Here is a 121,896-nt window from a genome sequence, read left to right as displayed (position 1 = left end):
ACCTTTTCGTGACTCACTTCTAAACGAATGTAAATGCACCAGTCCGCGGGAGGTCCCTGCCGACCAGCCCTCCCCCCCCCAGCCCCCACCCCGGGCCGGGCGCGGTGAACACCGACCCCCCGGAGCCCCCCCCCGGAGCCGCCCCGACGCCTCCCCCCCACTCCGCGCTCGGGCTCCGGACGCGCACGCCGGCGCGGACCCGCCGCCCCCACGCGGGGACGTGGACGCGCTGAGAGCCAGCCATCCCCGCCGACGCTGCTTTAAAACAAAAGAGGCACCCGAGGGGGTGGGTCCTGGCCTCCGCCCCCTCCGCGCGCCCAGCGGGGGCCTCCCCTGCCCGCCCCCTCGGCCCGAGCCCCGCGTGTGCGCATGAGCACAGGCGCCTCCCTCGGTTCCTCCCAAGGCTAAACTTTTCTAATTCCCTTCTTTGGGCTCGGGGGCTGCCAGGAGCCGCCGGGGCGCTCGGGCGCGAGGTGAGTGCGGACAGCACGGTCGCCGGGCGATCCCCCCCACTTCCGTGGGAGCAGCGGGACACCGAAGGGCCCCCTCTGCTCTCTCTGAACATTTGCCTTCCCCCCCCCCCCCCCGCCCTCCTCTACCTCTCCAGAAAGGAAGCCGGGAAGGGAAGGTCGGCCGCTCGGCAGACGTGCGCTCCCTCCTGGGCCGTGTCCCCTGCGCTGCGGGCGGGACTGGACATGGGGCTGCTCCCGGTGCTCGCCTTCAGCTGCTGGGGTAAGTCAGAGAGAGAGGGTGCGGCCCGGGGCGGGGGGTCACCGGGGAAGAAAACCCCCAAGCCCGGTGCTCGGGCTTTGAGGGCAGCCTGGTGGAGGGGGAGGATCGGGAGAGGAACTGGTTGGAGATGACGCCCCTGGGTTCCATCGCCACCGCCCTCGGCTCGGCCGTGGCTGGGGACGCCGGGGACCCGCGTCCGCGGGGGGCTCTGCGCCCCGCGCTCCTGCGGCTCCCGGTTCTGCAGCGCCCCGCTCCCCGCTGCCCGCTTACGGCGCCCCCCGTCCCCCCGGCCCCGGTGCCCGCAGGGGCTCTCGGGGGGTCGCGCTCGATCGCGGGCTGGCTGGGGAGGCTCCCCGAACAGTCCATTCATTTACTCAGGAAAAGCGCCCGAGCCCCACAGGCTTCGCCCGGGAAGCTGACCGGGGCCATGTGGCTTTCATTAAGCACCGCGGTCTGCCTGGCCGTGGCACCGGGAACAGCTGGACCGAATAAGCTTCCCTGGAATGGCGAAGCGCGGAAGCCTCTCCGGAACCGCGGGGTCTAACCAACCCGCCATGCCCCTCGGGGACGAAGCGGCGTCCGCCCCCGGCGCCGCGCTCCCTCCTCCGGGCCTCGCCGGGGTGGCCGGCGCGTGCACGCGGGCACCCTCTCACGCTCCCGCTGTCCACGTGCACACTCAGCGCCGGGAGGGCGAGCGCCGCCACGCGCACGCGGGGTCGCACGCGCGGCGGTGCGGAGCGCGGTGGCCCCGGCACGCAGGCGGAGGCGGCGGCCCGCACCTCCACCTGGAGCGCCGGGGGCGGCTCCCCGGGGCCCGACCGGAAAGGCGCCGGCGTCGGGTGCGTTTTCCCCGGAGCGATGCGCCCAGCCGGCCGCCGGGCGGCCCGGGATGACGGGTTGCGGGGGTTCCTTCCACGCCCCTGCCTCCTCGCCCTCTCCTTCGCTTGTCTGGTCATTGCATCCTTTCTGGGTAATCCCCCCCTTTTTTTCTTTTCTTCTGAATCCTCTCCGTCCCCGCCTCCTGCTTGTTCCTCGCCACCTCGTTCCTCTGCCCCCAACCTTGTCCCTTATCCCTCCTGTAGCCTTGTGCGGAGCCAGAGTGCGCGCCCAGGAACCCGACTTCAGCTATGGCTGTGCGGAAGGCAGCTGCTACCCTGCCACGGGCGACCTTCTCATTGGCCGAGCCCAGAAGCTCTCCGTGACCTCGACGTGCGGACTGCACAAGCCCGAGCCCTACTGTATCGTCAGCCACCTGCAGGTGAGGGCTGGTGCCCCGGGGCCCGCGCCGCCGCCACCGCCTCCTCCTCTTCCTCCTCCTCCTTTCCAGAGCTAAGGGGCAGGCAGGCCCTGGAGACTCCCAGCATCCTGCCAGCAATCCCGATCGGAAGCGCAGCCAGGCGGGGAGTCCTGGGGTTCGGCTGGTAGCTCACTGACCCCGCGCCTCCATCTCCGTTTGCACAGTTGCATCCGCCAAACACTTCCTGCTGTTCTCCAGCCACACCAGTATCAGTGTGGAAATTCAGGGCTGCAGACAGACAGCCCTGGCCCCCTGCTCTGTGCCCTGCCCCAGCCCAGGGACTCTAAAAAGACTTGGGTTGTGGAGTCATTGTTAAAAAAAACACACATTCAAGATGGTGTATCTTCTTCTTTCGATAGGAGTGGTGATCTCAAGTTTCCCCTTCATCTTTCACTTGAGTTATTATAAGGACCTTCCAGACCATGATGCTTTGCAAAATGATTCCAGTCACTGAACCCCATCTTCTCCTGCCTTGATGCTGTGCCCATTTATCTCCATTAGATAATTTAGTTCAGCTTCCTTTATTCCCAAGTGCGCTTGTTGCTATGGCACCCTGATAGTGGAAGACCAAAATGAAATTTCAGGGAGTTACCTGCTTCTAAAAGTGGACCCAAATCGTAGATTTCAAAGGTCATAGTTTTATACGTTCAGGACTAATCTAAAAGCAGACCCAAAGCATCAATCATTCTGAACCAGAATCCATTTCCTTGATTTTTTTTTTTTTTTAAGTGGGAAGATCCCCTGTGGTCTCTTAACTAAAACAGGAGATGTTGGGAAGAACAGACAGGGTAAGTTCTAAGCTCATTGCTCAGAGCTCGGGCAGCTCAGCTACCTGGGCATCCGCCCTTCAGAAGGACCCAGCGGCCTGTGGTTTGCATGGCAGATGCCTTTTTACAAATGCCTTTTTTACAGATGCCTTTTTACAAAGCAGACTGTCCATTGTAGAGACATGATAAATTTAAAGCAAAGGAATGTGGCAAAGTGGATTCCACTCATTTGCTTCCAGATTTATACTGAGATGTCTAGACTGCTTCCTCTTTGACTAGAAGGGAGATTATAATTAAACTCCTTTTTTAAAGTTCTGGTAATTGTTCTTTTCAGTATTAGTTTCCTTGACTACCAAGTTAATGAAGGCAGTTGATGTTACCTTTTCTAAAATTAACATTCAAATTTTACCTAAACGGTTGTGCTAACAAGTACTTCAGAGGTCCGGATATCCCGTAAATGAATCACTAAAGTCTGAAATTAGCTTTGAGCAGAGTGCAAACTGCTTGTCTTTTAAAAGCAAGTTGGGCCCCACTCTGCTTTGTGTCATTAGCCGTGAAATAGTGGTTGCTTTTTACAGGTAACCTGGGTCTAAAAGGCATAGGCATGTGCTTTCTCAAGCAGTGGGCATAAAATCTGAGATAGGGTGCTTTTGTTCCAGTCTCCCTGAATTCCTGAATTAATTGTAGTCTCTGTTGTTTTGATGTTGTTGATACATCAAAGACCTTTTGAATGGTCCTTTAGTGGTAGTAACTAACTAGAAAAATACAAAGGTAAAAATATAGTCGTTAGATTTTGTTGGGCCTTATATCACCATTGGCTAAATTCTATTTACAAGATATTAATAGGTCTCTGTATTTCGGTCGTAGTGTCATCCTTAGACTTTAATAATATGAATTCCAGCAAATGTAGGTACAGAGCAAATCTCCATATAGAAAAGGACCTATTAAATCATGTTGCCTTGGGGTGTGCAAAAGAGGAGAATGCTTCTGACCTTCCTGCCCTGGTGACTGTGGTTCCTATTTTAGGGAGAAAGAAAATGAAAGATTTAAAGCTATTCAAGAGCCAAAATGCATCTTTATTCCAGTTTGTGCCTCAGTTCATAGTGGTCCCAATATGACAGGCCAGCCCAGTGCCACCTGGCAGAGGTATTCTGAGCTGGTTATATGTAGTCCTACTCCTCATTTACTGCTTGGGCAAAGCAGAAACTAAGAGACCCCAAGGCCATTGTAAATATTGCTGCTTAATGCTTGGTTTCTGCCTTATTTAGGTTTAGAAAAATCAGGCCATGTGATTGGATTTTTTTCCTCTTAATTTGCTTTACGTCAGCAAAAACTCCTAATACCTCTTCTGCATTTTACTCTAGAGTAAGCTACTCTAGCTATTTCTTGAGATTAAGATTTAAGCCTAGAAATTTGATTTTGATTAAATTAGTCTCAGGAAACAAAGCCTTCTTTCACTCTTGACCTTGAGTTTGTAGAGAGGAAGGAATCATTTTCAGGAATATTTTAGACTCTTAAAGGGAAAGATATGACAAGTTTTTAAGTGATATTGGCACATCTGTCTCAAAGCTAGTGGTTTGATTTTTGGATTGTGGGCTCTTTTTTTTTTGTTTTTGTTTTTTAATGAAATTACTCCTTAAATTCATGAAATTAACTTGCTTTCAGGAGGACAAGAAGTGCTTCATTTGCAACTCCCAAGATCCTTATCATGAGACCCTCAATCCTGACAGCCATCTCATTGAAAATGTGGTCACTACATTTGCTCCAAACCGCTTAAAGATTTGGTGGCAATCTGAAAATGGTATGTGGTTGATGTGGGCAGTTCTGTGCAGTGTGATTGATCACCTAGATGGGGTTTACATGCACCTTGTGTTTGTAATTATCATTGGCTCTTCTCCCCTGTAATTAGCGTTTGACAGATTTACTGCTCGGAGCACTAACGTTCCATGGTAAAATCTGGTCCTCCTTCCTGAGGTATGCATTCTCTAGGAAAGCAGTCTTTTGTGCGAGATCGGAGTGTGTATTCCATAATTCTCATTGGGGTGGGTGTGAGGGCTCTTGAGTGCCAGAGACCAGTGAGAGAAGGGTATGAAAGACAGTGCTGACCTCTGGCCCTTCATCCACAGAACATAGCAGCTTTTGTTGTTATTGGCTCCAAAGGAAAGAGCAAAAAATCGCAGCCCACCCCCATTTCCCTTTCAGCTATAGAGAATTTCATATTAGTAACAATAGTAGCGTGAATAAGCACTTTAATGGAATTTTGAAGTCTTATCAATGTGCTAATGACTTCAGGTTCCCAGTAGTTGTGGGTGCCCAGCCCCTTTGTCTTTTTTTTGGCCATTTGGACTTTGAGTTAGTAAGATCATTAGTTCATTGAATATGATATTAGTTACTATTGCCATGAAACTCTGGCCACATAAAACTATATGATGAAATTTTGAGTAAGTATAAAGTTATTGTGGCTGTTATTAACAGTATTAATAGTAATTAATTAGTTTGGGGTTCTTGTTTTTCTTTCTGAGACAGGGTTTTGCTGTTTATCTCAAGCTGACCTGAAACTCGAGATCCGACTGTCTCAGCCTCCTGAGTGCTGGTAGTACAGTGCACCTTCATTAGACTTTCTTTTGATAGTAACTTTCTTTGGTTTGAGCTTAGATTTAGACTGGAGCCAAACCCTCTATCCTTTTTGCTTTGGCTATTTTAAAAAATAGGATTAATGGGGCTGGGAAGGTGGCTCAGTGGTAGAGTGCTTGCTTTGCATGCATGAGGCCCTAGGTTCGATCCCTCAGCACCACATAAACAGAAAAAACTGGAAGTGATGCTGTGGCTCAAGTGGTTGAGTGCTAGCCTTGAGCTGAAGAGCTGAGGGACAGCGCCCAGGCCCAGAGTTCAGGCCCCACAACTGACCAAAATAAATAAATAAATAGGATTAATTAGCTGAATCAAGGGTGTTTTATTTTGAAATGTCCATATATACATGCAGTGTACCTTGATGTAACTAGTCCCTCTGCTCTGCTGGGTTTGAGATAGTGTTTCTACTGTATGCTGGAGCCAGCCTGGACCACAGTGCTGTTACTTATGCTTCCTGCACAGCTGGGATGACAGACTCATGATTCCTTGCCCAGCTTTCTTCTTCTTCTCTTCCTCCTCCTCCTCCTGCTCCTCCTCCTCCTCCTTCTTTTTGTCAGTTGTGGAGCTTGAACTCTGGGCCTGGGCACTGTCCCTGAGTTCTTCCACTCAAGGCTAGCACTCTACCACTTGAGCCACAGCTCCACTTCCAGTTTTCTGGTGGTTTATTGGAGATAAGAGTCTCATGTGCTTTCCTGCCTAGGCTGGCTTTGAACCATGATCCTCAGATCTCAGCCTCCTGAGTAGCTAGGGTTACAAGTGTGAGGTGAGCCACCAGCACCCGGCATTTTTTCTTCTTTTTTTGTGAAGTCTCATGAACTTTTTATTTCAAACCCTGATCCTCCCGATCTCTGTGTTTGTAAGCAGCTTGTATTACAGGTGTGAACCACTCACTCCATTAAATTTGTTGAAGAAAAAAAATGAAAGGAGGCCATAAGAGAAGTGAACCTATAAAGGCTGGCTGAAAAAAAATAACCAAGTCCCTTCATTAAGTGCCCTGCTCTGAGAGCTCTCAGATGCCTGCAATCATTTATCCTTGTGTAAAGAGGAATTCCTTTCATGTCTTACCATTGACAATAATTGCAAAGATTTTTCTACAATACCTAGTTTTTTGGAAGGGATGGTTGGGTGGTCATTGGTCATTCTTGGGAATTCTTTGTTTTAAGAATTTCATTGAGAGATGAGTTCTCAGAAACATGCACCATTTAGGTCCATTATAGTGGGAAATTCTGGTTCTTACAGGAGGATTCTGGTTGATAGTTTAGTGTAAGAACAATTCTATAAATCTGAGTCAGAGGACTTTAAAATAGGATACCGCTATTCCTGCCTGTCCACATTCTTCAGCAAAACAGACAATTAGATGCCTGGACAATAGGCACCCATTTTAGACCATTAACAGTAAAATAATTTTTTCATGCTATAGTTCTTGGCACAAAATTTTTCTTAGTTCTCTCAGGATTTGATCAATTTCTGCAGCTTTATTGGAACAAGAGAGTCCAAATATCAGAAAGGTTTTCACTCAGAGGGCTTAAAATCTGTTATTCCAACAGAGATTAGAGAACATTTAGACATACGGAACAGAACAGAACGTGGCTTTTACAATGTCAGACTTTCATTTGCCTGATAGTTCACAATGGAAGACTTCTCTGTGAAGATGACTCTTTATTTTACACAGGTTTTCTTATACATATTGATACCAAGTCATGAATATGCAGGCTCAGAGACAACTTGGAATGTATGGCTACTTTCTACTTATTCACAGTTCTTATACACCATAGAATGATATTTCTTTTTTCTTTTTCTTTTTTTTTTACCCAGGCTACAGAATAATCCTCTTCCTCCTCAGCCTGGAAAATGCTGGGATTACTGATATAAATCATCATACCTTGGTTATGGAATAGTCCTATTTCTTTTCCTTGGATTTTTCTTTCTCAAAATAAAAAAGAGATGAGCTAGGTGCCAGTGGCTCACCCCTATAATCCTAGCTAACTCAGGAGGCTAAGATCTGAGGATCAAGGTTCAAAGCCAGCCTAGACAGGAAAGTCCAAGAGACTCTTATCTCTAGTTAACCATCAGAAAATGAAATGGCTTTGTGGCTCAAAGTGGTAGAACTCTATCCTTCAGTGAAAAAGCTTAGGGGCAGCACCTAGGCCCTGAGTTCAAGCCCCATGACTGACCAATAAATAAAAACTGAAAAAAAAAAAACCAAACCCCTCAGTGCTCTATCAGTCTGTAAATCTAAATGGATTGTGCTTTGGGGACACTTGTGACTGTAAATATTCTTATGTTACAGAAATGGCACTAGTCTTGCTTTGTACTTCATATTATTTCATTTTCTCTTTTTGAACAAATATTACAAATATTTAGACCGTTAGCAGTAAAATAGTTTTTTCATGCTATAGTTCTTGGCACAGAATTTTTCTTAGTTCCCTCAGGATTTGATCAATTTCTACAGCTTTATTGGAACAAGAGAGTCCAAATGTCAGAAAGGTTTTCAATCAGAGGGCTTAAAATCTCTGTCACTCCAACAGAGGAAGAAGAGATTGGAAGAGGCCAGACGTACAGATGTTTAGCTAACATTCTACTAAAAAATATCCAGAGTAGTTTTGTAATGTGTTTTTTTTTTTTTTTTTTTTTACAATAAGTTAGATAAGGTTCATTAGTATGATTATAGTGTTTTTCTTTAACATTCCAACTAACTCATATCCGTTCCAGTGACCACTTTCCCGCCCACCCCCCTGCCCCCAGTCAACTTGGTAGGTTGCCAGCAGGAGAGATTATTTCAAAAGGTCCTGCTGGTTTCCTGAAAATACACCAGGCTGTGACATGATTCACTCTGACACATTCCTGTCTTCCTGCATTTAAGACTTCTTTTGCTTTGGAAGATGGGCCTCTAAAGTGCTTCTAACTTCTGAAAGGTGGAAAAGTCTATTTGAACCAGTGGGTAGGAAGGTGGGGGGGGGGGTGCTGCCCACCCTGGAATTCCAGTGGCCTCCTTAGCATGTCAAGTGGGACCAACTGACCCTCAGGGCACAGAGCAAAAGTTTGCTTGTTTGTTCAGGCTTTCTTCCTGAAAGAGAAGATGTTAGTGTTTGTTCTGGGCCAGTTGATTTATTTGACTGGTTCTTTGTCTCTTTGGCGTTGTTTTTCAGTTGTGGAAGTCACATTCAAAGGGTGTCTCACTGGGGATAGGTTTTTCTTAAGTTGGTATGGAACTAACATGTGGTGGACGTGTGCTTCTTTTCTTTACTTATGTAGAGAAAAGAGAGCATTTGTGTTTGTCCTGGAAGAGCGTCCAGTGCCTGTGCGTCAGCCTGTAAGCTGACCTCCTACTGTGTACAGGAAGAGCCCTTCTTCTCTTTTCACAATTTTGGCTTAAGAGAGCTGGTGGGACAACATTTCTCTGGTTTCTAAGCAAGAGATGTCTGACTTGACCTGTGGTGGGGCTTTGGGCTAGATCTAGTGTCATTTCAGGGAGTGAAACTGGAGGGATTGTGAAAAACAGTGGAATCAGTACAGCTTGGCCTCATCACCTGAATAAAGGCAAAGGATCCGCGTTAACAGCTTTAGACTGCAAGGAGGATTTCTATGAAGAGTTTGAAGATAATTTAAGGAAATAGCTGCGGCTGACCTCAAATGTTCCCTTCACCTTACCATTCCCTTCTTTATTGTTACTATTGTTTTTTTCATCTATAGGTGTGGAAAATGTAACTATCCAACTGGATTTGGAAGCAGAATTCCATTTCACTCATCTCATAATGACTTTCAAGGTAAGAAGTCCTATACCTTTCCCACAAATGACCTGTGAGAGCACAGTATAATTTCCCCTGTTCAAAAAGAATGTGGTCTAAATGGGAACTTCAAGACCCTTGTTGCTATAAATTGTGATAATTGAGAAGCTTTTAAAACATGGGCCTGAATAACTACCTTTACCAAACACCTTATCTTCATGGCAATAAGTAGACAGTCTCTCTGCTAAGCCAACTGTCTCTATGCTATTCAACTGTAAACTTTGTACTTAGAGAGCTTTTAATTTACTCATGGGAGAGGCAGCATTGACTCCATCCCAAACCACAATAAAACATCTGGAGAGAATATATCTCTGATCCCATGTGTTTATGTTTTAATACTGAGTTTGGAAACTGAAAAAGAAATTTAGTTTTAAAGATTTTGCAGAATTTGTGGGGACAGTTTCTGAAAAAATGTGTGAGCCTTGTTAAATGCAGATTTTTCTCACCATTTTCTTTTTTCTCACCATTTTTCTTTTTGAGATGTAAAATGACTCCGGGAGTAGGGAATGTCTCTGTACAAAGTTCCTTTGTTTCTTCTCAAGCAGCTGCCTGAAAATGACAGACTTCACAAGGCTTAAAGTACATATTGGCCTGCATAAAACCCATAATTTGCTTATTGCTTCCAAGATGAAAATCACTTTTGGATAGTTTTCAGTGGGTGTTTGGGGCCTTATCTTCACTCGCTCAGGTTAGGAAAAGATACCAGGGATAGTTTACCCTGCGGGCCAGGGACCTTCAAAGTTCACCTGGGTCTGCTATAAAAGCCTGGAAGGCCAAGAAGCAAGGGTGGGCGTGGGAGTCAGAATGAGACTAGGAGAGTCATTGAACCATGCAATTCTCAAGCCTGCCCTTGTCACCCCTCAACCCCAAACAACCCATAGTGACTGCTGGGGTGACAGGTTTACACTGACACCTGATACTGAGTGCTGAAGATGGCTTGACTACATAACTCCAAGACTCCTAGTCACTGACCTGTTGGTTCAGTTGAAACTCAGCCCTAATACACTATGCTTCCCTCAGTGTCAGGTAACACCTATAACATTAAAAGTCATCTTTTTATTTATGTGTAGGGTCCTTTTACTTTGAGGAGGGCATCTATCTGCTCACAGACATTCCTGGTTTTCAATTCATTTATATTCAAAAGTGCTCTGGGCACAGATTCCGTAGGTGAATACTTATTCAAGAGATTGCAATGGAATTCTGCACATAGGTGCAAGAGGTCAGGCCGAGGAGGTGGTGGCTGAAGTGAGCTGTGTGCTGTGGGTACAAGTTGCCAGACCAGGAGAGAACAACCCTCAGGCCCTAACTCCAGTGAGCCGAGCAGCATCTGTGGGGCTGGGCATTCTTGGGTGTGAGCCCTGTTTTACCCCATCCTGGCAAGGATGGTCAGAGCATTTTCTTCCTCGTCAGGAAGAAAACCAAGACCTCTGTTATAGCATCATTCAAAAACCACAGTATGCTGCTACATGCTGCTCTGATAGTGTGTAGTTGATAACATAATATTTTTTTATGAGTCCAAAACCACCTAGATCGGTGATACCATTAGCAGTAGTGAAGATGGGAAGGGAAAAGGCAGGGGAGGAAGCTGGAGGAACATGCTTATTTTTCACACAGGCTGGCCATGTTGATGGCTAAATGTTAAATGCAGTGGTTTTTGGTAGACTAGTAAAACCCATTCTTCAGATGCCCAGTATGTAGCCAGCTGTTTCCAGACTTTTGATTATCATGCATTCAGAAGCAACTGTGCAGCTACATGAGGCCCAAGAAGGTTGATGGCTAAGCAGGGAGCCGGAGAGCTTTCTGTCCTGTAGGTGAAGTGTGTTTTGTTCTGGTTTCCAACAGCTTCTTAGCTCTACAGGAAACTGGATAATTTGACATTGGCCCTTTGGGATTTAGAAGTTTCCAGAAAGGTGGGAGAAGGAAGTGCTACAAGGACTGGCTTCTGGGATTCTCTCTGTCCCTTTTGACACAGAGATGTGAGACAAGGCGTTCCCTTCCCTAACTCTCCCGTGTCTCACCAGCTGGGAGCCCAGCCTTGTGGGAAAAGCACATGCCTGCCTGGCATGTGTTAAACACTGGAGTTCCTCTCCCTTGATTTAAAATCCTTAATCCAATGCTCTGTCCAGTTTAATAAAGTATTATTTTCTTCTGTTCCTGGAAAGGTGAAAAAGTAACTTGAATGTTTGTCAAAATGTGAATCTTTCACTTTCTTGCCTTTGAATCCTTTTTCAGAGAAAAATGCTTTCAGGCCTCTTAGTTTCCTCAGATCAACAGTTTTTTATGTCTGTATTTGTATCTCACTGGGCTAAATGCAGTGTACGGACTGTAGGTGGGCCACTGGCTGCTACCATGTGGCAGTCATGCATCTCTTGAATGACTAAATGAAGACATGAAGGAGTGAATACTCAAACTCAGTCATATGATTTGCATGGTGGCTAACTATACTAGAATTTACTTTTAAGGCCTGTTTATAATCAGCTTCTAAAGAGAAACAGCTCACTAATCTACCAGGGTGGGAAAAGTGCAGAATTTAGAGACCAGACACTTTCCTTGCAAGAATAGGCTCCACGAGCAGCCTGAAGTGTCTGAAATCAGGCCACAGTGAGAAATGCCAACTGTGTGCAGGCAGGGCTTGTGGCACACAGCGAGTGACAATTTCATCTGCAATTTTGAAAAAGATTAGCAATCAAGTCTCTTGTTCCCCACCTTGTAGACATTCCGTCCAGCTGCTATGCTGATAGAGCGGTCATCTGACTTTGGGAAGACCTGGGGTGTATACAGATACTTCGCCTATGATTGTGAGAGCTCCTTCCCAGGCATTTCCACTGGCCCCATGAAGAAAGTGGATGACATAATCTGTGACTCCCGATACTCTGACATAGAACCCTCAACAGAAGGAGAGGTCTGTTTGCTTCTTGATTTTACATTCTACTTGCTAGTCTGTACTTTTTGATCACAACCAAAATGCCAATTCCTCTTATATCTATTTTTAGGTGATATTTCGTGCTTTAGATCCAGCTTTCAAAATAGAAGATCCTTATAGCCCAAGGATACAGAGTAAGCATGTTTTCAAATAAAAGCATAGATGGGAAAGAACACTCAGAGAATAAGTATTGCCCTAGAGCATGCCACCCAGAATCTAGATATTCAGTACTAAATCCACCTACATTTTCTTCCTCTTCAGTACCCTACCAGAAGCTTCTAAAATTATGGGTAGTCCATCTTCACAGTAATCAATCTGTCAAGAGTGCTCAAGCAATTATGTTAATTATGCTACCTTATTTACTTGGTTGCTCAGTACATTAGAATGTAGATTAAGCTATTGTAACAAAAGTGTCTCCAGAATACAATTGCTCAAGTAAAATAGAAAGTTACTTCCTCTTGACTAGGGGTGTAGCTCAATTGGTAGGGTGCTTGTCTAGTGAGCACAAGGCCCTGAGTTCAACCCCCCAGTGTCCCCAAATGAGAAAGTTACTTCCTCTTATCTATATTATTCAGAGGGATTTTCAGACAATAAAATGTAACTCAACTGCCATATTTAGACTCACCAGATAAAATACAGGATGGTATCTAGTTAAATTTGAGTTGCAGATAAATAATTCATTCTTTAAAAAATGTAATGGTATCCCATGCAGTACTTTTGTCTAGTCAAGGTGTGTGTCCCATGCAATGTTTGTGGTTAGTATAACAAAGTTCCATGTAACGGTTGGATTATGCTCTTACTAAAAAATGTAATTCAAAGGTACCAATTCAAATGTAACTGATCATAGGTTACTTTCATTTTTTTGGGGGGGGGGTCCGGTTGTGGGGCCTGAACTCTGGGCCTGGGCGCTGTTCCTCAGCTCTTCAGCTCAAGGCCAGCGCTCTACCACTTGAGCCATAGCGCCACTTCCGGCTTTTTTCTTTTTGCTTATGTAGTGCTGAGGAATCGAACCCAGGGCCTCAGGCATGCAAGGCAAGCACTCTACCACTGAGCCACCTTCCCAGCCCCCAGTTACTTTCATTTTCTAAATGTGATAATCCTAGCTATAAGACCACCCAAGTAGAGTTAGATCACCATCAACATGTCCTCATCCTAGTCTGTGAAGTGCAAGCAAATTTCCTATAAAGAAACCTGGAAGTTGTCCATGATTTGGACAACTTCCTGGACAACTTCCTACTAGCTACAGTTCACATCTTCCTAGCCATAGTTACATGACTGTTTTACAGGAGACACCGGGTAGCATCTCTGGCTTAGAGGCCATGTGTTCTGCTAAAAGTTTTGGCAAGGCCAGGTGCTGGTGGCTTATGACTGTAATCTACTCAGGAGGCTGAGATCTAAAGATCATTGTTCGTGGTTCAAAGCCAGTATGGACAAAAAAGTCCATGAAACATTTATCTGTAAACCAGCAAAAAGCTAAAAATGGAGGTATGGTTCAAGTGGTAGGTAGAGTACTCTAGCCTTGAACAAAATAAGCTAAGAAAGAGCATGAGGCCCTGAGTTCAAGCCTCAGTACGGACAACAAAACAAACAAAAACCCCATCTTGGCAAAGGGCTTTTATTAAAGGAATATGGAAAGAAAGAATACTGAGGGGAATTCAGAAATGTCAGCCAGGCTCAGTGTATGGTGAAGATTGTATTTCCGTTTAATAGAAGAAAAACGGAGGCTCAGTCAGATTCCATCCATGAAGCGTTGTGGCTATTCAGTGGCAGGCAGAGCTTAAAGGCATGTGTTAGGATTTGCAGTTCAGAGCTCCTTTCCAGTGTTCACCAAATATGCCATTACAGGATTACATTTTCATCTTCTTGGGAAGCAGAATGTGCAGTAATTAAACTAATGGGCTTTCGAGACAGACCTGGATTTAATCCCAGTTCTATCACATTGCAGCTATGTGACCTGGGACAAGTAATTTACTTAAAACTTTTTTTTTTTTTTTTTTTAGGCTGGAAGGGGGTGGAGCGGGGCGAGCAGCTCTTCTTTTCGTCTTTAAATGGAGATCATATTAGCCTTAAGGTAGTTGTGTAAGAAAATGAGTTGTTATACGTAAATGACCAACCCAAATGCCCAATGTAGAAGTAATTAAAGCTGCTGCTGCTGCTGTTGATATTGTTGCTGTCAGCCATAGTTTAGGAGTTGATGGAGCTGGTCTTGGATGTCAGAGGACAGGCAAGCTGGCCTTGCTGTGAAGGTGCTATCCGTTGAGCAGAAGCAGGGCTAAGTCTTGCTGATCTTCCCCAGCTGTGCTTGGTCCTATTTTTAACCATGGAATTTCCAAGCTTAGAGGATAGAAGAATAGAAGACAGAGGTCTAGGGAATATTGTCAGCAAAGTACTGCTTCCCTTTTTAAAATTAATTTTACATGTGGCCCAGACTGTCTCTGGTTGGTGATTTAGCTATTCTGTTGCAAAACAAACATTTAATGGTATGTCCAGCACCACGCCAATATCTGAGGGAGTAATGAGGCCATCCTTCCCTGTTTCAAAATCTGGTTGTGAAAACATCCCTAGGGGCTCTAGGATAAACAACAGCTCCAGAGTCCCTGAAGGATTCATCTGCCTCTTCCTAGGTGAGATATGTGGGATTTTAGGAATGGTGTTGCTACCCTTTTTCTTTTTTCCTTTTATGTTGGTCCTGGGGCTTGAACTTAGGACCTGGGCACCGTCCCTGAGCTTTTGCTCAAAGCTTGCGCTCTACGACTAGAATGATAGCTCTACATCTGGCTTTCTTGGTAGCTTATTGGAAATAAGTCTCATGGACTTTCCTGCCTGGTCTGACTTAGAACCAGAATCTCAACTTCCTGAAAAGCTAGAATTATAAGTGTGAGCCACCAGTGCCCAGCTTGGTGTTGCTTTTTTTTTTTGGGGGGGGGGGGGTCCGGTTATGGGGCCTGAACTCTGGGCCTGGGCGCTGTCCCTCCGCTCTTCAGCTCAAGGCTAGCGCTCTACCACTTGAGCTGCAGCGTCACTTACGGCTTTTTTCTTTTTGCTTATGTGGTGCTGAGGAATCAAACCCAGGGCCTCAGGCATGCAAGGCAAGCGGTCTACCACTGAGCCACCTTCCCAGCCCTTGGTGTTGCTTTTTATCATTCTAATTCTCGTGCTTTTCTTGTTGAGTGCCCAGAAGCATGCTTTTCATTTACCTTGCTATCAGAGGAACAAGGTTTCCTTAGTTATTCCTGTCTCCTTTGAGGCTCACTGCAAAAGCAGTTTTCCTCGAGAAGACCTGTGAGTGATGCCTGGATGTTGCTGTATATGGTCAGAGCACATGGCAGCCTGTTTGCCCTTCTAAAGGCTTCCACAGAGATCAGTTTGGGAGTTTCTAAATACACCAGCTACCCTTCGTATGTGTCTTTGGCCTCTCATCAGTAGGTGCTTGTGCTTACTTTGCCAGAACATTTTGTACACGTGGCATTCATAATCATCGTTCAGTTGAGAAGACTCACATTTTTGATTTTACAAAGAGCCTAAGTTTAATGCATACACGTTCCCTTTTCACTTCTAGGCCTTTCTGTGATCTTCATTGTAAGCAAGGCATACATTATATAGATTTAAAGTTAGTATTTAGGGTTTGACAGTGTCTGCTGTACTAGGTGCTTTTGTCTTGAATTATAAGCTGTAAATATGTACAAATGAGAGCAAAGCTTACAAGAACTTTCAGGCTGCACAGCGCAGTAAGAGGGCAGGTGGACCAGCCAGGTCTCCTGTGAGCCATTTCAGCAAGAACAGTTAGTAGAAACATTGGTATGGTAGGCTGACAAGCTCTTGGTTCACCCAGTGACTACAGAGGGTAGTTGATAGCCCAGCATCTGGAATCAACATATGTCTACAGATCTAGAATGAAAGAGGAAAGATAAAAGAAACTGACATAGAAGTCACTTTTGTGTTGGAAGAAATAATTTGCTCTGACATCCTAATACTGAGCCCCTTATCCTTAGGATACCATAGTGATAAACATGGAATTTTGTTGTAAATCTAGAACAAAAAACAGCTGTGGACTAAAATGTTGCTTAAAGATGTGGTCAAGGGCTGGGAGCCTAGTGCAAGTGGCAGAGTATTGTCAGCAAGCAGGAAACTCTGGGTTCAACCCTTCAACTGCAACAAAACGAAGAACTTGGTCGGTCAGTCACCAATGTGATTCAGTCACCTGTAATCCTAGCTGATATCTGTGGATTGTGGTTGGATTCCAGCCCAGACAGAAAAGTCTGGGATTTTTATTTCTAATTAACCAGCAAAAAGCCTGAAGTAGAGCTATACGCTCAAGTGGGAGAGTACCGGCCTTAAGTAGAAAAGCCAAGCTAGACCCCCAAGTCCTGAGTTCAAGCTCTAGTACTGGGTAGTACTGGGACACACACACACACACATATACACACACACACACACACACACACACACACACGCCCTCAGTCACAATATTCCTTCCCTAGATTGTAGTTAATAGTGTTCAATCTACTTCAGTAACTTAGATTTCATTTTAAGTGGTGGGAAATTTCAGACAGCATTTTCTCCCCCAGAAATATGACATAAAATCTGCTCCTGTTATAGTAGCAATGAGAATTTGAGTGCTTTGATAAATCTTTTCCTACCTGGATGGAATTTCTGACGTTGACACTTAGTTGACACGGACACTAATTGCCGTGGGAGCCAGATGGCATTGCAGAACTTTAGATTACTAGATGCCAGTGGGTTCTGGCAGTCAGACAGCTGCATTCTTGGCGTTTCTCCATTTTCACACTTCTTTCTGACATGTTGGCCTGCAAAGAGACCCATCGTGGAATAAGTGTTCTTATTAAACTAAGGCTTCCAGTAACGGTCACACTATGTCAGGCTTTACAACTGTCATTAGATGATTATCCAAGAGGAATCAACTTTACTAAAGTCATCTGCGTTTCGCAAGTCTTTCCCCTAAAGAGAAATGATGTGTAACTCCAGAATAATTCTTGCCCATTGGATCAGACTTTTCCTCTTCTTTGTTGGCGTCCATAGATCTACTAAAAATCACCAACTTGAGGATCAAGTTTGTGAAGCTGCATACTTTGGGAGATAACCTTTTGGATTCCAGAATGGAAATCAGAGAGAAGTACTATTATGCGGTGTATGACATGGTGGTTCGAGGAAACTGCTTCTGCTACGGCCATGCCAGTGAATGTGCCCCTGTGCACGGATTCGATGAAGAAGTGGAAGGAATGGTGAGCCAACTTCTCTTGTGGCTTTCTCCTAGATGTGTGTGATTCTGAAAGCAAGCTGAGGCTTTTCACAGCTTCCCCGCCCCTCTTTGGCCAGGGATTTGGCTTTCCAGACTTACATTTAGCCCTTGCACCGTATTGGTGGTTGATTGGTGAATTTCTCTTTGAAGAGCCTTAAACTATGAGAATATACAGATTGTTCATTTCATAGAATTAATTTTTGTACTTAGTTGCTGTAGGCTATTGCTAAAGTAGATATTTTAGTCACTAAGGATTAAGAAGTTGTCTAAATAACAATTGAGTCTGCCTTTATGTTAGGGAAGATTAAAAAACCACAGGTATTCAGTCTTTACGCTAGAAAGAGAAAATTGATCCTAGTCCAAAGAAACTGGAAATTTTAACCCAGGACCTTGTGATATCATTTAGCGAACAAATGGAGGATTTTTTCTGTCTTTTCCTATTGATTTCATTCCTTTCTCACTTTTATTCTGTGTTTGCAAACTACATTGTAAAACTTATCATCAGTTGTTCGAGGGTTTCAATTCACAGATGTCAACTTAGGAGTATAGTGCATCTTGCTCAGTGTCACCTTCTCCATCATTTTTTCCTATTGCCCCCAACCCTAGCCATCTCCTCAGAATACCTGATTCCATTTTTCACACATAGAAATTACATATATTTTTAAATAGGGGATATGAATGATCTGTCAAATGGCTAGAAAACAATAGCTTATTCTGCCCTAACTTAAATTACGTGCTTACCAGTTGTTTCTTACAGATGTCTGATTTTCATGCCAGACAGGAAATTAGTGCAGGAAGAGCTCCTCCTCTCTCGAGGGGGATACTAAGGAATAAGTACTTTGCTAAAACACCCTGAGTGTGTGGGTGGTGAGGCTGAGAGCTGAGGATTTCAGTTTGAAGCCAGCTGGAGTAAGGAAGTCCATGAGACTCTTATCTCCAATGAAGCACCAGAAAGCTGGAAGTGACGCTGTGGCTCCAAGTGGTAGAGTGCTAACCTTGAGCAAAAAAAGCTTAGGGACAGTGCCCAGGCCCTGAGTTCAAGCCCCAGGACTGACAAAAAAAAAGCCCTGAGTGAGGAGCCTTGCCCCTGGACTCCTTCCACTGGTGATGGGTGTGCCTTGCTATGTTTCTGTCAGTCAGCCCTTCTAAAACTCCTGCCTCTCCTTTATTCTGGTTAGAAGTTTCCTGCAGAAACAAGGGAGATATTCCTCAGAGTTCAGAGAGAGGGCTATGCCTCTCATCTCATGTCTCCATCTTTCTAAGAATGCTGGTGTTTACTTTGCATCGTCCCATCTGTGTAGTTGATGTCATGACTGCGTCCGAGTTGGTTGCCCCACTTATTCAGATGCCATAGCCTGCAGTGTGGGCTTTGGAGCTATGTTTCAGTTTATATACAACCAAGGAGAGGATTGTAATCCGGAATTAACTCCGCTTTGGTCAATACTAGTATAAAAGAGGAGGGACCTGTTGGTCCTGAGTTCTGTTCTGTAGAAAGCAGAAGTAAGGTAACATGTTTATGGGCATGTGTTGTGGAGAGATGTATTTCTCTCATTTATTGTCAGCATGTCTTTCAGGGAAATCCTTGAAATAGTGTATCTTGGATCTATTGAAAAGCAGAATTAAGGTAACATGTTTGTGGGCATGTGTGGTGAACAGATGTATTTCTCTCGTTTATTGTAAGCAAGTCTTTCAGGGAAGTCCTTGAAATAGTGTATCTTGGATCTATTGAAAAGTAAATTAGGGCTGGGAAGGTTGCTCAGTGGTAGAGCGCTTGCCTTGCATGCCTGGGGCCCTGGGTTCGATTCCTCAGCACCACATAAGCAAAAAGAAAAAAGCCGGAAGTGGTGCTGTGGCTCAAGAGGTAGAGTGCTAGCCTTGAGCTGAAGAGCTGAGGGACAGTGCCCAGGCCCAGAGTTCAGGCCCCACAACCGGACCTCCCCTCCCCCCCAAAAAAAGCAAATTAATTTTTATCTTTTTCTGAGATTTTTATGTTTTCTTGAAGGCAAAAAGAAAAGATTGTTTTTAAGGTTTTATTTCGGTTGAAAAAATTTTTTCCAGGCTAGGAATATAACTCAGTGGTAGAGCATTTGCCTGTCATATGTGCAGCACTCATTTCAGCCCCTAGTACTGAGCAGAAAAGTAAAATAAAACTATTATGCCTGAAGTAAAAATAAAAGTAGAAAGAAAACCAACTTTGAAAAGAAATGGTTATCTGGCCTACTAAGATTTTCAGTAATATGAGTTATTTTCCAGGTGTATGTATGCATTTGATTCTCCATTACAACTTTTATAGATCTCTATTATGGTAATTTAAAACAATCCTAAGTAATTAGTCCCCTCCCTTTTTATATTATCTTCAGTTAGTTGTACAGTAAGGTTTCAGTTTAAGATGTCCATGTATGTGTACAATTCATTTTGGTCAGTGTTAACCTTCCCATCATTACTAATTTTTTTGTTTTTGTATTTTTAGTAGCTATTTTTTTGTATTTTCTCATAGCTTCTCAATAAAATGCTTATTGAGCATTCATTCTGTGATAAGATCTATGTAGAAAGTGGGGTTGTAGCCATCAGCAATGTGGCTAGAACTTGGGAGGGAGGGAACAGACGAAAACAAAGAGCCCCTCTCTGGGTTGAGCTATAGATGAGTGGGTGAAAGGGACTGGACTTGCCATTCCACTCAAGAATCTCTTCCTTCATTGTTTCTGCTTTTGTAACCCTCAAGGTACACGGACACTGCATGTGCAGGCATAACACCAAGGGTTTGAACTGTGAACAGTGCATGGATTTCTACCACGATTTACCCTGGAGACCTGCTGAAGGCCGAAACAGCAATGCCTGTAAAAGTAAGTCTTTGTGGCGAGGACATTTGGAATCCATGAGGACTCCAGTATCCATTTTCAGATTATAGGTGCTCTAATAGGGTTCTAGTTGCTGAGGGGAGAGAAGTCCCTCTCCTTTTCCCTCCTTGATCCCTATACCCCTGGGATACCAACAATAAACATCTAATTAACACTAACATGAATAGCTATTGGGCAATGCCTGCATGGGTGGCACTGACCCAGGAACACTGAAACACTGACATTGTTTTTAAGATAAGCTGGTACTAGGAAAAGGGAAAGGGAAATCCCACACCATGTGTCAGTAAGATCTAATGGTTATGGAGTAGCGTTGTTGGCTTTGTTTCCAACACCCAACCAGTTGTGGCCTCTGGCACCGGGACATCTCTGTCTTCCTCCCAGTGCTATTCTGGGCAGAGAAGTGCAGTAGTGTGCACCACCTGCTCTCCCTCCTGGCTCACAGCAATCTCATACACCTGCCTCTCCTTGAGGAGCACACCTCCCTCTGCCTCCAGTCAGACCGTTCTTCAAGTTCAGAACCCAGTGAGAGCTGGAGTGGTAAAGGTTTTGTTAGCAGATGGGACCAGCTGGCTTACATGGGTGTTTAAGTTGACCTAGGAAGAGGGAGGGAGGTCAGGAGACATTGAAGATGCCCCAGTGAACAAGGTGAGTCCCTCTGCAGGACAGCATGTGGTAGAGTTCACATGAGGAAGGGGATAGTCAAGGCCGAGGTAAGGAATTGGTGTTCATCCCTGAGTAGAAGGGCAAGGTGATTAAAGCTAGGTTAGACAAACATGACTCTACTGAAAAGCTACAGGGCCTTCCTGAGAGGGCCCGTTGGATGGCTGTTAAACAGATCCCCAAAGAGCCTGCACTAGCATGGCGATGAAAGTGGGAGAAGAGCAATTGATCCTTCACGTACATCATAGCTTCATGCCTAAACAAGCTTCCCTGGGAATGTCTCACCCACACTGTCCTGTGGAATAAGGGAAAGTACTTCTGTGAGTCTCACCCACAGTGAAATAGTATGAGTTATTTTTGTTGTCACTGGGGTAAGATACCTGAGCAAATCCACCCAAAGGAGGAACAGTTTATTTCATAGGCTTCAGTTCACGATCACTTGGCTCCATGGCTTTTAGGCCTGTGGTAAGGCACCCACATCCTGGCGGAAGGTCATGTTAGAAGAAAGCTGCTCACACAATGATGGTGGGAAGAGATGAAGAGGAAGGGTTAGGGAACAAAGTACACCTTTCAAAGTCCCACCTCCAGTGGCTTACTTCCTCCAACTAGGCCCTACCTCCTAATTTCTACCACCTCCCAACCATGCTGCCAAGTTCTGAATCCATCAGTAGATTAATTCACTGATGAGATGAGAGCTTGCATGCTGTAGTATCCATCTTCATGATCCTCATTTCTAAACCTCAACACCTCATGATACTACTTTTTTTTTTGCCAGTCCTGGGGCTTGGACTCAGGGCCTAGGCACTGTCCCTGAGCTGCTTTTGCTCAAGGCTAGCACTCTACCACTTGAGCCACAGCACCACTTCTGGCTTTTTCTGTTTCTGTGGTACTGAGGAATTGAACCCAGGGCTTCATGCATGCTACGCCACATTCCCAGCCTTTGATACTACATTTTTAAAGGAACTTTTCCCCAAGAGTTTGCCCTTCTTAGTAGTTCATTCTCTTCCACAAATGGTTGGTTGTATTTCATAGAGTCCACGTTTTTAGTTTCTAAACTGATACTGGACTTAAACCAGTGTCCTCAATGGATGTGTTCGTGTTGATGCTCTTCTGCCTGCACTTAGTCCCTAGTTTGCTCATTGCTTCCTTCCTTACAAGCCTTCTCCATTGGTCACTTTGAAATTGGTCTTGTCATACAGAGTGCAACTGCAATGAACATTCCAGCTCATGCCACTTTGACATGGCGGTTTTCCTGGCCACTGGGAATGTCAGTGGAGGCGTGTGTGACGACTGTCAGCATAACACCATGGGACGCAACTGTGAGCAATGCAAGCCGTTCTACTACCAGCACCCGGAGAGGGACATCCGAGACCCCAATCTCTGTGAAAGTAGGTTGGGAAACGTGTTGTGTGTGGGACCCACTTCTGGCTGACTTTCACGTGGGCTAGTCTGGCCAAGGTTCTTCTCAGAGCTTACCGTAGGAGCAGCAGAAGACCGTTGTCAGAATCTGCTAGGATGCTGGGAGGGGGACGTTCTTGCTAGCGGGGCCCTCTTGTGATTCATTTTTGTGAGATTCGGAGGGTGGAAGGCACATACGTTTACATAAACACAGTGTGTTTCCTGGTGCATTTAACTTGTCGTTTTTCTTCCTAAGGATGTTCATGTGACCCAGCTGGCTCTCAGAATGGGGGCATCTGTGACGGTTACACTGACTTTTCGGCTGGGCTCATTGCTGGCCAGTGTCGGTGTAAGTTGCACGTGGAAGGAGAACACTGTGATGTTTGCAAAGAAGGCTTCTATGACTTAAGTGCCGAAGACCCATTTGGGTGTAAATGTAAGTCTGTTTGGTTCCACATTTGGCATTGAATTCTCTGAATAGAATTTGTTTCATGGGACTCACTTTGGTTTGTGTTCCTTTGCTTCATTTTGTCTTAAATAAAGCTTGTGCTTGCAACCCCCTGGGAACAATTCCTGGTGGGAATCCTTGTGACTCCGAGACTGGCTACTGCTACTGTAAGCGTCTGGTGACGGGACAGCGCTGTGACCAGTGTCTGGTAGGTAAATCCTAACCGTGGGGGCATGAGCAGTTGTGGAATGTGACAGATTGAGCATGCTTTTCCACCATCACCATGGGGGTTGAGATTAACAGCCATAAGAAAATTCACAAAATAGGAATTACTGAGTCAGTGGCTCATGCCTGGAACCCTAGCTGCTCAGGAGTCTTGAAGTCTGAGGATCGTGGTTCAAAGCCAGCCCCGGCAAGAAAGTTTGTGGGACTCTTATCTCCAATAAATTCCTCAGAAAAAGCCGGAAGTGGCGCTGTGGCTCAAGTGGTAGAGCACTAGCCTTGAGCACAAAGAGGCTCAGGGTCAGCTTCCAGGCCCCAAGTTCAAGCCCTAGGACCAGCACCAGAAAGAAAAAAAATAAATTACTGATGACTGCATTGACAAGACGTTAAATATTAGGATAATAAAATCACAACAAAATACCACTTTTACAGACAAATTTACAACAGTTCCTTTTTAAAATGAGAGTCATTAGGACATATGGAAATAGAACACCTGTTGGCTCACAGACGTGGAGATTGTTCATATTCCTCAAAGTATATAGGCATGTCTCAATGGCTGGTAGACATGTACAGGGCCTCCCTCCCCCGAGCCAGTGATCCCACTTCTGGACAAAGATGTGCTCTTCAAAAGACTTTTTTTTGTTGTTGTTTTCATGGAAGAGGATTCACAGAAGTAATAATGGGAAAATAGCTAAATTTGGAGGCTTGCAATCATAAAAGCAACTTGGCTGCTTTTGAAAAACGGTACTGATAGGAAATACCGTTAAATTTATGTACACATACACACAGTATGTAAATGTTTTGGTTATGTAGAGGAAAAGTCAGAAAGATAAAATGTGGAAAGAAATACGTCAAAAATTTCACTGTTAATGACTGGTTGGAGTAATTCGCTAGAGATGGATCTGGAGGCTCACGCGTGCTAGGCTGTGCTCGCCCACCCAGATACAGCTGTAGACCTGCGTGGAATAATTAAGAGGATGATTAAAGTTATTTTGAATCTTCTAGGGAATTCTCATTGATTTTATAATCTGGAAGGAGCTACTGACCACATACATACTTAGAACTATAAATGTATTTGTGTAGGATCCTGGTAGATTCTCAAAATAGATCTCTGAGAGTCCATTTTATATTTGTGAGCCTGTTTTTATCTATTCATTTTTGAAGTACAGAGATTTTCTTCTTTCTCTCTCTCTCTTTAAATTTCCAAGACCCTTTACCTTTTAGTCTTAGCTTTGGGCTGTGTTTCCACATAGCATAAGTGAGTCCTCAAAGGGCTTTCCTCAGGGGATTTTGACAGACAGAACTGAAGGAAAAGTTAAAGCCCTGCCAAAAATTTGCTGTAACTCTTACCTGCCAGAGTATTCTGACCGAAGAAAATGGTACCCATATTGCAGGCTCACATTCATTGTAATCTGTGGTCTGTTGTTAACATGTGAATACCCCGCACCCTCTTACTTACTTCAGCAACCTGCAGCTCCGACGTATTTTAATTTAAAATATTCCTTCCTTTTGTGGGCTTTGAGCTTTCTCAGTGAAAATAAACATTCACATTCGGCAGACCAACCAAAGCACGCTACAACTTGTTCCCTGCTGCGTCTTGTGTAATTACAGGAACCTACCTTTAGATGTTAAACCTTTTGTTCTGCAGCCACAGCACTGGGGCCTGAGTAACGATTTGGACGGGTGTCGGCCTTGTGACTGTGACCTCGGGGGAGCCCTCAGCAATAGGTGAGTTGGAGCTTCAGTGGAGCTGCTTTAGCCAGACTCAGAGGAAAGTCAGTCTTTACCTTTGGCTTGAATATCTGATGATCGGAGTGAGCATTAAAATCTCCCAGGATATCTTTTCCTTTCTTCTTTCCTGGTACTGGGTTTTGAACGCTGGCCTCCTGCTTGTTCAGTTGAACTATACCTCCAGCTTAATATTTTCTCAGCTAATTGGAGAAGACTCAGATTTTGTTTTCTACCCAGGCTAGGTTAGAACCCTGATCCTCCAGGTCTCAGCCTTCTGACTAGCTAGGATTAAAGGTGTGAGCCACTTGCATCCCGCTGTATTTTTTTTTATTCTTATGGTGTTGCTAATTGTTTCTGTACTTTAACTTCCTTGGTATTTTTTTAAATTATGGAAGCCATATAGGCCCATAATTTTTTGTTTTTGTTTTTGGTTGATTGTGGGGCTTGAACTCTGGGCCTGGCGCTGTTCCTCAGCTCTTCAGCTCAAGGCTAGCGCTCTACCACTTGAGCCACAACACCACTTCCGGCTTTTTCTGTTTATGTGGTGCTGAGGAATCGAACCCAGGGCCTCAGGCATGCAAGGCAAGCGCTCTACCACTGAGCCACCTTCCCAGCCACAGGCCCATAATTTTTGAAAAGCAATTTTGACAGTTCAGGCAGGTATAAAGTCCAAAGCAGAGATGTTTCTTTTTCTGTTCTCTGTCTCCTAAATTTCTTCTTTGAACAACTTAGCTGTGGCGCCGTCAGTAGCTTCTTGTTTCTCTCTAATTAGCAACAGTTCAATCTGTCTGTTGAGAGTGAATATTTAATCTCATTTCTTTTTAAATGTTGGGTTTTATTTATTAACAGGCAAGTTCAAAGAAAAAACAGTTCATGGTTTTCCACTGATCTTTACTCTCATATTTTTTGTTCTGTTTTGTTTTGGGTTCGGTTGTGGGGCCTGAACTCTGGGCCTGGGCGCTGTCCCTCAGCTCTTTAGCTCAAGGCTAGTACTCTACCACTTGAGCCATAGCGCCACTTCCAGCTTTTTTTTTTTCTGCTTATGTGGTGCTGAGGAATCGAACCCAGGGCCTCAAGCATGCAAGGCAAGCGCTCTACCACTGAGCCACCTTCCCAGCCCTACTCTCATGTTTTTAAAAGATATAAGTGAAGGGCCAGGCATAGAGGCTCATGCCTATAATCCCAGCTACTTGAGAGATCTGGAGGATCATGATTCAAGGCCACCTAGGGCATAAAATTTACCAAGACTCCATTTCAACCAATAAGCTGGGCGTGGTGGCCTGTGTCGGAGATCCTAACAGCTTTGGAGACCATAGGTAAGAGGATCTACGTCCAAGGTTTGCTCTGCACAAAAAATGTTATCTCCTATCTGAAAAATAATTAAAGTAAAACAGGGTTGGGAGCACAGCTCAAGTGGTAGAATCCTGTATATCAAGTGCAAGGTTCTAAGTTGAAACCCCAGTGTTGCTTTTCAAAGAAACAAAGGAATAAGCTGGGCACTGGTGGCCCACACCTGTAATCCTAGCTACTCAGGAGGCTGAGATCTGAGGATCATGGCTCAAAGCCAGCCCGGGCAGGAAAAGTCCATGAGACTCTTATCTCCAATAAACCACTCCAAAAACCGGAAGTGGTTCTGTGGGTCAAGTGGTAGAGCACCTTGAGCTGAGAAGCTGAGGGACAGCACCCAGGTCCAGAGTTCAAGCCCTGCGACCAACAAAAAAAGAAAAAAAAGAAAGAAAGAAAGAAAAGAAAGGAATATCTATATCTATCTATCTTATTTATCTATCTATATACACATTCATATATATAGAGAGAGATAATAGATGTATAGATATAAAATTTTATTGTACTCTGGTAGTTATACATATAACATAATTACTCAAAAGGCTGAGATGTGATAATTATGATTTGAAGCCAGCTCAGGAAGACAGATCTGAGAGATTTATCTCCAATTAACTAGCAAAAAGCCAAAAGTGGAGATGTGGCCCAAGTGGTAGAGTGCCAGCCATGAGCAGGAAAGAAAGATATCTTATTCTGGAACATACTCTCTTATCAGCTTGTGTTCCTCTCTACCTTTCACTTTAGTAGTGTTTTGGTATTCTTTCATGTGAAAGTGTCATGATTTATTTGATTGTTTTTATGTTTTTTAAAAATGTTGCTGTGTGCATCCTTGTAGCTGTATCTTGATGAATGTCTGTCAGTATCTCTGTAGACCAGGTTATCCACAGGGAACTGCTAAGTCAAAGTCCATGTGTGCACACCATTTATTTCAATAGAACACGTCCAAGTCTCAGATTGTGTCAGTAGATTGTCCCACCAGGGTTATACAGATTCTCATTTTACCATGGCCAGAAACAGCTGGTCTCATCATACGTTTCTTTTTTTGTTTTTTTAACCAGTCTAACAGATTGGAAACAGATTTTCATTTTGATTTGTGTAGAGAGTCTTTTTCTCTTTCTTTTCTTTCTGTTTTTTCAACTTGTGCCCATTAATAAAAGTTACATATCATCATTTTTAATTACTTAAAGATGCTAGTGTTCCTAAATAGGTTAAACATGAAACTCAACTCAAAATTGTCCTAATATATGTTGGGAAGATGGCTCGGGTTGTGGGAGTTTATCCAGCTTGGGTCTGGGAGCCCTTTGGTCTCCATCACTGGATCTGAGTCAGAACATCTGGTAAAGACAGTGTAAGTGACTGCGGAGAGCCCCGGCAGATGTGTCCTTGTCATTCCCAACCTTCCCTCAGAGAACATGCTGAGTTGATTGAGCAAGCTTGGTGTGCTCAGAGATCAGCTCTTACAAAAAGAAGTGTTTCCCAACCCCATAGTGATGTGCTGGGATGGAATGAGATTTTAGGACACATGAACATGTTCTCTTTGGCCTCTTTGTTTGGGTTTGTCCTGTTCCAGTCTTAGTACAGCTTGTAGCCTCTGCGACTCCAGGGAGAATTTCTGTTCTTAGAAAACTGCAGAAGGAGGCAGCTAGGATCAGTCCATAAAAGCAGGGAGTAAAGATGGTGCTGTGTGTTTATGGAACCTCTCTTTCCTGACTCTTCTCTGAGACTGCCGGAGCGCTCGGTGATTCCCTAACAACGGACTGCCCATTTGCAGCTGTCTCCCCCTACTCCTTGATCACATGAAAACGGCAAACATAATTCCCCAAATTATGTCCTAGGCTCCGGAATGTTCCCAGCAGGATGTTCCATCTCAGTTCAGGCACCAGAAATGTTGAGTGCTCCTTTACCCTAAGCGGCCTCTCTTTCCCACACTCCTTGCCTCCTCTTCTCTGTCCCACACATATTTCCTGTTTCAGCCTCCACCCACTCACAGCCCCTGGCTGGCCTTCTAATCTGGCAAAATTTACAAAACCCAGAATATGTTCACCAAAAGAGTTTGTGAAGTAAAAGGGTTTAGTAAAGATTTTAAAACGAGTAGTCATCTGATTGTTTCAGCACAAGATGCTCTATCCTTGGTGAGGAAAAAGAGCTTGCCTGCCAGTCCTGTGACTGTAGCATCCTGTGACATTCCTTTTCAACAGTGTTTCACCAAGGGGAATGTCCCCAGGAGTCTCTTGGGCCCGGTCTCTTTTAGGAGACTGTATCTCTACCAGAAGACTATGACATATCAGTGATACTCTGCAAATCCTTGCAAGAGGATGGATTGTTGCAAGCACTCATAAATACCTTTTACCTGAGGGTATTCGCTTTGCCTGAGTCACATAATAAATCATGACATGGTAGATATTGATTGAGTAAAAAGAATTTGAGAGGCAAAAGATTTTTAAGGTGTAGTAACTAAATATGCACTTGTGAGATGAAGCAATCAATTAATATGATCCAAAACACTTCTTAGTTATTCTGGCCAGGGGCAGAATGAAGGGTAAGAGTCATTTGAAGTGAAAAATATTTTAAAACATTTCGGATGGCTGGGTGTTGTATAGTTCCTGCCTGTAGTACCCAGTATTGAGGAAGCAGTAATTGGAAGGTCATAATTTGAAGCCAGTGTGGGCAAAAGTGGGAGATGCTGTCAAAACCAAGCTTGAGCTGGATGCTGGTGCTCAGTACCTGTATTCCTAAGCTATTTGGGAGGCAGAAATCAGGAGAACTTAAGTTTTAGGCTAGCCTGGACAAAAAAAGCTCACGAAGACTCCATCTCAATCAGTAATTGGACACAGTGGTGCCAACCTGTCACCCAACGATGGCAGGAGATTTAAAAAGAATTATGGTTTAGGATAAAAGTGAGACCCTATCTCAAGAATAACCAGTTCACAGAGGGTTGGAGGCTCAAGTGATAGACCGTCTTGTCTACAAGTATGAAGCCCAGAGTTTGAAACCTCAGTAGTAGGGGAAAAAAACAGAAAATCCAAAACAAAATAGGTAGAACACTATCAAGCTCAAGGCCTTGAGTTCAATTCTCAGTGCCACAACATAAAGCAGTACATTTTTAATAAACTGATTATGTTTTGGGTTGTACAGAAAAACCTTAGCAATTCCTGTCACGTGTTGACACATAATCTGAATTATTGACTGTTTTCAGCAGACTTCATAGTTTAATGTCACCAAACCAGGTTAATGAATTTTTGCCTTGATTGCCTACTTTGACGAACAAAGACTCTGTGACAATGGTTGCTTAGTAAACAGTACTGATACAAGTTTAGAAACATCAAACACTTGGAGCATCTTTACACTCTCCTTCAGAACTTCATCAGTTAAGTTTAGCAGCTTCCTGTCTGGCTTGCCACCCACCACCTTTTTGGGAGAACTTGTACTTCCTACCCTGAAGTTCTCAGCCCTGTCTTGATGCTTTAGCAAAATGCTACTGCTGCATTTCTTTTAGCTTTAGTTAATTCGGCCTTGATTGCATTTGTTTGTATTAAAAGGGACTTTGTAGTTAGGGATTGTGTCTTAGGCATTTTTTATATCTCCCGTGATCTCTGGCTCATGTGACTGTAGCTGCTTCATAAATGAGGGACTGAAACTTACTGACTTGGAAGCAAGAACAGAAGTCAGTAGATGTTGTCAGCAGTGTATTGAATGGTTGTAGTTTATCTTATCCTTTGTTAGTTGCTATGATGGAATGCAAATGTTGCTCATTTCTGTATGTGAGAAATCTGTGTTTTTAAGACATAACTTTGGTCATGACCTATTAGAAAAACCCAAAGGCCTATGAAAATTTGTACTACTGCAATAACCAATCACCATACTTAAATGACTTAAAAAAACATAGACTCATCTTAGTTTGGTATCTCCATGGATTAAAGTCAGAGTATTGATAAGCCTGTATTGCTTTCTAAAGGCTGTAAAGGCAAATCTGTTTCCTGCTTATTTGGGTTTTGTGGGTAGAATCCAGGTTCTTGCAATTGTAGGATGAGCTTTCCATTTCCCTGCTGTGACTGTCAGGTGAAGGCTATTCCTATTCTGTAGAAGTGGCCTGTACTTCTTGGTTTGTGGGCCCCTCCCCCCATCTTAAAAGCTGCCATGGTGGATCAAAATCTCTTTATGGAACAGCTTCTGACCCACTTTTCTGCCTAACTCTCTCACTTTTTAAGAACTCATGATTAAGTTGAATCTACCAGACAATTCATGATAATTTCATTTCAGGATTTTTAATCTTAACCACATCTGTAGTCTCTTCTGCCACATGAAATTGTGTATTTACAGATTGCGGAGATGAGGATTTAGATAGCTTGAGATCTAATATTGTGCTTACTGCAAGGGTTTATCTCTTTTTTTTTTTTTTGTCTTTTGTCATTATACTGTCTCACTGATTTAGTAAATTAGATCTGTGTTTACTTGGTAGGGAAACTCGTAGAAGAACATATAAAATTACACCGTATATCATTTCTTTGAAATACAAATTTGTTTTTCATTTGAACTCAGTAAAGAATAACACAAATAAAGTCTTTTTGTCCTATTGTGGTGGAGCTGGGAAAGCTGAGTGAAACTTGAAAGACACGATCATGTGTGAATAGAGCAGGGCATTCCACTGCGAGGAAGAACTGTTCAAGGAACGGCTGAGGCCTGGTGAAGGTCTGGCCAGAACCTCTGTTCTTACCCTACCTGTCCTCTCTCTGCCACCAGAATCCTCGGCCTTCAGGCTGCTTCTTTCATAAAGGCTCACCTAGTTTCCTCAATCAGATGGATTACATCTTCCTCTATCTCTAGAGTGCTTTGCTCTTGGTTCTATTTAAGTACCCACCGTATTTTGTATTGGCTAATTCTTCCATTGTTTCTCCTTCAGTCAGATTGTGAGTTCTTTACAACAAGTACTTCCTGTTTCTTGTTCTTCATATCATTTAGCCAGAAAAAACATTCTTCCCACTAAAGTGGAAGAATTGGTTCAGGAGGAAGTTGGTGGTGGCCTGAATTGGTGCAGGAAGCACAGGTTCCAGGGCCAATGTTTGCTCAGTCAATATTGGCCGAGGAGTGTGAGAAGTGTGGCTCCAGGAAGGAAAACTGCGTTGTAGAGCTGGGCAGTGGCACTGAGATAGAAAAAGACACAGTAACAGCTGTGATTCTGGTGGTACCATGACCGCAGAGCTGCAGGAAGGTGGGTTGAGGGGTGGTGGGCAGCATAGCCTTGGGGTGCAAGAGAGAGCTGAGCTCAAGTCAATCTGGGAGGCTGCTGAAGTAACAGGCTTGGGACAGTGACATCCAGAACTGAGACAGCTCAGTGGAGACAGATTTTGAAATGAGACTTGTATATATAAAGGAAGCAAAAGGTTATGTCCTCATCTCCACCCTGAGAAGAATTTAAAATCAGCTGAAAGAAACAGCAGAGCTGAGGATGAGAAATTAGGGTGAAAGGTGACCGTTTGAAACAGGATGCGTTAGACAGCACAGCTGGACAAGCCATGGATTTTTCCCATTGGGGTCTGGAAATTGGGAAATAAACCCAGCAGAGGCAGGGGTGTGTAGCTGCAGGCGTGAGGCTCATCTGCACAGGGGCTCATAAAGCCACAAAGTGTTCACAGGGCAGTCAGAGGGGGCTAGGAATCCTGCTTATCAGGGATGACAATTTGAGTCTGCCACAGCATCACAGACTAGAGACCAGAGAGGCATGTGAAGCAACTTCCCTGTATGGTCAGTAGGGCCTCTCCTGGAGATATACGGAGGAGGAGTTGCTTTGAATCTACCCACTGGCTTCATCCCACCCTCCTTACTTGTTCTGATGATTGCTCCCCAAGGAGCTAGTTGTTTTCTTCCTTGTGGTTCTTCTTTGGGACTCAGTTCCCCCTGTAGACATGTGGGGAGGAAAGGATTTTCTTTTGTCCATGTGATGTCAGATGGCTGGGTTTCTGGAAATGGCTGCTGCTGATGCCTGTGCCAAGAGAGGGCTGCTCCTAGTTGGAACAGGCTTGCTTCTCCCTAGGGTCGGCCACGGGTGTCAAGAAGTCCTGTTTCAGCAGGATACTGCTATGATATCCAGGAAGGGGTGTCCACTGGACCATGTCAGAGATGTTTAAGTCAGCCTGTGAGTTGCAACTGATGGGGGGGGGGGGGGGGGAGGGAATAGAGTGGAGGGTGGGACTTTGGGAGTAGGTTTAAAGTAACAATTCCAAACCACAGTTTGACTTTCCTTTTGAAAAATGATTGTTATTGTAAAGGTGTTGTACATAGGAGTCACAATTACATGAATCAGGTAATGAGTACGTTTCTTTTTGAACACTGTCCACTTTTAATGAAATAAAATAGTGGCGTGTGATTTGGATTCTTACCTTCATACATAAAAGACAAAGGGAAAGAAAAGCTGAGAACAAACTAATATATCTTATTCTTTGTTCCCTAAAGTAAAAAGAAATAGAGCTGATTATATTGTACCACTTTTTTAAAAATTAAATTTATATTCATAAGGCTTACCCTTCATGCATTTACTTGATCAACTGAGACTACTCTGTGGACAGAGCAGTGAAGAAACAGTGGGGAAATTGAGGCATGGAAGGCTCAGTTCAGACCTTCGAGGACTTTACAGTATACTAGGGTCAGAGATCTGTCAGTAATAGGATGTAAAGGAGAAAGCAAACACATCAACATCCCAGTGGGTAATGAGCAGCAGAAGGCACTGCTTGACAGTAGGAGAAGGAGAGAACAGTACAAGACTTGACAGAAGGGAGTAGATGTGAAGCCAAGCTCTGGAACCTAAGCAGGATTTGAAGACTCAGGGTCTCCACTCAAATGAATACCTGTGGTGTGACAAGCTTTGTTGTAGATGATACGCATACAAAAGAGATGTCATTTAACTCAAGGAGGCAGTAGCTTAAAGAAGGGTCATTTTATGGGATAGAGGATGGTGGCCAGGAAATGACTTACTAGGTAATGTTTGTGGCAGAAGCTGGTTCCTGTTTGTTGTGAATACAGAATTTAGAGCACATGTAATATTTCTGACTTGGTAAAGAACATGGAAAAGACTTGAGTGCCACCATTTTGGATCCATTGCTTTGGGTGCCTCTGGGGCAGTCAAGATAGAGCTGTCCTTCAGAAAGTTGAGTATTTGGGTCTGAGGGCCAGAAGAAGAGTTGTAGTTAGTTGGAAATAAAGATATATCTATATATACATATCTGTCTATCTATCTATTCCCAAAACAAGATTTTGTTTGTGATGTCTACAGAAAATTTCCACATGGTGTGTACAGAATGTAAATGAAGAGAGGGAGAGGGTAGGTAAAGTTGAAAAGACCAGGTCACAGAGAGGTCTCAGTATCATGCTCAGCTCTCTCTGAATGCCAAGGTTTGAGATTCATGCCCAGGTACCATTTTTTTCCACATAGAGGAAATGAATAAACTCTACAGACACATTTTACCTCCCGTGATGCTTGATGACAAACACAGACCTGCTTCCATTTGGGCTCCTGTGTGCATATGGTAAGCCAGTGATGTAACCTGTTCCTCCTCCTGTAGCTGCTCCCCGGAGTCAGGCCAGTGCTCCTGTCGGCCTCACATGATCGGACGGCAGTGCAATGAGGTGGAGTCTGGTTATTATTTTACCACCTTGGACCACTACATCTATGAAGCTGAGGAAGGCCACCTGGGGCCTGTAAGTATGGGAGCATGTGGTAGGTTGGGAAAGCAGATCTGGAAGGCAGTAAGGACACATGCATGCTTTATAAGGAGGCCATATAGCCATATAAGCAGCATTTCTGTCGTCACAAAATCAAAGTATGGTATGATATGTCTGTTTTTTTTAATTAACTATACAAAAGGGTTTCCTTGTGCTATTTTCCATACATGCATATAATGCATTTGATATAACTCACTCCATTTCTCTTCTTTGTCCCTCTCTCTCGCGTTTACTCAATTGCATTACTATTTTTATGCATGTGTATGAAATATTTCAACCACATTCACCTCCTCTTCACCCTCTCTTTTTGCCAGCCCCCATGCTCAAACAATCCCCCTTTTACATTGGATGACATACCTTCTTGAAATCAGTCATATGTAAAGCACACTCTATCACTCACGAACATCCTTATTAGTTGATGTGTTTTAAGAATTTGTTTATACCAGAAAAGGTTTTCATTCTTTCTCTACTTGGGCTCCAGAGTTACTGTAGATCTGATACCATGTACACTCAACTTTGTTTCATTTATCATCCCAAAATTTAGTGACTTAAAGTGTATACCTGACAATTGCAGCCAGGGTGGCTGAAACAACCTGAGTGCTTTGGACATTTCTACACAACTTTTCTATGCTGGTCTATTTAGCTTTCTCACAGCGTGGCAGAGTCAAGATAGGAGGACTTCATTATCTAGCATTTGGCTTCCAAGAAGAGGAAACCGAATCTATCAGATCTCTTAAAACTTGGACCAAGGAGTCCCAGAATATCATTTCATGACATTCTGTTAGTGAAAAGTCACCAGACTAGCCTAGTTCATGAGAAGGATAACATAGGTTGTGCATCTTAGTGGGTAAACTTGCTCACAGATAGAGGGAAGGGGAGAATTGGTAGCAGTCATGTATGGAGATGACCAATACTATAGAATAACCCTGTGAACAGTCAGAATTGACTCATCAGTAATGAGCAATCATCACACTATCAAATTTCTTGACTTGTACTTGGAACTTGAAACTAGTACCAGTGAGAGGCAGAAATATCTACTGGGTGCTAGTCTGGCCTTGTCAATCAAGGACGAGGGAAACCCTCCATCACTCTTAGACTTGATAAGAATAGCATTTGGAATGCTTGTTTTTGTTTTTACTTTCTGTTTATAGCCCTAATTGGTGTGTGTGTGTGTGTGTGTGTGTGTGTGTGTGTGTGTGTGTGTGTGTGTGTGTGTGTGTGTGTGTGTGTATGTGTGTGTGTGTGTGTGTGTGTGTGTGTGTGTGTGTGTGTGTGTGTGTGTGTGTGTGTGTGTGTCCTGGAGTTTGAAATCAGGGTCTAGATGCTGTCCCTGACATTCTTTTTCTCAAGACTAATACTCTACCGTTTGAGCCACAGAACCACTTTGGGCTTTTCCTGAGTGGTTTATTGGAGATAAGAGTCTCACAGACTTTCCTGCCTGGACTGGCTTTGAACTGTGATCTCAAATCTCAGTCTTCTGAGTAGCTAGGATTACAGGTCTGAACCAACAGGTCCTGGCTATTATTTTTTAATATACAGTAGATCACAGGTTTTTGACTTCAGTCTCCAGTGTCCCAAGGCATCGTCAATCACAATACTTAAACCAATGGACATGTCCATCAAAAACTATTGACAGTCTGTTGGCAAATTTGTGACGGTAAGCAGTAAATATATAATAGCTGTAGCTTTGAATCCTTGGGTGATTTTGGATTTGACTGTGAAAGGTAATTGAAGTCCATTTTGTAGAGAGTAACTCCTGTTTCATTTGTCTGCAGGGGGTCACTGTAGTGCAGCGGCAGTACATCCAGGATCGGATTCCCTCCTGGACGGGAGCTGGCTTTGTCCGAGTGCCTGAGGGGGCGTATTTGGAGTTTTTTATTGACAACATACCATATTCCATGGAGTATGACATCCTAATTCGCTATGAGCCACAGGTGAAAACCCTCAGTGGGCTGTGTGTTTGTGGAGGTGGTACTAGTAGGAGAATAGGTACCAGCTATGTCTATCCTAGATGTTCTGTGAAACCTAGGGATCACACTGAACCAAGTGGGCCTCTGCCATTGTAACCTCCTCTTTGGAGGTTAAGAATGTATCTTTCATGAATCAAGTTTCTCTAACACTCAGCGGTCTCTGGTCAGGCACTTACCTATCTAAGTAATGATGATGGTGGTAATGAGACAGTTTGAGGTCCCATCCTTACCCCGTGGGAGGCACATTTCCCTCATTGCAGGGAAAGCCTGGAGTTACCAGTAGGCTTGCTAGCACAGATGAAAATGGTGCCTGAAGATAGAGTGGTCATACAGTTCCCCTGAGCAGCAGCTGTCAGGATGTGGCTTCAAGAATCAGATCTCAGTCTTACAGTGTGGATTGGATTTGTCATTATTGAGACAGCATCTCACTGGGTAGTCCAGACTGGCCAACTCATGATCCTCCTGCCTCAGTCTCCTGAGTGCAAGGGATTACAGGCTTGTGCCACAAGACCCAGTGCATGGGTGGGATTTTGATTAGGGAACAAAGAAGAAAAAAGGAATATCATGAGCAGAGAGGAGGAGGGTTTTTTTTTTAATTGAGATTAAGTGATTATATACATTTCACAAAATTCACAGTATTGTGGGATACTGATACTTAAAGTCACGAATACTTTTAAACCCTCATGAAGCAACATTGTAGTTGTCATGTCTATAAGGCTTATGGTCTCTACGAACTTTGACATTACAACTGTTTTTTCCAAATTGGGTGATATGTACATTTCTTCCCTTTTGCTTAGTGTAAGCTGTTCCCCCTTTCTCTCTCCTTCCCTCCCTTCCATCGCTGCCCTTGAGTTGCTTAGTTCACTTTCATCAATGTCCAGTGCAGCTGATGTGCCGGAGGGTTCCTTTTTTGAGAAATGTTTTGTAGAGAGCAATGAGGGATATGGCTGGAAAGATGCCCTTAGGAAAACTGCCAGGATCTGTAAAAAGGAATCTGGAGCCAATAGTCATTAGAAGCTCTTGAAGGATTTTAAGCTGAGGATGGTCATTTGAGCTGCTTGACAGTGGATGGAAAAAGGACACTGGGAAGAAGCTGAAAGAACAGTCTGGAGCTGTTTTCAGCCACCAAGGAAGGAAGGATCAGGGCTGGAACCAGACAGGAGCAGAGGATATGGGAAAGCGACTGTGTGTGTTTTCAATTAAAACTTGGCAGGTGACCGATTCATAGAGGTCTTTGTAGTTGGATAGGCCACAGTGGCTAATGCAATTGGTCCTTTCCAATGGTTTGTTTCTTCCTCTAGCTTCCTGACCACTGGGAAAAAGCTGTCATCACTGTGCAGCGGCCTGGGAAGATCCCAACCAGCAGCCGGTGTGGTAACACTGTTCCGGATGATGACAACCAGGTGGTATCCTTATCACCAGGCTCCAGGTCAGTGTAACCGTGGTCTGCAGCTCAACAGAACTAATACGCACATGAAGATTTTTCCTTGTGTGGCTTGAGTTGCTTAGTTACCACTACAGAGCAAGACATTGGCTGTGGACTTTCCTTACAGAATGACCACCCTGGGGCTTTTGTTGTTCAGATACTTAAGGGCTGACGTCTTGTTTTCCTCTCTTGTTTGGGGGTAGATATGTGGTCCTTCCTCGCCCAGTGTGTTTCGAGAAGGGAATGAACTACACAGTGAGGTTGGAGCTGCCCCAGTACACCTCTTACGACAGCGATGTGGAGAGCCCCTACACGCTCATTGACTCAGTAAGTGTTGGGTGCTTTACACCAGCTGCAGAGCCTGGCGGGGCTTGCTCAGTGGCAGCCCAAAGTATAGCTCGGGGGGGCGGCGCCAAGCAGAGCATCAGAATCATTCTTGGCTCCAAGGTTCAAATTGCATCCCTCCAAAAGTATGAATTGCTAGCCAGGTGCCGGTAGCTCAGGCCTGTAATCGTAGCTACTCAGGAAGCTGAGATCTGAGGATCCCAGTTCAAACCCAGCCTGGGCACGAAAGTCCACGAGACTCTTATCGTCAATAAAACACCAGAAGACCGGAAGTGGTGCTGTGGCTCAAGTGGGAGAGTGCTCCCCTTGAGCTGAAGAGCTGAGGGACAGTGCCCAAGCCCAGAGTTCAAGCTCCACGACCAACAACAACAAAAAAACAAAACGGGCTGGGAAGGTGGCTCAGTGGTAGAGCGCTTGCCTTGCATGCCTGAGGCCCTGGGTTTGATTCCTCAGCACCACATAAGCAAAGAAAAAAAAAGCCGGAAGTGGCTCTGTGGCTCAAGTGGTAGAGTGCTAGCCTTGAGCTGAAGAGCTGAAGGACAGCGCCCAGGCCCAGAGTTCAGGCCCCACGACCGGACCCAAAAACAAAACAAAAAAAACACAAAGAGTATGAATTGCTTTCAACAATAGCATTTTTAAAGCCATAGCTTTTTTAAAAAAAAAATCTAACAACTTTTATTGGTATTGGTGGCAAATGGTTTTTATCTAGGTCATAAGCCAAGGTTTGAAAGCTGAGGTAAACACCTCTTAGTCAACGTCCTTGGTATCTTTGTGGATGAGCTGGTTCAAGCTGTGAAAATGAACCATCAGATGTACGTTCCTGGGATTTAGTAGTCTCTCAGCAGACTTAGTTCAGGTTTTGTTTCTGCCACTTCATTCCAGTATGGCAGCCGCAAAGGCAGGGAAGACACTTTTCTTCTGTATCAGAGGCCAAAGATGCAAAACCAGCAGCTTGTTTCCCATGGGTGACCATTGTAGTCCATCAGACAAGTAGGAGGGGAAGTCCTGGTTGTCCTTTTTTCTTCCAGATCCACAGGCCCAGTACGTGGGTGCCACAGTCTTAGGCTACTTGTAAACATGCACTGGCATATTCACCAACAGCACAGTCCAGCTTTTAAAAGCAAAAGTATATCTGAACTTTTCTTGGCTAGCCTACTTAAAAATGGGAAGGTTTTTGATTTATGTCATACATCTGGTTGTTTGTTTGTTTTTTGTTTTCCATCTTAGAAGTAAAGGGGCCTGGGGATTTTGCATGCTTACTTGGTTTAACTGATGACATGTGCATTGCCATCAGAACATCCGTGCTGTTGTGTTCCCCGGCAGCTCGTTCTCATGCCGTACTGCAAATCCCTGGACATCTTCACCATAGGCGGTTCCGGAGATGGGGAGGTCACTAACAGTGCCTGGGAGACCTTTCAGAGATACCGGTGTCTGGAGAACAGCCGAAGTGTCGTGAAGACACCCATGACTGATGTTTGCAGAAATATCATCTTCAGCATCTCCGCCCTGCTACACCAGATGGGTCTGGGTAGGTGTTGATCAGTAGCTGCAGTGGCTGCCGCTCCCTGCTAGCAGAGTAGACATCTTTCTGTTTGAGACAGCACCAGGGTTTATCTTTATTTCGTAAATAAAATGTTAGTGATGGATCACCACTGAAGATGGAATCATTATATTAAGAAATATGGGGACTCGAAAGGTGGCTCAGTGGTAGAGTGCTTGCCTCGTATGCATGAGGCCCTGGGTTCAATTCCTCAGCACCACATAAGCAGAAACAAGTGGTAGAACATTGGCCTTGAGCTGAGGGACAGTGCCCAGGCCCAGAGTTCAAGGCCCACAACCGACAAAAAAGAAAAAAAAAAAAAAAAGAAATACAGCCACTCAGGAGGATGAGATCTTTCTGGACAATTGTGGTTCAAAGTCAGCCTGATCCGAAAAGTCCACGAGACTTCATAATCAGCTAAAAACAAGACAACCCAATAAAAACAGGGCTGAAGGTGTGACTCAAGTTATAGAATGCCAACTAAGCACACATAGTGAGACAAATAGGAGGCCTTGAGTTCAAACCCCAGTACTGCAAAAAGAAAAAAAAAGGAAGGAAAAGAAGATGGGAGGAAAAAGAAAGGAAGGACAGAAAGAAAAGGGAAGGAAGGTAAGAAGGAAAGAGAAAAAATATACAAAGAACAGGTGACCAGGGCAAATTGCATGAGGAGGTAGCATGCCTCTAGGTAGGGTGGGGAGTTTGGATGGAATCAGAAGAGCATCAAATAACTGAAACTTCTATAAGGTCGGAAGAGCCACTAAGGGTCACTGGGCTTCCGTTTGTTGTCCTGTGATTTTTGAGCTCTGTCAGCAAGAAGAGGAAACCTTTAATGACCTCCTGCCTTACTAAATGCTTTGATCTGTCAGCACTGTCCCTGTCTCTCCCCACCCCACCCCCCATCCCCCATCCCCCAGCATAGGGACGATACTGTTTGAAACTGGAATTCTCAATCTACCCAAGTAGGAAAAGAGCAAGCAAGGATCAGGAGAGTCCAGGGGGGAGGAAATGAGTCAGTTTGGAGAGGGGAGTTTCAGGTTACTCATGTCTGACTTCTCTTTATTCTACAGCTTGCGAATGTGACCCTCAGGGTTCTTTGAGTTCTGTGTGCGACCCCAGCGGAGGCCAGTGCCAGTGCCGGCCAAATGTAGTTGGAAGGACCTGCGACAGGTGTGCACCAGGAACCTTTGGCTTTGGTCCCAGTGGATGCAGAGGTACGTACACCAGAGCATCGTGATGCATTTGGATGAGGTGGACAGGTCACCGAGGATGGATAACTTCAAGGGAAGTACAGCATCCCGATGATCCTCTGAGCCCAGGAGCGTCCTGAACTGGGGACAAAGCCACGTGTCTCTCTTTAATGAGTTTCTCAAGGAGGTTCCTTGGTTGCTTATTTCTGCAGCTTGTGACTGTGATCTGCAAGGATCTGTCAATGCCTTCTGTGATGCTGTCACTGGCCAGTGCCAGTGCTTCCACGGGGTGTACGGGCGCCAGTGTGACCGATGCTTACCTGGGTACTGGGGCTTTCCCAGCTGCCAGCCCTGCCAGTGTAATGGTCATGCCGATGACTGTGACTCAGTGACAGGCGAGTGTGTCAACTGCCAGGACTACACCATGGGCCATAACTGTGAAAGGTATGTAAGTAGTAAAACAGAATGTGGCACCCATGCAGGTACACGCCTCTACTCCCAGCACCGGGGAGGCAGAGCATTGTGAGTTCCAGGCCACACTTGACTGTGTAGTGAGATCCTACCTCAGAGAAAATAAGCAGAGCTGGGCATGGTGGCTCATGCCTAGAATCCTAGCCACATGGGAGGTGGAGATGGGGGGAGTCACAGTTTGAGACAAAAAGTTGTACCAAAAGTTGGACCAAAAGTAACCTCTCAAGCAGTTGCCAGATCACATGGCACACACTTGTCATTTCAACTGTGTGGGAAGTGTAAAATGGGAAGACCATAGACCAGTCCACACAGGCGTAAATGAGAGACCATAGCCCCAGAATAACTAAAACAAAAGGGCTGGAGATGTGGCTCAGAGTGTTTGGTAGTGCAGCTTCCTAGCCCTCAGTTTAACCCCCAGTGGAAAGAGAGAAAGGGAGGGAGGGAGGAAAGAAGGAGGGAAAGAAGGAAGAAAAGAAGGAAGAAGGGAAGGAAGGAAAAAAAGGAAGGAAGGAAAAAGGGAGGGAGGGAGGGAAGGAAGGAAGGAAAAAAAGGAAGGAAAGAAGGAAGGGAGGGAGGGAGGGAGAGAGGGAGGGAGAGAGAGATGTAGTCTTTGGCTCAGCAAGCATTGCAGTAGGCAAACCATGAAAGTGCCTCTTCAGGCTCTAGGTAACTCTCATTCATTTTTGACCACCTCAGTCTTTTCTGGGAACACATTCCTTTATCCTGTGCATGTGTAGCTCACACAGTGCCTGGTAACTATGTCATTGTCCTGTACTGGAATGTGGCAGGCAGCCTGAGGCTGTCCTTTGGAAGTCATCTGCAGTTCACCATAGATTTCTGTCTTGGCAAATCCTGGCCTCAAATGAAAATGTTAATACCTAATTTAGTCAAGTACAAACCAAATCCAAAGGAGATTAATATTTTTAAATTGTGGGTCTTCCTCCTCCTTCTCCTCCTTCTCCTCCTTTTCTCCTCCTTTTCTCCTCTCTTCTCTCTCCTCTTCCTCCTCCTCCTCCCCCTCTCCCTCCTCCCCTTCCTCCTCCTCCTTCTTTTGCCCAATCTTTGGTCCTAGGGCTTGAACTCAGAGCCTAGACACTGTCCCTGAACACTCTTGTACAAGACTGATGTTCTAACATTTGAACCACAGCCTTCACTTCCAGCTTTCCTGGTGGTTCATTGGAGGTAAGAGTCTCATGGATTTTCCTGCCTGGGCTGGCATTGAACCTCCATTCTCATCTCAGCCTCCTGAGTAGCTAGGATTACAGGTGTGAGCCACTAGCACCCATGTTGTTGGTTTTGTTGTTGTTGTTGTTATTTTTCCCAAAACATTTTATGCAATCAGTGTCTAGGAACACACAAAAAAGTGCACAAGAAGTCAATACTGATGGCTCACACCTGTAATACTACCTACTCAGGAGGCTGAGATCTGAGCATGGAGGTTTGAAGCCAGCCTGGGCAGGAAAGTCTATGAAACTCTTCTTTCCAATTAACCACCCAGAAGCCAGGGAAGAAGAACTGTGGCTAAAATCGTAGGGCAGTAGCCTTGAACTAAACAACACTAGCTCAGGGAAGCAGCCAGGCACTGAATTCAAGCCCTCCCAAAAATGAAGAAAAGTGCCCAGGCAGAGCCCTTGCCAAGATAACAAATGCTAGTTAACTAGTTGATTAGTTCTGATGAATACTAGGGAAGGTCTGTGTCAGATCCATAGTCAGCATGGGACAAAGCGCTCACCTCCAGTGACTAGCAGTCATTTATCCGCTCATTAAATAAACACAGTTCATTTGCTGACTCTTCAGAACTAATTAAGAAACACAAACTTATGTTAGGACTTGCTTTTGGGGGATAATAGTCTCCACCTTTCCACACCAGTTCTCTCTGGAATTAATCCACTCTGAGGGCTTTCGTTTGAAGAAGCCACTTCTGGAACGGACTACCTCAGCCGGGCTAAAGTTGCTTACCAAGTGAAAAAGAGAATTGAATTTGCCATTCATTTAAGACCTCCAGATGTTCCGGAATCATACACGTGACTTTAACTCAATGCTAGAGTGATGGTCATGCATTGTAAAGTTCCAGTGGTAGCTCCTTCCAGCCACAAAATCGTGTTGTATAAAGAAAAGACGGAAGCCGGGTGCTGGTGGCTCACGCCTGTAATCCTAGCTACTCAGGAGGCTGAGATCTGAGGATCGCGGTTCAAAGCCAGCCCGGCAGGAGAGACCGTGAGACTCCTATCTCCAATAAACCACCAGAAAACCGGAAGTGGCGCTGTAGCTCAAGTGGTAGAGCACTCGCCTTGAGCTGAAGAGCTGAGGGACAGAGCCCAGGCCCAGAGTTCAAGCCCTACGACCGACAAAAAAAAAAAAAAAAAGAAAAGACGGAGATGGTTACACAAGAGTGAAAGGTGGAAAATTAATATATTGATGTCATCGTGTTTTCTGCCATAAATTTTCCTTTGTTGATCTTTCAGGGAGTGGTGGAGAGTTAGTATAAGAGAAAGAGACAGACAGATAGAAAAAAATAAGATTCCAAAGGAGAAGAGAAAGCCACGCACTGGTGGCTCATGCCTTAATCCTAGCTGCTCAGAAGGCTGAGATCTGAGGATCGCAGTTCAGAGCCAGCCCAGGCAGGGAAGTCTGTGAAACTCTTATCTCCAATTAACGACCAGAAAACTGGAAGTGGCACTGTGGCTCAAGTGGTAGAGCACTCGCCTTGAGCTGAAGAGCTGCGGGACAGTGCCCAGGCCCAGAGTTCAAGCGCCATGACTAACACAAATAATAAATAAAGGGGGAGAGAGCAGGGTAGGAAACGGTAGTCATCATAGTGCTGGGCGACTCTAGGCACACTGAGAGATCCTGAGAGAAAGGCTTCCAAGTGGCCTTGGATTTTTTTCTTTGTAAAGGGTGTTGATTTCTTGTTGGAAAATAGAGGATGGGGGGAAAGGAAATTTTTAGTTTTAGGTTTGGATAACAATACTTCATTAAAGTATTTGGAATTTTGCTATCCAGTTTGAGCCAGTTTCTCATTATTCTTTATTCGCAGGCGAAGTTTTCATGTCATACATTTTAAAAAGAAAGTATGATTAGATTGTTCCCAAAGGGAGTAAGTGTAGGGAGAGTCAGGAAATGAACACCCCATTTCTATTAAAGACTTCTAGTTTTATTTCACTTAGAAAAGTCTCCTAGAAACTCCTCCAAAGCCATTATGGAAGTGGCTGAGTCACAGAAGACTCCCCAGCACACAGCTAGAAAACAAGTGCTTGTATAAGTTCTGCAATTAAAGACATCCATAATTCCCTCTGAATGGTTTTCTTCTGTTTCTTTGTCCTTCTTCCCATTAAAAAAAAATACCCCTGCTTTCAACTGGCTTTATAGTCTTGGACAAATTAGAAGCTATGGTTTATAGGTGATCTCCAAAGTTCCTTCAGGCTCTTCCACCATAGGAAATAAGTAATCTAATTAGCACTTATCTTGGAAGACAGCAGCAGGACATGGTCAAATAATTCCTTGCTAGCCAGTTGTGGTGTCAGTGACTTATAATCCCCGCACTTGAGAAGCAGAGGCAGGAGACTACATATGGAGACTGTCTCAAAAAAAAAAAAAAATCCTTGCTAAATATCTGGGAGCTGAATTATTTTGACTTGGTGTGTGTGCTTTGCAAATCATCAAGCTCCATTGACCCTTTATCTTAACGGGAGGGTGTTAGACCCTGTTGATGAGTTGGTGTAGGATATCCTTTGAACCACATGAGATAAAGTCACACAGCTGCAGGACATCCCTGCCATCCATATCCCTGAACATCTCACCTACCGGGGATTGAACCCAGGACCTTACACTTGCATCCTCCCCCTTGAGCCATGCCTCTAGCCATTTTGTTTTTGAGATAGTCTCTCTAATGTTGCTCAGACAAGCCTCACACTTGGGATCCTTCTGTCTCTACCTCCTGAGTAGCTGGGATTAGAGCAGTGTACCATAATTATTGCCTATCAGTTTTTTCATGGGCTGGCCACTATGTTGTCCCCCCTCCCTCAGGCATAGTGGCTCAAATACCGGCCATGTCCACAAAGACAAAGCAGAGAGCACAGAAGAAAATACTTTGGGCAGTAGGCAGCTGCTGGGACAGTAGAGTCTCTTCCTCTATGTAACAGTGATTGAGGGATCACATGGCTTCAGGGCTGCCCCTCTAATGCAAGTGTGAGGTCTACAAGAGCAGGCATCAGCCCCACCTGGGATCCAATAAACCAGATGCTCCTAGGCTCCTCCCTCAAGGAGCAGTCTGTTCTAACAAGTCTCCTAGGGAATTTTGTCTGGAGCTAAAGTTTCCATTTCCACATGGAAGCATGAAGACTTCTTGGAACAGGGCTTTTTGTTAGGGGGTGGGGAGTGGGATGCGGTTCTTTTGGTGCCAGTAACTAGGATTTGAACTCAGAACTAGGGTCCTAGCTTTTTTGCTCAGGTTTGGCACTCTACTAGTAAACCTATAACTCCACTTCTGGCTTTTTAGTGGTTAATTGCTAATAAGATTCTCACAGACTTTTCTCTGCCTGGGCTAGCTTTGCTTTTCAGATCTCAGCTTCTTGAGTAGCTAGGATTGATTACAGGTATGAGCCACCAGTGCCCAGCAGAAACAGGTTTCTTACAAGTGAGTTATGACTTATTCTCTTCTGGAACTGATGTGTAGGTGCTTGGCTGGTTACTATGGCAACCCCATCATTGGGTCAGGAGATCACTGCCGACCTTGCCCTTGTCCAGATGGTCCTGAAAGCGGACGCCAGTTTGCCAACAGCTGTTATCAAGATCCTGTTACTCTGCAGCTTGCATGTGTTTGTGAGCCTGGGTACATTGGTAAGTCACACTCAGACTTTATAAAGGGGGCAAAGAGGAAGGAAAAGATGTACTTCAGTTCATTATCAATGAGAAAAAAAGATGTAGGGTGATCCAGTGAAGTATCCTTTCACAACCATCTACACACACACACATAGAGGAGCAGTGACCCAAATCATCACGATGCACTTAACTCTCCTAGTTTGACTAACAGAAGCGAGGCCTGGCTGGCCCTCTGGGGAGGGTAGAGGGTGGACTGTTGAGTTGAGCTTTTCAGATAAGCTGCGAGTCCCATGCTGGCTCTTCTCACACAATAGGCTCCAGATGTGAGGACTGCGCTTCAGGATTCTTTGGCAATCCCTCAGACATTGGAGGGTCCTGTCAGCCTTGTCAGTGTCACCACAACATTGACACCACTGACCCGGAAGCTTGTGACAAGGAGACTGGAAGGTGCCTCAAGTGCCTGTACCACACAGAAGGGGACCACTGCCAGCTCTGCCAACATGGCTACTATGGCGATGCCCTCCGGCAGGACTGCAGAAGTAAGATGCTTCTTAGTCATTTGACCAAGTCCTTACTGGTCTCCACCCTCCTCCATCACCCTTTCAGTCTGATCTTCCTGTCTGTATTTCACACAGGGATGCTTTTGTTCAGAGAGGTAAAATGTCATCTTCAGCAAATGAAAGATGAGCCTGAGTTGGTGGTGGTGTTGTTTAATCTCTTATATCCTCTTTTTTGGCCAACACTCATGTCTCAAAATGTGGCTTGGTGCTAAGGAGAGAAATCCAGAAGGGAAATTGTCACTGTCACCAAGATAAAAGCTGTGCAATGCCATGTGTTGAAGTGTTCCTTCCCCGAACCACTGCTTGGATGGGATTAGAGACCTGGGGGTCTGGCGGGGATGGGGGACCACCTCTTCTGTGCTGGCTACAGCTTCAGGCACAGAAAGAAGTAATATCTCTAAATTCTTCTTTTCAGACCATATTATTATTTCTGCTTATCAGAAGATCAGCTAGGCTTCTTTACTGCTGCTGACACAAAGCCCCCGGGCCCCTGTTTTTATTTATGCAGACATGTGGAATGTGCAACCAGCAGGACTGGATTCCTTAAAGTCTTAGTAACTGAAAGTGCTTCTGCCTGCCTCTCTTCTGACACTTTCCTTACTGCTGCTTTCTGATTGGAGTTTGAACACACTGGCTATTTGAGTTCCCCTTGGCATTTTTTTTTTTTTTGGCTGTTATTTCCAGCTAAATCTTCGATTTTAAAATGATTCACCAACAGTTGATTAAATCTGTTTATCATTGAAATACTCCTAGGCAAAATCTGTCATTGTATGAATGTGTGAACCGCCTGGGAAATGTCAGAATCATTTAGTATATTATGAGAAGTTATAAAGAATGGTATTTTTTTTCCTTCTTGCAAAGCAAGATGGAGACCTGGGGAGAGAAAAATGTTACATGCTTGGTAAGGCTAACTTCTGCACGCCTGTGTTTTCATGGGTGTGATCCTAAGTAAAGCCAATTGTGCTGTTCTTTTTCAGAGTGTGTCTGCAATGACCTGGGCACTGTGCAGCAGCACTGTAATGGTTCTGACTGCCAGTGTGACAAAGCTACTGGCCAGTGCTTGTGTCTTCCTAATGTGATCGGGCAGAACTGTGACCGCTGTGCGCCCAACACCTGGCAGCTGGCCAGCGGGAAGGGCTGTGAGCCGTGTGACTGCAGTGCTGCCCATTCCTTCGGGCCTTCTTGTAATGAGGTAAGGTGACAGCTAGCCCAACAGATGGCTGTGCCCCAGTTGGAGAAACGCCAGCACAGCATACAACTTGGCAAGCACGGCATGACTAGCTGTCAGCTGAATCTTGTCCCCTTGGCTGGGGTGACCTCATCGTGCAGAGTCCTCATTTGGTGTGTCCCTAGCATTCTCCTATAGTGTGTGGCTGCATGCAGACCCTCGGGAGAATGGACAGTGCTTATCTCTCCCTTGTCTTCCTGAATCAGACTTTACTTACAAGCTACTCAGCTTGAAAGGAACCACATACTCACACTCCTCGGATGGTAAAAATGGGGTTTGCCAGAGGTGGCCTGGGATTGGTGTTAAACTGTGAGATTTTAAAAATAAATATAAAAATTCAGAACCAGCAGGGTGCCAGTGATTCATGCCTATAATCACAGCACCTCTGGGAGATTGAGATCTGAGAATCGAGCTTCTAAGCCAACCCCAGCTAATAAAGCTACAAGTGACTTATCACCCATTAACTATAAATGAAGGTGTGACTCGGGTGGTAGAGGACCAGCCTTGAGCAAAAAGGCCGAGAGCACAAGACCCTGAGTTCAAGCCCCAGAAGTGGCATCAAAGGAAAAACAAAAGGCTGTGGCCCCTGTTAGCCCAGGTATGGAGGAAGGTCTCTGGCCCCTGGTGGCACACGGAAGTCCTGCAGGCTAGTGGGTCAGTCTCACTTCTACCTGGCAAGGAGGGGAGTAAATGGCCACTGACCTCTGCCCTGCTCTTGCTCTGTGTTTTGGCTGCAGTTCTCAGGGCAGTGCCAGTGCATGCCAGGCTTTGGAGGCCGCACCTGCAGCGAGTGCCAGGAGCTCTTCTGGGGAGACCCCGATGTGGAGTGCCGAGGTGAGCAAGCTGCTTCTGCCTGAGACTAATGGGGAGGGATCGGAGGACTGCAGAGCCTCTTTGCAAACTCCAATGTCCCGTTAAAATTACTTAGAATATTCATGATCTCAGGGCTAAGTACAGGTAGCAGAAATTGGACATGGGCTTTATTCTCCAGCCACAGATTCTGGTCACATTTGCTTTGTATATGTGCATACCGCACACCAAAGAAGTACTACACAGATGCTTTTCTAAGTGCTTTTATGCAAAGTGGGAAAATATGAGCACTGCATTGCTGGAATTTGATCTCTGCCCCCCAGAACAGTATTTTGTGGCTTGGCAGTATAGCAGAAAGAAATGGCTGCTCTAGTAACACTGTTGGATTCTGGTGGATTGGGCAGGCTCTGAGCAGTTGGCATGCATTCATTCATTCATTAACATGAGGCCCACAACAGTGAGAACTGGACGGGCTGTTGTGGGGTTTTCATGCATGACAAAGGAAATACATAGTTGGAGCTACAAGTTTGTTACGCCCAGATTCTCACTTAGACTGCAAGAACTACACAGTTTCTTAGCAAAAATGTAATGTTGTGGTCTGTTTCTATAATCCCAGCATTTGGGAGTCTGAGACAGGAGGATCAGGAGTTTGGGGCTATCCTGAGTTGCATAGTGAGATCCTGTCTCAAAAAAACCAAACCGGGCAGGTTGCCAGTGGTTCATGCCTATAATCCTAACTATTCAGGAGGCTGAGATCTGAGGAATCAGAGCAGAAAAGTCCCAAGAGATTCTGATCTCTAATTATTACCAAAAAAGCCAGGAGGAAGTAGAGCTATGACTCAAGTAAGAGCTTCACCAAAAAAGCTCAAGGAGAGCACCCAGGCCCTGAGTTAACGCCTAGATCAGCATACATCCACGTAAAACCTTATCAGGCCCTGAGTTAGCGCCTAGATCAGCATACATCCACGTAAAACCTTACCAGGATGTATGAACTGTAAGGAAGGCTTAATTCTTTTTTTTTTTTTTTTCTTCCTGCTCTCTTTTTTTTTTTTTTTTAATTTTATTTTATTTTTTTAATTTAATTTAATTTTATTTGTGAACATACTGTACAGAGGAGTTGATGGCTTAATTCTTATACCACTGCAACTTTTTTTTTTAATTTACTAACCTGGAATACTGTTTTTCACATGTTAAAAGCAATTGTGGCAAAGATTTAATATGTTTCTTTTTTTTTTTTTTGGTCAGTTGTGGGGCCTGAACTCTGGGCCTGGGCGCTGTCCCTCAGCTCTTCAGCTCAAGGCTAGCGCTCTACCACTTGAGCCACAGCACCACTTCTGGCTTTTTCTGCTTATGTGGTGCTGAGGAATCGAACCCAGGGCCTTATGAATGCAAGGCAAGCACTCTACCACTGAGCCAACTACCCAGCCCTAATATGTTTTTGTTTTTGTAGTGATGGTGTTGGAACTCAGGGGCTCGTGCAAGTACTCTCCCACTTGAGTTGATTTGAGTCTCACTCCCAGCCCTTTTTGCTTTAGTTACTTTTGAGATAAGGCCTCGCATTTTTTACCAGGGCAGGCTTCAGACCCTGATCTTCCCCCTTCCACTTAGCTGGGACTAAAAATGTGCTCTAAGACACCCGGAGTGGTAGAGTTGGGGGTCTCACTAACTTTTTGCCCAGGTTGCCCACAAATTGTGATCTTCCTTATCACCTGCTAGGAATACAGGTGTGTGCTACCACACCCCGCACCTAATTTCTTCAGTACTCTTTGTTTGATTTTCTTTATTGCACATATGAATTTGTAGTTTGCTGTGGTACTCTAAATTTACTGTCTTTTTTGCTCTTTTGGATGCAATGATTCATAACAGTACTCTTCAAGTGAGCAACTCATTAATTAGTCCCTGTAGAATCTAGAGGCCATGATCTTAAACTTCAAGAAAACTGGTAGCAGTTGGCAAGATGAGAGAAAGTCGTGTGTGATGTGTATTCTCAATTGTGGCAGAGCAAGAAGGGTTTGTACTTCAATCTGCAGTACAGAGGCAGGTTCTGAGTGAGGTTTGACATCTCATTTCCACGACAAGATCGCATCATTCAGTGGATCCATTGCGTTAAGTGATATGTCTCCCAAAAGAGAAACACTTGCCTAAAATACCAGATCCTGTCTCTATTCTGTTTAACTTCTCAATCCTGTGATGGCCTTTGTCCCGTTTTTCTCCAGTTAAGAGCTCATCCTCACTTACATCCTGGTTCTGTCTCTTGTGACATTGGCAGAAAGGCCTGGGTTTCCAGAGAGCTGTCTGACCAGAAGGTCAGACATCTTAGCTTTGTTCACATGAAAAGCTGCTGCCCGGAGGCTGTCAATCAGGGAAATGTTCTTTCCTTTAAACTTTGGCCTCTACATCTGCTAGAGACATTGTGGCTTTGGACCCCAGTGTCAACTTGTTTAGGTCAAAAGTTAGATCTTGTTTCAGAAACTTTGAAGACTGAGGTGCATTAATTGCATGGATGTTTGCCAACTTTCTGGTCATTTTTAACTAGAGAAAAGGTCAGCCTATCGCACTTGAAAATGATAACCAGCAGACAGCACAAGACCAAAAGTATTCTGCCAGAAAAAGTGTTCAAATTTGCCATGTCCATTCCTCTGCTTCTCCCTTCAGTGTTTCCTTTTTCTCTCTTTAGGCTCATGAGACTTTAGTTGTGAAGGAATGACAATCGATTCTTCAGGCTCTGTGTTGTTCCCATTGTGCTGCCTGGGTCTGCAGGCACAGGGCAGCAGACAAGTGGCAGATGGGGATCTCCCAGCACAGAGCAGGTCCTGAGATCCCTCAGCAGAGAGCAGGTCCTGGGCCTGTGCTGGGTTCTAGCATGACAAGCACAGAGGCTCTGCTCACTGGCTCAGCCCACCCCAGCTCACACAAAGCAGTTGTTCTGAATCCAGTCCTTAAACAGATGTAGAATCAGCCTGTTAAGATATAGTCTCAGATCTTTTTTATATGCATGATCCTCATGATCTGAGTTATAATATCTCTCCAAATACCTCTAACCAGTAAAAAATAAACACAACAACAAACAGAAACCAGTTTCAAGCCCTTTGGTGATATCATAGGCTTCTCTAAGGATTGGGGTTCAAGGGCAGATGCCCCAGAGATATGGAAAGGTTCTAGATGTAGGGTCCTCTCCTCTTGCTTCTCTACTAAATTATGTTATCTGTTCAACTTCACTTTTCTTTTTTTCTTAAGTGAGGACCAGCAAACCCCTTTCCTCTTAAGTGTTACAATCTAACATCAAGGTATGGGCCCTACTTGGTAACTGGCAGTTTGAAGTTATGAAAGGCTGCCTATCTTGGATGGGAAGGTTTCCACGACCTCTCCTGTGTTCACACTGGCTGAAACAGGGCAGGGCCTTTGGGAGTTTGGAGCTTTGGAGCATTCAAGTTGTCACCACGATGGGCTGATGCTTCAGGCCCCAGGCACCCAGGAGTCAAGGGTGATAAATGTCCAACAGTGCCTAAGGCAGGCTCTCAACCCCCATAGGCCATTGGCCCAGAGGAAGTTCAACCTAGAGTGTATCCAAACAGAGAGAACTGAGTTAACAATGGGGGATTCATCACTGGCCTGAAGGCCTTGGGCAGACTACATGGGGTAGGAGCAGGACCCAGCCTGGCTGTGAGGGTGGAGAGGGCAGAGAAAGGGCACCATAGGAGACAAAATTGGGACTCTGGATTGGAGAGGACTTGTCACCGGGAGGATTAGAACTTGAAAGACAAGGTCCAAAGATCAGCCAGGACAAGAAATGGCATCTGAAATTAGATGAGTACAGGAAAAGAGCATAAAAAAATCTCGAATTGCGTAATGAATTGCCAGATCTATTTTCAGTTGAAATGGCTCATTTGGAGGGTACGAATTTAGACCTTTCTGATGCCGTCTAGCAAACAATATGCTTATAGAAAGACTTCACTCATAGCCAAGTGCTCTCCTTATGGAAAAGAAATGCAATTACGTAAAAGACAAATGAATTGAGCCTCCAACTCACAAATGGTTGAATGTTCCTCTTGTCCAGGCGGGTTGGGGCTCTTGGCGGATTGTGCTGAGTCTGAACAAGCCACCACTGTGCTGGGAGACAGAGAATCTCATCCACTCAGCACTGAGTGTGCTGGGGAAAATGTAGCCCGGAGCTGTGCATTGTGCCCCGCAGAAGGCCAGGGGTCACAGGGGGAATGTCAGAGCTGGCAGAGGGAGGGTATAGTTTCCATGCAGGGCCCTGGCTCTTTGCAAAGCCCAGTGTTTCAACCCAGGAAAGTGTAACTGAGAGGCATAGGGGAGGCTCTGGGCAGGGGCCACTTTCCCACAGTGTTTGTGTCTCATCTCAGATTTCTTTAGTAGAAAACCACAGTGCGTTCCTTTGCCACACATTCATAGCACGTCTGTGTTCTTTCCTTGAGGTTGGATTTCTTGCACAATCACCAGAGTTTCCCTTTATGTCCACCTGATTCAGGAAGTCAAGCTTCATTTGAGTCTTTGGAGAATCATTAGTTCTATTGTTGAGAGTAATAAATCTTAGCCAGGGATGGGTGGGTGGCTCATACCTGTAATTCTAACACCTTAGAAGGTAGCCGAGATCTGAAGATCATGCTTTGAAGCCAACCTAGAAAGACACATCCAGAGACTGTTAAATCCAATCAAGCACCAAAAAGAAGTAGAGTTATGGCTAACGTGGTAGAACACTAGCCTTCAGCAAAAAAAAAAAAAAGCTAAAAGACAGTGCCTAGGCCCTGAGTTCAAGCCCCACAGTTAGAGCATGCGCACGCACACACACGCATGGGAGAGTACATCTTGTCTATGTCTTCTATAACCCTAGTAACAGAATATGTGCCCCAGACAGAGGGCCTTGGCAGCCCACTGCCCATGCCATGCTGACGAATGGAGCTTTGGTAGTTGATAGGTCATGTATCCTATCAGGCTGCCTTTGTGCTGCAGTATCACAGTTCAGTAGTCATAACCAAGACACAATGGCCCGTAAAGTATCTACTCTTTGGATCTTGACCCCTCAGCAGACAGGAGCTCGGTTCTGCAGGAGAAACCATAGTCACCCTCCAGCTTTCTCTCCATGCTTAAAGGCCTAGCCCTGAGTCTGAAAGGGGAAGGAGCAGGAGAGACTGTCAGAAAAAGGAAAACCACGTGTAAGAGATTAAAAGTAGGAAGTGGTAGCACTCATCTTGAGCTGAAGAGCTGAGGGACAGCGTTCAGGCCCAGAGTTCAAGCCCCACAACTGACAAAAAAAAAAAAAAAAAGAGAGAGATTAAAAGTATTTTCGATTTTTTGCTTTTGGTGAAATGGAAATGTACAGTATCTGCAGACATTTTTGGCCCCTGAGCAAGTCCTGTTGACCAAAGCAATGCATGATGTTTAAAGGCAAGGTCTGGGGAGCACGTGGCAGTAGGTAGCCTGGTACTGGAGGCTCAGTCCCAAGGCAGTGCTCAGTTTCTGGTAGAAAAGTGGAAAATTAACTCCACGCTGACTGACCATTGTGCACAGTTGGGTAGGACCAGGAGGCTCGGCTTTTGGGAGGAAAGAATATGTAAGTTATCATCACTTGATAACAGAGAGCCTGAAATGGATGTCCCCAGAGTTTGGTGGGTGGTAGAGGAGGGTAGGAGTGGGGAGCAGGAGTCGTTAGGAGAGGCTACATGGTAAAGTTGTCTTTACTGCTATCTAGAGAATCTGCTCAGTGCTAAGTACTTCAAGGCATTATACACATTCTATGCTAGTAGCAAACAGCGCACAGGGTAAATATAACCTCCGGTTTCCGTTGATTAATCTCAGATTCAGAGGTCCAGTGATTAGCCTAAAGATATACTATTAGAATGAGGAGACAGTTGGGATCTGAGGCCAGGCCTGGGGGCCCAGGCTCCCTTGTCCTTTCCACAGGCCTGTAGCTCTTCATTAACAGCTGGTATGTAGAGGAAATTGCTGTCCTAGCTAGAGGACAGTAAGGACAAGTAGCAGCAAGGCTGTGGAAAGCACCCTGAGGAAATAGTCTCAGCTGGAGTCATGGGGAAGTTTGCTGTCACTGGATTGTGAAAAGCTTTAACTGCATGGCCTTTGTTCAGACTACTGGAGGTCTAGAGGAGAGAGGGAAGGACAAAGGAAAGCAGGGACATTAGCTCTCCAGAAATAGCAATATCCAGTTTTCCATTCTGACATTGACTTGCTGGTGTTTTTCCTCTTTTACAATATCTTTTTTTCTACGTGCCAGTACTGAGGCTTGAACTTAGGGCCTCAAGCTCTCGTTTGGCTTTTCTCATGTAAGGCTTATACTGCACTACTTGAGCCACAACTCCATTTCCGGCTTTCTGGTGGTTAGTTGGAGGTAAGAGTGTCATGGATTTTCCTGCCCAGGCTGGTTTTTGAACCTCAATCCTCAGATCTCAGCCTCATGAGTAGTTAGGATGACAAGTGTGAACCACTGGCACCTGGCTATGTGAGCCTCAACATTTTAAAAATGGGTGCCATATTCTTCATGTACCTTCCTCTTAGGAGTCATGCTTTAAATGAGAAACCAGTAAACATGGAGGAAATGTAATGACTGCAGACCAGAGAACACATTTGCAAATAAAAATGTAATTCTTTGTGTTGTAGTAGAGGTTTGGACTCGGGGCTTCATACTTGGCAGGCAGGTGTTAACTCCATTTGACACAGGCCTCCGGCTTTTCTTGCTTTCATTAATTTTCAAATTGGGTCTTACTCTTGTTGCCCAGTTGGGGCAAACTGATCCATCTATTTATATGTCCCACTGAGCTGGGATGATTGGTTAAGATATTGAGTCAAGTAAACTCTTCTGACTGGCCTCAGTCTGCAGTCCTCCTGGTCTCTAACTTCTGAGTAGCTAGGATTACGGTTATAAGTCATCATGCCTATTTTGTTATTTGAGGCAGGGTCTCCCTGTGTTGCCTATGCTGGCCTTGAACTTGTGATTCTTCACATTGGATTACCATATCTCACTGAAAATATAAATCATTCTGTGACAAATTAAAATGAGCATGTCTCATTTAAAAATACTGGAGGCTCTCCGCCCCCCCCACCACCCCATCCATCAGAGATAGGGCTTGAACTCAGGGCCTGGGTACTGTCTCTGAGCTTTTTTAGCTCAAGGGTAGCACTCTATCACTTTGAGCCACAGTACCATGTCTGGTTTTTTGGTGGTTAATTGGAGATAAGTATCATGGAGTTTTCTATCTGGACTGGCTTTTAACCATGATCCTCACATCTTAGCTTCCTGAGTGGCTAGGATTGCCTGGCTTTTTTTTTTTTTTGTCAGTCATGGGGCTTGAACTCTGGGCCTGGGCACTGTCCCTCAGCTCTTCAGCTCAAGACTAGCACTCTACCACTTGAGCCACAGTGCTACTTCCAGCTTTTTCTGCTTATGTGGTGCTGAGGAATTGAACCCAGGGCCTCATGCCTGTGAGGCAAGCACTCTACCACTGAGTCACCTTCCCCAGACCACCACCACCTCCTCCTCCTCCTCCTCTTCCTCCTCCTCCTCCTCCTCCTCCTCCTCCTCCTCCTCCTCCTCCTCCCCCCCTCCTCCCCCTCCTCCCCCTCCTCCTCCTCCTCCTCCCCCTCTGACAGGCTCTACATAATCCAAGTGGGTCTTAAATTTATGACCCTCCTACCTCAGCCTCCCCCAAAATGCTGTTTTTTAACCTTATAATTTGTTCATCTGAATGAGAAAACAACAGCTTTGCTATATGCCCTCTCCTTCCCAAAGAAAGTTTTTGCTTCTCCGCCCTGTGATCCCACCTGTGAAGGCAGCACTGAGCTCCAGGAGAGAAGGCTCCCATGGGGCCTGCTCAGCAACAGCCTGCAAGGTTGGTGTACGGTTCTTTAGGTCTCCATCTCAGTGGTGCAAGAGGTGACTGGAGAATTTCCTTCATAATGCTAGCACCCATGAAGTTTTAAGTTGCAGGTGTGAGCCGACCTCTTTGCTTTAGCCAGGTAAATTTAAGAGTTTCACTGAACATACTCTAGGGTGGGAGGTATCTTTTCACAGAGTTATAAATGTGGTTATCTGTGGCTCATCGCCCAGAAGGCCCCAAGAGAGACCATTCTGGAAATTCAATAGGCAGAGATGGAAGCCCTTGTTCAGAGGAGCGTTAGCAGTTCCCAGCTTCCATCTGAAATGGAAGCCTGATGCGTTCTGGTACAGTGGTCAGTGCACCCACAGCAGAGCACGGCTCTGAGCGCAGGTTCCAGGGATCATTCACTTCTTACTTGAAGGAAAGGAATGTTGCGCATTTGGCTGAACTGCCCATTGCCTTCTGGTAATTATCAAAGCTCTACAGTGCCCAGATAAAAGGAGGGAAGCCTTATCTGTCTCCTTATACCTAGGGTGAAAAAACTATCCTAAAGGGTTGGGTAGTGTTTCCCCCAAAGCTGTGACAGAATGAGAGCAAGATGTGTGTGCGCGATGGAAGTCATCAGAGAAATTAACGATGAACTTAGTGTATGCATGCATCCCTTGTGCCAGCCATGAGCCACATAAAAACCTTTGTAGGACTTGACTGAAGTACTTGGACAGAAATAATCCGGTTTTTTAAAGATTAATTTTGAAATCCCAAAGTTAGGTTTGAAAACTAAAGACACTAAGCAATAGTATGTTTTATAATCCTGAAGGTTCAGGACTGGAGCATTCTAAACTCCAGTGGGAATGTAATCAGGGACCTCTGGATAGGACACTGCCTTCCCTGCAGGGTGTGGAAGGTACTAGTAAAACATCCATCAGGGAGGGGGTGCTGTGGCTCAGAGTGTTAGAGTGCTAGACTTGAACAGAAAAAGCTCAGGGACAGCCCCCAGGCCCTGACTTCAAGCCCCACCACCGACCAAAAAAAAAATAAAATAAAATAAACTAAGTGCTTGCTGTGCTTGAAGCCTCATGGTTAAAATCCTGTCCCTGTCTTGGTACTCCACAGTATTGTTAGGAAAAGAAAGTATATTTATTTCAGAGCTGGGAGGGTGGCACAGTGGTAGAGCGCTTGCCTTGCATGCCCCAGGCCCTGGGTTCGATTCCTCAGCACCACATAAGCAGAAAAAAAAGCTGGAAGTAGCACTGTGGCTCAAGTGGTAGAATGCTAGCCTTGAGCTGAGGAGCTGAGGGACAGTGCCCAGGCCCAGAGTTCAGGCCCCATGACCGGATTCCTCCCCCCCCGCCCCCCCAAAAAAAGAAAGAAAAAAAAGTATATTTCATACCTTTTCCCAGCATGGTTTTAGGGCCAGAGATGTGTGTGTTTAGGCCTTTCCTTATTCAGATGCAGTCAATACTGTCACATGACAAATGTTGAAAGAAAAATCATTCCACCACGCAAGATTTGGGACTTTTTTTCCCCCTTTGTTCAAGACCAGGATATGAAGTGGTTATTTGATGCTTTCGCTCATTGGCCAGCACTCTACCCCCTGAACCATGCCTCCAACCCCAAGATTTGGAACTCTTAAGCCAGGATTCACACACATACACATTATAATAATGGTCAGTTACAGCCGTTGGCCTGTTGGCTGTCGTACCCTGTACCAGGTATTGTTTTGCCCTGGGCCATTTGTCTGTGCATATAATGCTAATAACTAAGCTGGGTAAATGAGAGCTTGGGCCTGAATGGCTGACATTTAATGAGTCTGTGCTTATAGTGTTAGGCTGGGTGTCCAGGTGGTAGACCTCCACTGGTAGATTATATGTAGTAAAAGCCTTTAAATGATGCGGTTTAATTTCTAGCATTTCTTCCATATTTAATTTTCTTTTGATCACGTGTACTGCATTTTACCAGGTCCTCACTGCTTGTGTTGTGACCTGATAGAGTCAGGGGTCTTAGGGGGTTCTTTTGTGTTGTATCATCTACCAAATGGCTCAGAGCCTCCAAGGGGGACCTGGATTGTCCAGATGACCTGTTGTGCAGGGGAGGGAAGGGGAGGCTGGGGAGGGAAAAGGTGGGGATGGAGGTTCAGACAGAGGTTAGAGATGCTGAGCACCGGATCAGACACTTGACTTGGCCTTTTCCTTGCTGTGACACCTGGGCTGCGACACCGCTTTTCTCACCTACCCATCCCCTAGGGTAGCTGCGAGGTTCAATGAAATGATGCAGGTAAAACCGTTTTAAAATGCCTGGACTAGAGTAAGTGTTCAGAAAGTGATCGTTCATTTTAAATGATTACTTTTCATGTTAAGAAGATGTTGAGGCTGTGCGTTAGAGGAAACCTCTGCAGTCTCTCCCAGAATAAATGGTCTCTGCTTTGTTGAGGCCTTCCTGCTGTATCACTTACAGAGGATGCTAAATGCCAGATCTTGTCCTTGAGGCTTGTGATGGAGCAGGTCAACGAGCATCCCTCTTTCTCTTCTAGCCTGTGACTGTGACCCCCGAGGCATCGAGACACCGCAGTGTGACCAGACCACGGGCCAGTGTGTCTGTGTGGAGGGTGTTGAGGGCCCACGCTGTGACAAGTGCACTCGGGGCTACTCAGGGGTCTTCCCTGACTGCGCACCCTGCCACCAGTGCTTTGCTCTGTGGGACGTGATTATCACTGAGCTGGCCAACAGGACCCACAGGTTCCTAGAGAAGGCCAAGGCCTTGAAGATCAGTGGCGTGATCGGGCCTTACCGGGAGATTGTGGACTCGGTGGAGAAGAAGGTTAAAGAGATAGAAGACATCCTGGCCCAGAACCCAGCAGCAGAGCCACTGAAAAATATCGGACATCTCTTTGAGGAAGCTGAGTAAGTAGTCAGGAGAATCAGGAACAAGTCAACAATGTATTTTTGACTTTTTTTTTTTCTAGTTGTGGAGCTTGAACTCAGAGCCTGGGCACTGTCTCTAAGTTCTTTTGCTCAAGGCTGATACTCTACCACTTTGAGCCAGAGTGCCACTTCCAGTTTTCTGATGGTTAATTGGAGATAAGAGTCTCACAGATTTTCCTGCCCAGGCTGGCTTTGTACTTGGATCCTCAAGTCTCAGCCTCCTGAGTAGCTAGGATTACAGGCATGAGTGCCTCTTTAAACAGCCAAGATTTCCTGCCATATGGTTTCCATTAGGTTTATTTAGTTCTGTGAGTGAAAACAGACTCTGGGGTGCTATTTCCAAGCAGTCTTAACTGGGAGTTCTTGGGTGAGTGAATGAAAAGGTCCCACATCAGTTGGAACCAAGAACCTGGAGCCTGTGGTGTAGAACGTATATGTGTTTGGTTCAGGTGTTCATCCTCGTGAATAATACTGAGGCAGTAAGTTAGAATGAACGCTGGTCTGGGACAGAAGATCCCTAATTGAGTCTCTGAAGTACGCGAGGTTTGTAGACTTCAATGAACTCTTCTCTCTCCTCTGGAGAGGCCATTTAATTGCACAGAATGACACAGGAGTAACCTCTCAAATGATAGCACGGTTACAAAATCATGGACAAACAAAAACATTGTAAATCTAAGTTGTTGTTTTTGGAAATATTGCTACTACTAGTAAAATTGCATCATCACAAATAGATTCCAACAGATTTTTGCTATTCAGCCAATTAGTCCACTAGACCAATACTTCATTCATCTAAGTCAAAAATTTCAGGGCCTAGTGCCATGATTCATGCTTGAAATTTCAACTACCCAAGAGGTAAAGCGAGGTAGATTGATATTTGGGAGAGCCTATCTCAAAAAAACAAACAGACAAACAAACAGAAAACTCTAAAAGCAAAAGGATTGGAGGTATGGCTCAAGTGGTAGGAGTTCTGCCTACGATGTTGAAGGCCCTGTGTTCAAGCCTCTGTAACTGCTAAATAAATTATAGAAGATAGATGGATAGATAGATTGATAGACAAAATCTTTACCATGAAAAATCTTCCTAGCCATTTGTCTGGATATTTTTTTCTCTGATTGGATAGTAGTAATTTTTGACAGGTCATAGAGAATTATCTGAGTCTGGCAGCATATACCTCTAGTGCCAGTGCTTGGGAGGGAGAGACAGAAGAATCATGAATTTGAGGCTAGTCTAGGCCACATAGAAGACTGGTCTACAAAGAGAGAAAGAACTGAGATGCCAAACTTCTCAAAATCCTTTTTTTACCCTTTCTCCCAGCCCTTTTCCTATTCTCAAACATTCCAGCTCCCATTGGCAAAAACTAGCATGGCAAGACCAAGGAGCTGTAGGACAGAACAGGAAACATGTGAGGCACCAGCTGTTTTTTTTTGTTTGTTTGTTTGTTTTGGGTCCAGTCATGGGGTCTGAACTCTGGGCCTGGGCGCTGTCCCTCAGCTCTTCAGCTCAAGGCTAGCGCTCTACCACTTGAGCCACAGCGCCACTTCCGGCTTTTTTCTTTTTGCTTATGTGGTGCTGAGGAATCGAACCCAGGGCCTCATGCATACAAGGCAAGTGCTCTACCACTGAGCCACCTTCCCAGCCCCGGTACCAGCTGTTTTTGTCTGCTGTTGTGGGGATCTTCTGGCACACTCCCTTTAGGAAGGGAAGAGCAGGCTGCTTCACTTCATGACAACAGACTTTTAATTAGGGTCTGTCTTTTTGTTGTTGTTGTTCTTCTTCAAGGTAAGAGGTGATACTGGGGATTGAAACCAAGGCCAGACTTTGAGCCACACCTCCAGCTTCTTTTTGTGTTATTTTCCAGGAAGAGTCTCACTTTATGTCTTGGCTGTGATCTTCCTTGTCACTGGGATGACATGCATGTGCCACTACATCCAACCATTCATTATGCTTTCTCTGTAGCTGGGAGTAACTGGCAGGTACAATGATGCCCAGCCTTTAGCTGAGATGGAGTCTGGCAACCTTCTTTTTATTCAAGCTGGCCTTGAACCATAACCTTTCCTTCATCTCTGCCACCCAAGTTGCTAGCATTACCACTCTTGGCTTAATCAGCATCCCTAAGAAGCCAGATAGATTGTCCATCTTGATGTCTGAAAAGGAAACATTGATATCAGTAGTTCACATGCCTGTCCTTCCCAAGCTCTTCTTGACTGTATTTAACTGGTCCTTTGTCTTTAAGTCTCAGGATTCATGCTCAGTACTATGATTGTGGTTCATCAAGATGTTAGGATATGTCTGATGTGGAGCACTAATGAGTTTAATTAGGAGTTTACCTAAGTTCATTAAGAACTCAGCCTTTTTACATGTGTAGCAAGGCTTAGGCGGTTGTGTTCTGAGTGCAAGCCCTTTAGGAAATGATTCTTGGCCTGGGTCTCCTGTACCTCTGGCAGAATTAAAGTTTGATGACCTTGAAGAGCCTGTGAGCAGATGACATTCCAGAGACAAGTCTGTTTCCGCCATCACAGTTTATAAGGAAGATTGTAATCATCTCAAGAAAATTAATTTCATTGTCCTTTGCTACAACATAACCTTGAGGGTTATGCATGTTTTAGGATCTAGAGTAGACTTACGTAAAAATATAAAAAATATACAAAATACAGTGTAGCCTAGTGGTGAGCATTTGTCTAGCATACATCAGACACTGAGTTTGGTCCTACTGCTGGGGGAGAAAAAAATAAAAAGTACAATGCTAGGTTTTGTTTTTTAATATTGTAATAATTGTTGAGACCTTAGAGTTACAAATAATAAAAGCCAAACACTGAAAACAACAACAACAACAACAACAAATACTAAAGAAGAGGCCTCAGGAAAAAAGTAATTGAGTATAAACTGATTAAACCTACCGAACTAATGACCTCATTAAGTGCTTATTCTTTGGCTGCAACATGCATGTGTTATCTCAGATTCAAATAATGTTTTTATAATGACCCCCTCAAGTCCTCAACATTTTCTGGTCATGCATGCGTGTGTGTGTGTGTGTGTGTGTGTCTGTGTGTGTGTCTGTGTGTGTGTCTGTGTCTGTGTCTGTTTGCAGAACCGAGGACCGAACTCTGGGCCTTGGGTAAGTACTCTTCCATTGAGCTAAGTCCCCAACTTCAGTGTGTGTTTCTTATTAAGAAACAGTCTCATTATGTTGCCCCAACTTCTTAGGTTTGAGTGATCCTCCTACCTGAGCCTCATGAGTAGCTAGACAACAAACCTACTACCATGATGGGTCATTTTCCCTGGTTTTATATGACTGTCATATTCCTAGAAGGACAATTCTGTTCATTCAGGTGCAGTAGGTCCTTGCGGTACGGTCTTCTCAAATATGAATTTCTTATAATTTACAGACACCTTGTACTCTATAGACAGAGATGAAGAGGATAATGAGCTGCATTTGGATTCCAAAGGCAATATTATGAAAGCTTTGTTTCATTCCCAGTGAATGATCACTTTCACTTCTTAGGGCGAGGAGACTTCTTTGATGGAACTGCTTGGAGCAGGGAGTGTCTGCAGAGCTGGTTGGGTGGCTCTCTTTGTCTTCATGGTGGGCTACAGGCCTCCTCTCTACATGTTCTATCTTGAAGGAGATCCTGAGGTTCAGAGAAGAACATTTCTGGCAGGGGGTTAGGGGCATAGCTCCACACAGGAGTCCTCTCTGTCTCAGTCTTTGTGGATTCTGTGGGCTTGCAGCTGGTTACGTATGAGCCCGAAGCCCAACTGGCCTGAGCTCGTTACTGCAGAGCTTGGAATCCTGCCCTGCCATGGTCACCCATTACTATCACAGCAGAGTGTTCCTCTGTGGTTTTCTATAGTTGTAAGTGAAAGACAAATGATGAGATATCGGTTCCCTTATAAGAACCAAATCAGCACTTCAAGATAGAATTGTTTCATACGGCTGCACTGATTTGAAATCACAGAAAATGACTACAATGTTAGTAGAAAGTATAAAAATGAGTGTGTGTGTGTGTGTGTGTGTGTGTCCCATAATTCTAACTCTCAGGAAGTGAAAAGCAGGAGGATTGTAAGTTCGAGGCCAGACTAGACTACAAAGCAAGTCCATGCCTCAAAAAGAAAACAAAAAGTAAAAAATTAGACTTTAGCTTCTTTGGTTTATTTTACATCAATAAGCTTATTGTTCTTTTTACAGGAAACTAACCAAAGACATTACAGAAAAGATGTCTCAAGTAGAAGTAAAATTAGCTGACACAGCTTCACAAAACAATAGCACAGCTGGGGAACTGGACCTCCTTCAGGCAGAAGCAAACAGCCTGGACAAGACTGTCAGTGAACTTTCTGAACAACTAGAGTTTATCAAAAACTCAGATATTCGAGGTGAGCATTTCTTACATAGAACCTTCAATTCTGGACAAAGGATTTTATGGTCTACCCTTTTAAAAAAATGAATAACCTAAAAAATATATTCTAATAGTGTCAAAACGGTTGCTTATTGAGTCTGTGACACAGATGAGGCACAATTTCCTGTACTAATTTGTCACTTGCAACACAGTACGACCAAGAGACGTAGCAACAGTCCCACAGGGCAAGTGGTAGTTTAGATCCATGTTCTAATTTTTCCAGCTTGTGTTTCAGCTCTCTGGCCTTCCTTGGAAAGACTCTTTTGAATAATTAAAGTATCAAATTGTAACTCTGCAAATCCTTTCACTTTCCAGAAATAGGAAGACTTGGAAGCCAGTCAGCAAATATTTCCAGATCTGTCACAAATTCATATAGAACCCTCCCCCCAAAAAAGCAAAAGAAAGTAGAAACATATTAGAACATGTTAAGTTGTCCTGTTTTACCCATGGCCGACTTTTTTGTTCTTGTTCTGCTCCAAGCCCCAAAAGCCAAAACATGTCATGGAGAATACTAGTCATTTGATACTAGTTGATATTAGCTAAATGAGAAAAGGGAAAAATCATCTGGATATAAGTACAGGCTTCCTGGCAGCAGCTATCTGAAAAAACTTGATGTTTGCTTATGTGTAGACATGACAACTGCACAATTGACTTCTTGTCTCATTTTTACCCAGATGTTTGACCTCCAACTAGGTGTTAATTGGACAGAATAGATTCAGTGGTCACTAGAGGAAAGCTCTATTTCTTCATGAAGATTTTTCCTTGAATCTAAAACCTGATAGTAAACTTAGGGTCAGAAGACCCCAAATTATGGACACTACTTGAGGAAATCATGTACAGGGAGATTAACTGTGGGCAGTTTCATTTCCTGCCCCCAGGTGCTTTGGACAGTATTACCAAGTACTTCCAGATGTCTCTTGAGGCTGAAGAAAGGGTGAATGCCACCACCACGGATCCCAACAACACTGTGGACCAGTCGGCTTCCATGCGAGAAAGAGTGGAAGATTTGCTGATGGAGCAAGAGTCCCAGTTCAAGGAAAAGCAAGAAGAACAGGCCAGCCTTCTTGACGAACTGGCAGGCAAATTGCAAAGTCTAGATCTTTCAGCTGCTGCTGAAATGGTAAGATTTGGGCTTTGAAATGGTAAGATTTGGGCTTTGCCTTCACATCCATGTTTGTTGTTATTGTTTTTGTTTTTACAAAGGGGAAAAAACCTCTTGTTTCCATTTCCTGGAGATCATTTTTATAAATATTATTTTATATAAGAGGCACGTAGACATCGTACCTTTGTGTTCCTCCCTTCATTTTTTTTTAGCAGGAAAAAAAAATCCTGGTTTGTCTGTAACATGGTGCAGTTTGCAAATGAACCCGCAGGATGACTCAGTGGTGGCTCGAGTGACTAGGCCACTGTGCGGATCATCTACAGCCAGACAGATGAAAAACAGCCTGGGGCTAGAGTCTGGTGACTCACACCCGGCATCCTTGGTACTCAGGAGGCTGAGATCTGAGGATTGCAGTTTGTAGCCAGCCTGGACAAAAAAGCCTGAGACTCTTATCTCCAGTTAACCAGCAACAGCTGGAAGTGGAGGCGTAACTCAAGTAGTTAGAATACCAGCACTGAGTAAAAGAGCCAAGTGAGAAGTGTGAGGCCCAGAGTTCAAGTCTTAGTGCCAGCAAAAAAGAAAGAAAGGAAGAAAGAAAAACATGTTTCCCCAGCATTCCCTGTCAGCTAGCTGTTTCTCTGTGATAGAGCTCCAGAATCCATGACTACTTTCTCATACTGTTGTATTAACTGGATGGGTTTTTAATGATACTGGATTTTTATAATGTAGACATAGTTTTATTAGAAGTGAAAAAATCCATCTCTGTGGAAGAATTCTGAATTATTCCAGATGAGAGTTCTCCAAAGGAAAAAAAATCATAAAGCAAAAACACTCATTTTCCATGGATGTTAGCTAAAGTGTTCCTTTGTTCTGGTTCTCATCTCTGGTGAAGAAAATATATTCAGTTCTTAGAAGCTTTTACACAGTAACTCTAAAGCCAAATGAAATTGAGTAGTGAGTTGAATGAAAATCAGGAAATAGGCCCAGAGAAATTCTTGTTTCCTTACTGCTTTTCATGGAAGGGCACCAACAAGAATTCAGGGGATTGTTTCTTATTTTGCTTTTTGTTTTGCTTAATAGATGAAGGCTTGCTTATTCTCAGCCTTATAAATGGACACAGTAAAAGGAAAAGGTGTATGGAGACGAGTTGAGACTATTACCACTTTTGTCTTAGCCACCATCTTTCCTTTCCTACTCCCCCACTTTCTCTGAAATAGACAAAAATGTGCCTTTGCATTGTATTGTGACTGATTTTATTGATGCCTGCAAGGACTGATAGTATCTTGGGAAGCTTTTCCGTATCTAGTGGAGATGATCAGTACATAGATCTCTTGTCAACGTTTATTAAATAAAAAAAATAATGAAGGCCTAGAGCAATGCCCCTAACATTAGAGTAAGTTGTTATTCACAGACATGAAGTGGTAGTTCTTTCAGTCTTTCTTTCTCTTCCCTTGTCATAAAATCTTTATGAACTGCAGTGTGAAGCAGCTAAGCTCCCTAAATGAGTTCTGCTTTGTAACCAAATACAGCTTGGGAGTGGGTGGCAGGCGGGAGTATGCCTCTAGTCTGATACATTCCTCCTTTCAGGCTTTTTCTACCTGCCAGTCTCCAGTTCTTTTGTCTTTGTCATTTGTCGTGTGAGAACTCTATGGGCTTTAGTCTGTCATTTTCTTGTAAAGAGATTTTTGTCCCCTCTAGACCTTTTGTGGACCTATAACTAGATCCACAGCTGGTTTTCTCATGTCTGCTCCTGTTCATTGAAGCAAAACAGAGTGCTGTCACACTGCTTTTAGAAATCAGCCCTAGTTTTAGGTTCTTTTCCTGATTGGGACTCAGGCGCTTCTACGTCACACACAATAACCATTTTCCAATGATCCTTATGTATAGTAAACCAAGCATGTGAAAGATTATTTATTAGTAATAAAGGATTATGGTTACCTTAACATTTAATCAGTTGAGGGCTGGGAAGGTGGCTCAGTGGTAGAGCGCTTGCTTTGCAGGCATGAGACCCTGGGGTCGATTCCTCAACACCACATAAGCAAAAAGAAAAAAGCCGGAAGTGGCGCTGTGGTTCTAGTGGTAGAGCGCTCGCCTTGAGCTGAAGAGCCGAGGGACAGCGCCCAGGCCCAGAGTTCAGGCCCCACGACCAGACCCTCTTCCCCCCCTCCCAAAAAAAAAAACAAAACAAAACATTTAATCAGTTGATTGTGTCCACTATAGCCTTTGTTTCTTATAAAGTCCTTTCTCTTTAGGAAATATGGTATTTCATTGCAGTAAATTCTTTAATTTAGTTTTTCATTTTCTATGAAAGGGCATCTCTAAACAGTTTTCTTCCTGCCTTTCCTATCATGTAGCACACTTGTACTTTCTCAGTTTGCATTTATGTACTGTAACCACTCAGTGCTCTTTGAGAAGTTTATGGTAGATAAGAAAGGGGAAGCCGGGCATTGGTGTCTCACGCCTGTAATCCTAGCTGCTCAGGAGGCTCAGATCTGAGGATCACGGTTCAAAGCCAGCCACGACAGGAAAGTCCATGAGACTGTTATCTTCAATAAACCATCAGAAAGCCGGAAGTGGTCCTGTGACTCAAGCCTTGAGCTGAAGAGCTGAGGGACAGTGCCCAGGCCCAGAGTTCAAGCGCCATGACTGACAAAAAAGAAAAAAGGGGAGCTAGTTGGACCAGGTAGTGGTAGAGTGCAATTTGGAAAAGCTGTGTCCACCTTTTCTTCATACTGTTGTTTTCCATTTACATCTGTAATAGTCTTCATTTCCCCTGCTCAAATCAGCAGCCAGCAAACCCTTCCCTGTCCACCAGCCATCTCTCTTCCCATTTCCCTTCCTGCTTACCACATTCAGCTATTCTTGGCTACTTATATGGAATGATTGTCTTCCAAACTAGGTGTGAAAGTTAGTGAGGGCCAGATAATAGGCTTTCTATGTCATCTTATGTACCAGAGCAGTTAACACTGCCGAGCCCAAACAAGTTCCACCATACCTTTTGTTTTTGAATCCAAATGGTTAGGGCAAAAAAGAGGGAAGTATGCTTTGGCTCTCCCATTGGTGGGATCCTACTTGACAAAGTAGATAATGTTGATACACTGGGCAGACCCCATGTGATATTCTAATGCACTTGGGCAGGTGTGTGATATCCATTGGTAATAAACAGGTTGGCTATTCCCCGAGCTCCTTGCTCCTCTCCATCTCCAGAACAGTACAAGGTTTTGTTGTTGTTTTCAATGTTTTCTTTTATATTTCTAAAATTTTTATTGCTATTACAAAGGTGAGGTATAAGATGTTACAGTTACAGAAGTCAGGTCATGAATACATTTCTTTTTGAAAAGTGTCATCCTCTCTCTCACTCCCAGTTTTTCCCTCTCATTCCTACCCACAAGTTGTATAGTTCTTTTTCAAACATCTAGTGAGTAGCATGGCTGCCTTTGTGAACACTATGTTTCTAAGAAACCCTGCCAAGGACCACCTGCATGTTCTCTAGGGCCACCCAGGCCCTGACAGATGTTCTGCAGCAGACTCTCCTAACCCTGTGCCTGATCCTTGGCTCCTTGCAGACCTGTGGAACGCCTCCAGGGGAAGACTGTTCCCAGACTGAGTGTGGAGGCCCAAACTGCAGAACAGATGAAGGACAGAAGAAATGTGGGGGCCCTGGCTGTGGTGGTCTAGTGACTGTGGCCCACAATGCCTGGCAGAAAGCCATGGACTTTGACCGAGATGTCCTGAGCGCACTGGCTGAAGTGGAACAGCTTTCCAAGATGGTAACTTAGAGGATGACCTTACTTTTTTGTTATGTTTGTTGGTGTTCATTTGAAGACTAGAGAGGATCTGAAAGGAAGAGATCAATTCCAAATGCTAACAGCATTTCCATGTCAAGTAGGAAAGTTCATGTTTTTGTATGGTCAAGTCATTAAGAGATGAAGAAGTTTTATTCATAGCTTGAGAACTCCTTCCCCCCAAATAGATTTAGGCCTGAACAGATCATACCTTCGCTATAAGATTATAAGATAATAGCTATAGATTATTAGACAATAATCTAAGATAACCAGGTTAACTTAGGGTGATAAATTAAGCTGTGTTAGAAAGGCTGTGCATTTGAACTATTTAAGAGATTTTTTTTTTTTTTAAGCTAGATATCAGTTACTCATGCCTGTAATCCTGTAAGGCTGAGATCTGAGTATAGTGGTTCAAAGCCAGCCTGGGCAGAAAAGTCCTAGTAATTATTTTCAATTAACCACCAGAAAACCCAAAGTAGAGCTGTGGCTCAAAGTGGTAGAGCATTAGCCTTGAGCAGAAGAACTCAGGGACAGTGCCCAGGCCCTGAGTTCAAGCCCCACAACCAACAAAAATAACATTGGGCATTTGTTCTTCTAAAATACACTTCAGAAGTACGTTGGTACCTGAGAAAAGGACATTTTATAAACTACTGTGTTGAAGAGTTAAGAATAAATTGTAAATGCTAGCCCTAAGAATACTGTATGGTAATTTGTGTGCTGAATATTTCCAGCCTACATAGGAACACAAATGGGAGAAATTTGTTTCCAAGACATTTCCAAATGCTTAGTTTTACATTATATTTTAGACTACTAATAACGTTCTGATCTGGTTTAGAAAGAGTGAAGTTGTTTCATGGATGATTTATTCTTCATATTTAGGTCTCTGAAGCGAAGCTGAGGGCAGATGAAGCAAAACAGAATGCTCAGGATGTTCTGTTGAAAACAAACACCACCAAAGAAAAAGTAGACAAGAGCAACAAGGACCTGAGAAATCTGATCAAGCAAATCAGAGACTTTCTGACCGGTAAGGAATTTTTCATATTTACATTTACTTTTAGAATGTTCCGGAATTTTAGATAAAATCCATTTCTGGCAGAATACTAGAAATGTCACTTTATGTCTAACTAACACCTTCGAGATAGAAAAATACTCAGGTTAAGAAATGTTTCAGGGCTGGGGGTTTAGCCCAGCAGAAGGGCGCCTGCCCGGCACGCGCAAGGCCCTGGGTTCGGTCCTCAGCCCTGGAAAAAAAAAAAAAGAAAAAAAGAAATGTTTCCATGTCTTGGGGCTCGGAAGGTGACTCAGTGGTAGAGCGCTTGTCTCGCATGCATGAGTCTCTGGGTTCGATTCCTTAGCACCACATAAACAGAAAAAGCCAGAAGTGATGCTGTGGCTCAAGTGGTAGAGCGCTAGCCTTGAGCTGAAGAGCTGAGGGACAGTGCCCAGGCCCAGAGTTCAGACCCCACAACCGACAAAAAAAAAAAAAAGTTTCCATTTCTTAAGAAGCTTCTGTGTATGTGTAAATAACCTTCTCAAGCATCATGCAAGTACAGGCTCTCACGATGTGACTCCCAAATCAAACAAATCCAGAAATCAAAAGCACTTACTTTTGAGCACTGAATTTAGAACTTATGCCAAAATTTACATTTACTATCATTAAAAACTTACAGAAACACTTTGTTACTCTGGTATTGGCCCAAAGTTTATAATTATGTTACTTACAGAGTGCCTACCTATCTGTAGTGAGAGTTCTACACATTCAGGGTTTTGTTGAGCCAACAAATGTCTAGAATCCCACATGTTGCTGGTCACAGATCAAGTGTCAGTAAGGATGATGTAGACTGCAGGTTAGAAAAAACTCAACTGCATCCATCAAAAAGGACCATTGTTATCTCACGTAATGTCAAGAGTGTGACTTCATGGGTCTGAAGTTTTATGTACTTTCTTTCTGCTCTTCCATCTTAAGCAGGTTTTTTTTCTTCTTCTTTGTAACCATGAAGCCCCTCATGGTTACAAAGTGGCTGCCAAGGCTTCAGACTTCCCATAAAAACAAAGTATTTAATGAGAGGATTTTTATCTTTTTGTAAGAAGGGGGAGTTAAACCTCTAGAAGCAAGTCACATGCCCATGCATAAATGTAACTGGAAAATGGAGTTTGATCACAATAATTGGCAGACTAATAAGATGAATGCCATTTTGATCATTAGGTGAGAAGGGAGAATGGCTATTATCAGTATTGCCAAGGCTGTATCTTTGGGAGTGTCCTGTGGAGCTATCATTCCAACATATTTTCCTTTAAATTGTGTGTGTCCCTATTTTATGCTGACAGTCTAAAAAGGGAAATCGAAATGAGTGAGGTCTGACATTGTCATGTTTTTTAACCACTTGTTGCACTTAACATTTGAAGTTCTTTGGCTTCCCTGGTACTATATATCCTGGTCTTCTTGGTTCTTACTAGATTTCTACCCTTTTCTGTAATTCCTCAGTCTAGATAACTGGTAAAGGATAGAAGCAAGTTCTTTTTCATCCTCAAAAGTTCTCAGTGCCTTCAAATCCCCACTTCAAACAGGACCCTGTGTAGTTTTACACACTCTGAAACCACGCACTCCACCAGACTTTGAGACATGTTCCACCCATTCTGTCTTCCGACCTGAATGTGTGGTTGAAATTGTTTTCCTTCCAGACCTGGTCAGTTCTTCATCCTCTGTGGAATGCCCTTGCTACTCCTGCCTTTCTGCAGTTTTCCTCATGCTCGTAGCTCTCATCTCCTCGCCCAGTTAGGTTGTTCACTTCAATGGGAAGCAGGTGCCTTGGGGTGGTTTCAATATGGCCAATATGGTTGAGGGAGTGAACCATCTCTGATTTCACTTTTGTTTTCAGAGGATGGTGCTGATTTGGACAGCATTGAAGCAGTTGCTAATGAAGTACTGAAAATGGAAATGCCTAGCACCCCAGAGCAGTTACAAAGCTTGACAGAAGACATCCGTGGACGAGTGGAAAGCCTTTCTCAAGTAGAAGTTATTCTACAGCAGAGTGCTGCTGATATTGCCAGAGCTGAGACGTTGTTGGAAGAAGCTAAAAGAGCCAGGTATCTGAGAACATGATGGCACCGGGGGGGGGGGGGGGGGGGGGGCTGAGAGAAAATAGTTTTGGTAATTAACAGTACTTCATTCTATGCAGCAAAAGTGCAACAGATGTTAAAGTTACTGCAGACATGGTAAAGGAAGCTCTGGAAGAAGCAGAGAAGGCCCAGGTGGCAGCAGAGAAGGCAATCAAACAAGCCGACGAGGATATCCAAGGAACCCAGACCCTGCTGACCTCGGTGAGATGCTAACAGCTGGCTTACATTGTGGGAGAAAAGACCTATGTATGTATTCTTTTATTCAAAAAATCCATGAACAGGAATTCAACTCAGTAGTTAAAATAATTCACTTACAAACCTGAACTCTTCTCTCACATGATGTTAAAACTGGATGGAGTGTTATCCAGGCCTTCTCAGGCCTACCCCTCCACTCAAGACCTTGGGAGATGATTTCTCCTGTGATACAGAGCACCAGCCTTGAGTAAAAAAAAGGCTAAGGAAGCCAGGTGCTGGTTCAAGCCCCAGTAACTGAATGTGTACACACGTGCGTGCACGCGCACATGCACACACACACACAAATTGGAAACTTGTATTACAGGTGAAATATTTGGTTTGGTACCCAGCTATCTTGAAGATTACTTTATGTGATATATATCAACCACACAGGCTGACCTGTAACTCTTTCTTAGCTTCCTCATTCCTGAGATTTTAGGCATATGCACCCACACCTGAGAACTTAAAAAAAAAAAAAAAAAAAGCCTAAACTGCTAGAGAAATTAGTTATGGTATCATGGCTTATTTTGGCTTGCTAGCTTTTTTAAAAGTTTGATTCTCCTTCAAAAGAGATCAAATTGTAGATCCTTAAGCAGTTGCCTACTTTTTTTCCCCATTAAATAACTCAATATCTATAGTTTTCAGCTGTAACTTTCTCAGGTCATGTAATCTCACACACTTTTTAAAAGGAACATTCCTAGTCTCCACATTTTCTCTTTTTTTTGGGGGGGGGTCCGGTCATGGGGCCTGAACTCTGGGCCTGGGCGCTGTCCCTCAGCTCTTCAGCTCAAGGCTTGCACTCTTCCACTTGAGCCACAGTGCCATTTCCGGCTTTTTTCTTTTTGCTTATGTGGTGCTGGGGAATCGAACCCAGGGCCTCATGCATGCAAGGCAAGCGCTCTACCACTGAGCCACCTTCCCAGCCCCTACATTTTCTCTAATTAACTACCTCCACTACTAGAGTTAACATTTAGCATTAATACTATTTTTTCCCATGCTATTTTGGAAGTTTGTGTGGTAATCCCTCTCCAACATATCAAGTTGTTCAGGGGTGGTTCTCAATGTTAAGAAAAAAATTTCTATCAGAGCCAGGAGTTAGTAGCTCACGCTTATAATCCTAGCTACTGAGGAGGCTGAGATCTGAGAATTGTAGTTCAAAGCCAGTCTGGGCAGAGAAGTCCATGAGACTCGTCTCCAATAAACCACCAGAAAATCAGAAGTGATGCTATGGCTCAAGTGGTAGAGTGCTAGCCTAGAGCTGAAGAGCTGAGGGACAGAGCCCAAGCCAAGAGTTCAAGCACCATGACCAATAAAAAAGTCTCAGATCATCGTAAGTTAACAAAATAATGTGAATGAACATATAAATATATAGGTAATGGAGCAAGAATCAAAGTTGAGCATTTCATACAAGTTTTCAGTTACTTCCTTTGGTCTAGAGAAAAATGGCAAAATAGTTTTTTGGGTTTTTTTTGTTGGTCATGGGGCTTGAACTCTGGGCTTGGGCGCTGTCCCTGCACTTTTCAGTTCAAGACAAGCACTCTATCACTTGAGCCACAGCACCACTTCCGGTTTTCTGGTAGTTTATTGGAGATAAGAGTCGCATGGACTTTCATGCCCAAGCTGGCTTTGAACTGAGATCCTCAGTTCTCAGCCTTCTGAGTAGCTAGGATTACAGGCATGAGCCACCAGCGCCTGGCTGCAAAATAGTCTTTAAGTCTTCCACTAAACTTGTAATACTTCCTTTTTTTAGGGGAAGGGACAGTAATGAGGATTGAACACAGGGCCTGGTACTTAACTAGGCAGGTACTCTTACCACCTGAGCCATGCCTATAGCCTCACTTCTATATTAGTTATATTCCAAGTTAAGGATTCACTTTATTCCCAGGCTGGCCTCAAAGCATGATACTCCCCCTTGATCCACCATATGTCCCACACTCCTTTTCAAAGACACTATTTGAAAAGGTGTGAGGTAACAGAGATAATACAGAAAAATATATACCCCACACTGTTTCCTAGTATGACATATTTGTTACAATTAATGAACCCTAATTTATTCAAATTTCCTTATGGTTTTTAACCTAATCCTTATAGTTTTTAATCTAACACTAATAGCTTACTGGATATTTTTCTTTTAGATTGAATCTGAAACAGTAGCTTCTGAAGAAACTTTGTTCAACGCCTCCCAGCGCATCAGTGAGCTAGAGAGGAATGTAGAGGAACTTAAGCGGAAGGCTACTCAGAACTCTGGGGAGGCCGAATATATTGAAAAAGTAGTATACACTGTGAAACAAAATGCAGACGATGTTAAGAAGGTAAACATCATTTTTATAACCTCACAGCTAAGTTGGTAAAGATGAAACCCATTTCTTTGTTGCCTTCTGTGGAAGTAATAAGAAACCTAATATGGGTACTAACCAGAAATATGCCAGAGAATCGATGTTAAAATAGCAGTCTATAGAGATACAGATGGAAAATAATAGAGGTGGATAGGGAAACAAACATGACTTCTGCCTTTCAGTATAGAAGAATGAAGTTATTTTAACTAAGAGTTAAGCATACTGAACTTTCTGTCATACAATTATCTGGTCATTTCTCAATTATCTAAAGTATTGAGAATACTTTGCAAGCAGAATGGAAATACCTCATTCACTACAGAGTAGCTAGTGGGAAATCAAATTTTACGTCTTTCATTCATGGTTTTCTTTGGGAGGTTCAGCATATATTTAGCAAAAGATTGTCAGGCTAGCTACAGGCCAAGTCATGCTTGGAACACACATTTAAGTGTGTGGGCAAGGACTTAAACTATTAAATTCCTTTGAGGCACTTCAGAAAAGTAACTTTCCTATACTTCTGGTTGGGAAGAAAGTAAACAGTGAGAAAAGTTCAATATTGTGGTACTGAACTTTCCCATTGTGTTAACATTTCTGCAGTTCTGAGAGTATAAATCTCCCAGGTAGTTTGTTTACACAGCCTTTTGTAAATGACCTCTTATTTTTCCTAATGACTTGAACAGTGCAAAAAAAATCCTTTCTTTCTATACTTTCATTAAGTTTCTAATTTCTTGCTGTCAATACCCTAAACTATTCTCAATCCAAATGGCCCTCAATCTCCTCCAAACAACTTTCTTTGATTATCTAATCTACTTTGTGTTGCTTTCCTAGTTACACTAATTTTTCTATAGGAAAGTGCTTGTAACCCTAGAGACATATATTGTAATCCTAAAATGTCACTGAAATGTTTTTAAAAATCATGATATGAAGCCTGAATACACCTGTGATGGCTTTTAATACAACATACCTGCCCTGAAAGTTACGCAATTATTGATATTTACCACCCCTTTGTGTCTAATGTGCAACTGCAGACTCTGGATGGTGAACTTGATGAAAAGTATAAAAAGGTAGAAAGTTTAATTGCCAAAAAAACTGAAGAGTCAGCTGATGCCAGAAGGAAAGCTGAAATGCTACAAAACGAAGCAAAAACACTTTTGGCTCAAGCAAATAGCAAACTGCAACTACTCAAAGGTGGGTCTTTCTATCTGGGCTCAAATTTATAAAAAATTAAGGCATGGACAGAACCTTTCTTTAAAAGGTTTTTGAAAGTTCATTCACTTTGTCCCAAGTTTCAGTAGAGCCTTGCAAATTTTCACATCATTGAAATTTAACTTGCTCATACTAAACTTTTTCTTATCTTCCACAGATTTAGAAAGAAAATATGAAGATAATCAAAAATATTTAGAAGATAAAGCTCAAGAATTAGTTAGGTTAGAAGGAGAAGTCCGTTCCCTCCTTCAGGATATAAGTGAGAAAGTTACTATATACAGCACCTGCTTGTAACAAAGAAGAAAGGGCTAGAAGATGGCTCAGGTGACCAAAGTAAAATGATTACATTTTTAAAAAACTGACTTAATAATCTTCAAAGTAAAACTCATTACCTATTTAATGTTTTTAACCAATTTTGTATGGAGTTAAAAAAATAAAAGTACAGTGTTTTTGTATAATTTTTGTTTTTTTTTTACTAAGTCCATCATTCCTTTACCTGATTTAGTGGCTGTTCATGAATCCTTCAGTTTTATTGGCAAGATGGATTCCAAGAGGTTTTACTGCCTCCAGGAGGATTGGAATTTGTTACATGTATAAACATATTACTCATCTTTCTAGGTCAGCATCTCCCCAAAACTCCCCGCAGTGGAGTCCAGGTCACGGTGGAGGAGGAAGGATGCAGCCTTTGCTGCCATCGTCCTTTCAGTGGCTGCAATCTCTCAAACTTCTCTAAATATTTGCTTTAGAAGTACAAGCAGAAAGCAACCATTTCTACAAAGTAAGGGCGAGTTCTTTCAAGTTCTACCTCATACAATAAACACGTGGTTCTGGTGGACTGTTAACCATTCCTGACAATTAAGCAGTGGTATTCAAATACAGAACTAATGCTCTTCTTAGCTTTTACATTAAACATCATGGCTAAACCATCTCTTCCTCAGACTATATAGGTGAAGTCAAACTATCACACAACAACTCATCCAACACATAGAACCTCTAGAATAATTCTTAGACCAACTCTCTTCTTCTGGTGCAAACCACTTAATCCACCCATAAAAGCAGTTGGGGCTAGGCCTGTATAAAAGTTATGTAAACAGCTGCAATTTAAACAAGATAACTTCTCTCTGGTCCAAGGCAATTATTTGCCACTTTTATTTAGATAAAAATCCTAGTAACATAGCAAAATGGTAACCCCAGCATTTCTTAAATAGTAGAAACTACTTCACCATACATTTTCATCTATGACTACAAAATACCTCAGACACTCAATTTCACAGAGCTGCAGTTACCTTGAGAGCTTAGTACGTAACAGTAAATGGACATTTTCCTGCTGTATTATTTCCTCATGTATTTGCATTTATATACTGAATGAGAACCCTTTAACTGAACTATTCTGTACCTAGAATTTCATATTAAGTCTTACTATTCTTCAACCAAACTTCCTTGTGAGGCAGGTGCCAGTGGCTCACACCTGTAATCCTACTCAGGAAGCTGATATCTCTGAGGACTGAGGCCAGCCCAGGCAGGAAAGTCTGTGAAACACATCTCCAGTTAAGTCACGGAAAAAGTTATAAGTGGAGCTATAAGTGGTAGGGTGCTAGACTTGAACAAAACACACTCAGGGACAGCCCAGAGTTCAAGCCTCAGGACTGGGGGCGGCAGGGGGGGGAAGGGGAGTGCCTTGTGGCATGTTTGGTGTTTAGCAGTTAATGGTATATTGAGAGTTCAAGTTTAAAAGATACAGAGTTCATATGCATCAGTAGCAAAGTATGCCAGCCCTCACGCCTGACCACTACAAACTCAGAACCACATACACTTAACAAAACATGACAATACTGAAGAGTACACATAGCCGACATAAGGTAGAGGGGAGATGACCCTCAAAAGGACCTGCCCTAGAAGACTTTTTTTTTTTTTGGTCGGTCATTGGGTTCGCTTGAACTCTGGGCCTGGGTACTGTCCTTGAACTCTTAGCTCAAGGCACTCTACCACTTGAGCCACAACACTATTTCCAGTTTTCTGGTGGTTAATTGGAGATGAGTCTCTCGAACTTTCCTGCCCCGGCTGGTTTTTAACTGCAGTCCTCAGGTCTCAGCCTCCTGAGTAGCTAGGATTACAAGTGTGAGTCACTGGTGCCCAGCTTGACTGTCTCATTTTTAACAAGCCTTCACTTAAGAGGATGAAACAGGAGTTTCAGGAGTTTCAGGCAACCACAAAAACTGGGACATATAGAAGAAAATCTCAAGGAGACTAATAAAGACTAAATAAGGGGAAAGGTTTCAGCTACTTCTCCACCCATCCACGCACCCACCCAACAACCATAGTTAGCAAACTTAACAGCTTGATCTTATTTTAATTTTCAATAATTTCCCAGGTAAGAAAACTCAGTTTTTACAATATACCCGTTATGACTATGACATAATCCCTAAAGTAGTGAACACACAAAGGACAATGTAGTCCATGAATAATGCAACTAAAAAATTAAAACTAATAAATATTGTCCTCTGAGCTACGATCAACTGATAGTATCTTCTGGCATACAGATTATATTTGACACAAAGATTGTATTCAAACTTACCTTAAGACAATAACCTTTAAATCACAAGGGAATACGGAGTTCATGTATCTCTAGTATTTTTTTTGCTGTCATTTATGAGGCATTTAGTATTTATACCTGGAAGAAGCATTGCATAGTTGTGTTTTTGTTTTCCATTTCATAAGATTATGAGGAGTTGGTCTAAAATATAAGTCAAACAACTGAGTTATTTCTGTCTTTGAAATAAGAAAACTAAATCTATATGCAGCTGTGTTTATGAGCATAGGGAGTTTTAATCTCATTATTTGGTTATGATAGCAATTTAGCTCATCTCAGAGAAAACGAAAGTAGGTGTTGAGTCATGAAAACCCCAATCAGCTTCTCGGGCTCTGGACGGTGGCGGCGGCCGGGACGGCGGCGGGGACGAGCAGCGGGCGGGTGGCAGGCATCAGCCAGGCAGTCCTTACTGGATCTGCCTGGTTCTCAGCACCCCATGCCGCGGCCTCCGTGGCCCACTGCACCCCGAGCCATTCACCACCCTGGAGCTACTGAAGCCCTCACCCCCGGTCTGCTCCTCGTTTTGACTTGGTGTCTCCAGCTCTGGCAGTGCTTGGCACCCCGCTCCTGCGGTGATTATATCCTGTGCTCTTCTGTGCATGAAGCCGCATGTGGACTCAACATGAGCGAAGTTTCCTGCAAAAAACGGGATATTTGGAGTGGTATCTCATGGCGGTGGCCTTTTTGTCAGCACAGACAAGCAAAGATCCAAATTCCCAGGTTGGAGCTTGCATTGTGAATGTTGAAATTAAGATCGTTGGGATAGGGTACAATGGGATGCCCAATGGGTGCAGCGATGACCAGTTGCCTTGGAGTAGGACAGCAGTGAATAAGTTGGATACCAAATACCCTTATGTGTGTCACGCTGATCTGAATGCCATCATGAACAAGAATTCGGCGGACGTGAAGGGCTGTACTATCTATGCTGCTCTGTTCCCATGTAATGAATGTGCTAAACTCATCATCCAGGCAGGTATAAAGGAAGTGATTTTCATGTCTGATAAATGCCGTGAGTGATAAGAGCTGCAAGGCTCATGTTTGAGATGGCCGGGGTTAAGTTCAGGAAATTCTCACCGAAATGCAACAAGATTGTCATTGACTTTGATTCAATTAGCAGCCAGAAGCGTTAGAAGCCTCAGTGAGTTCTATCTTCAGGAATTGGGACTTTAAGATGTTGCTGATGTCTTTCATCTGGAAGTTGCACCTAACTTTTTAATAGCCAGTGCAGCCCAAGTAGACATCTAGAGTACACAGCCTCAAGTCTCTCTTTGGACCCTCTCATGACATGCAGTCCACATCTGTTTAGACTATTGATTTAGGATTGAAAATGAGGGCCTGTCCTATGGGGCTGGATCTCAGGTGTCCCCTCCTTTATGATGTGTCTGGCCGGGAGGCTGGTGGCTCTGCTATCCACTAGGTTTCAGTAGTCATTCCTCATGTAAATAATAGTTGGTTCTTAGCGGGGATGAGCAGACATGCTGATGTGAACATCTGGCCCAAATGAAGCACAGCATGTAGTGGCCTTAGAAAAAAAGAAAATCAAGCCCGAATGACAGTAGCATTAAAGTATTTGCTGTAGAGGGACACCCCCCCATCCACCCACCCAGAACTGGATGGGATAGCACAGCTGGTCTGGCAGATGATCAGTGCCACTGCGCCAGGAGTATCTTCTCTGTTCCCGCCTCTCCTGTCACACCAGGGAGTGGCATATCATCTCTCTGGGGGGTGGGGACGCCTGTGGTTTTGGCTTCTTTGGTTTGTTGGTCACATAGAACTGTTTGGTTTCGTTTATCTGAGTAATGAGTTGTTCCCAGAGGAGGCAGCTTGTCACTTTCTCTAGGCCACGTCCCCACTGGGATTGCAGTTGCAATTGTGTGGATGGGAGAGGTGCACCATCTTCCCCCACTGCTACTTCTACTGGGTGGAAAAGTGCTGTCTCTACTCCACTTGCCAACATAGGTCATTTCCAAGGGCGCTCCACAGCCAGAGTAAATGCATTCCTGTCCTGTAAGTGGGTTGTGAGAACTTCTCCACGTCGCCCCGTCACCCCTCACCCTCCCCACCCCTTCCCAGAGGCTGTTACTACACACTGTTGGGGATTGGAGCTCATTGGTGCTTCCTGAATGCTTTGGCCTAATCACTGTAAGTGGAAAACACAAGCCACATGTCTTATCTTTAATCTCATTTAATCTTTATTAAACATGTTCAGTCCTTTTATTGAGAAAATGGTTTCTTTATCCTAAAGATTATTACCTTTTTTAGAGTGCTCTTATGTTTTCATGAGTTTTTATTTTTGTCTCTGAGGTTTCTTTATATGCTGTATTCCAGGGCATCTTGTGAGTTGGCTCCCTACCAATATTATTAAAATTTTATTAAACTCTAAAAAATTAAAAAAGAAAACCCCAATTATTTTTAGCATGCCTCTTAATTTTTCTATCCCTGTTTTCTTGTCTTCTGTTCCTGAGTCTTGAACAGGTAACCATTTGAGGGGATGTTACCAATAGATGGGCCATGGAGGAAGTGTCAGCAAACACGAAAAAGCAAATCCGGCCATAACTATAGACTGTCCACCCGAACTGTTTGGCCACGTACCCATAGATAAATCCAACTATTGCAGAAAAAAGAATAATTCCTTGAAACATCTGTTCAGCTAGCTTTTGTCCCTTGTAATCCATCTGTGTGGGGAGTGCACTGAGATGTGCCAGCATGGTCAGCTCAGAAGGTGGGCAGCAAGGCGAGGGCGAACGCCAGTGAGGAACTGCAGCGGTCCGAATTGGACACCTAGAGTCAACTATCTCTAGTATTCTTTTACTTTCCTTTTTAGAAATCTATGCTATCAAAACCAAAATTTGGAACTCCATAATCTGAAATGCTCTGATTCTAGTTATAATACTCAAAAACCTACTGAACTTTTTTTAGTACTTGGTCCTAAGATAAAAAACTATCTTAAAACATTTATCAGTAAATGCAGTTTTTCTAACACTTTAAGAAATAATCATTTGCCATGTAGAACACAGGGATTAATATTTAGGTTATACTTCTCCAGAAATTTTTTCTAACCACTGAGTAGATCCCTGTAAAACAGATGAAAGAATAATAACCTTTAAATATCTTAGCATTAGCCGGGCGCAGGTGGCTCACACTTGTAATCCTAAGGAGGCTGAGATCTGAGGATAGTGATTCAAAGCCAGGCCAAGCAGGAAAGTCCATGAAACTCTTAGTGGCACTGTGGCTGAAGTAGTACAGTGCTCGTCTTAAGCTGAAGAGCTGAGGGACAATGCCCAGACCCACAGTTCAAGCCCCACAACTACCAACAACAAAAATCTTAGGATTACAAATACAAGATACAGCCTTATAAAATAATAAATATAAAATATGTAATAGAGCTAGTCAAAAGAATTAGGACCGTCTAAAAATGTACTCAGAATAATTAATAAATGACTATTTAAGATGTTTATTTTGATGTCTCCATTGCTTGCTATAATACATTTTAATCTCCATTTAATATTTGAGGTTTTGTAGACATTTTGAGTAACTATCCTTCAGACTTGTAGACCTCAACAGAATCTTAAAAACCCAAATCCAAATCTAAATTGCAAGGTTTTAGGAATTAAATAAAACAAGTGGTCACTTTTATTTATATGCGTTCAGTTTATACATATTTGAATCTTCTTTCCAATATGAATACCAAATTTAACTTGATCATTTTCCTTCAAATACAGCTGTTCACATATCATACTGTAGTTCCTTCCTTATAAAAAAAGATAAAAGCCATGTAACATTAATTCAGTAAAGCTGTACCCTTCATCAATAGCATGAAAATACGGCTTGATGGAAACTTCCCAGGATGTTACTATCAGAGCTTTGTCGGTCCCACATGCTAATGCACTGAAATAAAATATTTAAAATATAGATACATATAAAATTATTCCATTCTGTCCATGCCCATGAAATGCTTTCTACTTCAATCCTTAGAATTTCTTGGAATTGTGAGCATATGCTGATCAGAAATGTGACCTCTACAAAAGCTTCCAGAAATTTACAGAAAAAAAAATGTATCTTCTAGTTTAAAAGTTGATTGGTTTGCCAAATGATGCAGCCAGATTTGCCTCTCTAAAAGCTTCTGATAAGGTCTGCAAAGGAAGAAATGTAGAATTAAAAAACACATTTTGATGGGTAGAAGAAAATTGAGATACCCATTCTGTACACTGCTAATAATTACCGGATGTGCATGACAGACTCTAGCTACATCTTCACAGGATGCACCATACTCCAGAGCCAGAGCAGCTTCATTTACCATCTCTCCAGCACCCTTAAAATAAGCCAAGAAGAAATTTTACTTCCAGGGCCAAACCTTCATGTTAATAAACAGCAATGATTAATAAGAGACTGGCTTTGAGAACTTAACATTTTCTTAAAACTATTACAGCAGTTGAGGAAGAGTAAGGGAAAGCATAAAAGGTGACAGAAGAGCTTGGATTCATGTCAGATAGTCTAGATGGCTAATCCTGCTGTTCTGCAACCTCAACCACACATTGGCTATTAGGGCTTTCCTTAGGAGGTGACAGCTGAGCTGAGGCCTGAGCAAGAACGAGTCATACAAAGGTCTGGAGGCAGAGCTTTCTAGGTAGAGGGTACTTTAAGCAAAAAGGCTCTAAAAAGTGCACACACTTGGTCTTTTAAGTCAACTGTGTAAAAACTGATACTGATGTTAAGTGAAATGAACCCCAAGGACTCAAATGTTTTTTCTTTCTTGCAATTGTTTCTAACATATTTATAAGATGATTTCTTTGTTACTTTGTATGTCCCTCCCCCACAGTATAAACCCTGCTCTCACTTTATTTGATGTTGGGATACTTTGTGGAGGGGAAGGGAGAAAACAAATCGTTTAAATAGGGATACAGGTGGATCCATTGCAACAATGAAATGTAAAGTCGTTATGTCGAAAACAAACTTTGGGGGGGGGGGGCAGTGGGGGGGGGACATAGGAAGGGATGGGAAGGGGAGGAGGCAACAATGCTTGATAAGAAATGTACTCATTACCTTGACCATGTAATTGTAACCCCTCTGTATGCTATTTTCACAATAATAAAAAAAAAAAGACTGATATGGCAAGAAATTAATGAGCAAAGATGGGGTCAGAAAGGTAGGCAGGGCAGAATATATTCAGAGAAGCCTCAAATACAAATCTCAGGTTGAAAAATACTACTGCAAGGTTTGAAATGGGAAAGTAGCTTGGTCTGTTTTAGAAGGGTAATCTATCTAAAGTATAGAAAGTAGATGATATGGCAAGCAATACTGCCAAGAGTATTAGGAGGCACCCTAGACAAGCTAGGTGCTATAGCTCAAACCTATAATCCTAACTACTCAGGAATGAGACAGAGGATCTCCAGACTGAGCAGAAAAGTCTGAGACTCCCATCTCCAACAAGTAAAATACTCGTGCGCGCACGCACGCACGCACGCACGCACACACACACTGCAGCATATCAGTCAGTAGCAACATCAAGATGTAAACAGGTAGTATAAAATTAACTTATAATTATTAATGCTTTCCAAAAATCTTAATGGTATATTTCTCTGCCTTTAGAATACTCACTGGTCCTAAAATATGTGCTCCTAGTATTCTGTCTGTTGATTTCTGTCCAAGAATCTTCACCATACCATCTGTGTCAGCATTTGTCTTAGCTCTGCTATTTGCAGCAAATGGGAATTTCCCAATTTTGTACTCAATACCCTGTGAGACAAGATAAGAACCTATATAAGCAATGAATAAGTTCATTTTCTATCATTTGTTCAGAAAATAAATCCCAAGGAGAAAGATATTCACAAAGCATACAGAAGCAACAATTAATGTAAGCAAATATTTATGTTGGCCTGTATGTCTATAAAAGTGTGGTTATATTTCAAAGCCAAATACAAAAGCTGTGGAGTTTTTTAAACACAGGTAGCTTATTCTTCCCTACTTTACTGCTGGCAGATCTAAGAATGATCTCTTTATGATGCTAGAAGAGGGAAAAAAAATATAAGACTTAGTGTACTCTACAGTAATTAAAAATATTAATGCAAGATGCCCTTTCTCAGCTACTACTGTCAATAGCTCAATTCTGCATGATGGGGTTAATTCCATCCACATTTAGGATTACCTCTTCCTTCAACTGCTCTTCTGATTTGCCAACCCAGGCAACTTCCGGATGTGTGTAAATCACTGATGGCACACAGTTGTAGTCGATGTGCACTGCACCGCCAGCCATTCCTTCAACACAGATGATGCCCTCGTCCTCTGCTTTGTGAGCCAGCATTGGACCAGCGACCACATCACCAATAGCATAGATACTACCACAGAAATCAAACCAAACAAAAAGTGAGCTTCTGAAATCAAAGGTATTTTATTTACACCACCAGAACAAAAATATGCTTTGAGCTACTAAGTGCTCCCAAAATATTTCAGAGGCAGCTCTTCTAAAATCCAAGTTCAGATTCTTAATCTTGGAACAATGGAAACAGTTATATTTAGTTAGAATTCTTTAATTATCTTTTAAATATGTTTTTCCCAAAGCCAAGACATTTTTTAAACATGACACAAATCTTACTTTCAAAATAGTGTGTGAAACAATACCATTTAAGAAAGATATTCAAAAATGCAGAAAATATTCTTAATTTAAAATCGCAATAATTATCAAAGATTTTTTTTTTGGGGGGGGGGGTCTGGTCGTGGGGCCTGAACTCTGGGCCTGGGCGCTGTCCCTCAGCTCTTCAGCTCAGGGCTGGCGCTCTACCACTTGAGCCACAGCGCCACTTCCAGCTTTTTTCTTTTTGCTTATGTGGTTCTGAGGAATCGACCCCAGGGCCTAATGCATGCAAGGCAAGCACTCTACCACTGAGCCACCTTCCCAGCCCTCAAAGATTTTTTTTTTGGACCAGTCCTGGGGCCTGAACTCAGCCTGGGCACTGTCCCTCAGCTCTTCAGCTCAAGCTAGCGCTCTACCACTTGAGCCACAGCACCACTTCTGGCTTTTTTTTTTCTGCTTATGTGGTGCTGAGGAATGGAACCCAGGGCCTCATGCATGTAAGGCAAGTGCTCTACCACTGAGCCACCTTCCCAGCCCCTCTCAAAGATTTTCAAAGTCGGGGCTGGCAGCACCCAGGCCCAGAGTTCAGGCCCCACGACCGGACCCAAAAAAAAAAAAAAGATTTCCAAAGTCTTCCTCACTATTACATTTTGTTGTTGATAATTACGTAAAATGATGACCTGGCTGGAAATGTTTGCATATATGACACTGCTAGAATAAAATAGTAGGAAAAGTTAAGATAATTACCCAACTTACTTTGGAATTTTGGTTTGGAATCTGCTATTCACTGGAATTCTACCTCTGGGATCTAGTTCAATTCCAAGCTCTTCTAGTCCCAAATTCTGAGTAAAGGGTCGCCGGCCAATGCAAACCAACAGTACATCACATGTGATAACTTCAGCTTTATCACCAGCAGCAGCTTCAATGCTAAATAATGAGCAGAGTTTAACTCGTAAACAAAGTCTACATAGTTTATGACAGAGGTAACATTTTAATATTTCAAACTTTTCAAGGACTAATGATATTTCTGATAATAAAGAGTCATTATGAAAACAAGTCAAAACAGGCAGTGAATTTAATTAATCCAGAAGGAAAACTATTCCATCACTTGCAAAGAAACAGACGGACCTGGAAAAAATTATGTTAAGTGAAGTCAGGTCCGGAGAGACAAAGGATGCATGTTTTATCTCAAATGTAGAAGCTAGATCTTGTTTATAAACGTACAAGTACAGAGTTGTATACAAATATACATAAACGGGTACCAAAGTATAATATTTGTAGGGAAGAATTCAAACAGTGTAATTCCTTAGAAAAACTCCAACAAAATGAATACCAGGAAACCAGAACTTGAAAGGAAGGGGGAGAATACATATCCTATGGAATAAAACTGACCAGGAAGTTGGTGGCTCGTGACTGTAATCCTAGCTACTCAAGAAGCTGAGATCTGAAGATTGTGGTTCAAATCCAGTCTAGGAAGCAAAGTCAAGACTCTTATCTCTAATTAACCACCAGAAAACTAGAAGTGGTACTGTAGCTGAAAGTGGTAGAGTGCTAGCCTTGAGCAAAAAAGCTCAGGAACAGCCCCAGGTGCTGAGTTCAAGCCCCACAACCAACAAAAAGAAAACTGATCAGAGTACCAGTGGCATGCCTATAATCCAAGCTACTCAGACAGCTGAGATCTGAGGATTGTAGTTCAAAGACAGCACTGACATGAAAGTCCGTGACCCTTAACCCAAAAAAGCCAGAAGTAAAACCTTGTCTCAAGTACACCTCAAGCAAAAAAAGCTCAGGGTCAGGACCAGCACAAAAAAAAAAAAAAAAAGGAAAAAGAAAATTGAGAGGGGTTTGGGAGGGACAGGAGTGAATAAATGATGGCGATGAAAGGGCCAACATGAATCAAGATGCACTGCACTCATAAACTCATTTGACTGATTTGAACGATGACTCCTCTGTATAGCTAAACAAAAATATAATTTGAAACACAGTATAACAAGGTGCTTACCAAAGGTTTGGAAGGGATACTGAAAAGGTGAAGATCAATGGGTATTTTATATATCTCTATATACATACATATATAGATACATGCTGCATTTATATATAAATTATATTCATATACATATGAATATAGTAAGATGAACCTTCCAAGTACTACTTGGAAAAGGTGGGAAGGAGGGAAAAGAACATGGTGGAGTTGGAGTTCAAAGTGCACTATGTATATGAATGGAAATATCACAATAAAACTTCCACATATTGCAAATGTATGTCAATTCAAGGCAGGAATTGGTGGCTCACATGAGTAAGCCACATCAGGATGCCTAGACCTAGAGAAGCCAGCTTGGGAAGAAAAGTCTGTAAGACATCACCTCAAGCCAACCAGAAAATGTTGTGAAGGTGTGTGGCTTAAGGTAGAAGTCCAGCTATGAGGAAGAAAACTGAGTGAGAGCACAAGGCCCTGAGTTCAAATCCTGTCTTACATGGCACAGATAGGGGTGAAAGGTATTTGGAAAGGAAGAAAATTCCAAGTTTGAAGCCAGTCTGGGTTAGCATAGTAGATTCTATCTCAAAGAAACAACTTCCTTAAAAAAAAAAACAAACACAGATACACATAGATTTCATGGCTAAGGACATGACTTGGTGGTAGAACAGTTGCCTGGCCTAACATCACAAAGCCCTGGCTTTGATCTCCAGCACCAGCATCAATACTACCCCCAAAACCAACACCACCACCAAAAATCTCAGTAAGAAACATCCAGCACTAGATGAACTCACTAATACTGTCCTTAGCCAAGTTATTTCATTAAATTGCCTAAGTATTTAATAGAGTGCCAAATAAACTGATAATATTGATTTCCTCATGTATGGGTCTAATTTGTATTATGAAAACATGTTACAATGACATCTAACTAAAATTTCTAGCACTAAATTAACTATTGATAAGCATATTAAGCAACAGAATGGCCTTCAGTTATCAAAACTATCATGTTTATTTATCTGATTTTGAAAACCTGAGTGTTTCTTAAAGAAACAAATATGATATATCAAAAACAAATGTAACATACTTACGATACATCTATTTTTCCATCTGACTTCTTGGTGGCACCCGTGACCTTGGTATTCAATTTAAATTTAAAACCTTGCTTTTGAAGTATACGTTGAAAGGTTTTAGATATTTCCATGTCAATTCCAATTCCACCTACATGACCCAAAAATTCAACTGCTGTCACATCCGCACCAAGTCTTTGCCAAACTGAACCCTGGAAACAACAATCCAAAAATAACCCTGATAATCATACAGAGTGAATGTCCACATCGAATGTTTTCTAAATCATCTTAAATAAATCATCTTAAATAATATACTGTATAGCAGTTTCTTCTTTTGCTAATGTTTTCATTAGCAGCTTACACTTAACCTGGGGTCAACAGGTGTTACTTAATACACTTACTCTCTTACTCAATATTCACTGGGCTCCTAGTGCACACTAGACACCTCTCAGCCTCTAGGTATGTTAGTGACAACAATAAAGCTCCCTGAAGAGGAAATGGATAGATAAAATTTACCCTAGATGACAGAACAGTGCTATGAGAAAAGCCAGCCACCTGAGATTACTGAAAGAGGACTGCAACCTTCAACAGTGTGATTTGCAAAGGCTTCACTGAGTGAACACCGCTTGTACAAAGACTTGAAGCAGTGAAAGAAGAGAACGAACAGACAACTGCCAGAAGGGCGTTAACTGGCAAAAGGGAAAAGTTAAGTCCAAAGGCCCAGGGAAGAAAACTAGGCTCTTACTCCTAATACACACTGGTGTTCGTCAAATATTAAACCACCTATCTTTGTATTTTCTCAACCAAGGAGAGATGCTTTCTTATTCAAGTAATTCAAACTAAAGTGTTTTTTTCTCAATATTTTACCCATTAGCATAATTTCTGAATTATATATAAAGCTACATGTAAGCAAGATGAACTTAAGTTTACTACTGAATTAAATGAAACACTAGGAACAAATCCTTGGGAAAAACTTATATAATAAGCAAAAAGAAAAAAGCCGGAAGTGGCGCTGTGGCTCAAGTGGTGGAGCGCTAGCCTTGAGCTGAAGAGCTGAGGGACAGTGCTCAGGCCCAGAGTTCAGGCCCTACGACCCAGACCCCCCCCCCCCCCAAAAAAAAATCTAATAGCTAGGCACCAGTAGTTCACACCTGTAATCATAGCTACTGAGGAGGTTTAGATCTGAGGATTAACAGTCTGAAGCTAGCCCAAGCAGGAAACTCTGTGAAACTTATCTCCAATTAACAACAAAAGCCAGAAATAGAGCTATGGTTCAAGTGGCAGAGTGCTAGTCTTGAGCAAAAAAGCTCAAGGACAGTGCCCAGGCCTGATATCAATCTCCAGGACTGACACATGCGTGCATACACATACATACACACACAAACAAACACACACACATAATCATCTCATAACAAAATTACCTGAGTTGGCCTTTTCAATTAGGTTTGTACATTCACTTTATCAATTTCATTTATTTTGTAGATGAGAGATAAATTAGTAAGTGGTCATTAAAAATCCAATAATTACATACAAAAATTAACTCAGTCGAGCACCTTTGGCTCACACCTGTAAAATCCTAGCTACTCAGGAGGCTGAGATCTGAGGATAGCAGTTTGAAGCCAGCCTAGGCAGGAAAGTCCATGAGACTCTTATCTCCAATTAACCACCAGAAAACCAGAAGTGGCTCTGTGGTAGAGTGCTTGCCTTAAGCTTAAGAGCTCAGGACAGCACCCAGGCCCAGAGTTCAAGTTCCACAACCAATTAAAAAAAAAAAAAAAAAAAGCAAAACAAAATAACAATAAAAATTAACTCAAAATGGATGATGGATCTAAAATCTAAGACTACAAAACTTTTAGAAGAAAACCCAAATATAATCTCTGATACTAGAAGCTGGCAAAGATTTCTTAGACACACCACCAAGAGCATAATTCTTAAAACAAACCAACAAAACATGATAAATTAGACTTCATCGGGGCTGGGAAGGTGGCTCAGTGGTAGAGCGCTTGCCTTGCATGCTTGAGGCTCTGGGTTCGATTCCTCAGCACCACATAAGCAAAAAGAAAAAAGCCGGAAGTGGTGCTGTGACTCAAGTGGTAGAGCGCTAGCCTTGAGCTGAAGAGCTGAGGGACAGTGCCCAGGCCCAGAGTTCAGGCCCCACAACCGGACCCAAAAAAAAAAAAAAAAAAAATTAGACTTCATCAAAACTGTATTCTCAGAAGTGTTAAGCACAGGAAAATAAAAGCCACAGACTGGGTTTGGGAATGTGGCTTAGTGGCTGAGTGCTTGCCTAAGCATGCATGAGGCCCTGGATTCAATTCTTGAGTACCATATAAACAAAACAAAATTTGTATTTAAAAAAAGCCATAGACGGAGAGTGAACAAATGCAGCAGTGGTACTCACTAGACACTATGTTGAAAATGAACTATACAACCTGTAGGTAGGAACAGGAGGGAAAAACTGGGAGAGTAAGGGAAGGAGTAACATTGTCCAAAAAGAAATGTACTCTTTACCTGACTTATGTAACTGTAACTCCTATGTACACAACCTCTAAACTCAATGATTAAAAAGCAAACAAACTGAATCCCAGCTACTCAGAAGGTGGAAATCTGAAGCTCAGCTTGTGGCTAGCCTAGGCAAAGACACAGAGAGAGATTCCATCTCAATAAACAAGGACATGGGATACAAGCCTATGATTTGAACTACATTAGAGTAAAAAGTAAGTAAGTAAAAAGATCTCAGTTTAAGGCCAGGCCTGGGGAAAAATGGAAGACTCTGATCAAAAGAGGGTTGGATGTGGTTCAAATAGTACAAGGCCAAGTCAAACCACATACCTATTAGATTGAAAAGTATGTGAAAGACAGATAGATGATAAACACATAAAACTCAAGTAAATCACTAAAGAAATGTAAATTAAAACTGAAATGAGATAGTGCAGAACACAGTAGAACTAAATGATTACCATTCAGATCCAGATAACACTAAAACTCAGTTCTTATCTTCAACGATCTTGAAGGAAGGTCAAAAGTAAAAGCCAGGCACTGGTCTCTCTCACCTGTAATCCTAGCTACTCAGGAGGCTGAGATTTGAGGATTGAAGTTCAAAGCCAGCCTGGACAGAAAAATCTGTGAGACTCTTATTTCCAATAAATTATTCAGAAAAAGCTGGAAGTGGCGCTGTGGCTCACATAGTAGAGCACTAGCCTTGAGCACAAAAAGGCTCTGAGTTCTGCTGAAGTCTGAGAACAAACATTTATACAGGCACCAATCCAGAGGGTCTGATTTCCTTCAGGTGCAGTTAACACCCTGAGAATAGTTTTAAAAAGGAGACAGCTAGATTCAACCAAGACAAGTTTGCCAAGCAAGTTATGTTAGAAAAGTATCAGATGTGAGGAACAATGGAATCAAACCAATTAGGAAATCGGTCAAGAGATAGGAAAAACACAACAAAAAGCAGGGGATTTCTGGACTAGAAAGTATGCCGACAATGAATATAAAAGTATACTAGGTAAAGGAGTGACATTGTCCACAAAGAAATGTACTCATTATTTGACTTGTGTAACTACTATCCCTCTGAACATCACATTTATACTAACAATTTAAAAAATAAAAATAAAAAGTGTACTAGGAGTAGTAAGTAAATAAAGGAGACTGTGGTTAGAGAACATAGTATTTGAATTCATGATTTCAGAATAGTGTGATTCTTGGTGATGACAAGATGGGATAGCCCTGGGAGAGGATACCTACAACATAGTAAAAGGATTAATGGAGATACATGGAAGTTGCTGGATGGACAAGAAGGAAGAACAAGTCAGGCAGAAAGACAAAAGAACAAGGTGCACAGAGAATTGTAAATGGTTTGGCATGAATTTCCAACACATGTAAGGAAGACTCGTATCATGTATGTTGTACAGTGTGTGATTTTTGCTCAGAATAAGAACTGTCTACAATGTTGAACGCTGTGTCAAATTAACAAAGAAATCAGTATCAAAGAACAGAAACAGAAGCAGATTATAAAATAAAGGAGACTATTCTAATGACTAATGATTACCTCAAAGTTATCTTGGAAGAAAAAGTGCATCTGCTATTACCAACCATGTTTAAGCAAAGCACAAGGCTGACTAGCCTAAGATATTATAAAAGGAACCAAATAGGGCATTAAGTCCCTTCCAAGTGATTAAGAAACAGAAAGACAAAACTTACCAATTCTTGGCTGGGGATGTGACTCAGTGGTAGAATGCTTGCCTAGCATGCATGAAGCCCTGGGTTTGATTCTTCAGTATGATATAAACAGAAAAGGCCCGAAGTGGCACTGTGGCTCAAATGGTAGAAAGGTAGCCTTGAGCAAAAAGTAGTTAGGGACGGTGTCCAGGCACTGAGTTCAAGCCCCAGTACCGGCAAAAAAAAAAATGTAAAAACACACAAAAAAAACTTACCAATTCTACACCAATCACACCTGCACCAATAACAACCATCTTTTCTGGAACTTTTTTTAATGATAAAGCACCTGTAGATGATACTATTGTATCTTCATCAATCTAGAAAAGCAAACACGCAACCAAAATTATTTGGAAAAATCCAGTCATTTACTAATTATGATCTCACTTCACAAAAATCACTAAAAGTATTCAGCTACTTGTTTTCTCTTCATACTCAATTTTATCAAATCAGTTGAAAATGTTAGAAAAACTTTTTTGAAGACCAAATACAGTATTTAAAAAGTAAAATATATTAATAAAAATGCTACCCTTAAATTTTACCATTCCACATTCCAAAACAAAATGATTTAACTTCACATTGAATTCAAATGTTTAATAAAATGTTGTCTAGTGAAAATCAATGCAGGAAAAAATGGGAAACTTTCCCAGGCTGAATGATTGTCAAAGTACAATATTCTGATCACAAATTGCACTTAAAATTCATGAACAGCATAAAGTGATTTACAAAACTTAGGTTAGCAGTTGTATGGAATAAAGAAGCATAAATACCGTGATGCCAGGAAAAGGAGTAACTTCTGAGCCGGTAGCTATAAGAATGTTTTTTGTATCAATAACTTGAGTGCTGCCATCGGCTTTTGTAGCTGTGACCTGATTCTTGCCAGTTATCTTTCCAAAGCCATTGACATGAACAACCTTCGTAAAATAAATTTTTATAAATTTTCAAAGTTTAAAGGATTTTTTTTTGATTAATATACACAGATAAAAGGAAAAATGCTCTGTAATTTCTAATATACTTCCTTCATAAACACTACACATGTGACAGCAAATACTTTTTTTTTTTTTGCAAGTCCTGGGGCTTGAACTCAGGGCTTTGGCACTGTCCCTAAGCTTCATTTGCTCAAGGCTAGCACTCTACCACTTGAGCAACAGCATTACTTTTAGTTTTTTCTTATTTTGAGGAATCGAACCCAGGGCTTCATGCATGCTAGGAAAGTACTCTACCATTATGCTACATTCCCAGCCCAGCAAATACTTTTATACCATGCAAATCTAGTTCAGGTCAGCATTACTTTAAATTCCCCCAGCAGCCAAGTTGTTGAAATAGCATCACTCTTTAGCATACAGTGTTTGACGTACATACAAAATCAAACAGAAATGTGAACACCAACCTTATTTTGTTTGAATAAATGCACAATTCCACCTGTTAAGGCTTTTACTGCAGTACTCTTCTGTTCCATCATCTTCTCTAAATTCAAGTGAACTCCAGACACTGCAATTGGTCAAAGAAATCTTAAGTCCTTAGCTAAATTTTTGAAACAATGTAGTATTTTTTATTCATTAGGTTTGAAAGATTTCTGCTTAATGTTGATAGAATTATATAAAATAATTATTTTTTCAAATTATATAATTTCAGCTGGGCATCGGTGGCTCATGCCTGTAATCCTAGCTATTCAGGAGGCTGAGATCTGAGGATCACAGTTCAAAGCCAGCCCAGGCAGGAAAGTCTGTGAGACTCTCATCTCCAATAAACCACTAGAAAACCAGAAGTGGAGTTGTAGCTCAAGCAGTAGAGCATTCGCCTTGAGCTGAAGAGAGGGACAGTACTCAGGCCCAGAGTTCAATTTATAATCATATGGAATTATACTAAAAAAGTACATAAAATTTTAAAAAGAAAAAAGGCTGACATCACCATGTAACAATAACAGAACCTATCAAACAATGTTAAATGTACATCTTGGATAAAAATGCAGCCCTAAACAAAATATTATGGTCTGGGATGTGAGTAAAGTGGTAGAGCCCCACCTAGCAAACACAAAACCCTGAGTTCAAAGCCCAGTACTGCCAACAAAAACACTGTAATGAACATGTCCCACGGTGACACATTCTATGCCCTTCTTTTATAATGGTTATTACCTGGTGGACATTTAAAGTACAATGGCAAAGTAAAACAGTATCTAACTTTTAAATAAAAGGAAATGCTAAATTTCATAAAAACAAAAATTTAAATGTATATTTGAATTTCAAGTATAGAAATTTAATACAACAGTGTTTCAATCAACTATTAGATTTTAATCCCAACTCAGAAGAAAACTCTGAAGCAACCATGTTAAGATAAAAATTCTTAACTCAATAGAACTGTAGAGATAAAATTGTCTTAGCAATCAGTTCATGCAACCAACACAGACCTTAGAGGTAAGGAAATAGACTAGATGGATTTCCAATTTACCGACGTCACTGAACTAGAATGTAAAGCCTTGCCGACAATATGTGTTTCTTTTTTTTGGTTGGTCATAGGGCTTGAACTCTAGGCCTGGGCGCTGTCCCTGAGCTCTTCAGCTCAAGGATAGCTCTCTACCACTTGAGCCACAGCACCACTTCCAACAATGTGTGTCTCTTGACTACTCTATCTCTTCTGACTTCTAACTCATGAAGTTATACATATTTGCTTTGGTGCATGCACACACTGGTTTTTTTTTTTTTTGGTTGGTTTGTGGGGCTTGAACTCTGGGTTTGGGTACTGCCCCTCAGCTCTTCAGCTCAAGGCCAGTGCTCTATAGCTTGAGCCACAGCACCACTTCTGCTTTTCTAGTGATTTTATTGGAGATAAGAGTCTCATGGACTTTCCTGCCCAGGCTGGCTTTGAAATGCAATCCTCAGATTCAGCCTCCTGAGTAGCTAGGCATGAGCCACCGGTGCCCAGCTACACTGGGTTCCTTATGCATAGCCCTTTCTTGTAAGTCTACAACAATAAAGAAACTAAGTAAGAGTAAAACCCCAGGGTATATTTAGTCTTTTCTAGAACAGACTATGCTTCTGGAATTATCTTTCAATAACAGCAATTGGAGAGAAAAGATGAAAACAACACAAAAACCTATGGCAGAAGGTAAGACATACCAAATTCAAATGTTATGAAATGTACTTCTACTTTTCCTCTAAGCTTTACCTTTCTCTTACTCTATCAACAACTTAGGCAGCAGGCCTTCCTTCCTTAACCTGTTTTCGGACTCAAGAATCCAGCCTTCCCAGTGATCCCTAGGTGTATGTGGCATGAAAACCAACTCTCTGCTCACATAAAACACAAACACACACACACACACAAACACACACACACACACACACACAGAGCAAACTGCAAGCAAAGACTGTAAAGGAACAAAAGATAATCTAGATCTAATATGAACTCATAATTCTCTAATATGAGTTCTAAGAAGAACTCAAATTTTCTCTTTATTTTTAAGATTCTTTCTTACTTGTCCCTCACTATTTTCTTGTATGATACACACGGCCAAGCTTGTCAGTAGTACTGCTAAAGTATACTTACTTTCAATTCCCCTAGATGCAAAATCTTTTCCATGGGCCATATGGTAATAATGAGAGTTATTCAATAAAGCCTAAAGGAAATAAGGCAAAATTATCGAATCTTCAGATTCTCTGCAATCAAAAGGCACTTATATGACATAATCAAAAGACACTCTCTACCTCTCTATATGGACTAGTACAAGGCTATTACAGTGGCATAAGACTATCAGTTTACTCTTTCCTTATGTAATCAATTGAAGGCAAATTCAACCAACAGGAATGAAAAACAAAATCAACTTCATTTTCTTTAAAAGCTAGAGCTTAAGAACACCCTTTAGCATGGCAGGCAAAAAAAGTAGTCATGCTTACATACATAAAGATGTAAAAGAGGAATTTGGTAATTATCTGAATTATCTCTTTCATTGGTAATGGAAAACTAAAGAGAGAGGAAAAAAAGGAACGTCGTTGTCATGGTCTGAATGGAAAAACTAGCTATTCTTAGACACATAAAATGTGGTAGGCTAAAAGTGACAGCACTCTATTAAATTTTACAAAGAGCCAGGCACTGATGGCTCACGCCTGTAATCCTAGCTACTGAGGAGGCTGAGATCTGAGGATCATGGTTCAAAGCCAGAATGGGCAGGAAGGTCTGTGAAACTCGTCTCCAATAAACCACCAGAAAATAGGAAGTGGCACTGTGGGGCTCAGGCAGTAGAGCACTTGCCTTGAGCTGAAGGGTGCAGGGACAGCGCCCAAGCCCAGAGTTAAGCCCCGTGACCGACAAAAATAAGTAATAAATTTTACACAGAAAAATAAGCTTTTAAAATCATACCGTTAATGTTATTCTAATAATCTAGTCTCAATACATCCTTATAGTTGTGGCTCATGGAAAAAAAATCTCTGGCTATTCAAAACATACACTTACCTTAGAAGGAATACAACCAACATTCAAGCATGTTCCACCGAGTGTTTCATTTTTCTCAATGCAGACTGTCTGTAATTAGAGCAAACACTTAGCCACATACAACCTAAAGCACTTCAAATCCCAATGTAACAGTCCTCACTGTCCTGCAAAGCAGGCCACTGGAACTGTGCTTTCTCATAGATTGACCTAACAGTTGTTTTGGGGTTTTTTTGCCAGTCTTGGGGCTTGAACTCAGGGCCTGGACACTGTCCCTAAACTTCTTTTGCTCAAGGCTAGCACTCTACCATTTGAGCCACAGCACCACATCCATCTTTTTCTGTTTATGTGGTATTGAGGAATCAAACCCAGGGTTTCATGCATGCTAAGCAAGCACTCTACCACTAAGCCACATTCCCAGCCAACATAACAGTTCTTTAAAATGTATCATCTGACTAAGAAAAACTGAGGTTCAAGTGGAAACCCTAGAGCCCTTAGTGTTTGATTTGGCGTTTCAAAACCAGTGGAAAGGCCTGGGAAGTTGGCTCAGTGGTAGAGTGCTTGCCTCACATGCATGAGGCCCTGGGTTCCATTCTACAGCAGGACATCAACAGAAAGATGCTGGAAGTGGCACTGTGGCTCAAGTGGTAGAGCATTCGCCTTGAGCTGGCCTTGAGCTAAATAGCTGAGAGACAGCACCCAGGCCCAGAGTTCAGCCCCCATGACTGACCAAAACAAACAACAACGACAACAAAAAACAGTGGAAAACCCTGGGTACTTCTTCAGTAATCTAGTCAAGAGACAAGAGTCAAGAGACAAGAGTCCTTGCATTAACTTAAGTCAGTGATTCCTGGTTTCCTGGATCTGTTACTAAACCTGCCTACCTCACTAGTTAATGATTTCTTGTTATCCATCTTTGAAAAGTGTTTTTCTGTGCATTTTCCCCGTAACTCTCTTAAGAAAGCCCTGGGCCAATCTGAATTTTTAAATGTGGAGAATGCAGAAGATACCTTCAGTTTTTCCAGCTCAGTTGGTTAACCCATTCCTTGCCCCATGGTGTTTTGGACAAAAGATTATATGGGCACTGGTGGCTCACACTCATAATCACAGCCATTCAGGAGGCTGAGATCTGAGGATCAGGTTGGAAGCCAGCTGGGGCAGGAAAGTTTATGAGATTCACCTCCAATTAACCACTAGAAAACACAGTAGAGCTGTAGCTCAAAGTAGATGAGCACTAGCCTTGAGTACAAAACCTCAGAAACAGCGCCCAAGCCCTGAGCTCAAGCCTCACAATGTTAACACTGCATGGGCATATTCTTTATCCACTGCCCCATAATCTGCTGGTAGAACCAGCAGTAAATTATTGTAAAAGATGTTTTCATTTAATATTATCATTCTTTCCTTTTTCTAGGTCTGCAAAGGGGACTCGAACGGAGCCCCTGCATCTACTTTCACTCACTGGTTAGAGGTCTACCAAATGAGCCATGCCTTCAACCCAACATTACCAGTCTTTCTTTCTTCTATTATAGTCTTCCCAAGACTGATTGGAAGCTAAAGGAAAACTCTGAGAAGAAGAAAAATAGTAGACTTAATTTTCCATTCCATATGACCAATACAAACCTATAAACCTTCTCTCTACTCGTTTCAAACTTATAATTTGCACGGTTAAAAAATTTGCACTTACCTAAGGTCTTTTGTAAATATGGTGAATTCATTACATCATACAAAAACAAAATTAACACTAACATTAAACCTTACCTTAAAGCCTAACTGGGCAGCTTTGATGGCAGCAACATATCCTCCAGGACCAGAACCTATCACTGTTACATCAGCATCAACTATAATAAAAAGAAATCAATATGAAGCAGTAACTCTTGTAATATTTACCAAAAATAGCTCTTTGGAAAAAAAAAAAAAAAGCTTGATATTTAAACACTCAAGAAAATACCCAATTTAAATACTCAAAAAAACAGCATTTTCTACACAGTATATTTGTTCATGACACTTGATGTTAATAAAAGTTGCACTCATTTTGCTGGGCTCCCACCTGATATATTAGCTACCTAAGAGATTGAGATATGAGAATGGCAGTTGGTATTTCTTTTTTTGGCCAGTTGTGAGCCTGGATGCTGTCCCTCAGCTTTTCAGTTCAAGGCTAGCGCTCTACTACTTGAGCTACAGCACCACCTCTGGCTTTTTCTGCTTATGAGGTGCTGAGAAATCAAATCCAGGGCCTCATGCATACAAAGCAAGCACTCTACCACTGAGCCACCTTCCCAGCCCTGAGAACGGTGGTTGAAAGCCAGCCCAGGTAGGAAGAGTTCATGAGAGAGACTTTTATGAGCAATTAACTACTAAAACAGTTGGGAGTGGATAATGTGGCTCAAGTGGTAGAGCATTAGCCTTGAACACAAAAGCTCAGGGGTAACACCCAGGTCTTGAGTTCAAGCCCAAGGATGGGCAAAAAGTTAGAAATAAAAAATAAATTAAAAAATTACATTTTAAAGGTTCATTTCTATTACTTTATATTTCATTTTCAGTTATCGTATATGGGAATATAATGACTTTAATAATATTAACTTTATATTTAGTGACCTGGCTAAATTCTACAATTTTACTTAACAGTAACTGACAGGAATTTAGGGAGAGTAGAAGACATGTCTGCATGAAGGGAAGAGCCTTCATGGACTTCAAATCTCAGCTTTGCCTCTTAGTTGTGTAAACTTGGCCAATGGACTGAACCTTTCTGTAAAGGAGGTTGGCAAACATGGAATAAATGGGACATTTCAAAGAAGCAAGAGGTCAGACAGATCAACAGAATACAGTAGCCCAAAGCACCTACCAAGTGAGCAGGAGAGCTAAAACTAATAAGGTTTTGAGCCTTATCTAGTGATCTTCCAATTGTTTAATGAATTTCAGTCCTTATTAGTTCTGGCCCCCTTTTCATTCCTCAAATGTACTATGCTCCTTTCCATATTAAAATATTCCTACATACTGTTCCTTCTACCTGGAACACTTCCACCCACTCCCATTCCAACCCTTTTCAGAAATCAACAAATATCCTTAAGAAAGAATTCTGTGATCATTTCCGATCCATATACAGATTTCAGAGTCCCTTGTGCTTAGCTTGTGGACCCCTTGTCAGTTGTATGTTAGATGTTTATCTTCCCCCACTGGACTTGGGCAACTATAAAAGCAGGGTCATGTCTATTTGGTTTACTGATATAAACCAGCAGTTAGCTAGAACATAGATATTAAACACCTGTTGAAGTAAAAATTGCAAAGAAATAAATCAATCATTCAACATAAGTAACCTTAATCTAAGTATATCTATTCCTATCATGAAAAGTAAGGTCATATCTAACAGATTAAAAACTGCAAATCTTGATAAACTTGGATCATAATAACACTTTTAAAAACTTGCAGAAGGGGGCTGGGAAGGTGGTAGAGCGCTTGCCTTGCATGCATGAGGCCCACATAAGCAAAAAGAAAAAGGCCGGAAGTGGCACTGTGGCTCAAGTGGTAGAGCGCTAGCCTTGAGCTGAAGAGCTGAGGGACAGTGCCCAGGCCCAGAGTTCAGGCCCCACGACTGGGCCCCCCTCCCCCCCCCCAAAAAAAAAACTCGCAGAAATTGTAATAGGAATTGTACATAAGCATGTAAGCTTAACTGAAAAAAGTCTAGGTGCAACAGGTAAAAGAATTCTTCTGGGGCTGGCAATGTGGCTTAGTGGTAATATGCTTGCTTACCATGCATAAAGCCCTGGGTTTGATTCCTCATACCACATAGACAAAAAAAGCCAGAAGTGGCATCATGGGTGCCATGGCTCAGGGACAGAGCACAGGCCCTGAGTTCAAGCCCTAGATCTGGCCGGAATAAAAAAGCGCGGGGGGGGGGGGGGGGGGGGGGGGCGGGGGGGGGGGGCCTTATGATTCTAATATCCTCTTGCTTTTATATTAAAATATGAAAAAACTATCAGTTTGTCTAAAAACAAACGTACTGAGTACTTACTTGATTGATCTGCATAAGTTCTCAGAGGCACTGCAGAAACTCCCTGTAGGCCATGAGATATTCGACTGAAGTGGCCTCTCTGTGGGGGAAAGGGGTAAGGGAGAAAAAAGAAAACGTTCCATTGTGTTAAATAAAAACTCAAATCCTGAAACTACTGAGAGTTGATGAAAACATGACAATTCTGAGCAAATATGTCAAGCACTAATTATTAGTTTATCTTCTATTGCCACATAGAAGTAACATATCAATTTCTCCTCAAGCATTAACTATTATTTAAACTTCACAATCTCAGCTTGTCATTTTTACCTTTTTATTAGGTTTGTTTCACAAACCATTTCATATTTAAATTAACAAAAATGTATCCAATGATTTCAAGCTTTGCTAACTTTCACAAAGTATGCCTTACTGTTAGTGCCAGGACTATAGTATAAGTGTTGAGTTCAAGTATTCAAATAATCCACATTAGGATAATCTTTTAACCTTTTTGTAATTACTGTTTTCCTAATTTTATTTGCTTCTTTTTTTGCTTTTTGGTACTGGGGAATCAAACCCAGGACCTTGAGCTTGCTGGACAAGTCCTCTTTCAGCTTGTTTCCTCACTCTGCAGTATGTAACAGTCTGTACTTACCTGGACCAATCTTCCATGTTCCTGAGCCATCAAGTAGAAACAACAAATTAGACAAGGTTGCTAGAAAAATGCACTACTAATGTACTCAATTTCTAAAAGACAGTTCCACTAATTTTATCATAGTTGTGTAATCTTTATAAAGACCTAAAGCTACCCTATACTAAGCAACAGAGAGAGACAAAGAAAAGCAAATAGTTCCTGCTCCTGTCACAGCAGATATGTGAGGAGCAGTAACAAAACCTACACTGTTCCATATGAATTTTTGGATTGCTTCTACTTTATTGAAGAATGAGGTTGTGATATTGATGGGTATTGTATTGAATTTGTAGATAGTCTTTGACAGTATACGATGGAATGCTATGTTTCCATTAGAAAGAATGACACCGCCCCATCTGTTAGGAAATGGAAAGACTTTGGAAAAAATCCTATTGTGAAGTAAGCCAGACCCAAAGAAACATAGGTCCCATAGTTTCCCTTATTTGCAATAGTTAGTGTACATCTATATAATCTTATCAGATGAACAGAATAGCTCAATGACTATGAACACATGACCATGTAAGATGATGCTAAGTGGAATGATGCTAATGTACTATGTGATTTTTTGTTTGTTTTGTATGTTCTTCCCCCTATGGTATATCCCCTGTTGTCACTGTATTTGATTTTGGTACCCTGGTGTTGTATATGCGATTATTTGAATTAGGGAAGGGAAGGGAACAACAGAATGGTGAGACAAAGGACAAGTAGGGGACCAATGTAACAGTATGTTGGAAATGACCTGTACAATTGGCAGGGGGGCCTAGGGGGAAGGGAAAGTAGGAGATAAATGAGGGAAGGAGTAACAAGTTTGACAAGAAATGTACTTATTACTGCATGTAACCGCTGTATGCATCACCTTGACAATTAAAAAAAAAAAGGCAGTAAAACGTGGAGAAAAAAACACGGATACAGTAAGGTTTTCTATTCCAGCGGAACCTGGGGTCAGGATAGCAGGCCAAAGAGAAGTAGACTCGATCGAGTTTTCGCCATGTTACACAGTAAAATAACAGAAAAGCCAGACTGTCTTTAAGGACTCTCAAGGCCCGGCCACGATCCCCTTACCCAGTTCGCCTTCCTTAGTTGGAAGGTGAAACGTTAGAGCTGTCTTCGTGTGAACCGACTACAATTAAAAACAGCTTCACGGAAGGACCTGAAGGGTGGCAAAGGGCACCGAAGCGGACAGGACCTGGGATAATCCCTAGGACCACCTGCAGGGACTGGCTGAGCCACGCAATCGTGGCGCCGGGCTTACCTACAGAACAGTGAGGGGCTCCGGGGTCAGAACTGGGCTGAGGTGGAGGTCCGGGGAGCCGGGCCGTCTGTGACAACGGTAGTTTGCGTGTCCCGGGTCAAGGTGAAGGCCTGCGTGGGGCACGCGCGCCCACTGGCCCGGTGTGGGAGCGCAGGGGGTGGCTCTCGGCCTCTCACCGGCGGGGACGACCCCGGCCCACCGCCCGAGGCCCAGCCGGGGCTGGCGAGCCGAGGCCCGGGCGGCCCAGGCCCCACAGCCCCGGCCGGAGGGGGTCCCGGCCCGGGCTCCAGGCCCCCGGCCGAGTCCCGGCCCCGGCGGGCGGGCTTCCCAGTGCCCCGGACCCAGCACGACCCCACCCAGGCGGCCCTCACCTTGGCCAAGGTGCAGTACATTCGACTCCAGCTCTGCATGTTTCCTCAGGACTTTCCCCGTTCTCCGCCAAAGCTTTCGCCCCAGCTGAGCGACTCCACCACTTTTCCAAGGTCTCCCGGCCCTGCGCATGAGCGAGCGCCGGCGTACGTCGTTACCTTGGAGTGACGTGATTGGCCCCGTGCGGTGGCTGTGTCGTGCTACCGTTGTAAAGAGCGGAGGGCTTTGTGGCCGCGAGGGCGGGACTCGGTTGGGGTGAGCTTTCTGAGCTGCTGCGGAGGGTTTCTGCTTGGAAGGGGTGGTAACCACAGTGCCGTCTGCTGCAGAAGGCCGAAGCTTGCTGAAAAGCAAGAAAGAGAAGAAAAGAAGAGAAGGGGAAAGAAAAGAGAAGAGGCACAAGCAGGGAGCGGGGAGGAAGAAAAGCTTCAAAGTGGACTAGGTGTTGGTGGTGCTTGGCCTTCCCTGACATTTTCCATAGGCATTGTCTGCCTTTACGGCATGCAGAGAAAACATTTTTATTTCTTTGTAAGAGCCAGGGAAACAGGCTACATACTCTTAAGACCTAGCAAGGGGAAGGTGACTGCAGTGCTGAGGGAAAGCCTTTGGTCTTAATTATTGCTGGCCCTTAAATGCCGTGTGAGAGATGGGGCCACAGATGGTTTTTCATTACCAACATCTTGCTCTAAGTAACTAAGATAACTGTCAACGTGTAGGAAACACTAGCTTCTAGTCCTCATTTGAGGAACACACCTACCTTGCAGAGCATATTAGAAAGGGTGGCATAATGTGTAAGATTTTAGATTTCCACAAAACACTTTTTTAAAAGGTTGAACGATTGAGCCCAGAAACCAGAAACTGTCTGTAATCCTAGCAACTCAGGAGGCTGAGATCTGAGAATCACCATGTAAGGTCTGCAAAGGACACCTCCCTACCTCTTGGTAGGGAGTATCTGTTACATAGGTAACTGGCAGACCTGGAAGCAGTCACCTTCCCCTCCTGCTAGGTCACATCCTGGGCCATCTCAGGTCACATGTCTCCTATCTGATCTTAGGAGAGTCCTAGACCCTGAGGTCACGTTGGATCCAGTATAGCCTCCTCTTTCCCCCACCTGGCCACACCTCCTGGTCCCTGGCCTAGATAAATCCTTGCCCTGGAGTGGGTCACCCCCCTCCCTCCCCCCCCTTTCCTTTTCAGCCTTGCCTCTCCACCAAGAACAGCAGGGGCAGCAGTTTGGTAAATAAACTTCTTCTCCTGCCTGAATAACCAGTGTTCTCTTCATCAGCTACCTCTATTTAATATACCTTACAACCATCTCATACCAGCTGGAGTAGGCAAAAAATGAGAGCATGAAGCCCTGAGTTCAAGCCCTAGCATAAGCACATGTGCACGCACGCGCGCGCGCACACACACACACACACACACAAAATTGAAGTTTAAGGTCTTGAGTCTTGGTGATAATGTGAATAACACTTATTTCTTCATTTCTTGAAACTACAAGCACTGTAGTATGCTCCATGGAGTTAAATACTAACTAGATATGATCATTACTTCTTACCACAATAGGGTCATTTTAAGGGCAAGACATGTATGCTGATTAGTGTTATATCCATTCTCATTCTTTCTTTTTCATGTGGTAAGATGTTCAGACAAACACATAGGTACAGAATAATAACTAGTTTTTGCAGTTTCCATGCACTATATAGAGCCATGTGGCCACATACAAGTAAATGCCTCTCTTATTCAATAGGTGTTTGTAAGGTCTGCACAGGGACACCTCCCTACCTCTTGGCTAAGTTTCCGCCCAGTATCTGTTACCTAGGTAACTAGCACGCCTCGAAGAAGTCACCTTTCCCTCTGGCTAGCTCACACCCTGGGCCAACTCTGGTCACAAGCCTCCATGTAATCCCAGACCCTGAGGTTATGTGCGGATCCAGTGTGGCCACACCTTTCTCCCACCTGGCCACACCTCTTCCTGACACTGGCCTAGATAAGTCCTGGCCCAAGGGTGGATGGCCCCTTTCCTTTTTCAGTCATGTCTCTCCACCATGCACAGCAGGAGCAGCAGTTCGGTAAATAAACTTCTTTTCCTGCCTGAGTAGTGCATGGTGATCAGCTACCTAATGAAATCTACCTTTAATATACCTTACAGTATTAAATTATTTCTGATAATTCCAAAGGAGATAGCCCTTAATGGGTTTTTTAAAACATGTCCAAAACTTATTTGATACTTCTCTGCCAAAAAGTGGGCTTAATTCAAGTGCCAGTGATTCATACCTGTAATCTTGGCTAAGATTGGGAAAACTGTGTTTTGTAGCCAACCAACACACACATATGAAACCCCTTCTCAATGGAGAGCTTGATCATGCCCGTTAAGTGTTACAAATATGCCTTCCAAGAGTCACTGGAGTCACTATGATAGACACAAAAATAAAGAATTGTCTCTGGAAGGCAAAATTTACTACTGTAGAAAGATGCACCATCAGCCAAAACCCTGGCAAGCAAGTGGGGCACTGGTAGTTCACACCTGTAATCCTAGCTACTCAGGAGACTGTGGTCTCAGGATAATGGTTCAGGCAGAAAAATATGTGAGACTCTAATCTCCAATTAACCACTAGAAAACTGGAAGTGGAGCTGTGGCTCAAAATGGTAGAGTGCTAGCCTTGAGCAAAAAGGCTCAGGAACAGCACTTAGACCCAGCGTTCAAGCCCCACAACTGACAGTAAAAAAAGAAAAAGGGATGGAACTAACACCTTGAACTATTGTATTATATGTCTTACTAGGTTGTTAAGTCATAATGTGAGAATGTAATTAGGATATAGGTGTAAGTATCTGACAAACAAGCAAACAGAAATCTGGCAAGCAAGTACACCGCAGTCAGGCTGCTTCCTATTGGTTGAGCTCAGGTCCATAATCTGCTGGTGATTGACTACTTTGAATAGGGTAAAATGTATTTACATAAGGAGACTTTGAAATAAGATTAACAGTATACAATCTCAAAATGTACCCAACCTTCTGCTATTTCCAGGATAATCTGAAGTGTGTCTTGATTCTATCTTGAAAAAGTTTAAAATAAAACCTTACTTTTCAAAACCCCTTCTTTATCCCAAAGTAGTGCCTCTCTTAATGAGAGCCAAGCCACCAGGCCAAAGCAGGAACTTCTTTTTTTTACACTCCCCCCCACCCCCTTTTGTGGGGCTTGAGCTCTGGACCTAGGCCTTGTCCCAGAGCTCTTTTTGCTCAGTCCTAGCACTCTACCACTTCCAGTTTTCTGGTGGTTAATTAGAGATGAGCCTCATGGACTTTCTTGTCTAGGCTGGCTCTGAACTGTGACCCTCACATCTCAGCCCCCTGAGCAGCTAGTATTACAGGTGTGAGCCACCAGTGCCTGGACAAAGAAGGAACTTTTTTTTGCCAGTCCTGGGGCTTGAACTCAGGGCCTGGGCACTGTCCATGAGTGTCTTTTTGCTCAAGCACCACTTCTGGCTTTTTCTATTTATGTGGTACTTGTTAAGTTTTTTAAAAGAGGTAGCTGAGTAAGAACAGCACCATGCACATGGTATTCAGGTAAGGGCTAGGTTTATTTAGTAGACCTGCTGGGACCAGGCAAGGTTGGCACTCCATGCAGCTGGCAAAAAAAAGAGCGTCTGGCCCTGGGTTAGGCCTTATATAGGGTATGGGCGGGGAAAGGTGTGTCCAGGTAAAGAGAAGTGGGGCAAGGTGGGAGAAAGGTGTGGCCACATCAGATTCAGATGTGACCTCAGTGGATGCAGATGTGACCTCTTCCAGGTGTCCCAGCTGCCTAGGTAATGCGTGGGTGGGGTCTGTTTGCCATCCAGGAATGGACCTTACAGTACTGAGGAATCAAACCCAGGGCTTCATGCATGCTAAGCAAGCACTCTTCCACTAAGCCACATTCCCAGCCCAAGCAGGAACTTTTAAATAACACACTGTGATAGAAAAGTTCTGTCTCACATACAGAAATTTAAAACAGGTGGATCTTGGGTGTATACCTGGGCTGGAAGTAAGACCATATCAAAAATAAACAGTACAGCTGGGCACCAGTAGCTCACACCTGTAATCCTAGCTACTCAGGAGACTGAGATCTTAGGATCGCAGTTCAAAGCCAGCCTGGGCAGGAATGTCTCTGGGATTCTTATTTCCAATTAACCACCAGAAAACTGGAAGTGGTGCTGTGGCTCAAGTGGTAGAGTGCTAGCCTTGAGTTGAAGAACTGAAGGATACAACCCAGGCCCAGAGTTCAAGGCGCATGACTGACAAAAGAAAAAATAACCAGTACAACTAAGGGCTAGAGGCATGACTCAGTAGTAAGAGTGCCTGCCTGACAAGTGTGAGTCTGTGAGTTCAAACCCCAGCACTACTAAAAAAAAAAAAAAAAGTAAACTTAATTTCACCTTCTCTTGAACATGGACCAACCTTACATAAGTACTTCTTCTGTTGAGTAGAATACAGCAGAAATGAATACAGAGTGAATCTCAGACTAGGATTATAAAGAGCTCAGTCACTTGCTCACTTTCTTTGGCTTCTCTACTAAAACATTTGTGCCTTGTACTCCAGCCAACAGGAAGCCAAGTTGCTACTTGGAGAATATAAGGTATATTAAATAGGTAGGTTTCACTAAGTAGCCGATGAAGAGAACACCACGTGCTATTCAGGCAGGAAAAGTTAATTTACCAAACTGCTGCCCCCACCATGCATGGTGGAGAAGCATGGCTGAAATAGGAAATGGGAGGGGGGAGGGAGGAAGAGGGGTGACCCACCTCTGGGCCAGGACTTATCTAGGCCAGGGACCAGAAGAGCTGTGGCCAGGTGGGGGAAAGATGTGGCCCCACTGGATCTGGATGTGACCTCAGGGTCTGGGATCCTTCTAGGGTCAGAGGGGAGACACGTGACCAGAGGTGGCCCAGGATGTGACCTAGCAGGAGGGGAAGGTGACTGCTTCCAGGTCTGCCAGTTACCTAGGTAACAGATACTGGGAGGAAACTTAGCCAAAAGGGAGGGAGGTGTCCCTGTGCAGACCTTCCATTCCAGCCTTTTGATAATTATGAAAAAGGGGGAAGATTCTCTCTGGCTACTTCCTGCTTGCAAGGGGCTACAATAGTGGTAAAAGGCTGGAATTTGGTCCCCTCTCAGAAAAGGCAGTGAACTGCAGCTGTCCCTTGGTGGCGTGAGTCCTTAGATGATGTCTGCAAGAAGCCAGTCTCTTGGATGAAGTCTGGAGGAAGTCTTCTCGGGCAGGGGGCTTGGTAGGCCCAAGGGGGGAACAGGTGTACCTCGAAGTCAGTGTTGGTATAGAAGGGACAGAAGCAGGAACCCTTTTAATTCTTGACAGGTGTGTCCTGTGGCTGTCCCTTGAGCTTGACTGCGTGGGGGTGGTCAGCAGAACCTGGTGAGGGCCTGTCCACTTAGGGTGTAAACCAGATGGATTAAGGATCTTGAGAAACACTTGATCACCAGGCAAAATTGGGGGAGTGGGAAAGGGGCCTTGATGAGGCTGAGGGAGACACTGGTCAGCATGTTGGCACAGCATGTGCCTAAGAAAGGTTAGGACAGGAAGGTAGTCTATTAGTGGAGTCTTGGTATTGTCAGTAGGGAAATTACCTAGGAGAAAAGGTCTTCCATACACTAACTCAAAGGGGCTGAGGAAAGTAGTGCTGTGGGGAGAGGCACGTAAGCGGGTGAGCGCCAGGGGTAACAGTTCTGACCAGGATTGCTGGAGCTCTAGAGAAAGTTTAGTAAGTTGTGTTTTGAGGAGGGCATTAGCTCTTTCAACCTTTCTGTTAGGTTTTTAAAAAGAGGTAGCCGAGTAAGAACTGCACCACGCACTTGGTATTCAGGTAAGGGGTAGGTCTGGCCGCGGTTTAGGCCTTATATAGGGTAGGGGGTGGGGAAGGGTGTGTCCAGGTAAAGGGAAGTGGGATCAGGTGGGAGAAAGGTGTGGCCACATCAGGTTAAGATGTGACCTCAGCGGATGCGGATGTGACCTCTTCCAGGTGTCCCAGTTGCCTAGGTAATGCAGGTACTGGGTGAGGTCTGTTCGCCGTCCAGGAATGGGCCTTACATTCCAGCCTTTTGATAATTATGAAAAAGGGCGAAGACTCTCTCTGGCTACTTCCTGCTGGCAAAGGGCATCGTAGGGGTAAAAGGCTGGGATGTGGTCCATGCTGGGAGAAGGCAGCAGGCTGCAGCTGTCACTTGGGTGTTGAGTCCTTCGATGAAGTCTGGAGGAGGCAAGTCTCTTGGACGAAGTCTGGAGAAGTTTCATGAGGCATTGACGGGAACCTGAACAAATAGAAACTGACAATTTTTTAAACCTAGAATGGCTAGCCTTTGAGAGGGAACCTAGAGGGGGGTCCCCGGGACCCAGCCTGCGTCGCACTCTTCAGGGCACAAGCCAAAAAGTTGTAGAGTCAGTCTGGTGAGTGAAGGAGAGCTGACCAGGCAGAAGCGGCGTCCCGACTTCCCCCAGAGCCCTCTAAAGAGAAATGGCCAAGCCCCCAAAGCCAAGCGTCCTCGGCTTCAGAGGTGACCGGCCTTTCAGCTAAAGGCCGTAGGAGCTCTCTGGCGTGGCGCCACGTCTGGACAGAGACTGAGCAACAGAGAGCCGTAGAGTAGTTTCACTCACCAGAGTAGAGAAGTGGTGTGGACGTGGATGTGAAGGCCAGAAATGGTATCGGTGAAAAATCTCGCATGGTGTCAAGGCAGTTCGGTTCACAGAAAAGGGGTGGTTAGGAAATTCTAGGTTTTATTGGGTAGCCGATGAAAAGAACACCAAGCGCTATTCAGGCAGGAAAAGAAGTTAATTTGACTAAACTGCTGCCCCCACCCAGCATGGTGGAGAAGCATGGCTGAAAAAGGAAAGGGGGGCGGGGAGGAAGAGGGGTGGCCTAGTAGAAGGTGACTGCTTCCAGGTGTGCCAGTTCCATGATGTCTGCAAGAAGCGAGTCTCTTAGATGAAGTCTTCTCAGGCAGGGGGCTGAACAAAGATGACAAGCAAATATATTACTGGAAAGAAAAGATTGGATGTCCATGGCTTGGAGGTGTCCTAAGGGATGAGGTAGTGAGGTCTTTGGGGAGGAGAGCAGTTAGCTCAGTGTTACTCACCCGGATCTTCAGGGATGTGAGATAGCCTTACCTTGGTAGGCCCGAGGGGGGAACAGGTGTACCTGGAGGTCAGGGTTGGTATAGAAGGGGCAGGAGCAGGAGCCCTTTTTATTCTTGACAGGTGAATCCATTGGGGCTGTCCCTTGAGCTTGACTGCTCTGGGGGTGGTCAGCAGAACCTGGTGAGGGCCTGTCCACTTAGGGTGTAAACCAGATGGATTAAGGGTCTTGAGAAACACTTGATCACCAGGCAAAATTGGGGGAGTGGGAAAGGGGCTTTGATGAGGCTGAGGGAGACACTGGTCAGCATGTTGGCGCAGCATGTGCCTAAGAAAGGTTAGGACGGGAAGGTAGTCTATTAGTGGAGTCTTGGCATTGTCAGTAGGGAAATTACCTAGGAGAAAAGGTCTTCCATACATTAACTCAAAGGGGCTGAGGAAAGTAGGGCTGTGGGGAGAAACACGTAAGTGGGTAAGCGCCAGGGGTAACAGTTCTGGCCAGGATTGCTGGAGCTCTAGAGAAAGTTTAGTAAGTTGTGTTTTGAGGAGCGCATTAGCTCTTTCAACCTTTCCAGAAGACTGAGGTCTATAAGGAATGTGAAGATTCCACTGGATGTTTAGAGAGGATGCCACCTGTTGGGTCACTTTGGAGATGAAAGCAGGTCCATTGTCAGATTGAAGTGACCTGGGTAAGCCAAACCTAGGAATAATTTCTTTAATAAGGACAGAGGCAACAGTGTCAGCAGTCTCCGACGTTGTGGGATAGGCTTCAATCCATCCTGAAAAGGTATCAACCATAGTTAGAAGGTATTTCAGCGGCTTACATCTGTGCATGTGAGTGAAGTCTATCTGCCAGTCTTCCCCTGGGGTGTGTCCCTGTGCTTGGTGTGTGGGGAATGCAGCTGGTCGGAGACCACCCTGTGAGGAGGTAAAAGAACATGTGGGGCAGGCTTGGGTAATAGCCTTTAGTCGAGTAGTTAGGCTAGGGCAATGGATTAAAGGTTTAAGAAGGTGGGAGAGAGGCTTGTATCCAATGTGCAGCACCTGGTGAACCTGGGAAAGATCGGGAAGAACAACTCGTCCTTCCAGGGACCACCAACCCTGTGCTTCCTGGGAGGCTCCCTGGTGCGTAAGTTCCTCGAGCTCCTGTGGGGTATAAGAGGGTTGAATTGAAGGCAATACCAGAAGCAAAGGAGCTGGAAGTTGTCTCTGTAGTTGTCTCTGGGCTGCTAGCTTTGCCTCCCGGTCTGCTTTTGAATTGCCAATTGTAATGGCATCCAATCCTGTCTGGTATACCCTGCAGTGAATGACCTCTACCTCTTGGGGGAGGGAAGCAGCTTCTAATAGCTTAAGAATAAGTGAGGCATTAGTAACGGGAGTCCCTTTGGTGGTCAGGAAACCACGCTCCTTCCAGATTGCTGCATGCGAATGGAGAATATGATAGGCATATTTTGAGTCTGTATAAATATTAATCTTCCGACCCTTTGCTAGAATTAAGGCCCTAGTTAAAGCTATAAGTTCTGCCTTTTGTGAGGTAGTGCTAGGGGGCAGAGGGCTGCTTTCAAGAATGGTAGAGTTATTAACGATGGCATAGCCCGCAACTCGGCTTCCTGAAGAGGTAGACGTGGAACTGCCATCGATGTACCAGGTGTCTTCTGGGTCAGGAAGAGGAGTTTCCGAGATACCTGTAAAATGGGGTGTGAATTCCTCCAAGGTCTCTGTACAGGAATGGGAAAGAGGGTTAGAATTGGATGGAAGCAAGGTAGCTGGATTGAGCGGGGAGCAGCTTTCCAGTGAAAAGTCAGGGTTTTGAATAAAAGTAACATGAAACCGCTGTAGGCGGGAAGGGGAAAGGGAAGACAGGGATTTATGAGACAAAAGGTCCTTTAGTCTGTGGGGGAGAGCGAATGGTAGTGGGTTGGCCAAAAGTGAGTTTTGTGCTCTCCTGTGCTAAGGTGGCTGCTGCTGCCAAAGCTCGAAGACAGGCTGGCCAGCCTTTTACCATTGGGTCTAGCTGCTTTGAGAGGTAGGCCACAGGTCTAAAGGAGGGGCCTGACATTTGTCCAAGAACCCCAAGGCCAATTCCCCACTTCAGTGACAGAGTATAAAGGGTTCCTTGAGGTTGGGTAGAGCCAGTGCTGGAGCCCGAAGAAGCGCTTGCTTCAGAACTTTAAATGGGGTGTCAATGGGCTTTGTGGGGTCTGGTGGCTCCAGTAGGGAACTTTTGGTTGCCTCATAAAGAGGTTTGGCCAACGTAGCAAAACCAGTTATCCAAATACGAAGGAAGCCTGCAAGTCCCAGGAAAGACAGAATGTCCTCCTTGGTCTGTGGGACAGAGAGAGACTCAATGTAGGCTTTTCTATCAAGAGTAATTCTTCTCTCTGTAGGAGTTATGGACAAACCCAAGTATGTTACCTCTGACTTCGCCATCTGGGCCTTTGAAGGAGAGACTCTATATCCTTTTGTCAACAGGAAGTTGAGGAGGTCAGCTGTATGTTGGCAAGCCAACTCAAAGGAAGGGCTGCAAAGCAAAAGATCATCCACATACTGGAGAACAATGCTAGGAGACACCTGAAGAGAGAGGAGATCCTTTGCTAAAGCCTGTCCAAAGAAATGGGGACTGTCTCGGAACCCTTGAGGGAGGACCGTCCAGGTCAGCTGTTGTGCCCTTGAAGTGTCTGGGTCCACCCAAGTAAAAGCAAAGAAATCTTGGCAGTCGGGATGCAGGGGGATTGTGAAGAATGCATCCTTGAGGTCCAGCACTGAGAAGTGGGTGGTACCAGGAGGTATCTGTGAAAGGAGGGTATATGGGTTAGGCACAACAGGATGAATGGGAAGGACTGCAGCATTCGGCACCATTTATGTTAGGTTTTTAAAAAGAGGTAGCCGAGTAAGAACTGCACCTCGCACGTGGTATTCAGGTAAGGGGTAGGTCTGGCCGCGGTTTAGGCCTTATATAGGGTAGGGGGTGGGGAAGGGTGTGTCCAGGTAAAGGGAAGTGGGATCAGGTGGGAGAAAGGTGTGGCCACATCAGGTTAAGATGTGACCTCAGCGGATGCGGATGTGACCTCTTCCAGGTGTCCCAGTTGCCTAGGTAACGCAGGTACTGGGTGAGGTCTGTTTGCTGTCCAGGAATGGACCTTACACTTTCCAGAAGACTGAGGCCTATAAGGAATGTGAAGATTCCACTGGATGTTTAGAGAAGATGCCACCTGTTGGGTCACTTTGGAGATGAAAGCCGGTCTGTTGTCAGATTGAAGTGACCTGGGTAAGCCAAACATAGGAATAATTTCTTTAATAAGGACAGAGGCAACAGTGTCAGCAGTCTCCGACGTTGTGGGATAGGCTTCAATCCATCCTGAAAAGGTATCAACCATAGTTAGAAGGTATTTCAGCGGCTTACATCGGGGCATGTGAGTGAAGTCTATCTGCCAGTCTTCCCCTGGGGTGTGTCCCCGTGCTTGGTGTGTGGGGAATGCAGCTGGTCGGAGACCACCCTGTGAGGAGGTAAGAGAACATGTGGGGCAGGCTTGGGTAATAGCCTTGAGTCGGGTAGTTAGGCTAGGGCAATGGATTACAGGTTTCACCGAGCCCTCTAGAGAGAAGTGGCCAAGCAACCAGAGTCGTGTCCTCGGCTCCAGAGGTGACCGGCCTTTCAGTTAAAAGCCTAGTAGGTTCTCTGGTGTAGTACCACGTCTGGAGAGAGACTGAGCAACAGAGAACCCTTAGAGAGTAGTTCACTCACCAAAATGTAGAAGTGTGGAGGAAGATGCAGAGGCCAGCAATGGTATTGATGCACTGTGTCTGCAGCAGGAAGACTGGTTCGAAAAAAGGCCGTCAGAACTGTGGGTATTCCTCAGAGCAAAAAGGGAAAAACAAACAAAAAAAGAAAAAAAGAAAAGAAAAAATGGAGAGGAATCCCACCTATCCTGACTTTAAGCCCTTCCCAGGTCTTGGCTCCATTTATGTTAGGTTTATAAGAAGAGGTAACCGAGTAAGAACAGCACCACACACGTATATTCAAGTAAGGGGTAGGTTTATTCAGTAGACCTGGAACCAGTCCAGGTTGGCACTCCATGCAGCTGGCAAAGAGGGCGTCTGGGCCTGGGTTAGGTCTTATCTAGGGTAGGGGCGAGGAAAGATGTGTCCAGGTAAAGGGAAGTGGGACCAGGTAAGAGGAGGTGGGACCAGGTGGGAGAAAGGTGTGGCCACATCAGAACCCTCAGTGGTTGCGGATGTGACCATGAAGGATTAAAGTAATTCCATTCTTTTGTTTGTTTGTTTGTTAATAAAGAAGCAACTTTATTGAAAAGGTTCCTACACTGACCGGCCAGGGCCGAAGCACAGGCTCCGGAGCTGATACTGTGACCCCCAGCGGCCAGTAATTCCATTTTTGAGGCAGTGACCATTTGTTGCTTGTTTATCTCAGCTAGCAGAGCAACACGTGGTGGTAATCCAAACACCTGGTTGTGTGCCTTTATAAGCCCTGCAAATCCTTAGCTTGGGGGCTCTCCTCCTAGGCGCCACTGTGTCGGAGTATAGGACAAGGCCCAAGCTGCAGCCTGTCTAAATAAAACCTTGCTTTTGCATTTCGGACCCCGAGACCTCAGAGTAAAGAAAACAGTGCTGTTGGGCTGGGAAGGTGGCTCAGTGGTAGAGCGCTTGCCTTGCATGCTTGAGGCCCTGGGTTCGATTCCTCAGCACCACATAAGCAAAAAAGAAAAAAGCCGGAAGTGGTGCTGTGGCGCAAGTGGTAGAGCGCTAGCCTTGAGCTAAAGAACTGAGGGACAGTGCCCAGGCCCAGAGTTCAGGCCCCACAACCGGATCCAATAAATAAATAAATAAAAATAAAGAAAATAGCGCTGTCAATTCATCTTTGTTAATTTGGCTTGTGCTGTCCTTCATCTGTTTTACTTTTTTTCCTTTGTGAGAACGGCCGCTCCGATTGTATTGTGTTAGACAGGGAGGACGTGAAAGTCTGGCAGCATATCTTGAGCAGCTCATGGAAGCTTTTAGTCAATATCTTGAGACCCAGGAGTCGGCTCAGATGATTACGCTTGCCTATATAAATCAAGCTGCACCAGTGGATGAGCACTGCCCACATGGTCCATTACCAGACCTTGTTACTTAACCCCATGCAGATCAGCTTTTGCGTACCTATAGCATTAAACCCAGCTACTCTGCTGCTGGATCCAGATCTGGAAGTGCCCCTGAATGACTGTGAGCAGATCCTGGCCCAAGTACATAGCCTCAGGCCAGACTTGTTGGACTCACCACTATCACATGCCAAGCATACCTGGTTCACAGACGCCAGCAGTTTCAAGATGGAAAAAGGTACACGGGTACAGCAGTCACCATGGACACTGAGATAGTGTGGGCAGAAGCACTCCCCCAGGGAACGTCTGCACAAAGAGCAGAGCTAGTGGCACTAACAAAAGCCCTACAAATGGGAAAAGGGAAGAGACTAAACATTTACTTGGACAGTTATGTTTTTGCCACCATGCATGTCCATGGAGCCATTTTCCAAGAGAGGAGGGAAAGACTATTAAAAACAAACAAGAAATTTTAAGCCTCATCCGGGCCATATGGGAACCAGCAAATATTGCCATTATGCACTGCCCTGGCCATCAAAAGGGAACCAAAGGAAATAACTTGGCCAATCAGGCAGCTAAGGAGTCGGCCCTCCAGCCCAGAGCAGAAGTACTGACTCTAGTAGACCCAGGGCCACGAGCTTTGCCTCCTGAGCCTCAGTACTCCCAAGAAGACTTGGAGTGGATAATGAAAATTCCCATGGCCTATAAACCCCTGGACAGAGAAGGAAACAAAGACTGGTGGGAAACTGGTGAGGGGAAACTTATCTTGCCACAAAGATTGGGCAAGGGGATTCTTAAGAGAATCCATCGGGCCTCTCACATGGGAACCTGAAGAATGCAAGACTTGCTTCGATACTCAGAAGTAAAAATTAGGCAAGGAAATCAACTCATTGAGGACATTGTTAAAAATTGTAAAGCCTGTCAGCTCACCAATGCCCCCAATCAATCGGTTACCAAAGGAGCTCACCTCCATGGATAGGCCAGGTGTGTATTGGGAAGTAGACTTCACAGAAATTAAAACTGGAAAATTTGGATACAAATATTTGCTAGTTTTTGTAGACAACTTTTCAGGATGGGTTGAAGCTTACCCACCAAAGCATGAGACCGCAAATGTCGTGGCTAAGAAGATCCTGGAAGAAATACTACCCAGGTATGGCTTCCCATCCACCATCGGGTCGGACAATGGACTGGCCTTCGTCTCAAAAGTAAGTCAGGGAATAGCTGCGGCACTGGGGACGGATTGGAAATTGCACTGTGCTTATAGACCCCAGAGTTCAGGGCAGGTAGAAAGAATGAATCGGACTCTAAAAGAGAACTTAACTAAATTGGCTTTGGAGACTGGTGCAGACTGGGTATCACTCCTTCCTTTTGCCCTGTTTAGAGTAAGAAATTCACCCTATCAGCTTTGCTTTACTCCTTTTGAAATAATGTATGGCCACCCTCCACCCATTATCCCTAGCCTTCAGACTGAATTGCTTGCTGATTTGGATGATACTGAATTTCTGTGTAAGCTTGACTATTTACAGCTGGTGCATAAGAGTATGTGGCCGCAACTAAAAGCATTATATGATTCTGCTTCTATTCCTACCCCCACCCCCATTCGTTTAAACCAGGGGACTGGGTGTTTGTTCGAAGGCACAACTTGAGATTTCTGGAACCACAGTGGAAGGGAACTTACATAGTGCTACTGGCTACACCCACTGCTCTTAAGGTGGACGGCATTGCTGCTTGGATCCACTGCTCCTACGCCAGACTGGCTGACCCCTTTGCCCTGGACAACCATGGGGAAACATGGGAAGTCTCCAAGCATCCTACCCACCACTCTGTTTATACCTCAAGGAAGGAAAAATGGACTGATTGTTATTGGTATTGTTGTTTAATAGTATGGCTAAGGTCAGAGAGGGACTAGAAAAGAAGCTGTTCAAGATTGAGAGCTGTTGGAGTTTAGTTTTGGGCCGGAGCCACAAGATTGTGTCTCAGGACCATAAGTCAAGGGGAGTGGGGGATGAAGGGTTAAAGTAATTCCATTCTTGAGGCAGTGACCATTTGTTGCTTGTTTATCTCAGTTAGCAGAGCAACATGTGGTGGTAATCCAAACACCTGGTTGTGTGCCTTTATAAGCCCTGCAAATCCTTAGCGTGGGGCTCTCCTCCTAGGCTCCGCTGTGTTGGAATGTAGAATGAGGCCCAAGCTGCAGCCCGCCTAAATAAAACCTTGCTTTTGCATGTTGGAATGTCTGACTCTCGGTGGTCTTCTTGGTGGGGTCCTGCGACTTGGGCACAACAACCTCTCCCAGATGTCCCAGTTGCCTAGGTAATGTAGGTACTGGGCAGGGTCTGCTCGCCATCTAGGAATGGACCTTACAGTTACTTTTTTATTGAATTTGTTAAGGGTACAGAGTTCTTGCACTGCCAAACCATGCCTGAGAATCCAAAGAAAGAAATGACACAGGGACAGCCCCCTCCACACCACCGTCCACCACGGACATCCCACCCACCATCCTACAGGGGACTCCACTCCATACGCGTGCATTTGCATCTCTTCAGCGTCTTCTAGAAGACAGGACGAGGGCTGGGACTCAACTCCGCTGCAGTCCTGCAGGTTTCCAGGACAGGAGGCGATGAAACAAACCTCCCCGGCACCCCAGGGCTCCCCCGCAAACAACGCGGCAGGACAGCTGCCCACTTCAAGAAAAAGTATGTGGCTGAAGGTTCAAGAGATAAATTAGGGGCTGGGAAGGTGACTCAGTGGTAGAGCACTTGCCTTGCATGCATGAGGCCCTGGGTTGGATTCCTCAGCACCACATAAGCAAAAAGAAAAAAGCTGGAAGTGGCGCTGTGGCTCAAGTGGTAGAGCGCTAGCCTTGAGCTGAAGAGCTGAGGGACAGCGCCCAGGCCCAGATTCAGGCCCCATGACCGGACCCCCCCACCAAAAAAAAAAAGAAAGAAAGAAAAAGAAAAAGAGATAAATTAGAGTTTTTGGTTCCCAAATGAAGTCTTCAATGTCACCAAGAATCTACCTTCTCATCATCCAACCTCTGACTCTGGCTGACTTTGCTACTTGCCCAAATCCATCCCCTGACAGACACATCATCAGACAGACAGACAGCACCCCGGCTGCCTCACCAGGAAGGCTTGTGCTCACACCACACATCACAACCCAGCTTGAGGGAGACCTGGCGCCCCACTGTGCAGGTCTGAAGCGCCTGCATCCACATCTCACTGTGGAGCATTACTCCACTCAGGTGGACCCACACGGGGTGGTCCGGAAGAAGAGGGTCTTTCCTGAAGGAAGGGGGGACGATGACGACGATCGCTGCATCTTACCCTGCCCTCCCCAATGAACAAGGCGCAGACTCACCAAAGGTGGGGAGCGAAGCTCGTTAGACAACCATGGAGCTTACAGAACACCCAGTACCTTCCCAGGGTGCTCAGGAGAACAGAAGGAATTCTCTGTGAGCTGCTGGGGTGACAGGGGGGCTCTTGAAGGGTTGGGGACAGGCCTGGGCGGGGACCCTGACACACTTGATGCCAGGAGGGTGAGCCCCTCGCCCCTCGGTATCGAGGCTATTATTTGGTTCCACTCAAGACTGGCGACTTCACAGACACGTCCCAACTCTAATGTGTGTTTCGGGCAGGCGGCTGACTTAACCCATAAGCAGTCAGAGGTCGCTCAAAGCAATGCAAGGCCTTAATGTGAACACAGAAAAAGCACGAAGCCAATGAACGCCTCTCCCCCAGTCCTTTTCCCAAGTGGTGGACCCAGGTTCGGTGGAATTTTAACTTGGAGTTGCTGCCGCTAACATCACAGCCTCACACAGATGAGTCGAACGCAGCTCAGTTTCTTGGAGCCTGGTCTGTGGCGAGGTCCCCTGCAGCCACAGCCCGATCCTGCTGCTCCCCAGGGTGGGGTGCGGGGTTAAGATCACTTAAATCTTCCTCCTTTACAGCACTATCAGAAGTTCATTTTTCTCTCAAGGCCTGGGTGCTGTCCCTGAACTTTTGTGCTCAAAGCTAGTACTCTAGCATTGGAACCACAGCTCTACTTCTGGATGTTTTTTGTGCTTAATTGGAAATAAGAATCTCATGGACTTTCCTGTCCAGCTTGGCTTGAAACGGTGACCCTTAGATCTCAGCCTCCCAAATAGCTAGGATTATGGGCGTGAGCCACCAGCGCCTGGCTCAGCTAGCGTTTCTGGCCATTCTGTCCTATGACAGGGTCCCAGGCGCTTTTCATCTTGCTACCTTCAAGTTCTACCTTGGACCTTACATACCAACATATCAACATATTACATATCACATACATATTACATATTACATATCAACATGGCTGCTCTAGTTTCTGTCGTTATGTAACCAAAGGAAAAGCCGAATAAACCTTTTGGCTTTACCTGTTTTTACTTGACATCAAAAGCAACAAACCTGGGAGGGTCCTACAGCTGAGAAATATACTTTTCATCTCCTACTAGCCTGCAGTAAATACCTCTGACTGAAGTTGCTTTGCCCGTTAACACTATTGCCTTTTACGGTCTCCCCTATTCTCTCAGGAAAGATGCCTTTTTGTATCTTAATGATTCGTTGCAAGGTGAACTGTTCAGGAGAGGAGGAACTAAAAACGTATGAGTTGTTAAACTTACTAAATACTTTCTCTAGACTTACAAAGCTCAGGATGCCTGATAGTCTTCAAATAACACCAAAGGGTGGGTCAAGGATTTATAGTCTTGTTCTTTACTTAAAAGTGAAATAATGTTTAGTTTGCAGAAAAATAAGGTACCGAACCGGGTGCCAGTGGCTCACGCCTGTAATCCTAGCTACTCAGGAGGCTGAGATTTGAGGATCTCCGTTCAAAGCCAACCCGGGCAGGAAAGTCCGTGAGACTCTTATCTCCAATAAACCACTAGAAAAAAAGCCAGAAGTGGCGCTGTGGTTCAAGTGGTAGAGTGCTTGCCTTGAGCTGAATAGCTCAGGGACAGTGCCCAGGCCCAGAGTTCAAGCCCCATGACCGACAAAAAAAGAAAAGAAAAATAAGGTACTAATCAAATAAAATTGTAGGGACTATCCTAGATATTGAAAGTTGATTTTTAGCTCAAGGCCTTGCATCACATGGGCCCTGCTCAGCTTGTAGCTTTCCTGTCCACTGACAGCACCTTTTTTTCCTCCCTATAAAAACCCTTTGTGGGGGCTGGGAAGGTGGCTCAGTGGTAGAGCGCTTGCCTTGCATGCATGAGGCCCTGGATTCAATTCCTCAGCACCCCATAAGCAAAAAGAAAAAAGCCGGAAGTGGCGCTGTGGCTCAAGTGGTAGAGCGCTAGCCTTGAGCTGAAGAGCTGAGGGACAGCGCCCAGGCCCAGAGTTCAGGCCCCACGATTGGCCCCCCCCCCAAAAAAAAAAAAAACACCTTTGTGTCCTGAGTTCTCTGAGGTGGTCTTTTGGTGATGGCCTTCTCTTTTGATTAGCATATAGATTTCCTAAATCATTCTTCCTTGCCCCCACAAAGCAGCAAACAAAATGGACTTGGGTCTAGTAGCCATTGTATCTTTATTCCAACTGTCTACACAACCTCAAGTAGCCACAACAGGATCTGATAAACACAGTCTGGTCACCTAAGTGCCTAGCTAAACGTGCTTTAATAAACAAGACGGGAAAAGGAGGTTCTGGAGAACAGCAAGCAACTGCCCTGTACAGTGGGAAAAACTACCTTCTCCTGAGCTTATGTCAGATAGATGCCTGATCTAGGATTCTCCTCTTCTTCCTGAACCATTCTGTGGCTTTTGCCCCCCTGCTCCCTGGCCTTGAATTATAATATTATAATAGTCTCCTAAAGAAAGCACCTCCATCCTTTCCTGCTCCTATTCTAAAGCCTAGGTGCTCAGCCTAGTTTGAGAGTCAGGCAAGATAAGGATTCTTACTGCAACTGCCCTTGTCATTTCCTTCCATTCTCTTCCCCACTTGTACCAACTCTGCCTCTCTCTCTCTTCGGTTAGAATAAAGGCCACAATGCATGTCAATAGCTCCCACCATCTTGGGGGACAGGGCCAAGGATGGATAGCCCACACTACTAGTATATATGTTAAAGGTAAAACAGCAAAAAATTGGACCATAATTCTGTTGGTAACTTTATTTTTTCACTTATATTTAACAGGCAACTTTTCATATTGATATTAACCAACAAATTAGTTTCAATGACAGTGTTTTTTTTTTTTTAAATACTCTCATTTATTTACTAGATATTTAGGACATTGCTGACTTTTCAATATTATGAACAGCTTGGGGGCGAAGTCTTTTGGTCACATTTTATGATCAATTCTTTATTATAGAGTTCCAGAAGTTCAATTGCTAGGTCAAAGAAATTGCATTTTAAAGTATTCATACTTCATTTCACCTGAGTTCCTAATGATTGTTGCTTTAAATAAATCAGTTCTAAGTGGTAGTTTCAAACTTCCATTAATTTAACAGAGTTGATGGATATGCATTGTTTTGTTCAGGAATTTTGTCACAGCAGAAAAGGGCTGATTAATGCAATACCTAAAAGTCACTGTTTTAATAGAGTTCCTGGGAGGGAAATTGGGGCTCAAACTCACTAAAGACCTTGAAAAATATCACTGGGCATATTGCAGAATTGTCCTATCCCAAAATACCCCTAAATTCATCAGTTTCCATCGGTCACTGCCTGAAGAATTCTCCCCAGAAGTTTAACTAAGTAACACCTTTGGCTTGACCCATAGGTGACCTCAGAGTACCAGCAACCAGAGATTGGGAGTTTCTGGAAACTCACAATTGCTGTTCATGGGCCTTAAGGTTTGCTAGCATGGAGACAGTGTGACCAGGGATAGCAACAGATAGATTCACGAAACAAACACCTAAAAAGGGACTTTATGGAGGCCAATAAGAAGGAACTGAGATTGTTTTCCTAGCAGTGCCAAGAAAACTGAGCAAGTCCTACACATTATTTGTGGACTTATTTTCAGCTTCTAGAATAGGCTGCTATACAAGCTGTTTCAGGCAAGGGTAGAATAGAGGACACTCCACAGAGTGGGACTTGAGGGTCCCCAAATAGCCCTGTGCCCCGACATAGTTATATTCCGTACCAAATTGCCCTGACTCCTTTGAAACTTTTCCATTAAGAGATTTGTTCCTATTGTTCCTTCTCCAGAAGTTCTCTATTAAAACCAGCTCAGTTGCCAGCTACAATCCTCCCCTTAGGGAAAAGAGGCTAAAAGAATTTAATCCCTGCTGAGCAGTTGTACTGAACTCTGTGCTAGAGGGTTTATACGTTTTTCTCCATTTAATGCTTGAACTGGCTTATCAGTGGATTTTCTTCTGGATAGTTGGCCAAGGAAATTAGGGGCTTAGGTGGGTGAATAGAAGGTTCTGGAGGGCAAGAACCACTTAGGCTGGGAGGAAGGGAGATGAGTGAGTGACAAGAAGGCAGCACACAAAAAATACAGGCATAGAGATAAGAGGAGACAAGA

The 121,896-nt window shown here is 43.8% G+C and overlaps 2 protein-coding genes and 2 pseudogenes across 2 annotated transcripts; 2 read left to right on the top strand and 2 right to left on the bottom strand.

Moving 5' to 3' along the window:
* Window positions 1-417: 417 nt before the first annotated feature.
* Window positions 418-75,536, top strand: Lamb1 (laminin subunit beta 1). Its single transcript, XM_042684626.1, has 34 exons — window positions 418-473; window positions 608-732; window positions 1,815-1,990; window positions 4,462-4,597; window positions 9,121-9,194; window positions 11,929-12,117; window positions 12,209-12,272; window positions 17,179-17,381; window positions 20,121-20,241; window positions 22,116-22,304; window positions 22,571-22,750; window positions 22,858-22,970; window positions 24,633-24,712; window positions 33,613-33,748; window positions 35,548-35,706; window positions 37,044-37,171; window positions 37,372-37,495; window positions 38,837-39,041; window positions 40,121-40,264; window positions 40,453-40,684; window positions 45,387-45,550; window positions 45,847-46,071; window positions 47,070-47,284; window positions 48,058-48,154; window positions 58,514-58,883; window positions 63,091-63,275; window positions 64,177-64,418; window positions 67,967-68,170; window positions 69,065-69,209; window positions 71,065-71,272; window positions 71,365-71,506; window positions 73,675-73,851; window positions 74,901-75,060; window positions 75,236-75,536. Exons 2-34 carry the CDS (start codon window positions 696-698, stop codon window positions 75,370-75,372), a joined length of 5,361 nt encoding a protein of 1,786 aa, XP_042540560.1. The 5' UTR covers window positions 418-473; window positions 608-695; the 3' UTR covers window positions 75,373-75,536.
* A 2,748-nt stretch (window positions 75,537-78,284) lies between these two features.
* LOC122111857 lies at window positions 78,285-78,948 on the top strand (annotated as a pseudogene).
* Window positions 78,949-79,034: 86 nt separating this feature from the next.
* Window positions 79,035-80,853, bottom strand: LOC122111856 (annotated as a pseudogene).
* A 253-nt stretch (window positions 80,854-81,106) lies between these two features.
* On the bottom strand, window positions 81,107-102,355 carry Dld (dihydrolipoamide dehydrogenase). Its single transcript, XM_042684627.1, has 14 exons — window positions 102,215-102,355; window positions 99,928-100,006; window positions 97,677-97,756; window positions 95,943-96,011; window positions 95,040-95,109; window positions 92,887-92,987; window positions 92,267-92,410; window positions 91,715-91,816; window positions 87,303-87,493; window positions 84,996-85,166; window positions 83,814-84,003; window positions 83,267-83,404; window positions 81,891-81,980; window positions 81,107-81,801 (listed from the first exon to the last, which is right to left on the bottom strand). Exons 1-14 carry the CDS (start codon window positions 102,251-102,253, stop codon window positions 81,736-81,738), a joined length of 1,530 nt encoding a protein of 509 aa, XP_042540561.1. The 5' UTR covers window positions 102,254-102,355; the 3' UTR covers window positions 81,107-81,735.
* Between the last annotated feature and the right edge of the window lie 19,541 nt (window positions 102,356-121,896).

The sequence above is a fragment of the Dipodomys spectabilis genome, unplaced genomic scaffold (genome assembly GCF_019054845.1).
Source record: "Dipodomys spectabilis isolate Male_0828 unplaced genomic scaffold, ASM1905484v1 ptg000089l, whole genome shotgun sequence".
Taxonomy (NCBI): domain Eukaryota; kingdom Metazoa; phylum Chordata; class Mammalia; order Rodentia; family Heteromyidae; genus Dipodomys; species Dipodomys spectabilis.
This window is presented reverse-complemented; position numbering and strand designations above follow the sequence as displayed.

What these genes read in the sequence shown, in the direction of transcription:
- Lamb1 (XM_042684626.1), top strand. Translation starts at nt 696, where the DNA reads ATGGGGCTGCTCCCGGTGCTCGCCTTCAGCTGCTGGG. An exon ending in AAACAGCAATGCCTGTAAAA is followed by an intron (nt 20,242 to 22,115) that starts GTAAGTCTTTGT and finishes CTTGTCATACAG; the next exon opens with AGTGCAACTGCAATGAACAT. An exon ending in AGACCCATTTGGGTGTAAAT is followed by an intron (nt 22,751 to 22,857) that starts GTAAGTCTGTTT and finishes TCTTAAATAAAG; the next exon opens with CTTGTGCTTGCAACCCCCTG.
- Dld (XM_042684627.1), bottom strand. Translation starts at nt 102,253, where the DNA reads ATGCAGAGCTGGAGTCGAATGTACTGCACCTTGGCCAAG. An exon ending in GATGGAAAAATAGATGTATC is followed by an intron (nt 85,167 to 87,302) that starts GTAAGTATGTTA and finishes CTCATTATTTAG; the next exon opens with CATTGAAGCTGCTGCTGGTG. An exon ending in TTCCAAACCAAAATTCCAAA is followed by an intron (nt 84,004 to 84,995) that starts GTAAGTTGGGTA and finishes TTTCTGTGGTAG; the next exon opens with TATCTATGCTATTGGTGATG.